Below are 122,643 nucleotides of genomic sequence, written 5' to 3'. Positions count from 1 at the left end.
GTTGCTCCCAGTGGTCCAGAGGGTTGCTGTCAGAGTGGTGAGGTCACCGGATGTCAAAACCACAATACTCAAGAGATTAGTAGCTTCCTCTGAGTTAAGCTTCCCCGGCCATGAGATGCAACCCGGGGTCTACAGATCAGGTGTCCAAGGTGGATGTCTGAGAGTTGAAGTAGCTCTGAAAAGAGCTGTTGTGTTTGTAATCACTTGCAGCGTCGCAGAAAGGTTTTTGACTTCAGGTCAAAGGAGTTTGTTTCAAAAAAGGCTTCTTTCCCAGTTTGGCCGAATTGGGGTCAGCTGGAAACCGAATTCCTCGGGAAGTAATTCTTGTTTTTTTAAACTACTTTGATATGATTTCTGACCAAGTTTGGCCAATCAGAATTCGGCACGTTTCTGAGTATTACCAACATCCCTCAGAAAGCCACGCCTTCCTTCAGATACAAAAATGTTTTTAACCTTAATTTGTATCTTATTGTAATGTGTATGAGTGTAAACAATGATTAACTTGTTAAATCAAACACATATTGATTTGTGATATAAATGGATCATTGTGAGAACAATATTCATTTCAAATTCATTGATTTAAGCACAGGTTATTCCAACGTTTCATTTAAACATCTTGTTCATTCATCACATGATTATTTAACTTATAACTATAACACTGTGGAGTCTTCACTTATTCAGAGTGAAGAATGTTGACGTCTGGCTTTCACACTGAGTGCAGGAACCTTGGGAGAAAATGTTTGTTTGAATGTTTTGTCTTCATGGAATGTCAACATGTGCTGAAAAGAACCTTCTGGATTTGGAGGCCACATAGAAAGTGGATTTATTTCTGTAGATGAAAGGTTTCTATGTTGATCAATGTATAGGTGAAAATTGACCCTTTTGGATGTTACATGGCTTTAGAACTACTTCTTTGTGGAGTAATATAGGACCTCTAAAGCTGCTTGTTATAATTTAAGGTCTGTAGAAAGCCCCTTTCTTGTCCAGATCATCTCCAGGTAGCTGACCTCATGTTCCTGGTTCTTTACTTCCATGGGAGAGACAGCATAGTGAACTAGAACAAATTCTTGCTACTCTAAAACTTTTCCGGATTCACTCCCAAAAATGGCCATGGTCAGAAGGTTGAGTTTAAATTGGTTTATATAAAAGAAAAAGAATAGAAAAAAAGTACAAATACCACACCTTGACCACCCCCAAGCCACCTCCCATGATCGTCAGTCAAAAAAGCACCTATACAGTAATTTTTAACCTAAGCTCGACCCCACCCACTTGGTGACATGAATAATTTCTACCGGATCAGGACAAGGAAATGTGTAAGGATGTGGCTGTATGACACACCTTATTCTATATGTAAAGTTGTGAATATTTTTTAGGGGTTGCAGCTAATCTGAAGTGAAAGAGCAATGCCAAAGTCATTAAAGTGGATGGATTGTTCCACACAGCCTAAAAGAGAGCTGAGTTTTGTCATTTAGAGTGACCCTGCATTCTGAGAACACACAAATTATCTAACATGCTGCACTTATTACATTTTAAAAGCATTTTAATGCAACCAAATATAAATGACTGAAGCAAAGGTGAGATTGGTAACTTTACTAAATGTGCCTCGCCTCTCCTCTATTAGTGTGCCCCAAGGCAGCTGTGGCTGCATTGTAGCTTATTACCATCAGTGTGTGAATGTGTGTGTGAATTGACGAATGATATACTGTAGTGTAAAGTACGCTTTGGAGTCTTCTTGTTACGGATCCTGGGCTCCCGCTTCCTGATTGGCCCAGCTATGCTCCCTTTTTGTGTTCAGGACCCTGGACAGGTCCCCAGTCAGGCTGGCTTTCCACCTCTGCCTGCCTTCAGCACCCCAACTGCAAGCCATCAGCTGATGAGAGCAGATGGCTTAAAAGATAGCAGCTGTCAGTTCTCTGGGAGAGAACCACAGATTCACACACTGTCCATCTCTCCTCTCCTCTCCTCTCTCCTTGGATCTCGGTAGCAAACAGCTTTGCACACAAACTTTGGGATTTATGAAAGAAAACTTAGTGGAAAAATGTGCGCAACTTTAAGTTGACTAAGGACCTGGCTTAGCAACATTTTGGACATGGAGAGCACCTGCATTGCTGCTGCTGAGAAGGATACATTTATGAAATCCTGCAGCATTATCACTTGTACTGCTTCGCTTTCACACAGAACAAGACCCCCCCCCCCCCCACACACACACACACACACACATATAGCCTGAAGCGCAAAATACGGAATGCAGAATATCAGCAGGGGGACAGATTGAGACAGAATGTCATCTGTGACAGTGTGTGTGTCCTGTCACTGTGACCTCATTGATCATGCGCCCTGGCTTCTTGGACAATGGAGATCTTGGTTTGGCTGACTGGTTAGCGCGTGTCAACTTAAAGTTGCGCACATTGTTCCGCTAAGTGTTCTTTCGTAAATCCCAAAGTTTGCATGGAAAGTTGCCTACGCAGTTTTCCGACCCCGTTTTGTGCGTAAGCAAGGTTGATAAATGAGACCCCTGAACCTCCTCCCCGAAGGTAGGGTTTCAAACAGTCCATGACCAGGGTGAGAAGGGTCAGTTGTTATCTGACCTGCATGTTTCAGAACACTGGAGTTGTACAGGTCATGCACTGGTGGAAGGCTGCATCCGATTACTTTCTCTGCTGAGCGCACTACCCTTTGAATTCTTTGATTGTCTCTGGCAGTGGCTCCTGCATACCACACAGTGATGGAGGAGGTCAGTACTGATTCAATGATGGCCATGCAGAACTGGATCATCATCATGGCTGTGTAACGTCCAGCAATGGTCAGTTTTCACCTACAGATTGACCTACATGCCACTGATCATCTGCAGACATAAATTCCATTCTCTAAAGTGGATTTTACATCCTAGCTTCCAACAAACATTGAGGGATACTGCAGTCTTGTTGACATTTCAGGAGGAACAAGATGTCAGGCTGTGTTCCCAAACAAAGCCTTCTTTTGATAACACCACAGGATTGCTCACTCTCCGAATAGTGACTATTTTCAGCTCATATGAGTTAATCAATCGTGAAATGAAACGAACAATAATGGTTGATGAATAATAATAAGGTCTTGATTAATCTGTGCTTAAATTAACAAGGTTGATTAATCTGTGCTTGAGTTACTGAAGTTTGAAATGAATGTTAATATTACATTGAAATATATCTATCTATATATATATATATATATATATATATATATATATATATATATATATATATATATATATATATATATATATACACACACACACACCGTAAATCCTCTAATACAGGCCCGGGCCTGTATTTGACTCAAGCTCATCAAGCTCCAGGCCTTTATTGGAAGGAGGGCCAGAATTAGAGGCAGGCCTCTATTTCTATTTGAGCAAAATTAACTAATGGTTCGCTGGAGTTTTTGACAATTAAAATTGAGCCCACATTTTCAAAGTTAAACACATTTCTTTTAACAACGGTAGTTTCTGCTTCAGCCCTCTCCCCCCTCCCCCTGCGCAGTAACCCCCCCCCCCCCCCCCTAGCGCAGGAGCTTGTCACCTGCTGACAGCAGGCTGCTGTCTTTTCCGAGGACTGCATCTTGCCGGTCATTATCACGTGACAGCGACTAGTCGATGACAGGCATAAAAAGTCACTATAGTGAAGTCGCCTAGTTCATACAACCCCTATTGCTCCCCAGTGTTCTGCAGCACACGTTCTCTTTGAACTTGATATCAAATTTTCGCCTCCTCTTCGTCTTCGCACGGTTAAAGTTACCCTCGCAGTTACCTTCGCGGTCTATCACTGGCAAATCAGAAGTGAGACGATGACACAACCGCCCCGCGTACTTGCTTGTTACCACATTCCACCCGGCCACAATAAGAGACCGGCCATTATTCACCTCCACCGACTCCGACACCGGCCAAAATATGAGACCTGGCCATTAATTGAATACAGGCCTGTATTAGAGGATTTACGGTGTGTGTGTGTATATATATATATATATATATATATATGTATATATATGATGATCAGTAATGTTTGATATGACAAGTGAATCATTTTCTACACTCAGACACAAGGTTCATTAGAGATAAATTAAAGTTAAGTTAAACATCATGACACTTCGATATTTTCTTAGCCACAAATCAGAACATCCTGTATCTGAAAGAAGGCATGATGTTCTGAAGTTTGCTTGTTAACACCCCTCAACATGGCATGTTCCGATTGGCCAAGAAATCATAATATGAAAATATTAAAACAGAGCTCACTTGACGGTGAGTCAGTTCTAGAGAAAGCTACGGACAGGCCACCTGGAGTGAACCCTCTTTAACCCAGAGCATTTTGACAAGCTGTCAAAAACCCTGCTACACGCTGAAGCTGACACAGCAAACGGTTCCTGCAGAACAAAGCTGATACAGTTCTGACTCCCTAAGAGTCCTTCTAGGCGCAAACGATTTTATCTATCTGTTGTGACTCGGAAAACATCTCTGGACTGGAGAGTCAGTGCTGTGGTTAATCTACCAAACCTCGGTGCCCAGTGGTCATCCGACCTCCGTGACCTCCGGATCCGCGAAGAGGGTCTCCAAACAAAGGGTGAGGTAGACACACAGATTGTGTCTGATGCCGTTTTCATAAGAACCAACTTCATAGTTTAATGCAAACCAAATTCTTTTTACACCCAGAACTCAGTTCTTCTAGATACAAGGTTCTGATAAACACACACCATTGAATCACCATACATCACATCCCATCCTCTTAAATTCATCCATCACAGTAACCTTGGTTAATTTGTCACGTTTTTATTTGTATAGAAAATAGATTTCTTACCTTGTATAAACCTGACTCTGAATTGAGACAAAGTGTGTTTGATCCCTGAAAAAGCAAAGAATCCTAGAATTTTCTGATTAAACACTCAAAGACCAAGGAGGTTGATATTCTATATTTATACAGACTATCACAGCTTATTGGTCACAAGTAAAGGTAATACATTAAGCTTAAAAGCAACGATATTTACCCTCTACAGCTGGCATGCAGAGCTTCCTCAGTTGACGCAGAAAGAACATCCTTTGCTGGGCCTTCTTGATGAGGGTATTGATGGACACCTCCTACTTGAGTTCATGGGTGATGGTGGACCCAAGGAAGTGAAAGGAGTTCACGGTTGAAATCTGGTTATGCTGGGCCGTGGAGCCGGTGTTCTCCTGAAGTCTACAATCATCTCCACTGTCTTCTGCTTGTTCAGCTTTAGGTTGTTGTTTCTGCACCAGGACGCAAGGCGCTCCACCTCTCCTCTGTATGCAGACTCATATCCATCTGAGATGAGGCCAATGAGGGTGGTGCCATCCGCAAACTTAACCAGTTTCATCGTCTGGTGATTTGAGGTGCAGCTGTTAGTGTAGAGGGAGAAGAGTGGAGAGGACGCAGCCCTGGGGCGTTCCAGTGTTGGTGGTTAGGGTGTCTGACACATTCATCCATTCACACACTGGTGATAAACAGGCTTTGGCAGCAGTAGCTCAGGAGGTAGAGCGGGTTGCCTCATGATCGGAGGGTCAAGGGTTCGATTCCAGCTCCCGCTAGGGGTATTCTGCTGTTGTGTCCTTGGACAAGACACTTCACCCAACTTGCCTGTGTTGGTGGTGATCAGAGGGACTGACGGCGCCAAATGGCAGCCTCACCTCTGTCAGACCGCTCCAGGGCGGTTGTGGCTACAAAGTAGCTTACCATCACTAGCAGTGTGTGCATGTGAAAGTGAATGCAAGCATCTTTGAGTGTCCTAAACAAGCGCTATATAAGTTCAATGTATTATTATTATTATTGTTATTAAACATTATTCCTCTATCACATTTAACTTTGTTTTTAGCTAAAAACATGATAGATCACTTTCATCTGCGACAAAAACACAAAAGTGTCTGAAGACTTCAGCTAATCAAACATTCTAAGTGTGTGTAGGATATGATGTCTTCTGTTAAAGCAGCTGAATGAGAGCGCTGTTGAAGTGGAGGAGAGTGGGATGTGTGTGTGTCTTCATACTGACACCAGAATAGCCACTTAACAGTCCAGCATAAACATATGTCCACTTGAGCAATCAGTGATGTTCCAAGTGTGTGAAATTGCAGGCGGAGGTCGTCCTCAAAGCTGATGGCTGCAGGACTGAGTGATGAAGACGTGTTGAGACGGCGAGGCTGCAGGGAGGTAAAAACTGTTGGGGTAAAAATGAACAAAATAGATTTTTGTGACGTGCTTGAATTCTAATCGTCAGAAAGAACTCAGAACTGATGCATTAGACATGAGATTGCCTCATTTACACCGAATGCAGAACAGATGTGGATTGGAATCTGTGCAGCTTCCACAAAGACCAAATGTTCAATCAGGGCATTCACACTAGTGGGCCATTCCTATCTGTACCGGGTCGGCCCGAGCCGGGTAGCCCCAGTCGGCCCCAGCCTGGCCCGGTTGATTCCACACATCCATGTCTTAAGCCCATGTGGGCTGATTCTGCCCACCAATCAGAGGCTTGCTCTAATGGAAGGTGTGAATTAGCTGTCAGCAGTGGGTGTGTTGGCCCTGGTCGGCCTGAAGCAGACCCCCTCGAGAAGAGGGCTGAGAATGAGCCTTGGTTGGCCCGGAAAAATACCAGGCCACCCAGATATTAAACAACCTACGCTACCCGGCCCGGTACAGATGGGAATGGCCCATAGAAGAACCAAATGTGAAGCTGTGGAATCTTTCACCACGGTTTCTCAGTTTCCTGGATGTCATATGTGAATTGTCATGAAGTTGAAAAGGGTACATCAGCCACAAACAAAGTGATATATAAACATTAAAAACCCCATGTTTAATCATTTTGTCCAACTCTATTTGGAGTTGCCACATATTTTATTCAACTTAATAAAGTTGAAAACCTTTGAGTTCAACACATCAGAGACCCAAAGCTAACAAGCAGCAGGTGAAGCTGATGAGTGTAATCAGAGCAGGTGGAGCACGTATATAGGGTGAGCTCCAGCCTCAAAGAATCCACAGCACAAAGCTTCTTCTCCTTGACTTTAGTCAGTTGAGTTCATCTTGCTCTAGTGCGCTGCTGTTTTGTCTCAGAGTCATCATGATGTGGCAGTCTGTTCTTAGGTGAGTGCTTGTGTTCACTGACTGATGTGTAATTGTTGTGATGGTTGTTTCTGTCTGTAATAGTCTTTATCTCTGCAGTATTTCCTGGATTTGCTTTCTGCTCTTCAGCACTGGAGCAAGTTTCCCTGTTAAGAAAGGTGAGTGACGTTTGTGGCTAGAGGACTGAAAGCTGTTGTGCCAAGACTGATCTATTCATCTCGTCTCAGTCCCTTATGGTACAGGATCTGGTTACAAAGACAGTGGTGAAGGATTTGGTGCAGGATCAGGCTTCACCAGTGGCAGTTCCTTCTCTGGCTTTGGTTATGATGAATCTCTGGATGCAGGAATTGCTCAGATGGTTGCTGAGCTGATGGGCCTGAGGCCTAACCGTCCTTACGTCCAGTTCCCCTGGACCTCCGCCCATATTCCTCTGGACATGGTGGAGGAGCGCCCTGTGTACCCATCATCCCATGTTGTCCATTCCAGCAGTGGCTACCAGCGTGCACGAGACTTGCGTACCGACAGCAAATACACCCAGGAAACCTTTTCAGACATTCCTATGCCTGAAATGCATAAGGACACAACAGGAACTGGACATCAGTGGCATCACAAGAGCAAGTGAGGTGAAGATTAGACTAATTACTAGTTGACCTGCAAAACTGATGTCATACTGATTTGTTCTGTATTTTCCCCTTCCAGGTGAATATAATAAATAACTTCACTCATGTAATCTGATTTCTACGGATCATTATTGATGTGCAGGACACTAATGTAACATCCTGCCTGCATAACATGTAACTGAAAAGGCTCAAAGCTTATCCATCAAATAAGGGTGTTGCATATATACTGGACAAACGTGATTGTGGGTAGCTTCTGCAGACAACTGTAGAGCACATGGCTGGACAATAGTGCCTTTACTTTCAGAGATGAAAGTGGTTTTACCAGCAGTTGTAGGCCTCCTGATCATTGACCTTTAACCAGGTTGCTTCCACTGGTAGAAAAAAAAGCTTGAAACATCACAGCTGCTTCAGTCTACTGTTCTGATTCAGTGTTAGAATAAAACCTGCTCCGTAGCAAAATGGAATTTAAAAAAAAGCCACTTGCACTAAGTGTTTAATCTGAGGACTTTGGTCCATCCTGTTCCAGTATTGCTGTTACGATGACTATAATCTGTCCTTAACATGTGAGGACAAATGTAAGATCTATAAATATCCTTAATATGCCAGGCTGATGCTGAGGGTAGTTTTGTGTAAATTTTCTGAGCACTAATATAGTTGAGTAATCCTGTAGGACAAACAAAAGCAGCTTGTCATCTGAAGAGGAATCAGAAAATGCCAATTACCCCATCCATCAGGTGTCTTTCAAATCAAAGGCTGTAAAAAGTCTAAAAACAAACGGCTTTGCATGATTAACTCTAGTATTTTCTGCTACATCTTGGTGTGCTTGAAATATATTCTGGAGAAGCTTTTGAAGTTAATTTCAGTGCATGGCATCAGCTGAACCTGGATCAGATATCAAACTGAAGCAAAAGCAAGTTGAGACACTAAACACCCTGTTCCACAACTAGCTGTGACTAATTATTTTGGCTATTTGATACTAAACTGGCTTAATTCTAATTTTAGTCTGAAGATAAAACATTAAAACGTTTAAAATGTAGTCAAATCAATCAAGTAGCTTACTAAACTTTATGACTTGAAAGAATGACTTGTGAACATCACAGTTTGACACTAAATGACTTGACAACAGGCCTAATTAAATTCGAAAATTAAAGTTGAAAGTTAAATTTTTCACAGTAACTTTAAAATCTACCTGTGTGTGAGGGACGTTTTGTCCACCAGCTCGGAGAGACCCAGCTGGGGGCTCACATGTGAGCATCAAGCCCCCTACAGGTCCAAGATCTGCCCCGGGATAACGTATCCGTCGGTGGGCTCAGAGGAGTTGAAGGGCATCATGTCTAAAGAAATTTCTGGCTCACACTCCAACTGTAGGATGGCGGGCAGCAGCAGGTTCCGGTGGTTTCGAGAATAGAAAGAAATGGGTGAAACCTCATCAAAGTTCTGCTCCAGGTCTCCCCCGGTGGGCGGTGGGATGAGTCTCTGCGCGCCAGGACCGACCATGGCCTCCTTCTGCATGGTGGTGTCGTGATGATAAGACACCAGCTCGTTGCTGAAGTCCACCGTCTCCACAGTGGAGGTGGAGCAGTACTTGTTGCAGCCCAGGATAGTGGAGAAGGCCTTTCTAAAGTCTGCGTTGAAGGCATAAATCACGGGGTTCAGGGACGAGTTGGCCCAGCCAAACCACACGAAGATGCTGAACGTGCTCTCGCTGACGCACGGCGGTTCTCCAAGCCTGTCCGGGTCACAGAACGGAACCACACAGTTCAGAACAAAGAAAGGCAGCCAGCAGAACACAAAGACTCCCATGATGATGGACAGAGTCTTTAAAACTTTAGTTTCTCTTTTAAATGACGTTTTCAACGAGCTTTCGTCGTGCGTCGAGACGCGGTGGCGATGGTTTTGCGCACGGGGCCCCGCAGCCCTCTCCAAAGACGAGATCCGTCTAATTTGGGTCTGCGCGATGCGGAAAATGCGAGTGTATGTGCCCACCATGATCACCACGGGTATGTAGAAGCTTATGAGGGAGGATGAGATGGCGTAAGTCCGGTTCAGACTGGCGTTGCAGCCGTCCGGGCTGTCCGTGGCGTTGCCTGCGCGGTGCCAGTTGAGCTGCACCGGGATGAAGGAGATGAGGATGGACAGCGTCCAGGCGACCCCTATCATCAGGAAGGCGAACCTGCGCGTCATCTTTTGCTCGTACCTAAACGGACTGGAGATGGCCCAGTAGCGGTCCATGCTGATGATGCACAGGTTGAGGATGGACGCGGTGGAGCACATGATGTCAAAGGCGACCCAAGTGTCGCAGAAACGGCCGAAGAGCCAGATGCCGGCCACCTCAGAAACCGCCCTCCACGGCATCACCAGCACCGCCACGAACAGGTCCGACACCGCCAGGGACACAACAAACGAGTTGGTGACTTTGGTGCGCAGGTGGCGGAATTTAATGACGGCGACGCAAACCAGCGTGTTACCCAACAGGGTGGAGACGATCAGGACACACAGGACGCAGCCGGTCAGCGCGCGGAGGCTGAGATCTCCATCCGACCCGGCGCTGTCCTCTGTGGCTGTCACCGCCTTCTGCCGGTCCGGGTCTAAGTGGTCTTCGTTGGTAAAGCTCTCCATCAGTCAGCCCCTGGAAGGCGTAGCAGTCTCATAACATACTTTCATCCTCTTTCCAGACAAAAGTAATATAAATCATTTATTACACCAGCAGAAAGACGCGCACAGATCTGAATCCCAAGGGAGACTGACGCTGGAGTCTCTGCGCAGCAACACTACCTGAAGTCAACTCCAACTCATGAGAACCTTCTGATTAACAAGAAAACCCCTTCTGATTTGGGCCTCGTTGGATTAAAGAATGTCCACAAAAGTGCAACAAGTACAAATAAACACGAAAAGCTTATAAAGCAAACAAATTGACGGTTGTGCACATTTAAAAAAGTAAACTGCATATTTTACATTTTGTTCTGAAAATCAAATAAACAAACAAAAGAAAAAACGTTTATTTGAAGGATGAATTCTCATTTTAAGCCTACTTTTGTTTTTCCTCGAACACTTCTAATAGTTTTACTTGTACAAAAACCTTTGAATGTATGTGCTTATGCAATTCTTTGTCAGTCAGTATTGTTGCGAAATTATTTTAAGTTCCAGTTTGTATTCTATAGCATTTACATACAGGGCAAAAACATATTTAGTCAGTATATTTTTGAAGTTCTCCCACTTAAAAAGATGTGAGGCCTGTGATTTTCATCATATACCTCAACTATGAGAGACAAAATGAGGAAAAAAAGAAGAAAAATCATGTTGTCTGGTTTTAAAATGATGTATTTGCAAATTATGGTGGAAAAGAAGTATTTGGTCAAGAACAAAAGCCCACCTCAATACTTTGTTATACTCTTTGCTGTCAGTGATAGAGGTTAAATATTTAAGTCTTCACAATGTTTTCACACACTGTTGTTGGTATTTTGGCCCATGCAGATCTCCTCAAGAGCAGTGATGTTTTGGGGCTGGCGCTGGACACTTTTACCTCCCTTTAATGGGTTATAGGGTTGAGAACTGGAGACCAGGACCTTGAAATGCTTCTTATGAAGCCACTCCTTCGTTACCCAGATGGTGTGTTTGGGATCATGGTCATGCTGAAAGAACCAGCCATGTTTCATCTTCAGATCCCTTACTGATGGAAAGAGGTTTTCACTCAAAATCTAAGAATAAATGGCCCCATTCATTCTTTCCTTGCACGGATCGGTCGTCCTGGTCCCTTTGCAGAAAAACAGCCCCAAAGCATGATGTTTCCACCCTCATACTTTACAGTAGGATTGGTGTTGTTTGGCTGCAACTCAGCATTCTTTCTCCTCCAAACACGACAAGTTTTCACCAAGTTCCATTCTTCATCTGACCATATGACGTTCTCCCAGTCCTTTTCTGGATCATCCAGATACTTTGTAGCAAACTTCAGAAGGGCCTGCACATGTACTGGTTTAAACAGGTGTGTTACTGATAGTAGCCTTTGTAACTCTGGTCCCAGCTCTCTGCAGGTCACTCAGTCCCCCGTGTAGTTCTGGCACTTTTGCTCATCGTTCTTGTGATCATTTTTGTTTACCTGTTTGTAGCTACGGTTTCGCCGACAGCTGCCGGCTTCTTCAGGCTGACGCTGATGGTGGCGCGTCACTTCCTTCTCCGTTTATCTGCGGGCAGCAGAGGACGTTGTCGCCCTCTACTGCCCGCTCTCCCCTCTCCGACGATGCAGTCCCATGCGTGGTCCAGCGTGTAAACTCCGTCGTCCCTGTTCATGGTCCCACATCCACGTCTCCTTATCTCGATTGCTTCCTTGATCCATCTTTTGTATTTTTGTTGTTCGGTGGTTATGATCCGTGTGTTGTCCCAGTCCATTATATGGTTTTCTCTTATGCAATGATCTGTTACGGCTGACTTTTTTATTGTACTTTCTGCTTCTTCTTTTGCTGCTCTTGTGTGTTTACGATTTGCCTCTTTCTCGCACTCCTTTCTGTGTTCTATTGTCCGTGTATTGAGTTGGCGTCCGGTTTCTCCTATGTATGTTTTATTGCATATTTTGCATGGGATTTCGTAGATGACTCCACATTTTTGTCCAGCTGATATTTTGTCTTTTGGGTGTACTAGTCTGTTTCTAACTGTTGTGTATGGCTTTGTTGGTGTGTTTATGTTGTGTTTTTTCATTGTTGCTCTTATTTTTTCCGTTATGCCTCTGATGTATGGTAGGGTTATCACTGGTTTTGGTTCTTGTCTTTCTGGGTTTCTGGTTCTTTTTTTGGGTTGTTCTTTGCTTTCTGTTTTTGTTTGTTGTTTTCCTTTGTTTATTGCCCATGTCGGGTATCTGCAGGTCTTTAAAGCATGTTGTATGTGTTTGTCCTCTTGTTTACGGTCTCTCTCTTCTGTTATTATGTTTGCTCGGTGATATAATGTTCTGATTACTGACATTTTGTGTATGGTGGGGTGTTCTGATGTCCATAATAAATATTGGTCTGTGTGTGTTGGTTTCCTGTATGTGTTTATGTTTAGGGTCCCGTCGGTCTGCCTGGTGATTTTCATATCCATAAATGCTATGCTGCCTTCTGTTTCTAACTCATAAGTGAATTTTATGTTGCCCGTGTCGTCAATATTGTTTAAGTGTTGTGTTAGTGTTTCTGTTTGACCTTTTGGTATGATTTCCAGTATGTCGTCTACGTAGCGTTTCCATAGTTTTATTTTGCAGTTTGGGGGGGCAGTGGCTATGGCTTTTTGTTCCAGGTCTTCCATGAAAAACTCGCACAGGGTGGCTGATAACGGGTTACCCATGGTGAAGCCTTCCAGTTGTTTGTATATTGTGTTGTCGTATGTGAAGTAAGTGGAGTTAGCTACCAGTCCTATCAGTTGTGCTATGTCATCTGCTGTGAGGTTTGTCCTTTTGTGTAAAGTTTTGTCTTGTCTGATTCTGTTAACTGCTATGTCTATGGTTTTTTGGGTTGGTGTTTTTGTGAACAGAGATGTGACGTCATGTGAGATGAGTATGTCGTTGTCTTCTATTGTAATTTCCTTTAGTTCTTTTGCCAGTTCTATACTATTTTTGCAGTGTTGGTCTGTATTTCCTAATAACGGGCTGATGATTCTGCTGATATCTTTTGCCATGTTGTATGTTGGTGTACCTATGCTGTCAACTATTGGTCTAAGTGGGGTGTTTTGTTTATGTATTTTTGGCGTTCCATATATTCTTGGTGTTATGTTTGCTGTGGGAATCCAGTGTTTGTACATTTTTTCTGTTATTTTGCCTTTTTCGTGCAGTGGCTTCAGTAATTTTTTCATGTTTTTCTTAATGTTTTCTGTTGGATCTTTTTTAAGTATTTCATATGTATTTTTGTCCTCTAGCATCTGTTTCATCTGTTGTTTATATTTTTCTCTGTCCATAACTACTGTGGTTCTTCCTTTATCTGCCGGTAGAATAATTATCTGTTCATTTTTTGGATAAAGCTGTCATGGCTGATTGTTCTTCTTTTGTACTATTGCTGTGTTGAATTTGGCTGTTTTTTAATATCCCAACTATGTTATTTCTGAGTTCTGCTTTCTTTCCCTCATCTGTGATCTGTTGACATGCTAGTTCTGTTGCTACAATAAATTCATCATATGGTATTTCTTTTGGTGTGACTGCAAAGTTTAAACCTTTCTTTAATATGCTCTCTTCTGCTTCTGTTAGTTTGTATTGTGAAATGTTACATACCCATGAGTTTGGTGTGGAGTTGCCTTGTATTTCTCCCCTCTTTTTCTTGTTTATGAGTCTGTTTAACTTCTTTATGTGTCTTTCTTTCACTTTTATGAACTCTTGTTCCTGTTTTTCCATCATGTGTCCTTTAATTAGTTCCTCCATTTGTTTATCAAGTTTGTAATTCCTTTTCAAGTCCAGGTGTCCTCTTTCCAGTTCGTCCTCCACACGCCTCTGTTTGGTTATGACGTTCCTTATCCTCTCCTTGAGCAGTGCTCTCTGTGCTCTTTCTATTATATTTTGTGCTGTCTGGGTCCGGATCGACGATGCAGTCCCATGCGTGGTCCAGCGTGTAAACTCCGTCGTCCCTGTTCATGGTCCCAAGGGACGACGGAGTTTACACGCTGGACCACGCATGGGACTGCATCGTCGGAGAGGGGAGAGCGGGCAGTAGAGGGCGACAACGTCCTCTGCTGCCCGCAGATAAACGGAGAAGGAAGTGACGCGCCACCATCAGCGTCAGCCTGAAGAAGCCGGCAGCTGTCGGCGAAACCGTAGCTACAAACAGGTAAACAAAACTGTTTCTGTGTTTAAAAAAGAACGAAAGCATGGATTTACAAAGACACAGCAAGAACACACCTAAGATGTTCTTGTGATCATTTTGACCCCCACAGGGTGAGATCTTGCGTGCAGCCCCTCGTGGGAGATTAGTGGTCATTCTTCCGGCTCTTGGAGAGTACAGAAGCTTTTTTCCTCCTCTCCTTCCTATCTTATCCCCGATGTGGAATGCTGCCGTCGCCTTGGCAACTCTGTCTCCCTATCCCAGCCTGGGCGGGACTGCGAGCTGTGAAGGACGCTGAATTGTTCCAGGAGTCACTGTGCTCTCTAAACCCAATGACCTCCTCCCCCGGTTCAGACTGAGGTGATGAGCGCTGCTTACCGTGGCTGCATTCACTGACGTGTGGAGAGTCCCAAACCCCACCACCCCACCTAGTGGACACTCATGTTGTGTTATGTCTGAAGTCTGTTGCATTTCTGTCCGAGGTGTTTTTTGCATAGCAAAGCTGCCGTCCCTGTGGAGGGTAACTCTGAAGTGCCTTTTCTTTCCTCCACCTGACCCAATCCTCATGTAAACCCCTCTGATCTCTATGAAGGTAGTGCGACTCGGGTTGCGAATGACCACAGTCACCAACTTTTGTATCACGGCTGCCAGCCTGGAGAGTAAAAGCATGAGCCAGGATCACCCAGCCCTAGTGACCAGCCTGACACCGCCCCTCCTCCCCCACTCTCCCAGGCTGCTGAGGAGCACAGCTGAGCTGAATCCTGTTAATTACCAACACCTGTATAAAAAGGCTGTGCCTTCAGCAGTCTGGGAGACAGACATTTATACAAATTAAAGGGAAAGGTTGGAAAAAGGGAAATCATTTAAATGAGTAACAGAAATCAAGCAGTGATAACAAGGATGAGACTGGGACATACAGCTTTGAACAGTACACTTTTTATTCTTGGACGGCATAATACCGGTATGTGTGACTGTAGACTTGATAGGGAAACAGTAGAACATGTATTATGTGCTTGTAGGAAATATGTGGGTAATAGGGAACTGTTGGTTAGAAACTTGAAAGTTAAAGGATATAAGGAATTTGAGTTGGGTATTCTGTTAAATGGGGGACTAGTGGTGTATAAGTTAGTCAAAGACTTTTTAAGGGACAGTGGATTACTTGTTAGAATTTAGGTTTTTTTTTGTTTTTTTGTTTTAAAGTAGGATACTCCCCACTTCGACTCACACTCCCATTCAGTAGGTGGCGGAAATGCACCTGAAAGTTGGGTGCCACCCACCATTAAACACGAAGAAGAAAAAGTCTGGGAGGCAGCAGTGCAGGGGTTCTGCTGTCCTCCCGGTTTTAGTTTGGTTTCAACCCCTTTTGTTCGGATGAGGTTTAACTGTGGTAGTTTTTACTCTGAGTGATCCAGTGGGATCTTTTGTGTGTCTGTTTTTTAAAGGTTAACTTGGTTTGGAGCAATTTTACTGACTTTGCTTTTAAACACCTTCGTTGTGGTAAAGCTTTTTAAACTAAGTTTTTACCAGGGGTTTTAGTCAGATTGTTTTAGACTTTTATCAACTTCGGGTTTTTAAGCACACCTTTGGTTCGGTAAAACTTTTAATATAAGTTTTTACCAGATGTTTTTATAGTTGATAATTTGTGACGTTAACCTTTTAGAGAGTTCTGCTTGTTTTTGGCATTATCTTTATAATGCGCCATCTGTTTGCTTGTTTTTAAAACCTTTTGTTTCAAATAAAACCATTTTAAACTCCACCATCTTTCTTATGTTACCCCCTCCTTCGCTTTTTACCAACACCTGTCAGGGACGTAACACTTGTCATGTGTCTTTGCCTATGTATGTCTGATCTCAGAATTGTGTGTACTGAAACTCTTAATTTCTCTCTGGGATTATTAAAGTATCTTTGATTTGAATTGTCTTCCACTTTCTAATAACTGCTCCCACGGTTGGTGTCTTCATACCAAGCTACTGCAGATTCAGTCTTCCCAGCCTGGTGCAGATCTACAGTTTTGTTTTACTGTCCTCTGACAGCTCTTTGGTCTTGGCCATGGTGGAGTTTGAAGTGGGACTGTTTGAGGTTGTGGACAGGTCTCTTTTATACTGACAACAAGTTCCAACAGGTAACGAGTGGAGGAGAGAGTAGCCTCTTACAGAAGAAGTTACAGGTCTGTGAAAGCCAAAACTATTGCTTGTTTGTAGGAAACCAAATACTTGTTTTCCACCATAATTTGCAAATGAATTTCTTAAAAATCAAAGTGATTTTTCTGGATAATTTTTCTGATTTTGCCTCTAGTTGAGGCATCCCTGTGATCACATGCCTCTCATCTTTTTAAGTGGGAGAGCTGGTACAGTTGGAGGCTGACTGAATATGCCCCACTGTAACTGATATACAAAATAAAAAAATAAAATAAAATAAAAAGACCATTTAACCCTTTGATGCATGAGTTATGAAATCTTCAACCATGATCTTTTAAAACAAGTTTTCATCTTTAGGTGTAAATGAAACAAATTTCAACAAACATTTTTTGTAACATTTAATAATTTACACAGTTTATTACACGTCCACCTCGGTGGATGGTGTGCATTCTGAAAATGAAATGGGTTGGCTTGACCTACTGAAGTCCAAATGGAGGGGCTCAAATGCAATAGTCTTCAACAGCTGCTTAATAGCAAAATAAATAAAACATTTTGAGTACCTGCCCACTGTAGTGACCATTATGCATCTTACAAATGGAAAGATTCACTGTAAAGTCAGTGTTTATTTTTGCAGTACATTTAAATGCTGTGAATAAATAAATTACACTCTGTCGTTTCAGAAACGAGGGAATAAAAGGAGAAGATAATCTGCCCCCTGGTGGACAAACAATCGCAACACAACAGAAACACAGCTTCAGATTTCAGTGACTGTGACGATCATGTTGCTATCACACATCATGTATTTGACTCGTTTCCAAAGGACAAACATTAGATTTTAGGAACTCAAACTGATTTATTTTAAAAACAAAAGCCAAACTCAGTTGTCACTCAGTGAGATAATTGATTCTTAATATAGAAAACTTTTTACTGATTGTCTTAATGAACTGAACTATATTGGACATTTTACTTTGTGAAGTGCCTTGAGACAACTCTTGCTGTGATTTGGTGCTATATAAATAAACTCAATTCAATGCTTCCTGAATAATCTAACCGAGGGACAGAATTAAAAAAAATGCCATGCTATTTGTGAAAGTCAGGAGGTTCTGTCCATGCATCCTATAGGAAATAAAAAGACACATTATTCAAGAGAAAATTAGTTCTACTTCTTTGCATATTTACAACTAAAGGTGAATTTACCTGTCGTAAAAAATAAAGAAATAAAAAAAAACCCTTGGAAATGTTTGGATTTTTGTTCTTATAGGAAAAAAAGAAAGATCTGCTAGTGAGTTTATTTTAGGGCTCACACATCATAAACCTTTAGTAAGACAAACATGTTTTTTAAAAGATATTTTTTGTACCCGATGACAGTTTTGACTGAACACTTTAGTCTTTGTTTTAATTTATCTTAAATAAAAAGCAACGTTTGTCTTACTAGAAAAAAGTAACATTAGTTTATGACTAAGACAAAACAAACTTATTTAATACATCATTGACTTGCCTACTTTCTTACATTTGTGCTGTAAATTGTGCATATGTGCACAATTTATGTTCACCAGTAAACTAAACAGTTACATAACTGAGAAAAGCTTTAGGATTCATTGCATTTATTACATGTCAAAATTAAATATTTTAACCAGACCTAAATTTTATTGAGCTATCTTCTGTCAACGTTCTTCTTTACATCCTTCAAGTTAAATAAATAAATAAATACATAAAATAATTGTAATTACACTAACGTTATTGTGATTTGTGTTTTTCCCATTATCCTGAGACCTGATTTTTTGTAAATCATTAGCTCCCTCTGACTATTTTGGATTGGTAGGATTCCCCAGACATCAAACAAACAAACAAACAAACAAACAAACAATGTCATCAAACATGGTTTTCCAATGCTTAGAAGTTCAATGTAGAAAAAAAATCTCGGCTAATCATGAAACTTGTGTTCAAATCCAGCTTCCCTAAAAAATAAAAGCAGTTCAACAGAATAACAGAGCTGTTATAGTACAGGAAATTCTAATAAGCTTCTAGATCCGCTTCAAAGGAAAAGCAAAAAAATAAAAAATAAAAAAATAAAAATAAAAACTGACTGAACGTATTGAGAAGTTGAAATCAAATCAAGTCTCATCCTGTAACAAACGTGGTTTGGCAGCAGCTGGACACTCAGGGGTTATGTTTACAGGAGACGAGTGACGTCAGAGTCAGCTGTGGCTCGTGCGGGCGCCTTCCGCGTGCTCGCGCGAGTGTGATTGTGGATGATTCAGCAGCTCCTCCGGCGGCTGCAGTCTCTTTCAGCCGCTCGTCCTCTGACATGCGCTGCCCAAAGACCGCTTTCAGCGGATTTTAATCGACACTTGATCTCATTAAGGGGCGTGAGGGGTGGAGATGAGCCCGTGCAGGTGAGCACATCGTTAGGAGACCCCGTTTTGACCGCTGAAGTCTGGTTTCCTCAGGCCGGAGCGCCGCGGAGAGGCTGCCACGTTCTTCTCGCTCGGTCCCCCCGCAGGATCGTTACCGCCGTTTATCGGGGCGGTTCCGCTTCGTTGTCTTGTTCGGGTGGATTTATCAGCAGCGCACCCAGACCAGCCAGCTGCTCTCAGCCGAACACAGCAACACCGACATTTCCGCATTTGGACAGCTGGTGCTTCGGCTCTGCCCGGCAGGTGAGTTCTGGTATCTGCAAGAACAAACCAGCTTAAAAAGGTCATTTAAACTCACCAGAGTTCATTTTAATGGTGAACATGTAAAACATCGCAATATTACCGACTCGGTTCATCTTTTAGGTTATTCCTTTATTTAGAAACTGCTTCTCATACAAAGAAAACGGGTAACAGTAGAAACACAAATTAACCAACGCATGTAATAGTCATCTAATGATAATAATACTAATAATACAATATCCCACCTGCTAAATTGTGTTTAGATTGTAAAACATAAAAACTACAATGAAAAGAAAGTTTCATTTAAATTAGCCAATACTAGCTATGATCACAGAAAAACTGATTATTTTGTCTGAAAACAAATGCATTCTTTAAAAATGTAAACACGAAAGTATATGTTTATTAAGTGACATTACAGTTTGACGTTGCATCCTTTTGCCTGAATGGAGCAGACCGTTTTTTCTGATCAGGTGATGTTTTTATTGGGTTGGAGAATGTGAAGAATGTTCTCAATGCTAATAACGGCTACAGTCGTATCCTTTACATCTGTGGCCTCACACGTTTAAGTCCTACGGCGTTAAACAACCCAAAGGCACCCCAAAGGGTCTAGTCACATGTAGAGATGCATCGAAATATCAGCTGGTAATCAGAATTGGTCAACACTCAGCATAATTGGTGCAAGACCAATCTGAATCTCAAAAATCAGATTAATTTCTTAGTTTGTGAACGCACCTTTGCTACATTCTTCTGCACACTAGTTGTTCTACAGAATCTGTTTCTCTTCGTTCTTCTGTTCAGTCTCAGAAAATGTGCTGTTTTGCTTTGAACTGCAGTTTTAATCCTCCTGATCCAGTGGTTCTCAGCTGACTCTGTGTTCTTGCTGGTTCTGCCTGGTTCTGAGTGCCAGCAGCAGAACAGAAGCTGCCTCAGCTGCTGATGGAGGGAACCTGCTGACACCGCGACTGATGGATCAGTGTGTGTTGCAGCTCGGCAGGGATCCACCTAGTCTTTCTTTTCTTGGGTGTTTCCACCAAGTCTTCACCCTCAGTCTGTGAGATATGTAAAAAAATAATATAAACAAAGTTTAAAAATTCTGATGGTGACGTCACAGAAAAAATGAAAGCAAAGCTGAAGATTCCGTTTAGCTTTTTCTGAACTACTCCTTTAGTTTTTAGGTACATTCAGAAAGTGGTCCATCTTTTAAGATCCCAGTAAGTAGAATGTGCTCAGGGACGTGATGACGGCTCATGGGTACAAACGATGACTTTGGTTCCAGTTGATCAAAAATGCATTGTTTCCAGACTGAACAATTATTCAAAATTATTCAAAGTTCCACAGAATCGCTGCAGGGAGAGTCGGATTCTAGCTTTTGTCTTCTGCAGCGGTTTTCTCTAAGCAGAAGCCAAGTGTTGTCCTTGAGCATCCACAAGGACTCCAGTGTTAAATAGCAACGATACCACTTTTTTCCAAACCGATACTTGGATCTGAGTACTCGCCGATACCGATTACCAACACCGATACTTCTACCACACAAAAAAATGCAATGATTTGGAATACAGATTTTATTTTCTTCTCTCGTTTCAACAGGAAAAGACTGTGAGGTAGATGAAAAGTAAAATATATGAATGGAAATCATCACAAAACTAAAATATTAGGTGAACAGAAATGACAAGTTACAGTGAAGTCATTTTCAAGCAACTGCATTGGTATCTGTTCCTGGTATCGGTTAACTTTTACCAATACCGATGCTGATACTGGTATTGGTATCGGTGCAGATACCGATACCAGTATCGAATCAGTGCATCCCTAGTGTTAAACGATCCAGTGTAGTTAAAGAGAAAAACATTAAAATATGAGCCTCCACCTTATCAGTTGACATGTTTGACAGCAACAAAAAGAAAATGACTACAAATGAAACATTTTCATTCATGAAAGGAGAAGTTAAATAATGCAGCAGCCCCACATTTCCTCCTAGCTAGGTGATTTTTATATCAACACCTGTCAGAACTTAACAGTACCTAAGCTATCTGACAAAAATATGTTATAAATAACTTTTTAAATTAATGCTAACATTTATGCATTTGTAAAGTGCTTCTCTGAGTCAGAGGACTCCAAAGTGCTTTACATTACTAAGCAAATATTTATCCACTTTATAAGAGAATGAGTTGACAACTCCTGATGAAGGTCTCTGACCGAAAGCTCGACAAATAAAGCTCTCACATTGCAGACTGAAGTGTGCGGATTCTGATCTTTTTGAATTCTACTTTTGATCCAGCACCTCATCCAGATGAGCGGTGACTCCTTCTACTCTTTTTAAGAGAGTGAGTTAGAAAATGTAAAAAGCAAATACAAGTTACAAAAGTAAGAAATATAAAAAAACCATAAAAAGTGATAGATAAAAATACAGTAAAATATAAAATATTAGATTAGCCGTGCAAAGTCCGGTTAAAATGTCAGCGTAGAGTTAAACGAAGGAAACGATTAATTTTTCAGAACACTGACACCAAATGTCGTCACAGCAGGAAACATTTTCTCCAGTTACTCCAGAAAAATGTAACATTGGCAGAAAATGAAATGTAATTTTAATTCTGGAAAGCAAATGCACTCCTGTTGCGCTCTAGAGATGTTGGTTTCGGGTTGCTACGTCTGATACTTGTATAGCTTCACAAATTGTGTGTTCATGACCCAGGGACAGAAGAAAGATTGTTTTAGTTGGTTTTGGCTGAGCACAGTTGTTACATTTCAATTGCTCTTCTGATATTTTCTTGTTCTAAGGCATGATTACCCTTTCCTATGGGGTGACGGTGCCACAGGAGTTAAGTGCTCGCCCCGTAATCGGAAGGTTGCAGGTTCGAGCCCCGCTGAGTCTGTAGCTGTCGTTGTGTCCTTGGGCAAGACACTTTACCCACGTTGCCTGCTGGTGGTGGTCGGAGGGACCGGTGGCGCCAGTGCTCGGCAGCCTTGCCTTTTGTCAGTGCGCCCCAGGGCAGCTGTGGCTACATCGTAGCTTATCCCCACCAGTGTGTGAATGTGTGTGTGAATGGGTGAATGACTCGTTGTGTTATAAAGCGCCTTAAGGGGTTCCATGACTCTAGAAGGCGCCATATCAAATACAGGCCATTTACCATCTATAACCCTAAACAGCCCTGCAGCATAATTTCAGGTTTATTAGTAGCATTTTTCTCTTGGATAATAAAATCAGCTGGTCTCCAGTAGTGGGCCTCCCCCGTCTGTAGGTGTGAAGTGCATCACAATAGAGGAGGATTTTCTCTGCCCTGCAGGGTGAAAGAGCTGCTTTGTAGCAGCCTATTGCTGCTGCTGGAGCTGCGGCACAACCGAAGTGTTGTCTGAGCCAAGTTGCTGTGAACCACTTAGGAATGGGCGGAAAAGGGGAGGGCGCCTGCAGCCGCCGAGGGCATTGAATAACCTCCAGGAAACAAGCTGCTCTCAGCTACTCTAGCTTTTAAAAAGTTCACAGCTGTGATGTTTGCACACCGATCTGCCCCATACTGGTCAGAGCAGCAAATGATCTTAAACAGCAGCAGAACGTTGAACATTGTAAAACAGCTGATCAGTCTTCTCAGAACCTGTGTGGAGGCTACTTCACACGGTGGAAAGTGTTACTGATGGATGTGTGTTTGAAATGAACAGTGTGTTGAGATTACTTAACACTAAAAGCAGCAGAAAAATGTAACCGGTGTGACCAGTTGGTTATCTGTGGGAAGAAGAGAGAGGAGACCTAGAGAGTCGAGACATGTCATCGTGGTTTCTGTGTTATTGAAGTGACGTGTGAATCTGTCTGCTACTCAGTCTTCCACACTGTATGTGTGTGTGTGTGTTTGATGAGGGTGTGTGTTGTTGCTTTAATGCCCCACAAGGCTGAACATTTAAGCAGCACGTGTCACATATGGGGTGAAGCTGAGCTCTCTGTATGTTTAAAGCCTCTGAAACTGAAGTTATACCTTAACCCTTCCACTGTCCTCATGGGTGACCTTGCCAGGAAAGTTGACCATTGAGCAGGGTGGATGTTTTATCCCTTGAGGTCCACGTGGCAGGGGTGAGGTGGTGCTCGCTCCTCACCCCTGCCACGTGGACCTCAAGGAATAAATCATGAACCCTGCAACAATAATTAGTGTGTTCTGTGGTTTTCTAACAGTTAACTTCTTGATCATTAGCTGATATTAGGCTAACTGAAAATGCGTGACTTTGATGGGAGGAGGTTGTGAAATTCAGATGGATGGATTACATGTTTTTTCAGATGTGATTATTAATCATATTTGCTGTTGGGCTTTTCAGTTGAACAATGTGCTCTGAAACAACATGATTCAAGAATGATTTGAGGAAGTTGAAAGCATGACATGAACATTCTCCAGATCTCAAATTGAGCACATGATGGATTTGTTGGAGGTCCTTAAAGGGCTGACTCCTCCTCCTCCTCCTCCTCCTCCACTTGTAGGAACTTATTCACTACACAGAGCCATGGTTTCAACCACACCAATGTAAACAAAGGCATAACAGATAGCGTCAGTGTTGGAGAGTGAGTGGCTGCTGCATCCCTGTGCACAGCCATTTTGCATCAGTTAAGGGAATATTAGTTAAAGTTATATTCTCAAAGGTGTGTAAAAAGGAGGCATGTCTCCAATGTTTAAGGAATAGAGAACCATTATGAATTGATGTGGGAGAACACTTTTCCTTTTTGGTTTCTGAATCAAATATTGTTGCCTTTTTCAAAAACTTCATCTACTTTTCACTGGTTTATATTAATAGGCTGGTTGGCAATGTTCAAAGAAAACTTTAGAATAACTTGAAAGGGCTGTGCAGCTAAAGCTGCAATAGCAAATCTACGGAACGAGCTAGCTTAAATTGTTTATTCCATGCCCCTTAACAACATTCTAACATAAATATTTTGTGGAGATAAAAAAAAATGAAGTTGTTCTCTCACATTTGTCTAAAAAACCTCAGCCAATGACACGGCTCAGTCTAAAACTAAAAGTCGGACCATCTGGTTGTCCCTCTCACTGAAGTGCTGCACTTCCCTGGGTCATCCATTCATTACACACTGACGTATGTAGCAACAGAACCCCACTGGTGTGAGAAGTTCTTCACTCGATAATATCAGTGAAGGAGAAACAGCCGGCTGCTACCACGACATCTTTAGGACAAACTACCAGAGTCCCAAAAAGAGAAACACCATTTGAAGTCACAGACAACAAGAGACATTTGGAGCTAGAAAACAGCAACTGGTGTTTAGCGCTATCTAATAAATGTTTTAGTGCTTTTGCCCTTTCTATTTGAAGCTAATTGTTGTCATTAGTAAATCCACCGCACAGCAGAGCTCCTCCAGGCTTGAGTTATTTGTGGAGATAAAACATCAAGGTCAGTGGTAGTCATGATGCTGTTAGCCAATCAGAGGTGAGATGTACAAATATCAGGAAATAAGACTCCAGATCCTGCCGTGTTACTCTCAGCTCTGATGTAGCTCACTTCTATTTCCTGAAACTGGCACACTGGAGCGTTGTTTCTCCAGAGACCAATGCAAATGTATTGATTAAACAAGTGATCCACAAGAGTAATCCATAAATGGAAAATAACAATTCAGGCTGCCTGAATAGAAAATATACAGCTGGAAATCTTGATCAGGACTTTTACACAACACCGAGCAGTTAAATTTTATTGATGTTTTGAGCCTTTTTTTAAACAAAATCCGAATGTTTAGCTGTATAAACAACTAAAGTTTAGTGTCATGAATTTTTTTCTGAGTAAAATAGATGCATCATCATCTTGTGATTTCATTTTACTTTCAGAGGGTTTGGCTGCTTGTGGAGAAAGGCACATCTTTCGTAAATAAATCAGATAAACAGATGCTTTTCTTACAGCTGCAGAATTAGACAAACATCCAGGACAGCTTCTCCATGTGTTTTAGCCTGAGAGCAGCAAAGCTCGGATCAGGTTTCTACTGATTCATTTATCACTGGATGTTGAAAGATAATCCTGCTGCTGTTTCTGCTGAGAGGCAGAACATTAAGCTCATCTTGTGTTTTTAAATGGATAGAAAGGGCTGCTTGTTACTTCAGCCGTCACTCGGGATCTGTTTCATCCAGGTTTTCACCCTCAGTCAGTCTGGGCCATCTGTTGTGATGCTCCATATGATTCGAATGGATTTGTTCGACCACAGTATCCCATTTAATTTTCACAGAATAAAAATAAATATTCCCAACCAGCTACTTCTTTAGTTTGTATCCTGCTCTCCTTGTGTGCATGCTACACAATTTAGCAGTAGCCTAACTCCACTGTCCAAACTCCTTTTAATGATGCATTTCTACATGGAGTAAAACGAGAATACAAATGAAATAGCTACAATTAGTTTAGCACCATTAGCATTACATAAATGTATTTCAATACACGTCAATAAGTATCAGCTCAATCTGTCAATATTCATCTACAACGAATATTTCCACAAAAAATTCTTAAAATATCATCCAGGAATTTAAAACAAATGAAAACTTACAGACGGTGGCACAAAGAGGCAGCTGTTACTGGATGAACTTCATCCCATGTGGCTTACAGAAAACCAACAAAATGGCTGACTTCCTGTCACTTCCTAGAATGGATTTTCAAAATAAAACAATTTAAAAAAATAGAGTAGCTCAAACCCGTCCAAATTACAATAACATTAGGGGCGGAACACTCCCCGTTTGGTATCTACTGAGATGCCACATACCAACCTTGACTAAAATATAATCGTTCAGTCAATATAAACATTCAGTCCGTGTTCTTTAGAAGCATAACAACCTCAGTTACTGGCCTGAGGAACACCTTGGCCAATCCATCTTTAACAACCCAGATCTCGATCTTGCGTATGTAACCGGATTACAGGATACAATAAGATAATTAAAAGAAAAAATAAACAAATGGGCCAATAATTAGGTTCGGGGAGAATTGGAAGTTGTTTAAGAATGACTGGAGTCACGGGTATAGCATGAAACGGTTTATATACTAAATTTTAATAATAATGGGAAATATAACACATAAAGATAACACACAAAAACAGATGAAAACAATCGACAATAGTAAAATGCTCGGTATGAGATTTGATCATATGAGTCACAAGTCAGCCGGCGTCAAGTCAAATCCCCACACTTGGGGTGAAAGTCAGAGTCCGGTGGTGCGATTTTTTCCTACCGCACCGTTGAGATTGTTCACAGAAGAGAGCAGTCTGCTCTTCAGTTACTTGAGATGTCCTGGTTCGTTCAGTGGTTAAGGCTCGCCATCTCCCTCGTCAGGAAGAAATCCAGTTCTCGTTCCAAGTGAGTGATCATAGGAGTCGGGATCAAACCCAAGGAAAAAAAAAAACCCAGCCTGTAAACAACAGGACTGTTAGCGAGTTGGCATCGACCCTTCTCGTCACATCACAGCATAAAGTCTTACAGACTTAAACAAATGCTTCACTCTATTGGCATAGCCAATCATGTTTGGGTTCACAGTTCAACTAACATAACATCAATTTGATTGTCTATTAAAATAATTCTCAGTAGCTCTGGAAATATAATTACATATGACAACAATTGTTCAGCTCAATAGGCTCAGTTAGATTCTATTACTCTACACTATTCAACAAGAAATACATTCATGACAACAAGGATACATTTAGTTGTGTTTCTATACAGCATTGTGACACCTTGTATATCTGTAACACAATAAATAAATAAATAAATAAATAAATAAATAAATAAATAAATAAAATGTTCTATAACAAAATTCAACAAAATATAAATTCTGGTCCTTTGGTCCACCTTTGTAAAATAATTCCTCCCTAATCAGTTAGCTTTTATTTATTTTTATTTATCTATTTTTTTTTATTATTAAATGTTTGGTTAAGGGACGCATTGCTAATTCTATGGCGTTAGCTATAACGCCCCTGAGGACTTTGTACATCTAGGCCGTACCACCGTTAACTGGCGGTTTGAGCCGTTAACTCCTGGGAATCCCATATGCCCTACCGCCGTTAACTGGCGGTTTGAGCCGTTAACTCCTATATGCCCTACCACCGTTAACTGGTAGTTTGAGATGTTAACTCCTGGGATCTAACGTCTAGCAGCCCACTGCTGTCACCTCGGTTGCTGTAATTAGCTTTTTGAATTTAATAATTTACTGAATTTAATCTCATTCACTCACCAACGCGCTCCAACGGTTCCCTCCTACAGAGGATTGGTTCACTCTGTCGTCTCCACACAAATCTATAAGAATGGAATTAATTTGATAAGCTATTTAAGTTTCCTTTTTTTTTTTAAGTTGCATCGTTAGCTTTTTCTCTTCTTTTTTCTTTACTCACCGCGTTGGTTCCAAGTTCCTAGCTCTTATTAGAAGGAGTCAAGTCCGCCTCTCCCTCTATCTATGCGGCACCCAAATCAGGGTTCTTCACGGCCTCGACCGTTGTTTTTTTTTTCTCTCTCTCTCTCTCTCTAACCGCTCAGTCTTTGCTTTCTGTATCTGCGTGCTGCACAGCCGTTTGTCTCTCCTCTCGCTCAGCTGCGTCGCACGGTTTTATTTCGCGGAGGCGGGACTTATTTCTCTCAGCCAATGAAATTTCAGATTCCCACCTGGACCAATAGTATACAGCTTTCCTCTTCTGTTTCTGTTAGTGATGTTCAAGATTCTTGTTTTAACCGATGTTTAATATTAAACTCGTTATTTTAGTTATTCACCCTTCCAATAATTCATTATGAAATTATCTATTAGTTAATTAGATATCTATTAATTAGTATTGTTAATTTCCTTAATTTATATTTTATATTTTATCTAAATTGAGGATGGATCATATTAGTAAGCCAATTAGTTAATACCTCATTAAGGTTCTAGCTTCTGGGTTACATCCTCCCCCATTAAATATCATGCACGTCCCTGTGCATTGTTTCTACGGGGTACACAACTTCTTGAGTAAGAGAGTCAATAAAAGCTTTATTAAGTCCTTGGAAAAGGGACCTAACTACGGTCACTAGTGGATTGCCCAATTGAGAGTAAGTTAGTCTTTGAGGAGGCTGACTACTTCGTTCAGATCTCCTGACATACATCTCTGGTTGCACAGTATCATGCTCATCCGTTTCGGTTTGATTCTCAACTGAGACAGGACGAAGTGAGCTCTCTGTTTCCGACAGAGCTGATGAGCTATTCTCTAAGACTTTGGTCTTTTCAGATGTATGTGTCTGATCGTGTATGATGGGTTCAAAACTTACATCACGTTGCTGCGACTTTAGGACACCATCCAATTGAGGTAGGTTTGTGTTAGTTTCATCCCCCGTTTCTACGTCAGGTAAGTATACTTCGTTTTTTTTCGTTTTTTCAGGTAAGTATGTTGCTGCTTCTTTCACTCTTTCAGGTAAGAATGTCGCAGTTTCACTCATTCTGTCAGGTAAGAATGTTTCGGTGTTGATGCCTTTGTCAAGTAAGGACAATTCAGCATTTTCATTACCAGCTAAGGTTGGTTCCTTGCGATCCCCTGTGTGTAAGGATAGTGTGTTTTGTTGTTGAATATTATTTACCGGTCCTGAATCTGCTATGAGTTCCCTATTTGGCAAGGTGACCGCTATTTGATAGGATGGTCGGTTTAGCACTTGTGGAAGATCAGAGTAATAAAACTCATCTACCTCTTCGTCAAGTGGCTCATCTGGGTCAGGTTCTAAGGCTGAACTCTGTCTTGTATGAGGTCTGCTAGGTTTCGTAACGCGTTCTGTTTCATTTTCTAATGAAGAGAGAAAACCACAAGGCAGTAAAAGATCTCTGTGGAGTGTTCTGTTGGGTCCTTCTCCGTTCTCTGGTTTTACAGTGTATACTGGCAAGTTTTCCATCTGTTTGAGAACTATATACACTGTTTGCTCCCATTTGTCTGCTAATTTATGCTTTTCTCTTAAGCGAAGATTTCGGACTAAAACACGATCTCCCACACCTAGTGTGGACTCACGAATGTTTCTGTCGAACCGTTCTTTGTTCTTCCTCGCTGTTTTTTGAGAGTTTTTTATGACAATGTCATAACTCTGTTCCAGATGACTCTTCAGTTCTTTAACATACTGAGAATGAGTTATAGAGGGCTTGTTCAAATGCGGTAACCCAAAGGCAATATCTATAGGCAACCGAGGCTGCCTACCGAACATTAGCTCGTAGGGAGAGTATCCCGTCACGTCATTTTTTGTACAATTGTACGAGTGAGTAAGTGGTTTTACAAAATCGCGCCAGTGATGTTTCTCAGTGGCTTGTAAAGTTCCCAACATGCTGAGTAATGTACGATTGTACCGTTCAACGGGGTTGCCACGAGGGTGATAAGGGCTCGTTCTGACTTTACGGATACCAAGTAAAGAACAAAGTTCCTTGATTGTACGTGATTCGAAATCCCGTCCCTGATCACTATGAAGACGCTCAGGAAACCCGTAGTGGACTAAAAAATGTTCCCACAGGTTCTTCGCGACGGTGGTGGCTTTCTGATCTTTGGTTGGGATGGACACTGCATACTTTGTAAAATGGTCTGTAATCACTAAGACATCTTTAGTGTTCTTACTGTCTGGTTCTATGGAGAGAAAATCCATGCAAACTAACTCCATAGGTCTGGTGGTGGTAATACTCACCATTGGAGCAGCTTTGTCAGGGAGGGCCTTCCGACGGATACATCTTTCGCAAGTTTTAACTTTGATTTCGATATCACTAGCCATTCTTGGCCAGTAAAAACGGGACCGAATGAGATCTGTCGTACGTTCAACCCCAAGATGCCCCATATCATCATGTAGGCTTTGCATGACTGTTGAACGTAATGAATCAGGCAAGACTAACTGCAATGATGTCTCTGGTCCTAATTGGCGTCTCCGGTACAGTAAATCATTTTGAAACTCAAACCGTTTCCACTCTCTCAAAAGGTTAAGAACCACCGGGGGTTCTGCAATAGTATCAGTTGGCGGTTTATTGTCAGTCATAAGCAGCTGAATGACTCGGCCAATGGTTGGATCTTTCCTCTGCAAGGAGACAAGGTCAGCATGGTTATACTTGGGCACAGCAAAGAAACTGTCACTATTGTCTTCCAACTGGAATAGGTCTGGAATGGCCGCTGCAGACATGGCAAGTGACTGAACTAAACCACAAGGAGAATCAGTCTCATCCAAGACCATGTGCTTTTGGCATGTTGCCTTCACTGCTTCGGCTTGAAGTTGAAGCTCGACTTCTTTGACAGAGGATAAAAGATGAGATCGGAACTCATCTAGTCGTTGGCATTCCTCAGTGAATTTTGAGTTGTCTTCAGGTTTATCATGCAGCCTCCTAGACAGGCCATCCGCGTCAACGTTCTGTGTACCTGCACGGTATCTGATGTCAAAATTATAGGTGGACAACGCAGCTAGCCAACGATAGCTCGTTGCATCGAGTTTTGCCGTTGTTAAGAGGTAAGTTAACGGATTATTATCAGTAATGACAGTGAATGTGTTCCCATACAAATAGTCATGAAACTTATCTGTTAGGGCCCACTTTAAGGCTAGAAACTCCAACTTGTGCGCAGGGTACCTAGTTTCACTAGAGCTTAAACCGCGACTTGCATAAGCGATTACCTGTGTGACACCGTTTTGCACTTGGTATAGCGCTGCACCGAGTCCGGTCGTACTAGCATCTGTGCGTACTAGATATGGGAGTTTTGCGTCAGCGTAGCCAAGAACTGGCGAAGTGGTAAGTTTTTCAATAATAGTTTGAAAGGACTTCTCACAGTCTTGGCTCCAACGATTCCCAAAGGGTTCTTTGGGGTTCAAGTACTTTGATCTACATGGTGGTGTTTTAAAGTTTTTCCGTTTGGGTGGATAACCAGCCGTGAGAGATGTTAGTGGCTTGACAATATTTGAGTAATCTTTAACGAAGCGTCGGTAATAACCGGTAAATCCTAAGAAAGATTGGAGTTCCTTCAAAGTCTGAGGCTTCGGCCATGTTTTGAGTGCTTCCACCTTATCTGGATCGGTTTTTATGCCATCTCGAGATACTATATGTCCAAGATAACGCACAGATGTCTGGAAAAAACGACACTTATCTGGTGATAGCTTGAGTCCGTATTCTCTAAGCCGTTCAAGAACGTGAGAAAGTCTGGTTTCGTGTTCTTCCAAGGAGTTGGAAAAGACGATCAAGTCGTCTAGGAAAACTAACACTTCCTTCAGATTAATGTCCTTCATACACTTTTCCATAACCCGTTGGAAAGTGCTTGGAGCATTTGTTATTCCTTGTGGCATACGGTTAAATTCATAAAACCCAAACGGGCAAACAAAAGCAGTTTTAGGTTTATCCTTTTCACACATCTCTATTTGATAGTAACCTGACTTGAGGTCCATCACAGAAAACCACTGTGATCCAGCGAGAGCAGAAAAGGACTCCTCCAAGTTAGGCAGGGCATATGCGTCGCGAATGGTTTGCAGATTAAGCTTTCTATAGTCTATACATAGACGTACCTCACCATTCTTTTTCCGAACTACCACTATTGGTGAGGCAAATGGAGACTCCGACTCTCTTATTATACCGGTTTCCAAGAGGGCTTCCAAATGTTTTCTCACGGCTTCATAATCATGTGGATGGATCGGCCGAGATTTCTGTTTGAATGGGGTCTCGTCTTTTAAGTTGATGTGATGTCTTATCTGTTGTGTATGACCAAAATCAAGATCGTGGTGCGAAAACACATCGGAGTAAGTGTTAAGTTTGTTGGTGATCCTCCCTTTCCATTCTTCGGACAAGGGCGAAGTACCGAAGTCAAAACTGAGAGGAGGGTTTGAAGGTGAAGTCTGTTGCTGCGAACTACACGCCGCAAGTACTTTCTGATCACTTTTGTCAGGTTCTGGATATGGCATAACACGATCGGCTTTAACTAACTCAGCGATCACACAGTTAGTGGGTAATGTGATGTCATGGTTAGTTTCGTTTCTTAGTACAACAGGTACTTTGTATGGACCATGTGAAGGTAAGGAAATGAGGCAACAGTCTACAATTATACCCCCTGGTAGAGAACCATTGGTGGGTTGTTCAATGAGTGCATAAGGCTCATGCTTGTTTTGGCTGGGTTGCATAAACCCTTCTAGTAACAGTTTTTTATTTGCAGGGAGAACTTCTTGGGTTCTCCCTCGAAGCTTCACCACACCAACTCGTCCATCTTTGCTTTGTTTTTTTCTGACTGCTAAGGCTTTTAGCACGTGTTGGTACCCATAAGAGAGTGCCTTGGAATCAGGTAAGTTATTGGCAGACAATTGCTCATACAAAGGATCGAGTGTGTTTGTGCCAATGAGTAGTGGTGTATCAGAGTTTGAGCTTATATCCGGAACCACTAACGCAAGGGTAGGTAACTCAAGTCCAGACTGATCGAGCTCTTTTGGAAATGTGACACTTATCTCTATGTATCCTAAATAAGGAACTGCTTGACCGTTTGCACCCTCGACTTCTAACAGATTACTGATGGGTTTAATTGAGAGGTCAGGTAAGTGTTCTTGGTAAAAAGAATTGGCAATGGTGGTTACCTGGGACCCTGAATCCAGTAAACAATTACATTCAACACTGTTAACTGAGACTGTAGCTGTGCATCGCCCACCCACTAATCTTTTGGGAAGTTTTGGCACTGAATGAGCATGAACTGGCTTGCAAAAAAGTCTCTCTGTCCTTTCCTTAGAGGGACTTGGTTCTACTTTAGCACCTATCTGTCCCACGATAGGAGCTTCTACCGGTTTAAAGGAGGAGACTGAGCAATTGGCTTTGACATCTCCCACTCGCGCTGCTTCTGTCTAAGAGCAAGTCTTTTAGTTGCAACTAGTGCTGGATTTGGCTCGTTGCTACAGCTAGAAGCTATGTGCCCATCTTCTCCGCACTTAAAACAGTATCCAGGCTTTGGTCTGGGCACCACTGCTGTTATCTGCTGAATCTGTTTGGGCTCATCTGGAATTTTAGTCCCCACATGGGGTTTTGACTCTTTTTGAGTTTTCTTTGCCTTTTTATCTGTGTTGTTAACCTTAAGCTGTGCAATTTGGCTCCTGAGCTCAGCGATTTGTTTGCGTAAGTCATCACAGTTATCATCTATTTCCAGTTCACAAGTGTTTTTACTCTGAGAGCATGTTGTTTGCACATTTGAATACACTCTAGTTCGTTGTGCCCCTAAGTGTTGTTTCATGCGTGCTGCTTTAGTAGCCTGTTTGTCTTCTTCAGTGCGCAGTTTGAGGAGAAGTGCTGTAAAATGAGGCGGGTTGTCTTTCTTTTGTTCGAGTTGCAGGTTTGAAATCAGCGAGCTGTCCCAACAGCCTCTGCAAAACTGCTTGAGCAGCTGCTGGTCGGCGTCACTGGAGGAAATTCCATTCCTCTGAATAACTAGGTTTAACAAGGTGTATAACCTCTGAAAGTAATCGGAAGGTTTTTCACCACTGTCCTGGTTTGTGTTTAAGAAGCGAGCAAAGAGCTCGTCGCCGTCTTCGACAGCTGCGTAAGCTGAATCGAGATGTTCAAGGTACGTTTCCGGGTCGGATTTTGGACTAAGAGCTTTAACGATGCTCGCTGCTGGGGCTGACAGACTCTCCACGATTCTTCGTACAATTTGGGACTTGGTGAGTGAAGGATCATTTATGCATAACACTACACTACTACGCCAAGTATCATAGTCAGTTTCAAAAGAAGGGTGTGGAACTCGCCCTGAGAACGGTTTTAGTCTGTATTGTGAAGTAGGAGGAGGGATAACCTCACTGCTTTTAACAATGTGTTCCACAATAACTCGCTGAACCTCGGGTGTGTTTAAAAGATTTGGTGAAATGCAAGGGTTTTGTTTTCCAGTCTCTGTAGGTGGACAATTGTCCTTTGAGTTGTTCATATAGTTAACTTCTGGTGTTAAAGGCAGGGAATATGTAACTTGGTCACTATGGAGCATTGGCTCTGGTTCAGTGACTGGTTCAGATGCATGGGTATCCCTTCCTAAAGATTCCCCAATTTTTGCCAGTTCCTCCATTAGAAGGTCTTTAAATGATTGATTGCTACGCGCAGCTATGTCCCTGAGCTCTGACAGATAGGCATCAGTGGCAGATGTGCTAGTTTCTAGACTGTACGCGCTGGCTAGGTCTTGAATATGGAAGAAAACATCTGGGTTCCTAGTACAAGGTTTGTCATAGGGTAAACATTGTTTCTTTAATTCCTTAACAGTGGCTTCATGTTGAAACTCCACAATAATCTGATCACAGTTTGGTAACTTAATGCGCCTGTTAACTGGTCCGAATCCTTCCATAAACCCAAAGACTTCGTTATCAAGGTCTGTATCAGTTAACCCACTGATTAAAACAGCATTTGAAACTTTGACCTTTTCTGTTTTCACAACTTCCATTTTAAAACACTCAAAAGTACCAATAATGCCAAAATGGCAAACCACTGTGACCTCCAGGCACTCTTATGATGTCAGTCAATGGTTAGCTAAGGTAACAACTCTACAATTCTCCTGGCTGGCTCGCCAAGTTTTATGTAACCGGATTACAGGATACAATAAGATAATTAAAAGAAAAAATAAACAAATGGGCCAATAATTAGGTTCGGGGAGAATTGGAAGTTGTTTAAGAATGACTGGAGTCACGGGTATAGCATGAAACGGTTTATATACTAAATTTTAATAATAATGGGAAATATAACACATAAAGATAACACACAAAAACAGATGAAAACAATCGACAATAGTAAAATGCTCGGTATGAGATTTGATCATATGAGTCACAAGTCAGCCGGCGTCAAGTCAAATCCCCACACTTGGGGTGAAAGTCAGAGTCCGGTGGTGCGATTTTTTCCTACCGCACCGTTGAGATTGTTCACAGAAGAGAGCAGTCTGCTCTTCAGTTACTTGAGATGTCCTGGTTCGTTCAGTGGTTAAGGCTCGCCATCTCCCTCGTCAGGAAGAAATCCAGTTCTCGTTCCAAGTGAGTGATCATAGGAGTCGGGATCAAACCCAAGGAAAAAAAAAAACCCAGCCTGTAAACAACAGGACTGTTAGCGAGTTGGCATCGACCCTTCTCGTCACATCACAGCATAAAGTCTTACAGACTTAAACAAATGCTTCACTCTATTGGCATAGCCAATCATGTTTGGGTTCACAGTTCAACTAACATAACATCAATTTGATTGTCTATTAAAATAATTCTCAGTAGCTCTGGAAATATAATTACATATGACAACAATTGTTCAGCTCAATAGGCTCAGTTAGATTCTATTACTCTACACTATTCAACAAGAAATACATTCATGACAACAAGGATACATTTAGTTGTGTTTCTATACAGCATTGTGACACCTTGTATATCTGTAACACAATAAATAAATAAATAAATAAATAAATAAATAAATAAATAAATAAAATGTTCTATAACAAAATTCAACAAAATATAAATTCTGGTCCTTTGGTCCACCTTTGTAAAATAATTCCTCCCTAATCAGTTAGCTTTTATTTATTTTTATTTATCTATTTTTTTTTATTATTAAATGTTTGGTTAAGGGACGCATTGCTAATTCTATGGCGTTAGCTATAACGCCCCTGAGGACTTTGTACATCTAGGCCGTACCACCGTTAACTGGCGGTTTGAGCCGTTAACTCCTGGGAATCCCATATGCCCTACCGCCGTTAACTGGCGGTTTGAGCCGTTAACTCCTATATGCCCTACCACCGTTAACTGGTAGTTTGAGATGTTAACTCCTGGGATCTAACGTCTAGCAGCCCACTGCTGTCACCTCGGTTGCTGTAATTAGCTTTTTGAATTTAATAATTTACTGAATTTAATCTCATTCACTCACCAACGCGCTCCAACGGTTCCCTCCTACAGAGGATTGGTTCACTCTGTCGTCTCCACACAAATCTATAAGAATGGAATTAATTTGATAAGCTATTTAAGTTTCCTTTTTTTTTTTAAGTTGCATCGTTAGCTTTTTCTCTTCTTTTTTCTTTACTCACCGCGTTGGTTCCAAGTTCCTAGCTCTTATTAGAAGGAGTCAAGTCCGCCTCTCCCTCTATCTATGCGGCACCCAAATCAGGGTTCTTCACGGCCTCGACCGTTGTTTTTTTTTTCTCTCTCTCTCTCTCTCTAACCGCTCAGTCTTTGCTTTCTGTATCTGCGTGCTGCACAGCCGTTTGTCTCTCCTCTCGCTCAGCTGCGTCGCACGGTTTTATTTCGCGGAGGCGGGACTTATTTCTCTCAGCCAATGAAATTTCAGATTCCCACCTGGACCAATAGTATACAGCTTTCCTCTTCTGTTTCTGTTAGTGATGTTCAAGATTCTTGTTTTAACCGATGTTTAATATTAAACTCGTTATTTTAGTTATTCACCCTTCCAATAATTCATTATGAAATTATCTATTAGTTAATTAGATATCTATTAATTAGTATTGTTAATTTCCTTAATTTATATTTTATATTTTATCTAAATTGAGGATGGATCATATTAGTAAGCCAATTAGTTAATACCTCATTAAGGTTCTAGCTTCTGGGTTACACGTACTTTTCCATCACCACCCGGGAAGGTGTTCATCACAAGAGCCATGGGCCAATTGTTCCAGCATGTACAATCATCTTTCATCAAAACAACGTCACCCTTTTTGACGTTGGGGCTGGACTCTTGTCATTTGCGAAGAAGTTGAAGTGTGTGCTAATATTCACGTTTCCAACGACTCAGGAACTGGTCAGCCAGTCTTTGCACTAAGCACCACTGTTGTTTATACAGGTGTTTCTCTGTGAATATCCCTGGAGGAGGTGGAACTTTCTGCTTCCGAGTAAGGAGCATCATTGGAGAAAGTATCTGCAGAACATCCGGATCAGAAGACACGGAAACAAAAGGCTTGTAGCTGATAATGGCTGTCACCTCTGCCATCAGGTTGCACAGGACTTCATGGGACTAACTGGAGGAGGAGGTGCGCATCAGCATTGAGTCTACAATTCTCCTTGCAACTCCTATCATGCGCTCCCACATGCCACCCATGTGTGAGGAGTGAGGCGGATTCAAATGCCACGTACAGCTGTGATTGTTGGTGTACTTTTGGACTTCTAATCCTGTCACAACTTTCTGAAACTCCAACTCTTTGCAAGCACCAACAAAATTGATCCCACAGTCTGAGTATAGGTGTTCAGAAGGGCCATGGGTTGCAAAGTATCTCCTCAAGGAGTTGATGAATAAAGGTGTCTAGGGACTCAGTCACTTCATTGTGGACTGCACGTTTACTCATGCAAGTGAAGAGAACAGCTCAGCACTTACTCTGAGCCATGCCTCCTCTTGTGTGCCTAGGGGTCACAGCCCACGGACCAAAAATATCCACACCAGTGTAGGTAAAAGGTGGAGAGGTGCTCAATCTCTCTTGCGAGAGATCTGACATCTTTTGCTTCTCTCTTTTCCCACCAATCTTTTGACAGATGACACATCCGTGAAGAACGGCACTTACACATCGCTTACCACCAACTAGCCATATGCCAGCAGCTCGAATGGCGCCTTCGGCGAAGGTACAACCTTGGTGTTCAAGCTGCTCATGATAGTATTGGATGAGTAACGTGGAAACGTGGTGTTTGCCTGGCAAAATGACTGGATGCTTTTCTCTGTTGCTTAAGTCTGCTACCATCAATCTGCCTCCAACCCTTAGCAGACTGTCTGTATCTACGATCGGGTTGAGTTTAGTCAAAGTGCTTCTCTTGTGAACGTCGGCTCCCCTGGAGAGAACATAAAACTCCTTGGAGTAGGAAGCTTGTACAGCAAGGAGAAAAACTGTAGTCACCTTGGACAACCCATTAGCTGAGAGGTTTAGAACACAAATGCCAACATTCCATTCTTTTGTTCTTTGGCTGGTTGAGTTAAAGGAATAAGCTACATGAACGAGCCTTGCAACTCCCTTCTGTAGGGATTTCCAGGAAAAGAATTTTGTAAACCTCTCACAATCCAGTTGCCTGTCCTTTTGGCTTATAAAACAGGTTGTAACTTGTGGTCGGACCTCCACATCAGCGTTAGGATTGATGAGCTCAAAGGTCTCAGGCTGCTCATTGGTTGGTTGTGACTTGTATAAGAATGTTGGACCCGTGAACCAGTTGGTTTTGGTGAGCTGTGATGCTTGAACAGACCTAGAAGCATGGTCAGCTGGGTTATGCTCTGCAGATACATACCTCCACTGCTTCGGCTCTGTGGACTGGCAGATTCTCTGAAACCTATTGTGGACATACACATAAAAACGTTTGGACTGATTATGAATGTAGCCTAGCACTACTTTGCAGTCACAGAAGAAGGTAACTGCATCAAGTTAGATGCCAGTTTCTTGAATGATGAGCTCTGCCATTTCCATGGCTAGCACCTCTGCACATAGCTCCATTCTGGGTACAGTAGGTTCAGTTGGTGGTGTAAGTCTAGCTTTTCCAAGGGTGAAACTCACATGAATCTGACCACTTACATCTGTCGTCTTGAGGTATGCCACTGCACCAATCGCTTTGGTCGAGGCATCTGAGAAGATGCACATCTCTGTACGACGGTGTTACAAACCCTAGGTGTTAAGCGTTGTGGCAAGGGGTAACATAAAAACTGATGCGGAGAAAGGAGGGGTGAGAGTAAATAAAAGGGTTTTATTTCGCAGAATTCAACCCAAAATACACAGTCCTAGACTGGAAAAGTTCAAAATGAATGTACGTAAACAAAACACACGAAGGAGAAACTGGAGATAACTCAAAACACCTGGGACAAACGGTCCCGGGGAGAAAAACACGACAATAACTATAGATCTAGAAACGAAAAACAAAGAGCCGGAACTAACTAAAAACCAAATCTCGACGGCTATCAATATTATTACAAACACAACATAAAGCGAGCTATAAAACTAAAAACGAAAACAACGGCCTCACGGGGGCAGAATCAAACAGATCTTCCAAACGAACCAAGGATACTATTTACTGTTAGCTGAAGTCAAACCAAGTCAATCCGAATTACCAAACCAAGTTAATCGAGGAGAGAAAGACAGATGTTTAATCTGTGGTTCTCCCACTGAGAAACCGAAACAGGAATCTTTGAAGAGCGTCTCATCAGCGGTAGACTGTCCGCAGCTGAAGCAGAGTGGGCGGGCCGAGGCGGAGGCCAGCCTGATGGAGGACCTGTCCAAGGTCCTGAACAGCAGAGAGGGAACAGGACCGGGCCATACAAGGTGCGGGAGCCCAGGATCCGTAACAGACGGGCATTGGAACAGGAGGTGGTGGTATAAGCTTGAGGGATTTGAAGCTGTTGCAGTTCTTGAAGGGAATCCTTCCATGTCTCCCAGACATTACACTTGTCCTAAAGGAGTGGATTGTCCCAGTCAGTTCCATCTAGGGTCAGCTCTCTCAGTAGCAACTAGGGCTGGGCGATATGGCAAAAATAGAATATCACGATTTTTCCAATATTTTATCACGATTTCGATTTTATCACAATTTTTTATCCATGAATAGCATAACTTCAATTGCGTATTAAAGAAGAGAAACATTGAATAAATAAACATTTATTCATATTAGGGATAATCAGCACAGTGCTAACACACTTATATTTTAAACTCACACCAGAGATGATAAAAGCCCTGAGAGAAACAATTACAAAAATCAGTTTTTCTCGTTTTCAAGTAACTTAACATAAATTAAAATCGTAAACATATTTAAAGTGCAAACATGTCAATTGCAAACGTATTGTGCAAACATTAACTTGTTCAAAATACTATGTAGCTCCCAGTTGCTCATGTAGTGGATAGTTAAGCTCAAATACAGCTCTGATGTGCGGCTGGACCAGAGATCGCTCGTGGTAGCAAAAAACTGCGCATTCTGAATATTTTCTGCATCAAGTCTCTAAATAAAGTAAAAATTTCCAGTGCATATTGGAGACAACCCATAGAAGCACTGATTTGATCTCATTTCAGAGAAAAATAGAACAGGTTAGATGCACCTAATAAATAAGATTACTAACAAACTCAGGAATCTTTCTTTGCTTCACTGTTCTGGTGCTGAAAATATCACTAATGCGGATCAAAGGAGATACACAGATGAATGCACCTCTTATTATTTGGAGACTACATTTACTGCAGCTGGCAGAGGCAGAGATTGTTTCTATTGATACACGGAGTTTACAGAATCATTTTAAATTGTAATAGGGGAAGACTGCAGGAGGGAGCGGTAAATTACAGGGGGTCCCCAGCAAAAACAAGAAACTACGATTCTGATGAAACCCGCTGGTTTTCCATCAGGCAGTCACGGGGCAGCTCCAACGACCCAGTGACCGAGCTCAGTCCGGCTCGGCAGAGGGTGAACGAGCCGAGGCGACGTTGTGCTCTGCTTAAGAAGAAGTGTTATTTTCCTGCTTCAGAAGAAGCGTCCAACGTGTTTTTACGCTTTCTCCGAGACTTGTCACGTCGCTAAGTTGTTAGAGCCGCGCGCTAAGGAAACCCTGCGTTCCTCTTCGGAACGAAAACCTCGTTGTCGCTCAGCCGCGGCCGAAGCCATGTTTGTTCCTGTTCACACACAGGTGAAAACAAGCGGGGCACTAATATATTACTATGACTATGACTATGAGGGCTTTCTCTGTCTGTGCACCGAAGCCGTGGAACGCATTACCACTGCTAGTGAGGCTAGCACCAACAGCTAGCATTTTTAAATCACGCCTGAAAACTCACTACTTCAACCTAGCTTATACAACATAATTATGAACCTCACTGACATCTGCATTGTTTAAAAACTGACTCCACAATTATCGACTTCCGTATTATTGAGGTTCTTTGTAAAATGTTTTTTTTCCTATTTTTACTTCACCCTGTGTCTTAATGATTTTTAGCTGTTATTTTTGGGAATTTTCTTGTATTTCCTTTTTATCTTTTATCTGTGTTCGACATGTTTATATAACGCCTGGTTAATTAACCAACATTTTTAGTGTACAGCGCCTTGTTTGGTTGTAATGCCTTGTGAATGCGCTTTATAAATAAAATTGGATTGGATTGGATGACTCACTCTGATTGGTTAAGGGTCAAACAAAGGCGTGTCATTCCCCTGAGGTAAGTTCCATTTTCATTCAGAGGCAGAAATTCAACAGCAGAGCTGTGAATCGTGATAAAAAGGTCTCTCAAAAATGACAGACCGTCAGATGTGTAGATCGTAAAATGGTCTAAAATCGTCATATCGCCCAGCCCTAGTAGCAACTTGCCTTGAATGGTCACAGGAGCAACAAAGCCAAGAGGGTCAAAAAGGATACCACGCCGTGTGAACGGCTTGTCACTGACTGACACTTGGAATGTGAATGTATCCATTTTGACATCCCAGCTTAATCCAAGACTTCGCTGTGTGGGTCCTGTGTCTGCATTCAAGAAAAGATCTTTGATGTCCTTAGCATGATTTCTTGCAGGAAAGGCTCTCAAGACTTCAATGCTGTTGGACGTGATCTTGTGAAGTCTCAGGTTTGACTCAGAGAGAGATGCTCGGGTTTTCTGTAGCAAAGAAATTGCCTGTGATGCTGAGTGAGTCATTGTCCACTGTAGCATTATAGCAACTGCGAGAAAGTCCCTTGACTTGGTTGGAGTTGACCGTTTGCTTAAGATGAACATGGCTTGTGCAGCGTCTGAACAGTGAAGGCCATCCGTCTTCCAGTATGTTTGTTTTATAGCTGTGTAGGATGGGTTTATGGACCTGTCCCAGAAACACATCACCTACTAATACCCATCCGAGGTCGACCTTTTGGGCAAAGCGTGAATTGCCAAGACCATTGATTTGTTGCCTCGCCTTGTGAACCTGGAGAATGTCCCTAACAATTTGGGCATTGTTGTCGAGAGGTGGGATTTCACTAGCAAGGTTCTTGAGGTGCGGGTGATGAAGAGCAGCTTCCAGTGCTGGTATTTCATCATGATTATCTGGCAAGTTGTCACATTCGATCAATTTTGACTTCGGAAGGCTAACTTCGCCACTTACTGCTTCAATTTGGTAGCCGTTTACTCTCCTTCCAGAGGTTACGGCTAATCCAGCACAAATTTTCAAGGTGTAGAGGTATGAGCCAGATTCCATTCTGAATAAGTTGAAGAATTCTGACCTGGCTAAAGATTTGTTGCTCTGGTCATTGAGCATAGCATACATTTTGATTGCTTGTTGTGGACACCCTGTTGGATAGACCTTGACAAGGCATATTTTTGAACAAGATTTTTACTTAGCACAGTCGCCACAAACTTCAGTGCACAGAGGGCTTGCAACTGGTTCTGGCATAGTGTCCTCTCCACATGAAATGAGGCGTGAGTCAGGATGTAGTGTCCAAACTCCTTTTAATGATGCATTTCTACATGGAGTAAAACTAGAATACAAATGAAATAGCTACAATTAGTTTAGCAACATTAGCATTACATAAATGCATTTCAATGCACGCCATTAAATATCAGCACACAATTGTCAAAAATATTCATCTACAACAAATATTTCCACAAAATATACTTAAAATATAATCCAGGAATTGAAAACAAATGAAAATTTACAGACGGTGATGTCGACGGCACAAACACGTGGCTTACAGAGAACTAAAACAAAATGGCTGACTTCCTGTCAGTTCCTAGAACGGATTTTCAAAATGAAACAAATTTCAAAATAAGAGTAGCTCAAATCAGTCCATATCTCAGAAACATTTGGGGCAGAACAGTTTGTTTTAGTCGATGGGTTGTTGGTACGCTAGTGTTTTGTACGTGAGAATTTGGAAGAAATGACATATTTCCAGATTTTAGATAATGGATTTATCATTTTATACAAAACAAAATATATTTTACTTGAATATATTCTGCTGTTTATCAGTAAATAGAAAATGTTAAAACAATCATGGATTTCAAGAAATTCCCTCTGGCTCATTTTGAGCGTAATGAGTTTTATTAACAGAATAAATCTGAGGGCTGCAGATGGAAGCATCTGACCTTCTTGTAGCTTTCTAGCTGCTGGCCTTTGATTCTTTTCGGCTCAGTGAGCAGAGAAGTGGAGCATGAAGGATCAGTGTACAGTAAAGGAGGAGGGTGAAGAAAACGGGACAAAAAGGAGCCTGGAAAATGGCGGAGATGCATCATTTAAATCAAAGTCCCATAAAAGTCCTTTAAGCTGAACTGATCACATTTTTACTTTCTGCGCTGTGGCTTGAGCTTTGATTTGACTGTTTTGTGCAAATTTTTGAATTAAAATAAGACTTCCTTTAGCCTGGACTGGAATGCACCCTGTTTGAACCAGAGTCAACATGATTTTTTGTGTTTCACATCTGCAGATTATGCAGATTTTTGGCTGATTCCTGTAATCAGCTGTTTTTTTACATGCATATCTTTTTTTTTCATTGGAAAGCTTAGCATTCTTGATTTCTGATCAATAAGTGAAATATTTATTAAAACTAAACTTGTATAAAGATTAAAAGTACAGACCCCATGATTCATGTCTGTCTTGGACTGCCTTATTTGTTTTTCATGGAAATGAAATAAACACAATGTCAGCTGTTGGATAAAAATGGTTTGGCCTTTAGCTGATTCCTTCTTTGTTGAATGCTTTACCTGTTTTTTATATTTAAAACTTGATCCATTCATTAGCACACAGGTATGGGCAGAAAATGTTCAGGTGTCTGCCATGGAAATCCACTTCAAAAACCAGCAGTACGCATTAGTATTAGAAAACACCTATCAGCTGATCTCTAGTGGTGACCCATCATCTCAGGCTGTTTCTGGTTTCTGATGGATTTACTTTTGACCTTTTTGAGCTGATGATCAGATCTAAGCCAAGCAAACTGATCTTGGTCGTGACAAGACAGACATGGAGAGACAGAGATGAACAGCAGCAATCTGCTGCCCTGAGGCATAGTGAAAGTGACTCCTGAGTCCTGAACAGAGTGACATCTTTTATAAGCGCCTCACTAAACACAGCTTTCAAGGTCATAATGAGTAACGAGATCAGTGCTTCAAACTTCAGATCCGGTCTGTTTCTCCTAAACCTCCACACTCAGCTTTTTTGGGGTTTACTGTCAAAGTTCATTGTTATTGTTGAATGGAGGAAATCATCCAGAATTAGAGTCAATGTTTCAGTAGATTAGTGTGAACAGTTGTATCAGGGTTTTTGTTTCACACACTACTACTCATCTGATTAAAGGACCATCCGGTAGTTGATTTAGAACCTGAAGTTTAACTCATTAATTCAGATGGACTCAGTGGCTCACAGCCAAAGACACAAAACCTCAGATCTGATTCATCATAAAGGAAAGTACTAGACAGGATTTGTGTGTTTGTATTTTCTGAACACACACCTGCTTTAATGATTGTGTAGCAACAAGATGATCAGTCTCAATTATAAAAGACGGATTAGGCCTTAAATTCCCTCATGGGGACGGCTGCAGGAGACAGCCTTTGATCGCCCTCGTCTCTGGTCACATGGTGGAACTTTGATCCCAGTGAGTCTCTTCCACCAGCTCGACACAACCACTTGTATCCGGTGTGTGAGTGTATTGATTCGGTTAACATAGTAGTAGAATGATCTGTCAGATATTCTGTAAGATCTACAGGAAAAGACTTCACAAAGAGGGAAATGGTGATTGAAAGTTACAGAAGTGAGGAGGAGAGAAAGACGCAGCATCTCATTTTTACTGTGTTATGACCTCATTCATCACACTTCAATCCCCCGGTGTGTCTTTGGTTTCACAGCAGCTTTTGCTGCAGTAGCTGTTCGTCCTCACCTGCCCTTCAGAGGACATCACACTCTCTTCTATAACCTGTGATTCAGCCAGGTGGAATATAGGAACAGGAAAGTTTACGATGAGCATGATCCATGATATTAACACCACAATACATTAAATAAGTTAGAATTGATAATTTGCTAGAAGTGAAAATGTTGCATCAACATTAACAACTGTAAAATTGGAAGTCGGGATTGAACCTGCAACCTTCCGATTACTGGACAACCCGCTCTACTTCCTGAGCTACTGCTGTCCCTGTAAATATAAAATGAGTAACACATTAGCATTTACATCAAGAAAGAAGCAATGAACTCAAATTTCTTAAGGGCATTTAAAAAAAATAATTTTAGTCAATAAGGGTTATAATTAAAAATATATAATATAAATTTTCTTAACAAAAAATGAAGGAAACAATAATGTAAAATATAAATGTGTACCTTGTTGTTTTGGGATACCGTGCTATCAATACCTGCACCTGGTCTCTGTCTGAGATATGATCATTTACTCCACATGTGCTAGACCAGGGGTGTCAAACTCAAACTCACAAGGGGCCGAAATGAAACTCTGGGACGGAGTCGAGGGCCAAACTTAATATTTTTGAAAAAGTGACGGCAAATTTGCACATTTTCTTTATCAACATATATGCAATTTTGAACCTTTGAATTTGGAAACAAACGTATTTCTGCATTAACACTGAATGTGGAATAACCAAATTACACACGAGCAAGTCAGTTTTAAATAAAAGGCATCAGTGGTATTCATTACTTGTGGTATAATCAGCATTTTTAAAATCTATTCAGGATTTATGTTTTCTTGTTTATTCATTTTTCTTATTTTTTATTCTTCTTTTTTCCTCCTGTAATAAGTGTCATCGCTGCTGTGACGTCTAGCTTTCCCCACTGAGGATCAATAAAGGGATTTTCTATTCTGTTCATCTATCTGCAGCCTTTCCACTCCCTGTTTACTGTAGGTTAAATCTTTGTTCACGTGCCAACAACAAACTAAAAATATAATTTTATCTTAAATGAAAATGCAACATCTCACCTGTTAACTTTCATGTTTTGGAGCAGAACAAGAACATAAAACCAACATATTTAAAGCTCAGTTTGTTCCATTGGTTTACTGTGATGCTCACCTGTTCCAGCCAGATACCTGCATCATGGAGTTGATCTGAGCTGAGGAGGAGACTCCTGTTGTTTTGTTCATCTTCATCATAATAATGATAACATTAGATGACAACAGCTGCTCACATAGGTTTGTGCTGATGAACATGTCTGAACAGCTTGACCGCGTTGTTGTGTGTCGGGGAGGAAACACAACTACAGAGCCGTGCTGGTTTGAGCGTGTCGCTGCTCGCTGGAGTTTTATCAGCTCTGTCAGTCCGGACGTTAGTTGAAAAACTTTCTCTTTCAGTCGTGAACACATTACTGAGCGGCTAGAATCTCCGTTTCTGAGCTTCAACGTCAGAAAACAGCTGAGTGAACTCGGCACTGAGTGAGAGGAGTGTAGTTTGTCCGAGACAGCGGAGCTGCAGACACCAGCAGCAGGCGCTGAAAAAACACAAAGGTGGGGGCTTCGTCGGCTCCGCGCTGATGCCGCAAAGCATCATGGGAGTTGAAGTCTTTGCTGTAAAATTGGCCAGCGGGCCAGTTTTAATATATTTTTGATATTTATCTCGCGGGCCACATAAAAATGCTCCGCGGGCCGCATCTGGCCCGCGGGCCTTGACTGACATATGTGTGCTAGACACAAGGCCCACGGGGCCAGATGTGGCCCGTGAGATAAACATCCATCCATTCCATCCATCCATCCATCCATCCATCCATCCATCCATCCATTCCATTCCATTCCATTCATCCCTCCGGAGTCACGGGGGCAGTAGCCTAACCCCCAAATTCCACTACCTCCGCTCCGCTGCGGTCCGCCCCCGCCTTCCGCAGCCGCTCGCTTCCGAACTCAATTTTTACTGGTACGCGCTCTACAACGGCTCCGCTCCGGTGCGGAGACCTGAGGTGGGCAAACAAGCATGCGCGGGATTTTCAAGATCTTGTGATACAGTCCGAGCAATAAACGCGGAAGTTAGATCCAAACACCCGTTGTGTGGGAGAAGCATCGGCATGAGCTGTTTAATCTGCACATCATTAGTGTAGAGATCAGCAGTGTTTGGATCAACAAAGTGTGACTACTTTGATAGTGGAAACTGTATTTATGGCTTACTTTTGTGCATTTACACTTCAGCCGCCATTGATAGTTGTTAAAAGTTGTTAAACCTGTGCATATGAAACAAAAAACGCCTTTTGTTTATCGATTTATTGTGAAAAACGGAAATTGTGCTTGCTCCTTTTCCTGTTGGGCCGTTGTGATTTCTGTCCATTTACTGCGGAGGTGCTCCGGCGTCCGGCAAAAATAGGATCGATTCTATTTTTGCCGGACGCCGGAACAGAGGGCGGCGCACGGCGCCGCACTGCCGGAGCACGGCCGCAGTAGTGGAATTGCTCTGATTGACTAGAACGGGACCGATTTTGCTCCGGCGTTCGTGTCGGAGCGGAGCGGAGGTAGTGGAATTTGGGGGTAAGTCGAGAGGCCCAGACCTCCCTCTCTTTTTTTCAAAAAATATTAAGTTTGGCCCTCGACTCCGTCCCAGATTTTCATTTCGGCCCAGTGTGAATTTGAGTTTGACACCCCTGATTTACCCGAACATGTAAAATAGTAGAATAAGCTGTAGGTATGGACAGCTGTGACATCAAATAATCATACACACTTTCTAATGTCCTGCCGGATGTTATTGGTGTATTTCTTGGTTTACCAGGGTTAATTTTCCTATGTAGGAGATGTTTTTTTTGTTTAGTTAAACTTAATTTTTGCTGAGATTTTGTCCCAGCGTGAGATTGAACTAAATGTTGTTTCTGGTGAATGTTGTGTTTTTTGCATGGTTGTGATGAGTTCTGCTGAAGGTTATCCCTCTCTTTCTGTGTGACTGCGACTCAGCAGCAGGGAGTCGTGACTCAGCTGATAACTACATCTTATTTTTGTCTCTAGGTTGTGAGATGGAAACAGCTGAGTGTTGGTGCTCCCGGTTTCTGAATGAGCATCTTTGTGTTGGTGAAGTTAAAGCATCATAACATCTGTTTCTATCTAGCCTTGGCGGCGGGCTTGTCTTTTATATTTAGTAGTGTTTATGTAATCTCAAGTACTTCATGATATTCAGATGATTGTTTCACAAGAAAATCCAGTCAGAAGTGAATCACAAGCTTCTCAGATGTGGAACCATGTTCTTTTTCTTTTTATAGCGGAGAACATCAGCTGTTTCAGGGCAAAAGGACCGTGAGATGTTAAGTTTGATCAATGGTTTGATGACCCCATCCTGATAAAGGACTCACATAGCTGGAAGTGGAGTTTTTTTTTTAAACTAAAGGCTCCATATGTTGAGGCTGCAGTGCAGCAGTATGGTGTGTTCCTAATTGACTTATTGTTTAGCTTGATTAGAAAAATATATTCCTGCAGGGCTTAATCTGTGTGTAAGTCAAGTTTAATGAGAAACAGTTTTTTACTCATTATTTTTTAAATATAATCGGTCACTTTGAGTTTCACATGCAGGCTGAACGTGAAAATAATCTTTACCCCTATTTCCTGCATAAGGTGCCAGTAGAAAATAGATGGTGAAACACTCCGATTAGAAAAATCGTTTCAATGTCAAATTAACATTCATAGACTCACCACTCTTGACTTTCTATGGGGAAGGCTGTTGTTGGTTTAGCTTCCATGAATGAGCAGTGGACGTCTTGGCTAGTAGAAGCTAACCATTAGCGTTAGCATATCCACCACATAGTAGGGGTTGTATGAACTAGTCGACTTCATGGCTCTGTAGTGACTTTTTATGCCTGTCATCAACTAGTCGCTGTCACGTGATAATGACTGACAAGATGCAGTCCTCGGAAAAGACAGCAGGTGATGAGCCCCTGCGCGTCTGGATCGAGGCGGAGGCGACGCGGTACTGACACCGGCGGTAAAACGGACATTTAACCAAACTGTGACCTTTTCCCTCTTGCAATTTAACCTTCCCCTCACCCCCATCCTAATCTTAACCAGGTTGTGCATGCAAAGCTCTGATCGTTGACGTGCGCTCCAGACATTGCGTTCTGAGCACCGCCAAATCAGGTGTCACCACCTCAAAAACAAATTAAACACGCGATCGTTCATGTCTGCTCATTTCCTTTCATGTTTTCTGTCTGTTATTTGTGCCTGATGCATTTCGCTGCTGCGGAGCGAGGCGCATCACCTGTTGTCCTCCGGTGACACCCCCCCAAGATTCCACTATCTCCACTCCGCTCCGCTCCGGCATGAACTCCGCAGCAAAAACGGTCCCGTAGTCAGCCGGCGAGCAGCGGCACTCCGCTGTTTTTGCGGTCGGTAGATCTTTTAGAACTGCAGTTCAAATGTAACTCATAAGGTGAATATATATGAACGCAGGTAGCAGTTTCTCTTTAGGATTGAGAGGAGATGCAGGAAGATAATAAACAGGCAGGACAGAAAAATAGTCAAATAAAAACAAGTTAGTTTTTGTACCTGGTGGTTGCAACAAACAGACACCACTGAAGGTAATCAGAAGTGAGGAACAGAAAATAATTATTTTAATGTTTAGAGCAGCAGGAAAGGCTGCAGGCGCATCAGTGAGTTTGCGGCTGCTGCGCAGGGGGAGGTGGGAGAGGACTGAAGTAGGATGCAGAAACTACCGTTGTTAAAAGAGGTGTGTTAACTTAGAACATGTGGGCGCAATTTTAATTGTCAAAAACTCCAGCGAACCTACCGACCCCCCCCCCCCCCCGCTTCCGGCGTATGACGTCATCAACGACTAGTCGAAGTCGACTCGACTTTCATTACTTGACTGTCGACTTAAAAAAAATAAAGTCGTTCAGGCCCTACCACATAGCAGAACTCCTTCAGGCTTGTGTTATTTTTGGAGATAAAACATTGCAGAGCAAACAGTCGGTGGTAGAGTCGCAATGCTGTTATCCAATCAGAGGTCAGATGTTTGAATATCAGGAAATAAATCCTGTCATCTGTGTGTTGTCGTAGACTGTGGGTGTTTCTCAGTGTCAAGGTGCCTGGCTTTGCGAGGCGATGTCTTACGAGGCCAGGCGCGTAACTTACAAGGACACTGTCCTTCCTTGGTCAAAGAAAACGGTTAAATGGAACAGACTTGCATCACGTGACTGCGGCTTCCACTGCGGTCACGTAACGTCACGTGACACGGGAGACAATGTTATATTTTATACGTATTAGTCTCAATATAAATGTATAACTAGCCTTTTACTTTTTAAATTGTGTATATATTTATTAAATCAAAAATATAAGTGAGTCACTACCTGCTAGCCAAAGAAGCTGCAACTACTGAGCAACTAATCAACAATAGATAATTTCTTTGGATCTAAAAAAACATTTTAAATTAGCTGACTTACTTTTACCTCATTCACTGCCAGCCGTTTCCTTATCACTAACGGCCTTCGCTGCCAGCGTTTCTCACCGTTTTTACTGTTTTTTTAAGAGTCAGAGAACGTTGCGCGCTAGCATGATGTCGATGCCAAAACAACCAAAACAAAGAGGAGACTCACCTCTTACATCAGGAAGAAACCGCGTGTTTCGAGCGTTATCCGTTCTTTCATAATCCGTTGTCGAATTGTGATCGGCAGACGCTTTTCCAGTTCGCGCCTCACTTTTTTTACAGGAACGGCCCAAAACGATCTCCAAACACATGGATGTGTTGCTTCCTGATCATGTGACATGTGACGTATGCGGATGAAGATCGGCTTCAGGGCTGAGATGTTTGTTCTCTCAGTGCGGGGGCTCGTTCCGATGCTCAGACTGTAAAAAAATGCAAATGACGACTTTGCAGTGAACGGTTGGATCTAAAATGACGACTTTAGTCATCAATGGCAGTGAATGAGTTAAACTTGAAATTTGTCCCTGAAGTAGCTGCCGGCTTCTGATCCGCCATTCTTTTGAAAATACTGCGATGTAGTCTGGGTAATTTTTGACCAAGGCTAGGCTACAAGACACCTCCCATGTGTCCTTGCTTGGCTAGCTAAATGGCTAACAAACGGAGAACACACGCCTCGGTAGACATGAACATTGGAACCGATTGGAACATGTCTTGGCGGCTCCTGATGATGTATCTCCTAGGAAACCGGGGTGGGGCCAAGACATCAAGGCAAGGTTCCTTGACATTGAGAAACACCCTGTGACTCACTTCTAGGTCCTGGAAACGGGAACACCAGAAGGTTTTTTTCTCCACAGAGATCCACTCACATACTAGAGACCACTGCAAATTTACTGATAAAACGTATGAACTTGGTCTTTAACCACTGAAGACGAAAACTTTTGTTTGGTTTGCGATTTTAACATTCTATTTTGGATTTAGATTTGAAACTGCAGTAGTCCAAAATGTTTCCGAACTAAATCATTTAAAAAAATTTTTTTCTTAAAGGGACTTTACGGAGTTTTGAATTTATATGCTCGCGATAGCCCCCTCAGGCCAAAAGCGTAATGACAGCTTCAATAGTAGGCTCGTGCACGAGGCGCGCATGCTGTACGTGCACACTCCTTAACGAAAATAACAGCTGAGACAGTCCCTTGTGTGTGTGTGTGTGTGTGTGTGGGGCCCGGAGGACAGAGGACAGGAGAACAGGCAGCTAATTAATTAAATAATTTGGTTCTGTACCTTTCTCTTCAGCACAGCTGACAAAGGTTTAAGATGGGTCAGTTGCAGGCTCAGATCATTCCCTTCCCTTGCTTGAAAAATTGTTCCAAAATGAAAGTTGAACCCACATCTTTTCATTGCCATTCGGCGAGTCTCAAATAAAAATTTGGGCATCTTACTGTAAAAAAAATATACCATTTATGTAAAAAAGAAACTCTAAGTAAACTATGTTGACATCCACAATCGAACCCGGGTCTTCTGCACGAGAGTCCGACGTCTTACGAGGTGAGCTAAAGCACCAGTGACGTCCATTGTATCTGTAACATTTATATCCTTGATGACAGCTGAAACAACGTTCATTTTCGGAGCGAAAATGGCTATTTTGTTGCTAATTTGCAGGAAATATATAGAAGACAGTTCTACAGAAAGTAGCTAAGGGTCCTCAGAAATGTAGCTAGCTTTGTCACTAGGCGTTAGGAACAGCGACAAAGACTAAAGCTACGGATAGCAAATGCTACGGGCTATGCCTGAGCGTGAACGCGCATGAAGCAGCCTGCTCGACCCGAGCAACTCTTTTTCTGTGATTTTACAGAAAAACAGGCAATCACAGTAAAAATGCCAGGGCTCATTCTACAGGACCAGGGCATTGCAGGAGAATGTATGAAGAAGAAATTTATTATTTCTATACATGTTTTGGCTGTCAAACTTCCATAATGCCTCTTTAAGGTTAAACTTTTTCTCCCCGAGTAAAAACAGCACATCTAAGATTATCAGAATAAAAATCTATAACACAAGAAGCCTTAGGAGGTGAAATTAGACATAGACCTAAATGCCTATTTAGCTTCTCTCTTCGTCCATGTTGTTAAAAATGATTTGCCTGCATAAAGTAATCTGCATACAACAACTTTTCAGCTTTTATAGAAACCAAATTGAGATCATTCAAGTATTTTTGATTTCATTCCAGCTTGTTTGAGTGTAATAAAACTGTTTCTGTTGGCCAGAGTGACTGAAAACTCAACAAAGCACTAACACCAATAAATCCATATATAAAAACCAGTCTATGTAATGCGTGAAGTATCTGCATGAACTGCTATGCAGTATAATGAAAAAGAAAGTGCAAGGACATTTATAATTTATGTTTTAAGGAATTTGAATTAAGTACAACTAATAACAGTATGAAGGTGGTTTAACATGATTTTTGTTTAATTACTGTTTTTAGATTTTAAATAGAAGGTGTCCTTGTTGTATTGAATTACCATTTGTTTATTTATACAAATGCTATTTTACGTAAACTATTTCATATTGCATGGATATTTCTGTGGTGCTCTGTGATTATTTACAAGTCTAAATATCAACATCAGCAGCTAAATGTACCACTTCCTCCAGGACTCCCTTGAAAATTAGGTTTTTATTCTCAATGGGACCTTCCTGGTTAAGTAAAGAATAACTAATAGAGATTTAGTCCAGCCAGAAGATCTCAATAACTTTGATAAAATAACCATCTGATGTGAAACTGACAGTTGTGTAAAGGTTTATAAAATAATCACCTGAACAGCTGTGAAACTTTATTTCTCTGAACAGAGGCTGCTCACGTTCTATAGTAAAGAAAATAGGATTTATTTATACATTTAACCAAGAACACTCTCCAGGAACACAGAAATGTTAGTCAGTCTTGGCCCTTCTGGCCTAAAAGTTGTTGAAACTTTAAAGTTTAATTATTAAAATAAAGGTTACGAGAAAAAAAAATATTTTCTTCATGATTAAACATCACTGCTGTGTTTTTGTGGAAAAGTCTTTTCGTTAATAATGTAAAACAAACACTTAATCTGTTAGTTTTAGTAGGTACCTATATTCACACACACACACACACACACACACACACACACACACACACACACACACACACACACACACACACACACACACACACACACACACACACACACACACACACACACACACACACACACACACACACACACACACACACTCAGATAATTCCATTATCTTTATTGCAAAAAGGAACTTCAGTATTTAGCCTTCCAAACCACACATATCTGATGCATGACTCCTCATGCAGTTATAATAACTGTTCTTCAAAGGAATTCAGTCCTTGTCTAATCATCCTTATGGGGAGATTACTGAGATTAGTGTTTCCCTTGAGCAGACGAGCCTGGAGGTGTGTGTGTGTGTGTGTGTGTTGAACTCGAGTTAATGCTCACTCCACGCGTTTTTTCCTGATGAAGTTGCAGAAACATCTGATTGTTTTTATAATGGGAGGTGGCGTTTTAAAGCTTCATCTCTGCTCTAACCACGTTGGCAACGCTCACACCTATACTTGACTTTCTAATGTTCCAGCCGTTAATCACTGACAGAACATCTTGGTTTTTCTGCGAAGGTACAACAAAATATCCAACTTTAAACTAGCTTAAAACATGTTATGTGATGCGTGAATTGTCGAAAATTTTTCTTGTTTTGTTCAAAATACTTTTAGAACTTTTGTGTCTTCAAGCATCATTGCTCCAGGTGAAAAAGGAAAACAAAAACAACATTTAGAGTAATCTCACTCTGTAGTTTGCAGATATTACCTGGAAAAGTAGTTGGTGTTCCCTGCAGCGAGGAGCTTTGTCCTGCTGGGACACTCCACGTGGATCATATGACTCATCACGGTGTCATCAGAGGGTTCTGCCTGACTAAACGTGTCTGACTCTACACGTGCTTGGAAGTTTTTACAATGTCGTGTTTACTTTGGATCCTTTAGAAATATGAATAAATCTTTGCAAGCAAATGTAAAAATCTAGCTCCCATACACCATCTCCACAGTATCCTATTTTTGAGTGGAACTGTTTGTGTTTATACTAAAAATTGTTTCAATATATTTATTTTTGTTTTAGAAACATTTTCAGATCAAAAAGTCTCCATCAGAGAAATTAATTTTAAAAATCAAATTTGTAAATAGGGAAAAGTATATGCAATAGATAATAAATGTGTTTTCTGTCCAACAGCCCCAACTTTGAATTTGGAATTATCCTAATATAAAACACGTGAAAAATGTTTTACTGCAGTTTACTACTTTAAATCTGAACTCTAACTTCTTCTGGTGCAGCTCCCTCGACTCATGGGCTCCATGCTGAAGTGGGTGGATTTTGATGTCAGTCCCACCTCCCGTTGACCGGCCCACTTTGCCCACTATGGTCTCCAGGTTGCCGACGTTTGGCTCACAGCCTCGACCCCAGACAGCTCCTGCTGCTGCTTCTAACTCCAGATCTCCTGCTATAGCGGGCAGCACCCGGCTCACCAGTGGGTTCTACCATCATCCTGGACCTGTGGGGGTCAATGGCACCACTCCCTTCTCCTCTGCAAAGCAGAATGGGTTAATCAGAGTGCCAAGTTCCTTTTCTACAAAGTGGAAGAAAGAAAATGGAGCAGTGAATGATGGAGGGGTTGGCGGAGAGACTGAAAAGAGGAGAGGAAAAGGTGGGAATGCCAGCCAGAATCGGAGCAGTCAGTATTTTTCACCAGTGATGTCACAGCAGGATGCCAAAAGAATAACCACATCCTCTGTAGGAGGCGGGCGTGGCCAGTCTACAACATCATCATCATCATCATCGTTGTCACCGTCTCCACAGTTCAGCCCCAGAACTCTTCCTGTCTATAAAAGTAGAACTCTGGGATCCAAACCAAGCCAGACCACAGCAGGATTGGCCAATGGTACAAGACAGACCCTGAACTCCAATTCTGGATCTAAATTGCAATCAAAAGCTAACAGTTCTTTGAGACAGCATCAGAGTTTTGCTCGTCTTGCCCATCCGAAGCCTGCTTCTGGTCCAGGATCTCGATCTGGTTCCCCCCTTCAAAAGAAACCAGTGGCCAGCCGCTCCCACTCCAGTGAAACTCTAGGATGGGTTCCCTCCATCAGGCTGACTGAAAACGACCGCTTCAGGTCACGTAGCCTCACCCAGGTCCGACAGCAGCCCTCCCCCACCCTCACCCCTTCGTCCACCTCCTCCTCATCCCTCCCCCGCTCCCCCAACATCACCCGCTCCTACACTGGTAACAAGACAGTCCAGCGGGAAACTTCTTTATCATCTCCCCAGGCTTCACCAAGAAGCTGCTTGTTAAAGTCACCTGTGAGCCGTTGGACAGGTAGAGCTGGAAATGTCAGAGGTCAAAGTTCTGCCTCTAGAAGGTCTGAGGTGAGCACCCCCTCCCAGCTGCCTCAGTCAGCCTTAAAAAAAACCCTCCTCCCTAGCTTTGGCCCCACCCCAAGACCCAGTGGCATCAGCTATAAGCTGTCACGACCATCACTCGTCAAGCAGTCCCGTCCCATTCGAGCCGCTCCAGCCAATGCGTGTGGAGGTGACAAGGAAACTAATCAAGCACCAGCCAGGCGAAAACACTCTGTAGAAACACTTTCATCTACAGAAAACAGCCCAGGTACTTTTCCAGTTTTAGTCAGTTGTGCCTCAAGACTCAAATAGTGGTTTCATTTAATCTTTTCTGATCTCCCAGCAGAAAACACCCCAGATGGTCCAGAGGGGCTCTCAGGGGACTTTGTGTCCCAGAGGGAGGCATCTATTATAGGTGAGACACTGGAGGACATGTCCTTGTCTTCCACCTCCTCTTTCGATAGAAACGACATCAGTCAGGAGTACATGGATGACTTCGACAACCTCGGTAATATCAATGAAAAAGTTGCTGTTTTTGACTAATTTTTGGGATGTATTTTTTTAAAGGTGACTGCTCTGGAAGCAGGACTTTAACCAACATCAGATCAGTAAAACCAGCAAGACTGGCAGTAATCAAAGCAGACTGTCCAACAATTATTATGTTTGGTTTCACTTGAACATATTCTTCTGTTCTCACATTACCAGGAAATGGGTCAGCTGGGATTCTGCTGTTTTCATCCAAAAATGAAGAGGAAGACTCTGGACTCGACCATTCATGCACCCGGTTGGATGATGAGGAGGCAGTCACCAGTGTCACCAAGGCAACAGGACTGTGTTTTCTAGATGATGGCATGGACTGGATTGACAGAGGTGAGTTTTGTAGGAATAAGGTTCAGGTTAGAAAGTCTTTAAACTAAAAAAAATCTCTGTTTGTGCTCAGGTGAGAAGGAGGAGCATAGACTCAACCAACTCTCCCGCCGGAGAAAGTCCAGCCAGCCAAACTACCATGAACAGGTACCTCAACACAACTTGTGTTTAAACTTTCTTTTGGTGATTTGGTTTTGCATACAGCTCTGTGACTGTGTCTGCTGATGCACCTTCTGTCTGTGAGGGTAGGGTTAAGATCTGTGGGTGTAGGGTTAGGGTCTGGGGCTGTAGGGTGGATGGCCTTCTGTGTTCCTAACGCCTAGTGATGAACCTAGCAGAGGATCGCCCCGGGGGGCCACAACCAGCAGCCGGCAGAGTCCCGGGAGATATCGGCGGTAAGCCCACAGGCCCGCCCGCAGCCTCCCACCCCCTAGCCGGCAGAGCCCGGTACCCAATGACCCGGTACCCAATGACCCGGGACCCAGGGGCGACCACCCCCGCTGGGGACCCAGCAGTGTCCAGGGACCCAGACCCCACCAGGCAGCCACCGGGATTGGTCAGGCAGATGCCAAAAATCTTAAACTCCCTTACCTGGGAGCCACGACCCAGGCAGACCAAGGCACCACACTCCACACCAGGTGTGGCAGGGAGAGGGGAGACAGAGATCTATATCACCAAAAGAAGTCCCAGAAGAAGGGAGGAGTCAAAGGCCCCACCTGACATACACAGTCATACACAAACACAGTCATACACTTCCTCCCTCATGCTCACACATACACATACAACCAAAGACTTACAAAAATGCATGCCGGACACCCACTCATGCTCTCCATACACACCCTATTCACTCTGGTCCTGGTACTGCTGCACATGGGGTACAACCATTACCGGTTCCAAGAGTTCGACCCTTTCTGCTGGGGTGCTGATGAGCAGGCTCCCCCACCCAACACTGAGCACAGCAATCCACCACACCAGACCCCAACCGGATGGCCGGATCTCCCTCCTAGCCTCCAGCCCCAGGAAGCCAAGCGACAACAGAGGTGTGCTAAGACCCCTAGTCTCCCTCCGCCTGCTCCAATATGGTGTTGGTGAGTGTTGATGAGGTGTATTCCATGGCTGTGGTGAGCGGGCAGTGCGGGCATCGTCTGGCCTATGCCAGCTGATGCCACCACACCACCCCACTTGCACCCATAGCCCTCAGTGTCCAAGTGCAGTTTAAAATTGGAAGTGGGCATCGGCACTTGGGATGAGGCTGAGAAATCCCCCTGCCAAATGCCGTTGGATGTGCTGTTTCACATTTTCAACCTTTTTCTTTCTCTCCACCACTCTGTTCATCCACGTAACCATAATCCTGATAGTTCATTTGTAATTTTCTCATTTTTCTCTCGTGTTATCTCACTTTAAGGTTACCCTGCAAGTACAACACATTGGCAGTTACCAAAATACCAGCGAAACATGTTTTCCACCAATCCTCTGATGATTTTCTGATCATTTCCCCATTTGCTGGGTTTACATTTCAATGTACCATCTTCATTCAAAAGGTGTTTGTGAGTTCTTATTCCCCCATACATAGGTACCACACATACAAAGCAAATCCATACACTCTCTCATTTATCCAAACAACAGTTAAAGCAGACAACATCTAAGACAAGCAATCGATAACTGGAGTAGCGTCTCTATTCAAGGCAAAACGCCCAAAGGCCAGGCCAAAACAAAGCTGTGCTTATATTCCAGGTCAAAACGCCCAAAAACCAATTTAACCTCTTAGTTATCACACGGTACACTTTCTCATTTATCATTTATAACTTTATCACACCAGGGTAACGTTTATACTTCGGCAAAAACGCCCAAAAAACCAAGTCAATATAGCATTCCCGGAATCTGTTTATCTTTCTCTCCCCCGCTCTAGTGCATTCTTGTAACCATACCAAAACAGCACTCCAGGAATCTGTTTTAAAGTCCCTTCCGGCGAACCAACAGATTTAACCCCTGGTTACCTAGGATTTTCTTTCGGTACCACAAGACAAAACGACAAGAAACAAACTTGTCTCACCAAATCTCCACTCCAGGGCTTGAGTTTGTGGATCCGCATTCCTCCTATTGACTTCAAGACCTCACCGACCCCCAGCAAAACTCAGCGCCTGAGGAGATTTAGGTTGTCAACATTTCTCCGGCATCAGTCCTTGGCGCCGCGAGGTGATGGGACCCCAGCTCGAAGGACCAAATAATGTCATGGATTTTATCAATATGTTTATCAATAACCCATTTCCTGTAGTCGAAGAGAAAAAGGAGACAATGAACAGACAAGTCAAACAGTTATAACTGTGGCACAATGCACGAGGCAAAATGCCCCGAACATCTGGTTACAGAGTTTATTTATACCAAGAGATAAGAAAGGAATGAAAGTGAGAGAGTGTGTGTGTGTTTGGGAAGTCAAAAATGTGTGTGGCTTGTGTGGGTTTGTCTGAATAAGTGGGCATGCAAAGAGGCATAGAGCAATACATATTACATTCAGTTGATTGAATCAATGATCAAGAATTAATAAACATAAAAATTTCCACAACAGTGTGTGTGTGTGTGTGTGTGTGTGCGCACGTGCGTGTGCACGTGTGTGTGTCAGCGGGCGGGACCGGCAGTCTTTTGGTAAATGTGAACGTGTAACGTTACTTTCACTGTTGAATATTCAAGCCGAAATCTGAATGAAAAAAAAATCTGCGACTTAAGAGAAAGAAGCAGGTGTGTGTGTGTTTTCACCTTTATCCATTGCAGATAGATTTGGCCTGTATATAAGGAGGAATGTGATTATTCATACAGTTTAAACATGCAGCCATTATGTATTTTTTCGCAGCTCGTTTTGCAACTCATGCTATGGCAGATGAGGGAGAAGCAGACAGGGAGGGATTGGTTAGCAGACCTGCCCAAAAAGAAGAGGGACCATGTGTCTCAGAAGTTTTTGTCCAAATATCAAGAACAGTGGCCATGCTTGTGTAAAGAATGAGTCGTTTTCATCTTACTTATGAACCATAAAATGTGAGATTCCATAGAAATATGAAATATCAATCTGATGGATCTTTGACTATTTTAACCTGATGATCCGAACTTTTTATTGCAGGGATTAAGCAACACTTCGTATTAACTCCAAGTAAAGAGAGAGAGAGAGAGAGAGAGAGAGAGTCAGGTTTGAAATAGTTAAGAAATTTATTTCTACACAATTTAAACAAGACTAACTTAAAACACTCTGTGTACTGATGGAACTAAGGTGGAATGAGACGTGAAATGAACGATGGTGTGTGTGTGGAATGTTATTCAGAACCAGCGGATCCGGAGAAGTAGTAGTTCTGAGTGGGAGTGAATATTTCGCTCTAAGTTTTAGTAGGAGATTTATAACACACATGAAACGCCATCTGTCGGTCTACGTACCCAGGGGAAGCCTCCGATCAGATCCAGAATGCCAAGGTCCTTGTGGACCCACTTTGGTACCGAAGCCGGTATAAAAGCAGCGGTGCCAACCAAACTAGTCTTGGAATGCTTCCAGGTCATGACAGGTTATCACTGACACCTCCGAGACCCTGAAGGGGTCATGAGGTTCAGTTTTTATTCTGAAGGAACCGTTACGGTCAGTTGTAACTTGCAACAGATTTTATCCAGCTTGTCTGAGGTTCTTTATGGCTGAAGAGGAAGTCCGGATGGCCTGTCCGAGACTTCTCTAGAATGCTTGAACTAAAGAGAGGGTGGCGTGGGATGGTTTTTATAATTGTCATAATTAGGTTTACTGGCGAATCAGAATTTGACATGCAAAAAGAGGGTTTATACAAACACCACGGATAACCACGCCCAGCCCCAGAAACAAAGGTTCTGATTGGGTCAGACGAAAGGAAATGTGTCGTGTGACTTTAGCATTACGTGTCTAGTGCAAATGTCCAAGATTATAAAAACTTGTAAAATACTACTGATCACAGGATTATAATATCAAGTAATAGCATTGTCATTTCACGGATTGATTGAACATTGGGCTCACATTATTATTGGTAATTAACAAAGTTGTTGATTATGAATTGATCAAAATAGTTCTTCGTCTTCGCTGTAACAAAGGTGAAGCAGTTCAAATGAGCAGAGTGCATGAAAGACCTTGGCCACTATCTCATGTAGATTAGCCTGTCAGAGACTTTATGTCTCTGCTCGAGCAGACACAGCAGATCATGACCTTTAGGTCAAAACAGGACATTCATGACACTACACTTGTGACCCTCTAAACAACCTCACCATGCATTTTGTACAATCTGCAATTATGATGTGGACATAAGCTACCAGGGAGCTGCAGGTAATTTAAGGTAAATTAGCCCTGGTGATGTGTGCATATGTGCTTTAAGCCAATTTCTTGAGAACAGAAACACCTGTTGCAATTCACAAAAGAAATAATTACCTAAAATACATGTTTTTTTTATTAATTTGTATTGAAATAATTTAATGCAAGTAACTTGTATAAGCACAAATATTATATAAGGAAACTTTAGAGTTTTACTGTTTAATATAAAAATACATGATACTTTGAGGTCGGGTCAAACTGAAAAAATGTCTATAACCTTACTAGTCAAAATTAGAACTATGAACAAGTGTGTGTGTGTGTGTATAAAATTTTCCATCCAATTAATGGGGAGATTACAGAGTGAAAAGCAATGGAGTTGCAAAAGTCTGCGAAAAAATGCCGCACAAATGGTACTTAAATTTTTTTGACAAGGTTGGCAGGTCTGAATCTATTAAACGTACAATAGATGAAAATGAACTCGATAATTTTAACAGCTTCGATATATCGGTCTTTGTCAGACATGGGGCCTGCATGTCAACCACGCCCCCTTAGCGCCATTTTGGGTGTATGGCTCGCGTTGCTACAGCTGAAGTTGAAGCAGAGCAAGAGTCAAAAGGATGGATAAAAAACAAGGTTGAACATGTCCTTTACAGGAATAAACTTGTGAAGGAGGCTACAGATTGGTATTTTCAGAAATTATCTGCAATCAATAACAACAGGGTCTATTTTATTGTTTTTGTTGCAACATTTTCTAACAGAGGGAGAGTCTTTTATTTTATTTTAGTTTTTAGTTTAATTTATTTATTTAGAAGTTTTGGTTCTGGACATTCCAATGTTAAAAAAAGGTATATTTGTTGCATTTTAAAGGCTGTACTTGCATTATTATGATATATTAACATTACATAAGTGGTTATTTTGGTCTCGATAATGTCAACAATAATATCGTTTATCATCAATAATTTGTTGGACAATAAATCGTCCAGCAAATTTTGTTTTTGTCCCAGACCTTGTCGATGGCCAATTCTGGCTCAGGGGGAGAGGAGGGAAGGAGGGAGCAGGTGGATTGGAGAAACTTCTGCAGTGATGGGGATGTTGAACCAATTTGTTTTGGTGAAGAGGAAGCAAGAGAAACTCTGTTTGCTGGTGAATCGTTATTCTAGTCATCCCCTATGGTCATGAGTATGGCAAGCCAAATGAGCATTTATTCTGATATCAGGATATCAGCCAGAATTGTCATGAACATGTAAGCCATTTCTGTCCACTAGTTAACTAGTTAGGCATGTTTGTGTCAACTAGTTAAATATCGAGGGTGAAAATGTGCCCACTAGTTAACTAGTGACAGCAGAAATGCGCACTAGTTAACTAGTGAACACATTTAGGCTTCAGTAGTTAACTAGTTGACACAAAAACTGCTCACTAGTCAACTAGTAAAAGCAGAAATGCATACCAGTCAGCTAGTTGAAGGTATTTGTCTCACTAGTTAACTAGTGAGGGTCAAAATGTGCACACTAGTTAACTTGTGGTAGACATAAATGCGCACTAGTTAACTAGTGAACATATTTTGGCTTCACTAGTTAACTAGTTGACACATAAATGGCTCACTAGTTAACTAGTAAAGACCAAAATGCACACCAGTCAGCTAGTTGAAGGTTTTTGTGTCTCACTAGTTAACTAGTGATGGCCAAAATGTGCACACTAGTTAACTTGTGGTAGACATAAATGTGCACTAGTTAACTAGTGAACACATTTTGGCTTCACTAGTTAACTAGTTGACACATAAATGGCTCACTAGTTAACTAGTAAAGGCCAAAGTGCATACCAGTCAGCTAGTTGAAGGTTTTTTGTGTCTCACTAGTTAACTATTGATGGCCAAAATGTGCACACTAGTTAACTAGTGAAGGCTTAACTCCTAACTAGTTAACTAGTTGGAGTAGGTCAGTGCCACTAGTTAACTAGTGAACCATTAATGACTCACTAGCTAGCTAGTTGATGGCAGCAGGCTCACTAGTTACCTAGTTGATGCATCCATTGTCCAAACTAGTTAACTAGTGAGGACATAAATGTATACTAGTAAACTAGTTCAAGTCTACATTCACACTAGCTAGCTAGTTGCGCAGAATTCTAATTAGGAGGCGGAGAATTTCTCAAATTAAGACTCTCTATTGGCTCCCTGTGTCAAAATAAAATATGACAACCAATCACAGTGCGGAATTTCGTAAAATCCCACCCCAAACATTTGCATGCGGCACACAAGTTAACATGCTGGCCAGAGGAACCTCAGCTAGTGAACTAGTAGTGGCTTCAGTGTGACACATGTAAACTTGTGAAGGCGGAACTGCTCACTAGTTAACTAGAGAGGGTACAAATGTCCACTAGTTAACTAGTGAGGTGCAAAATAAGTGTCACTAGTTCACTAGTGGGCCCCAAATCACCCACAAGTTAAGTAGTAAGGTGCGGATATGCTCACTAGTTAACTAGTGAGGTGCAGATTTGCTCACTAGTTAACTAGTGCACCCTAAAACGCCCACTAGTTAACTAGTAAGGTGCAAAAAAGCATCACTAGTGAACTTGTAAAGTGCAGATATGCTCACTAGTTAACTAGTGGGCCCCAAAATGTCAACAAGTTAACTAGTAGGGTGCGGATTTGCTCACTAGTTAACTAGTGAGGCACAGATATGCTCACTAGTTAACTAGTGATGTGCGGATTTGCTCACTAGTTAACTAGTGAGGTGCAGATTTGCTCACTAGCTAACTAGTGCGCCCTAAAGCGCCCACTAGTTAACTAGTAAGGTGCAAAAAAGCATCACTAGTTAACTTGTAAAGTGCAGATATGCTCACTAGTTAACTAGTGGGCCCCAAAACGCCAACTAGTTAACTAGTAGGGTGCGGATTTGCTCACTAGTTAACTAGTGAGGTGCGTATATGCTCACTAGTTAACTAGTGAGGTGCGGATTTGCTTACTAGTTAACTAGTGAGGCGCGGATTTGCTCACTAGTTAACTAGTGAAGTGCGGATTTGCTCACTAGTTAACTATTGAGGTGCGGATTTGCTCACTAGTTAACTAGTGAGGTGCAGATTTGCTCACTAGTTAACTAGTGAGGTGCGGATTTGCTCACTAGTTAACTAGTGAGGTGCAGATATGCTCACTAGTTAACTAGTGAGGTGCAGATATGCTCACTAGTTAACTAGTGCACACAAGACGCACACTAGTTGCTGTTTTTGGAGCAATCTAGTTTACTTGTTATGTAAAAATGTGTTCTTACTAGTTAACTAGTGACAAATTTACCTTCACTAGTTAACTAGTTGACATATTTGGCCTTTCTAGTTCACTTGTAATGGAACAGGAAGCACTCACTAGTTAACTAGTGAGCATATCTGCATTAAATTTTTTTCTCAGTAGCTTATAGAGGGCAAACTGAGCCTTACATGTTAAGTAGTGAACACAAAACACTGTCACTAGTTAACTAGCTGCAGAAAAATGCCCCTAAAACTAGTAAATTTGTGGAATTTGAATAAATACACACTTGGCTGGCATTCTGTGTAACATGTTAACTAGTTCGACCGCTGTACTGCTCACTAGTTAGCTAGTGAGCAAATCTGGCCTTTACATGCAAATGAAGAAATGCAGAACAGCAATGTGATTGGTCCATTTAGGACTGAGAAACAGAGAAAGTATGGCGGACTCTGTTCAGGCTGTTCTAAGAGAAAATTTGATAAACTAAGATTGTTTGAGCATATAAATATGTTTTGACGACATTTGTAGCGAGAAAGTTGTGGTGTATTGCTGTAATCTTTGTTCAGTTAACGTGTACAGTCTTTAGTTTTCAGTTATTAGTCTGAAAAAGCCTGGAGGCGGAAGGCAGCGGCAGACAGCATGTCTGTTTCTGTTGACAGGAAAGTGCAGAAACTCCGCAGAAATCTCCGTCAGATATATTGTTTCACATTTGTACGGAAGCGACAAGTTTATAATAATAAAAAAGGCTCTATTTTACATATGTTGCTGTAAAGCCTGCCAGCACTCATGGTGTTTTGAAGGGATAAATTTGCGAAGAGATTTAGCATCTGGTGCTGGTGGTCTAGTGACTAACGCGTTCGCCTGCAATGGCGAAGGTCGCGGGTTCGATCCTGGTTAATATACTTTAGTTTTGTACATTATTTCACTTCTTTTCTTTTGCATAATTTTTGTATTTATGTCAACAAGAAACAAAATACGTAACGGATTACTGGGCAGAGTTACACACGCACGCACACACACACACACACACACACACACACACACACACACACACACACACACACACACACACACACACACACACACACACACACACACACACACACACACACACACACACACACACACAAAACATGTAAACAAGTATTTTATGAGTATGAATCTGATTATTGCCGACAGTCGATATTTAAGCATGTGTGTCCCCCTTCCTCAATCCATCCTCGCAAAATAAAATCATCGGCACAGCACAGCAGGCTTTCTCTTGATCCAGAACCAGCACTTCGAAATTGATCATGTCCGCGGCCATCTGCTGCACAATCAGCTGCTCGCATCGCGGGAAACATTGAAAACAGCTTCATGAACTGAGACACAACAGGGTTAACATCGACAAAAAATCCACAAATAAATCTAAATAATTAATGCCATTTCCGTCTTATTCGTTGACATATACAAATAACAGATCATAAATCTAGAGCAGAAAAAGCTGCTGCAGGAAGCAGGGTTTGTAGTTATTCATGCACCAATTCATCAATGTGATTATTGATCAAGATCAGGTAAACTGATATTAATGTTGCAACATTTCATTTGATCATCTGAATGATACCATACAACTGAATGACCTGTTGAGTCTCTGCATATTCAGGTATTTACTACGGAAAACAAACAACAGCAGGCAGCAGCAGGACTCCCCATGTTATTTCTCGGGTCGCTGGCCCGCGGTCGTCGGGGCCGCTGCGGTCAGCTCTTAGCCGGGAAGCCCTCGTTCGGCTGCGTGGGCTGCTTCACCGTGGACCAGCTCCCAGCAGCCGCTGGTGGGGAGAAACGCTCTGGCTGCAGCTCCGATCAGACCCTACCAACACCTCGCCACAGACAGCACCGCATTAAAAGCCCACAATTACGACCCGCTCCCCAAAGTTACAATTCTCAAGCACTGATGAACACATACATAACCCACAACAGCTATGAAATGTGTGTTATTTACGGCAAAAAGGAGATATTTTTCAAGCCGACGTGCCACTGTTAACCGCAGTTGGCTTGGAAATGTGCTGTTTTTATTATTTTTGTCAATTAAAATCCCCCTTGTTTGCTCTTACGTTTTACGAAAACGCAATATTAATTAAAGCACGCTTTAGTGATCAGCATGTAAAGCAAAGAAGAAATGTGAACATTTCAACCCATTTCGAACCAACCAGTAATATGATTTCTTAACACGGTGCAGCGGCAGCATTTAAAAACCAAAATATAGTTTTTACTCTCCAAATAAAGGAAAAGACAGTCACGGTGCAGCAAACCATTTTAGTCCATTAATCTCCACAATAAATATCCAGACAGAGAATTTCTACGGCCTCGCTGTAAACTCCAATGTCACCCAGGACCAGTCTTAAAGAGACAACGTGCTTAAAGGGAAAGTGTGTAGATTTCTGGCAATAGGGGGTAGTAAATACCAAAGTCACTGCAAACAAGCTGTATTTTTTGTTCAAGTGAGGACCTTACTAACTAATGCTTATAAAGCCAACAAAACCCTCTGGACTCTAGCTGTAACTCTCAAATTAGGATATGAGATTAATGACTCTGGTTCACGCTCCAATACATTAATTGTTTGAGAAATGCATCTTTTTATGTTGAGTGCCATCCGCCAAATAACACACAAGAAAAGGAAGAAGAAGAGTGTTGTTGCACAGTTTTCAAAGGAGTCAAAAACCACCAGCAAAACCACAAATACAGCTAAATAAACATAGAATCCAACATGGCGTCCTCCAGAGAGTCGGACCCTCGCCTGTGTATTTTATTACTATGAAGGGTACATGAACTGATTAGGAACACAAGGTCATAGGGTCAAAGGTCAAGGTCGTGTGAGGTCATATATATATATATCAAAAATTGCCTGAACGGGTTGAATGATTTTGACCAAATCAGAGGTGATAGCTCCCTATCAAAGGTAGATAAACTGATCAGGTCACAACCTCATAGGGTCAAAGGTAAAGGTCGTGTGAGGCCGTATATATGAAAAATTGTTTTTTGTGTGCAATATCTTCTGAACAGGTTGAAATACTTTGACCAAATCGCAGGTGAGAACTCCCTATCTAAGGTAAATAAACTCATGAGGTACAAAACCTCATAGGGTCAAAGGTCAAGGTTGTGTGAGGCCGTATATATGAAAATTTGGCTTTTGTGTGCAATATCTCCTGAACGGGTTGAAGGATTTGGACAAAATCAGAGGTCATAACTCCCTATCAAAGGTAAATAAACTCATCACATACACAAGCTCATAGGGTCAGAGGTCAGTGTCATGAGAGGTAATATATATGACCAGTCAGGCATATCCCGCGACGCTCTGCATCGATTTGCGGAGCTTTCTTGTTTCTACAGAGTTTATGTAGGGTGCTGCTGGTTTGGGGTGTTATGTCAGCAGGCAGAGTTTAGGAGTCTGACAGCTGTGGGGAAGAAACTGTTTCGGGACCTGGTAGTCTTAGTCCATAGGCTCCTGTAGCGCTTCCCAGAGGGCAGGAGGGTGAAGAGTCCATTCGATGGGTGACTGGAGTCTGATGGTTTTCCCTGCCCTTTTCAGACACCAAGAAAAGAGGAGAGTAACTTTATTTTGTTTGTGTGATTTTATTTTGTTGTGTGACTACTGGTTGCAGTTCCCTGTTCAATTGATTGCTGTTCCCTGTTAAATTAAAAAAAAGAAAAAAGTCTAAAGTTTTGTTTTGACTGGAGAGAACTAAAAAAGGTTACACTGTCTTCTGGTACTAGCTCAAAATAACAAGTGGTGCTTGCTGCAGAACCACAAAGGCGGAGCTGCACCAGAAGGTGGAGCTGCACCAGAGTCAGCCCCGCCCATTCCAGAATCAGCCCCGCCCATTCCATTAGAGTCAGTCTAATTCCTTCCAGTTGTCAGACTTGATAGCATTCTGGAACCAAAGAGGTTGTTGTAGCTAAAAAATGCGAGATTGAGGACGGAGTTGAGAAGTTAATTGAACAGTTTTTGTAAAGGTTCCATATAATTAAAAATCAAACTTTTGGGACTTTTAATCATGTTATATTGTCATTTCCTCATAAGAAACACGCCAAAGCCATTTTTAGCCTCATTCATGCATTTTCCTCCCATCTCAGCTTCAATTTGGTCTCCTCCCCCGAAGCGGGTCTGGTCTTGGTTCTCAAATCTGGATATTCTGTGAATTTTCTGACAAATTATTTCTGAAATGACTTCTACTGAGACACCGCCAATAAACCATACATCCCATCTCAGAGACACACTGGGAAGCACAATTACATGTAACGCCACTTGATTTATAACAGATGTGGTGGTGTAGTGGTTATGGAGTCAGGTTGACATGCTGTTTCGCCTCCCAGTAGTGTAAGTTTTAGGTAGTTTACAACCTCTTTTCTTCATTTCTAGCTACACTTGCCAGTACTATGTTTACAACAATTTACTGGTATACTGTTTAACATATAATGTGTTTTTTTTATTTATTTATTCGTTTATTTAGCCAGTATGAGTCCATTTGTGAGCAGAGTTTCAACTAAAATGCTGTTTAGGAATGACCAAATTCAAAGAACTTTTAGCGACATAAATATTTTGCTGAAAATAAACATTACAACTAAAATATAAACAAATTGAATGTATCAGCTGGCTAAATAGACTGCTGACGACCCCACCGAGAATCGAACCAGCAACAGCTGAGGGGAAAGCAAAAACCAACTCAGACGATTTTACCACTAGACCACCAGAACCCATTCAATAGACTGAAGTGCTGTTGTACACCACTTTTATTAGACCAGCTGTAGGCAGATATTCGCTAAAAGAAACCTTTTCATTTCGAGATATATTCAGTCTTTGTCATGTAGCAAGTTATATTTATCTTGTTTAATTGGAGCATAGAACATAGCATTAACGACTGTAAACTAGTAACAGCCGTAATTCATGTGGGTCAGGTCAGTTTGCGATAAAGTTGAAAACAAAAACGGAAGTCAGTGGGCTAGGCTGAGTTTGCGTGAATGGGCGGGGTGCAGCTCCGCCTTTGTGGTTTTGCAGCGAGCACCCTCTCCAAAATAACCACAGTTTTTTCCCTCAGTGTCATTTGATCTATTTCTTGGGAAGATGGGTGGATGGATGGATGGAGATATATATATATATATATATAAAATTATATATATATATATATATATATATATATATATATATATATATATATATATATATATATATATAAATTATTTTTAATATAGCCTTTTTCAATACCAAACTTTCAATACCAAACAAAAATGAACTACAATAAAATTGCTGGCACACTAAATTCCAATTCTCCTCAATGGGACTTGAACTCGCCAACTGATCTCCCTTACACTACACCAAACAAGGTGCTTTACTTGATTTGGGAGGGGGGAATAAAAGCAGTAAAACAATAAAACTTTGAACATTACAACACAAAGAGAAAATAAATAATGTTACAGCAATTGCGGAATGCCATCTGCTGGATTCGAACCCGCCGCAACGACCAACCAGTAGGTGTCAAACCATGACTAATGAGTGCAAGCCTTGGCGCTCAGGGACACCCATCAATATGTGATTGTGAGGCCACAGCACATACGTTTTAGACTGGGTGGGATTCTTATACCCAACAGGAGTCTTCTGCCCGCCTTCTCATTAGAATATGCATAATTTGTGTTTCAGGCACTAGTTAACTAGTGAGCTGCTGCACTGCCACACATGTAAAGTGGTGAAATTTCAATTGTTCCACTAGTTAACTAGTGGACAAAAATGGTCAGCTTGTATGTGTTTTTAGATGTAACTAGTTAACTAGTGAGCAAATCAACTAGTGATGTGCAGATATGCTCACTAGTTAACTAGTGAGGTACTAGTGAGCAAATCCGCACCTCACTAGTTAACTAGTGAGCAAATCCGCACCTCACTAGTTAACCAGTGAGCATATCTGCGCCTCACTAGTTAACTAGTAAGCAAATCCGCACGTCACTAGTTAACTAGTGAGCATATCTGCGCCTCACTAGTTAACTAGTGAGCAAATCCGCACCCTACTAGTTAACTATTTGGTGTTTTGGGGCCCACTAGTTAACTAGTGAGCATATCTGCACTTTACAAGTTAACTAGTGATGCTTTTTTGCACCTTACTAGTTAACTAGTGGGCGCTTAAGGGTGCACTAGTTAACTAGTGAGCAAATCTGCACCTCACTAGTTAACTAGTGAGCATATCCGCACCTTACTAGTTAACTTGTGGGCGTTTTGGGGCCCACTAGTGAACTAGTGACACTTATTTTGCACCTCACTAGTTAACTAGTGGACATTTGTACCCTCTCTAGTTAACTAGTGAGCAGTTCCGCCTTCACAAGTTTACATGTAATTGTCACACTGAAGCCACTACTAGTTCACTAGCTGAGGTTCCTCTGGCCAGCATGTTAACTTGTGTGCCGCATGCAAATGTTTGGGGTTGGATTTTGCAAAATTCCACACTGTGATTGGTTGTCATATTTTATTTTAACATAGTGAGCCAATAGAAAGCCTCAATTTGAGAAATTCTCTGCCTCCTAATTAGAATTCTGTGCAACTAGCTAGCTAGTGTGAATGTAGGCTTGAACTAGTTTACTAGTATACATTTATGTCCTCACTAGTTAACTAGTTTGGACAATGGATGCATCAACTAGGTAACTAGTGAGCCTGCTACAATCAACTAGCTAGCTAGTGAGTCATTAATGGTTCACTAGTTAACTAGTGGCACTGACCTACTCCAACTACTTAACTAGTTAGGAGTTTTGCCTTCACTAGTGAACATGTGGACACTTTGAACTGTCACTAGTTAACTAGTGAGACACAAAAACCTTCAACTAGCTGACTGGTATGCATTTTAGCCCTTACTAGTTAACTAGTGAGCCATTTTTGTGTCACCTAGTTAACTAGGAAGCCAAAATGTGTTCACTTGTCAACTAGTGGGCATTTCTTCTGTCACTAGTTAACTGGTGTGCACATTTTGGCCATCACTAGTTAACTAGTGAGACACAAAAACTTTCAACTAGCTGACTGGTATGCATTTTGGCCTTTACTAGTTAACTAGTGAGCCATTTTTGTGTCACCTAGTTAACTAGTGAAGCCAAAATGTGTTCACTAGTTAACTAGTGAACATTTCCGTCTCCCACTAGTTAACTGGTGGGCTCATTTTGACCCTGACTAGTTAACTAGTGAGACACAAATACCTTCAACTAGCTGACTGGTATGCATTTTGGCCTTTACTAGTTAACTAATGAGCCATTTTTGTGTCAACTAGTTAACTAGTGAAGGTCAAAATGTGTTCACTAGTTAACTAGCGTGTACAGTTTGACCCTCACTAGTTAACTAGTTGACCTGTTGACAACATATCAGAATTAATGCTCAAGCGGCTGGCCAAATTGGGCAAAGTTAACAAGTGGGATTTTTACATTCAGTAGTCAGCTAGTACAAGTTTTTGTACCTTACTAGTTGACTAGTAAAAACTAAATGTGTTTTAACTAGTTAACTAGTGGACATTGATCTGTCCACTAGTTAACTAGTGAACACACTGAGCAATACTAGTTAACTAGTAAGATATGAAACATTTTAACTAGTTAACTAGAGAGAATTTAGGCCTTACTAGTTAACTAGTTGACTTTTAGGCTGTCACTATTTAACTAGTTGACACAAACATGTCTAACTAGTTAACTAGTGGACAGAAATGGCTTACATGTTCATGACAATGCTGGCTGATATCCTGATATCAGAATAAATGCTCATTTGGCTTGCCATACATGAGCTTTGGGTAATGACCAAAAGAACAAGATCGTACACACAAGTTACCAAAAGAGGTTTTTCTGCTGGGTTACTGGGCTCAGAGTTGGAGATGGGATGAGGATCTCAGACATCCAGGAAGGAATCTGAAGTGATTTTTAAGGTATGTGGTCGGGATACCTCCTGGGGGTGTGTTTAGTGAATATCCTATAGGCAGGAGGCCTCAGAGTCAACCCAGGATCTACTGAAAAGATTATTTCTCTAGGCTAGCCTGGGAAAACTTTGGGATCTCATTGCTGGAAGTGGCCTGCTAGGGCTCCTTTCACTGTGACTTAGACCAATGTAGAGGATGTCTAGAAAGGAGGATATAAATTGTTCGATGAGTCTGATTTCAATGTTCATGTAAAACCAAGCAATCATTACTGAAACTTTCTAATTCAGAGATAAACAATAAAGTTTTATCTTTAAATATTTCAAGCCCTCATGTTAAACCTTAATGTCCTGAAAATGGCTAATTAAAACAATCCTGAGTTATTCAAACCTCCAGCTTTACAAAACTACATTCAGGTCAGACCTCCAACATTAAGCTAGAATTTTCTTTTACTGTATGAATGCAGCAGGTGCACAGTCTCCCTACCCGTAGACAGTGCAAACATCAGGAGTTTCAGCTATGAACAGATGTGGTTTCTGCTTTGAATCAGTTAAAAGGTGGGTGATGCAGCAGGTGCTATCACAAAAAGATGCCTAGTAAATCAGCCCGTCATTTATCATAGAGAAACCAGAACAGAACACATTGTATTGTTAAATTAACCACTCCCAACTCTTTCATTCAGAACACAGTGATCAGTGGAAAAACCTGCTACAATTCAATCTTCAAGTGAATCCAAGAGTTTTGGATCAGTGGTAAAACTTCTGATCCCATAAGGTTCTGTGCTGATGGCTTTACTGTTCCTCCTCCATCTGCTCCCCCTCCAGCACACCCTGAGCTCTTGTAAAAGAATCCCTTAATGCAGATAACCTCCAAATGTACATTTACACAGCTAACCCAGATAAGTAGAGTTAACTTAAAGGGAGACTAAACAATTTTGGCTTTGATTCATCACCCCCTAGTGTCTCCTAAACGTCTCCCAGCCTTTCCTTTGTGTCTAGAGGGGTGATTCATCACGCGCAGAAAGTTTATCTTCAGTGCATCTCCCGGGTCTGTGTGGGGGGAATCTTGTAGGCGTGGTGCTAGAATTTCATCTGTGGCGCAGCACCACGCCTGAGCCTATGTAGGGGAAACACTGGGAACATTGCTAAGCTGAGTCCCATTCTGTCCCGCTCTGAACTTGAGACAGTCATCCACACCTTCATCTCCTCACACTTCGACTGCTGCAACTCTCTTTTCACTTGTCTGAAAACCTCCCTGAACGGTCTACAGGTGGTTCAGAATGCTTGTGCTCAGCTTCTGACCAAGTCCTCCAAACACACGTTTTGTCCCCGCTATATAAATAATACAGGTGCTTTTTCATCTGCTCTTTTTAGCATAATTCTGATACACGACCAAAGTGGTATTCTCTCTTTATTTTGTTGTTGTTGTAAAGAGACTTGTGATTTGTATCTTGAGAGGCGCTATATAAAAATGTTTGTTTTTCTAGAGACTCATTCGGTTATTATATATTGTCAGGGTCCTTATGGCTGCTTGAGATACTTAAATGCTTGAAATCGAGAATGATATTAGAACGTTTAAACCTGGTAATTTTCTTCAGACATCTTTTTTGATTAAACATGTCCAGTTATTCCATTCAGAAGTTATTGATAAAGAAAATGAAAGTACAAATAACGCACCTGTGAAAATAATTATTGAAAACATTGTTTCAGATAATTATGGTACATTTGATATAATTTCACTTTATTAGTTTCCATAAAGTCACAAGTAAGAACCTTCAGCTGTTCATGGGAATGGAAACCAGTTTTGAGACTTCAAGGATGTTTGTGAATCACCAGATATGTTTTTCATTAAGTGGTGAAAAAGTCTCTGACACACACACACACGCACACGCACGCACGCACACACACACACACACACACACACACACACACACACACACACACACACACACACACACACACACACACACACACACACACACACACACACACACACACACACACACACACACACACACAGAGCCTGAATGCCTAATGAGTTTATAAATATTTTCGTTAACAGGGCGGTTCATCTCTAGACCTGTCCCCTTCTGACAGCTGTGGGTCTGGTGGGACTTACATGTGGGATGAGGAGGGTCTGGAGCCTCTAGGGGGCACTGCAACAACGGCCTCCATCCACAGCAACACCACCCACCATATTGGGAGCTTTGACTCTGACATCAACAGCGTTGTGAGTTCAATTCTATTCTTCCACGTTTTGTTGTTATTCTCTTGAAGAGCTCGTCACCTTTCACTGCAGCGTCAAACATTAAATAGAATTTTACAGAAAGAAGGTGACTTTGGTTATATTTTAACTGGCTACATCGTATTTAGTCAGCCTGGCTCTTATGAACGTTCGTCATCAGGCTCTCGTCAAATTTGTAGCAGTACTGCGATAACAGTTTTATGTTTCTGTGCTTTGTTTTCTGACATGTTTGTCTCTGTTTTCTACACATTGGTTTCAGCTGTTGTAAACAATTCTCTATTTGAAAATTTTTAATTATGAACAAGCTCAAGTAATCTGTATAGATGTAATATTTAACATGTCAAATGCAGCAGAAAATAAATATCAGTGTAAAAAAACCCCAAACATTTCATTTCTGACATGCTCTCTCCTTCCTGTAGTCAGACTCCCCCAGCAGGGGGTGCTGCTGCACAGAGGATTAAAGCATTTTAAAAAATGCAACCATCTGAGGGTAAACGTTTGCTTTTCGGGGCCATCTGTAAGATTTAGTAAATTACTCCACTGATTTTGTGACATCATGTTTGTTCAGCTTCACAATAGTATAATTTTATAATAATAGAATAATAATATAAAGCTCAACAGGACAGGAAGGTTGAAGTTTAGAATTGCAGCTATTCTGTCCTCTGCTTCACTGAGCTCCAGAAAGCAGTAGCAATAAAAACTAGTCATAGTTTGCTTCCAATAGTTGGGCCAGGAAGCCTGTTCTCTCTATGTAAAGTAGTTGATAGGTGAGATATTTTGTTTTCTAATTTACTTAATTTAAAGTCTTTCAGCTGCTTTAGCTCATATCTAAAAACTTATCTCAGTTACCAGTTTGTCATCAGTGATGTAAAAAGAAAGCATTTATTAATGATCTAACGTTTTAAATCCATCATATATCAAATGTTAACACTTTGTAGCTTTAATGTAAAAATAAAGTTAACCTTCTGGTACATTTATATAATACACACCAGAAGCTTCATTAGCTGCTCCAGTTCCGATGGAAGCTCTCTGGCCCCCTCTGGTGTCCAGTCGAGTAAATGCAACCCAGGTAAACCATTGTTTGTGGGAGGATCATCAACATATGTGCTTATATATAGACATATATGGGGAGGATGCAGGATTTAGTGTTACTGTTCTCTTTAATGTTTAAACTGATTATAACATTTATAGAGTTTGAAACATTTCACAAGCCTTCAGGCTACTGATTGGAAGTAAGTTTTAGAGATGTACTTTGGTCAACTACAGTGTCCAAAAACCAGAATCACCATTGTTTCCATTTTTACAGTTTTACTTTCATTTACCTGGTCAACAAAGCAACAGAGCCTGATTTTTACTTTGAACTTTTTACCTGAACAGGTGAAAACCTGAATCCATTCCAATGAACCATAAATGGCAACTAGACCTGGTGCTTCTGTTTAAATCCAGTTGACTCAAATGTGCTGCAGATCTTACTCTTTTAAAGCAGGAATAATGTGTCAACATCTGTGTTAATGTCAGGAACTGTACTTGTAAAACAAATCTCTGGGCATTGTGATTTTTACAAGAGTTTGTACTAAGGTGCAGAGAGAGTGGAAACATGAATGTGATGAAACAGGAGTGGAAGGAGAGTATAACTCTTATAAGCAATCTACTTCAACACATCCAGAGTTATTCTGATCAGATCTCATCAACTCAAGCTGGTTACTGTTAATATTACATTTAAAATCAGCTGAAACCAGCTCTTTTTGTCGCATTCATTGCATCTACTGTAAACGAGGCTGATTTCCATTTCCATCAAGCGTTAAGAGCTGAGGTCTGATAAATGATCCTGATAGAACAATTTTAAACTGCAGCAGAAGGAGGATAACCAGGTTCAAATCCAGGCTTAGACCTTCACTAGGGTGGAGTTAATGCACCTTCTGAGTACTGTTGAAAGGCTGTTAATGAGCTCCATGTCTCAGTTTGCCCTCTGTGTTAATGAGCTGTGAGAGAATGATTGATCCAAATGAGCTCAGGCCGTTAATGATCTGAGGACATTAACGAGCTCTCGACTGGTTTCTGAAGTCTTTCTCTTTGAGCTTATACCAAATTGTCTGTTTGTAGTTAAAGCTTTGATTTAACCACCAGGGGTCAGTGTTGCTCTGTTGTTGGGATTAGATCAGGATGCGGCAGTAGAGAGGTCGGGTAAATGTTAAAATAACGGGAAGAGAAACCGATTCAGCTGGAGAATACTGGTTAAAAAGATCTAACAATCGTTTATTCTATGGTGTGGGCAGTGGGGCTGTAAAGTGGAGTTTGCTGTTTAATATTTTAGGTCTGTCAAACTTTTTCAAACATATTTTTTCTGTTCTAGGACATTTTAAACAACTTGGACTCTTGTGATCTGGCTGACGATGACCTCATGCTGGATTCTGACTTACCAGATGATTCGTCGTTGCACAGCGGTACGTTTGAGTGTGCAGATGTCACAAACTTGCATAAAGTAAATACTGACCCAAACAGGGTTTTAAAGACCGCAGAAGAGAATTGTTGCTGCATAATACCTGTTGGAACAACGATCTACTTGCTGATGCAGGTTTTGGCAGATTTTCATCAATTGCAAAGTATAGAAATAAACAGAGGGCTGCACAGTGGCACAGTGGTTAGAGCTGTTGCCTTGCAGCAAGAAGGTCCTGGGTTCACTTCCCAGCCTGGGGTCTTTCTGCATGGAGGTTGCATGTTCTCCCTGTGCATGCATGGGTTCTCTCTGGGTATTCCGGCTTCCTCCCACAGTCCAAAAACATGACTGTTACCCCGGCTTTCCACAGCAGCCGTCAGCAGCACGTTACTGCAGCAGCACGTCATAGCTGCTGATAGGAACGGCTGTGGTCAACAGAACCTTTTCCACAGGAGCCGTCAGCAGCGCGAGTCGGCCGCGTCTCAGGAGCAGCATGTCGCGGCCTTTACGCGCCGGTTCTATTTTCTACGCGCGACGCCTCTGAAACGGGTCAAGTTCGACATTTTTGGGGAAGGAAAGACAGGAAATCGGACGCGGAAATGGAGAGAAGCTCCCGAGATTTTCAGAATAAAGAACGTACTGCCTTCCGGTCGCTTTACTTTAAAAAAGGTTACTAACTGTGCGGCCCCGTGAGAAGTTATCACCTAGCTAGCGGTCTCCTTTGTTTTTCAGGTCCGTATTGGTGATTATAAAACGGACAGAATATAAAAACACAAACATTTTGGAGCCATGTTGTAGTTTTCTCCTGCTTGTTGTTGTGTTTACTGACGAAGTCACTCGTGTGACTTCGTGCCCTGTCGATGACAGCTGCTCCTCTGTATGGCAAGCCAAAACCGCCACAATACGCCACTTTCCCAACCCGTCTAGTTAAGAAATGGCGAAAAAAACGCCGTTTGATGTGCCAAGACGTCGTAAAATACGGCGAAAACTCTGCCAGAACGCCGTAATTTACGCCGTTCTGAACGGTCCCGTAGAACGCCCGTAAAATACGCCGTTTTTTCCGGACATTGAACGCCGTTTTTTACGTCACCCTAATCCCAGACGCGTTCTCTGTGTGGGTGGCGTAAAATACGGCGTTTGGTACGGACATTGAACGCCGCTTTTTTCGCCGTTCTGTGACATAAAACGCCGCTTTTAACGCCACTTTGTGACAGTTTTAACGCGTTTAAAATTCAACTTTACTCTCATTTATGCAGAGCCCTCCCCATGGGTTTCTCATCCACTTAATTTAAACTCCAGTGACCCAATGAAAGACGAGGAGGTTGAGGCAGCACTAATTCATCCCAGATTCGCCGGGCTGTCGGGCTGTGCGGACTGCTGTTTTCTAATACAACTCGGCTCTGTTTCAACTAATTTCACTGTATTGAAAAAGCCTTGAAATGTAGTAATATTATCAACAATGTGTCAACATTATTATTTTTTCTGTCCACCTGTAAAAGGCAGAAACGCTGTTTCAGTCAGACCTGATGATTACTTAAAAGTGTGGCTGCCGTATCGGTCTGTCCTCGTGGCTCGTGAGTCCAGCTGAAACATCAGTGCTCTTTCTGTCCAAAACTCCATTCTTCTTAAGTTCATCCACTTTCAGTATTTACTATTGTGACAGTGTGTGTGTGTGTGTGTGTGTGTGTGTGTGTGTGTGTGTGTGTGTGTGTGTGTGTGTGTGTGTGTGTGTGTGTGTGTGTGTGTGTGTGTGCTGTCGCAACATCCCGATTGATCATGCGCCCTGGCTACTTGGTCAAGGAAGTGTTCCTTTGGCTGACTGGTTAGAGCGTATGACTCTCACCCGGGAGTCTGGGGATCTAATCCCGCCCGAGCCCTCGTTTATCCACCTGGCCACACTATTGTTTTTTTTTGTTTGTTTTTTTTTAACGACTGTTATACTTGTCTTACAGGAGCTTCTGAAGATGTTCTGTCTTGCTTCTCCATCATCACTCTCCAGCTCCTCAGACCAGCCACTCCAGAACCTTCCCAGATCCAGGATCAGAGCACTTTAATTAAAGTTTGAAACATGTCTGCTTGTTGTTCTCCTATAGAAGCCTTAAACTAGAATTTGCTAATGAGCTTTCTTGGCTAAAATATGCTCTTAAATGTTTTTATTTACATAATCAAGAAACACGTTTTTCATTGCTGCTTCACCAAGACATGACTGAAAATGTCCTCATGATCCTGAAACGCTGGTTAAAACAAATTACTTTTAACCTCTTATAAAACAAACGTGCCTGTTGATGATTATGCCACTATACTGAAGCACCTGCATACTTGCTACCGATTTGCTAACTTTCTGTAATATTTGATATTTAAGTTAAAAACATGAAATGCTGTAACACAAATTCCAAATGTTCTAGTTGAGCACTTGTTTCTACTCAACTAATCATTATTTCTGTGATTAGTCAGCTTTTTCCTTTTCAATAAACACATGGAAAAATTACAATTATCTTACTGAAAAATGGTTTAACAGTGTTGCACATGTATAATAATCTGCACTGGTTTTCACAGTTACGGCATTCTTCAAACTATAATAATAAAATAAAGTGAAACGATATTTACAATTGATTACTTCCTACTATTTACATTTTATGCATCGATACTGTAAATGGCTGTTTACTAAGGCATACAAAGTCAGTGGAATGTTCTCATACGGGTTCTTGCCTAGTAAGCAGGGGGTTGCCTCCTGTAAAAATGGAGATGATCAGCCTCATTTTGTCTTTCAGCACACTCCGTAAAGTCCTAAATTTAAAAAAATGTGGTTTGTGGGAGAGGCTCATCTACTTTCTAAGGCTAACACTTTTAAACTCCTCTTAAGCACACACTCAACTTGTTAATAACTAAAAGGATTGTTCAATACCTGCTCAAATAAACAAGGCAATTCTACAGACTCGTGGATTTGTAAGTAGCATTAATGAAGAATACAGGATCATATAGAACAGAAATATGTAGATTTACAAGCAAACTACCTGTGTACAGGCACTGACTTTGTATGCCTTAGTAAACAGCCATTTACAGTATCGATGCATAAAATGTAAATAGTAGGAACTTGAAGTAATCAATTGTAAATATCTTTTCACTTTATTTTATTATTATAGTTTGAAGAATGCCGTAACTGTGAAAACCAGTGCAGATTATTATACATGTGCAACACTGTTAAACCATTTTTCAGTAAGATAATTGTAATTTTTCCATGTGTTTATTGAAAAGGAAAAAGCTGACTAATCACAGAAATAATGATTAGTTGAGTAGAAACAAGTGCTCAACTAGAACATTTGGAATTTGTGTTACAGCATTTCATGTTTTTAACTTAAATATCAAATATTACAGAAAGTTAGCAAATCGGTAGCAAGTATGCAGGTGCTTCAGTATAGTGGCATAATCATCAACAGGCACGTTTGTTTTATAAGAGGTTAAAAGTAATTTGTTTTAACCAGCGTTTCAGGATCATGAGGACATTTTCAGTCATGTCTTGGTGAAGCAGCAATGAAAAACGTGTTTCTTGATTATGTAAATAAAAACATTTAAGAGCATATTTTAGCCAAGAAAGCTCATTAGCAAATTCTAGTTTAAGGCTTCTATAGGAGAACAACAAGCAGACATGTTTCAAACTTTAATTAAAGTGCTCTGATCCTGGATCTGGGAAGGTTCTGGAGTGGCTGGTCTGAGGAGCTGGAGAGTGATGATGGAGAAGCAAGACAGAACATCTTCAGAAGCTCCTGTAAGACAAGTATAACAGTCGTTAAAAAAAACGAAAAAAAAAAAAAAACAATAGTGTGGCCAGGTGGATAAACGAGGGCTCGGGCGGGATTAGATCCCCAGACTCCCGGGTGAGAGTCATACGCTCTAACCAGTCAGCCAAAGGAACATTCCCTTGACCAAGTAGCCAGGGCGCATGATCAATCGGGACGTTGCGACAGCACACATACACACACACACACACACACACACACACACACTGTCACAATAGTAAATACTGAAAGTGGATTAACTTAAGAAGAATGGAGTTTTGGACAGAAAGAGCACTGATGTTTCAGCTGGACTCACGAGCCACGAGGACAGACCGATACGGCAGCCACACTTTTAAGTAATCATCAGGTCTGACTGAAACAGCGTTTCTGCCTTTTACAGGTGGACAGAAAAAATAATAATGTTGACACATTGTTGATAATATTACTACATTTCAAGGCTTTTTCAATACAGTGAAATTAGTTGAAACAGAGCCGAGTTGTATTAGAAAACAGCAATCCGCACAGCCCGACAGCCCGGCGAATCTGGGATGAATTAGTGCTGCCTCAACCTCCTCGTCTTTCATTGGGTCACTGGAGTTTAAATTAAGTGGATGAGAAACCCATGGGGAGGGCTCTGCATAAATGAGAGTAAAGTTGAATTTTAAACGCGTTAAAACTGTCACAAAGTGGCGTTAAAAGCGGCGTTTTATGTCACAGAACGGCGAAAAAAGCGGCGTTCAATGTCCGTACCAAACGCCGTATTTTACGCCACCCACACAGAGAACGCGTCTGGGATTAGGGTGACGTAAAAAACGGCGTTCAATGTCCGGAAAAAAACGGCGTATTTTACGGGCGTTCTACGGGACCGTTCAGAACGGCGTAAATTACGGCGTTCTGGCAGAGTTTTCGCCGTATTTTACGACGTCTTGGCACATCAAACGGCGTTTTTTTCGCCATTTCTTAACTAGACGGGTTGGGAAAGTGGCGTATTGTGACGGTTTTGGCTTGCCATACCTCTGCTGTGTCGCGTCTCGTGGGAAGGGCCAAGCAGCAGCTAGACGTGCTGCTGCAGTAACGTGCTGCTGACGGCTCCCGTGGAAACCCGGGGTTAGGTTAATTGGTCTGTCTAAATTGTCCTTAGGTGTGTGTGTGTGTGTGTGTGTGTGTGCGTGCACATAATTGTGTGTCTCAGTGTTGCCCTGTGATGGACTGGCTCTCTGTCCAGGGTATATCCTGCCTGATTGCCCATTGACCGCTGGAGATAGGCACCAGCCCCCCCCCCCCCCCCCCCCCCCCCCGACTCTACGTGGACAAGCGGGTTCAGACAATGGATGGATGGATGGATAAATTAACAAAATTTATGTATTTTTTAAATTGCTGATGAACTTGGAAATTCTGATTCTGGAAGTAAGATTCTCTATAAGCAGAATGAAGTAGCTCTTAGCAGAAGTACGTAACCTCATGAGGACAAATGATTATTTTTTGTTTTGGTTTTTACCTTTCCTTAGCAGTGGTGCGTTTATGGACACCCCTGAAAAATCTGATTACAGACTATGATGTATAAAAGTTTTATCGGATAGTTACAAAACAATCAGTCAGGGATGGGAATCCGCCAATATTCAGCAAGACTGACCAAATCTAATCTATGAAACACCACAATCATAATTTTTTATGCATGAATGCACCACCACCGTGTGCTAATTCATGCTAGCAACAATAATTTGTATGTAGAAGGTGTTTACGCCACATTCTTGATTTTCAGCTATTAAAAAACAGATTGTGTTTATTTTATTTGACAAAAATCAGAATAAACCAAAACCTGGATCGGCAGATCAAAGGTGTGGATCACACAGAAACTATTATAGCTCCAAACCAGAATAGGTGCATCTCTAGTATTTATTCCTGTTGGTGTTGAAAGCGTTTTTGAAATGGAAGCGGAGGAGCTGGTTTCATTAAATATCAGAATATCTGCTGCTTGTGCATTAATTATTGGATCACATCAAGAACAATTCAGTGAATTATTTTGTATATTACAACAAATTAGCATTAGGTCAGTGTTGCTTCTCTGTTTCAAAGTTCTTTAATTTCTTCCCAATGCTCATTTTTCTGTTACTTCAACATTATAAATCGTGAACAGTTCAGGACCAGTGATTCACTAAACCCCTTGATCAGGAACTTTTTATTTAAATTTGAAATGTGAATGTGTGTGAAGTTTATTGTAAGTGTGATATGTTTGAAACAGATCAGCACAAGTTTTCAAGTTTACTTAAACCAGTGAGGTGACCTAACTTAAACAGTAGCCAGAAGCTGCAGAGTAAAGGGCGGGACAGCTACAGAATGGCAAGTGAAGAAAATACCTGAAATTATTCATGGATATTTGTGTTTTATATGTCCGATGGATATTTATTCATTATTTGCATACACACAGCCCTTTTCAGGTCTTTCAAATGAATTGCATTGTTTTAATCTTCACCAAAACAAACCTTTCCCACTGGTTTGGACCTGTTTGACCGTGCTGCTGGTCTGAACCTTGCAGATGGAGATGGGCTGCCCCACATGGCTCAGTGGAGGAAGAGACAGCTCTGCTGGGAAACACAGGATAATGACAATGAAAGGTGAGGAGGAGGTTTGTTTTCTTGCTCCAGGACCTGGGTTATCCTGATATATCTGATGCAGATCCTGGTTGTTGGTATTTATTTGAAATTGTAAAGTTGTAGAAGAATATAAGTTTCCACATAAACATACATTTCTTCAGACTAGTTGTCAGATCTTGGTTTATGACGAACTAATGATATTTAAACAGTGCATGAAGAAGGATTGAGTTTTCTCCTACTGAGGGTGGAGGTCAGCATGGTTCATCTAAAGGGTGAAACCAGTTAAATTTATTTTTATCAAATGCTCATAAATGTATTTGTATGAAAGTCCAACGAGCTGCATCATAACTGTGGGGTTGGCGGTCACAGGGTCAGTGAAATCCATCAGACCAGTTTCCAATCGATTTGAAACTAAAGATTCGTCAGTGGGAGGTGAAGACTTAAACTCTGCTCTTAGAAAGATTTAAACCACAGCTAATCCATAGAATAAAAATTAAAACACAAACACAGCTCTGTGTTTTTTCACTTGAGTCCCTCTGTGTTGGAGCTGCTGTGGTTTCCAGCAGATGGACTGGTCTGCAGCAGTGTTGGTTTCAAGGCTGACCTAAACTTCCAGAATACCTTTAGAAATGCATAAATAAACATTATCAAATATGTAAAAGCTTCTCTAACCTTCACAGTGAGTTAAGGAGTGGTTGTTGGCACCCGAAGCTGGAGCTGGAAGCTTGTTAACAAGGCTGAGCTCGTGTCGGGAATCATTATTTGTGTGTTCTCCTTTAAACCCTTGCATGTTGAACCGTCTGTCTGCAGTGATTTCCAGTGCTACAAACTCACTCCGGATCCAGAAAACACAACGGAAGATAAAAGCGTGGACTTCATCCTTCACGCCAGCCTTAAAAGGTGTTTCTTCATTTCTGTATTAAATTCCTCTTCATTATGAAGTCAGACTGTGTTTAAATTTTCAGCTTGTTGTCTTGTTGGCATGTTTTAATAATGATTTAGTGCAGCAGAAGCTGACCTCCCTGCTGCCTGCAGGTCAGGTTGTTTTCCTTCTGGAGCTCTCGGTCTGGGCCTGGATGTGGAGGAACTGGCTGAAGACTGCTCTTCAGTCCGATCACAGCTGGAGTTCCTGCAGAGGTTATTGTTGCAGGTGAGATGAGAAGTTGTGTCTGAATTTAATAAGATTGAGTTGGTCATGCACAAGAATCTGCCAGAGATGTTCAGTTTTTATGTAAGCTTGGTGAGAATCAATCTAAGATTGTTTTAGAACTAGGGCTGCAACAACGAATCGATGAATTCGATGAAAATCGATTACTAAAAGCGTTGGCAACGAATTGCGTCATCGATTCGTTGTGTCGCACAACTCTTCCAAAAGCGCACCCCCCCCCCCCCCTTCCCGCCCACCGTTGCGCGCAGACCAGAGCAAGTCAGATCAGCGCGAGGGAGAGCCGCAGATCAGCGCGAGGGAGAGCCGGTACAGGCAGATCAGCGCGAGGGAGAGCCTGCAGACTTGCGCTGCTGCGAACCGGTTCCGCATTGTTGCACAGCGATCCAGGCAGCTGCTTCCAGCGCACGGTCCATTCTCAAAGTGGCGCAACCAAAAAACTATAATTAGCACACGATCGTTCTTGTCTGCACATGTTCTCTATTTTCTGTCTTATTTGTGCCTGAAACGCTCTGCTGCGGAGCTCATCACCTGTGCTGTGGTGATTTCACCTCACGCAGCATCGAAAACGCGCTCTCCGCTTTGCGGTCAGGAGATCTCTTTGATCTGCTCAAAAGTAACTGATGAGGTGAAAAAGTAAGAATCCAGGCAACAGATTTTCTGGAGAATTATGAGGAGATGCAGGAAGATGAGAGACAGACAGGACAGGAAAATAGTTAAATAAAAACAAGAAAACAAAGTAAAATGTAGGTAGATTTATCTCCACTACACGTTTTTACCAGTAAAAAACAATAAGTTATACACATGTCATAGTTATACATCTGATACAATTCAGATCACCTTCAAAACTCAGTCACACACCCAGGGCCGTTTCAAGACATTTTGGGGGCCAAGGCAAAATGTCTCCCCCCCCATATCCCCCCCCCCCCCCCCCCCCCCCCCCCCCCATAACTGGGCTCCCCAGAAGCCTCTGTGTAATTCATGCCCTCTCCAGGAGTGTTAGTTATATGGTGTTTATAAAAGCCCCTCAGACATTACTGACATGTTCTAATATATCAGATGAAAAACTAAATTATCAGACATGCTGTCTCATCAGCTTCTTTTCTAAACTTGCAAAAAGTAACAAAACCATTTGAAAGCCACTATTTGTGGATTATCTGAAAGTTTCCATGGAGTGTGTGACAACTTATTTTATCATTGATCCTATCGTCTAATCTCACAGCTGAAACAAGCATCCTTAATAATCTGTGCACAGGAAGCTTACCGATGCTGTAGTAAAACAAAAGGTATAATAATTTATTATTAATAAAACCTTGTTGCAGCACTAAAGCATAAAAATGAGATTTTGCATTAAATATGCAAAATATTTACATATGAATTGTTTTAGAGCCCTTTAATTGGCAGAATCTGATATTAATTTAGTTCTTACAAAAAATGGGTCCCAACATGGTTTGTGTGGTGTTGCCATAGTGTGACATCATAGGCACAGATCCCCTGTCCTCTTGTTTGGAAATGGAAATATGATCACCCTACATTAAACAAACTGTCCACCCGGGCTTTTGCGCTGCACAGAGACGCTTCGCTGCCTATGACTTCGAATGTCAGTTGAGAGTCAGTCTCATGCAGACTGACCAATGAAGAGAGGGCCTCAAGTTAAGACCCTCTCCTCATTGGTCAGTCCACACGAGGTGGGTCAAAGGTTACTCTGGGCGGGTTATGTGTTGTCAGGCATTCAAGTATTGAGTATATTCACTGCATATTACAGTAAAATATTCTGTATGTGACCACATTAGGGTTGTCACGGTATGAAAATTTAACCTCACGGTTATTGTGACCAAAATTATCACGGTTTTCGGTATTATCGCGGTATTTTTTAAACGGTGTTGCATATGTTCAGAAAGCATTGATAGTCCTGTTCTACACAAACTGAAATAGTTCTGAAAAGGTTTAACAGTGTTTATTAAACCTAAAATAACACAAAGCCTTAGCAAAAGTGCAACTTTTCACAAGTAAAGGAACAAATAGCTTCTTTTTCTGGAACATGTTACAGTAGTCAGTGCAGGTTTAAATGATACAAATCCAAACATTCAAAACATAAACAATATGTAAACAAATCAAAGAAACACCACTTGTTTTCTCATATACTTGTTTTCTTCATTATCAAAATGAAAATCTAAAACTCCAGTCCACACTTGACTTGAGCACTGTACAAGTCAACCTTAAAAAATATGTATTTAAAATAAATAGCCACTTTAAACAACTTACTAAAATAACTACTACACTATGTAATCAAATCCAAATGTTCAAGTATAAATGGCATTGAATAAGTAAACAAATCAATGACAAGGAACTAATTGTATATTTCTCTTCATCATCAACAAATAAGATGCTTCATCCAGCAACAGGGTGTCCGTGACACGGTTTAAATGCTGGCAGAGGACGCTGCGGCTGCAGTATATAGTGACTCGTTGCATTCTCCCTCAGCCAAAAGTCCTCGCGTCATGCATTTAAGCTAAAATGCTAATGTTAACTTACCTTGCACTGGCTGTAGAGACGTGGGTGATCGTCACACAGATGTGCCATTAGATTCGAAGTGTTACCTTCTGCAGACACTTGTTTCCTGCACGTTCTGCAAACGGGATAGCCGTCTTCTATTAACTGTCCCTCAGCATTTTTCAGAAATCCCAAATATGCCCATGCTTCCGATTTAGTCTTCTTTGAGGGCTGATGGATGTCCTGGGCGCTGCCGTCTCCTCCTTCGGCCATTATTTCAGCTTCAAAGTTTTGGTGCCGTTGCAAACTAAAAAGTGCGTGTGCACGCCGCGGGAACTTCAGCTGAAGCGACGGTGGCTGGTAAGGGTCACCGCGCTGAAACCGCGGCCACGGTAAACCCACCGAGATAATATAGTTTTTTAAAAACTGGACGGTTATTTTTATTGTCAACTTTTTTACCGGGTTTTACCGCTATACCGGTTACCGTGACAACCCTAGACCACATTATGGTGATCCTCGGGTCGTGATGATGGAGCCCTTGAATATTGTTGCCCAGGGTACAACAAAGTGTTAATCTGGCCCTGGTTCCGCCGTCACATTCCCGCAGAAACTGGTTGATCACACCGGGGCCAGACTACTAGCATGTGGTTTTACAACCACAATGTCCTCGGAAGCAAAAACGCTTTTAAAAGGGAGGGAGGAGTCCTAACTGTTGCTGCAGGCGTGTTGTGTGAGAGTGCAGTTATATACTGGTTAATATATTTTTGGGTTCAGTTGCTTTCATGTGGCCTAATGTGAGTCTATTTGGGATCATTGGAATGATCAGCAGCATTTCTTGATGTGACTTTATGGCAGTTGCCCAGGGCATCATCGCAAGGAGAATGGCATTCATTTACTTTTGTTTTATTTGGTATTTTTTCAGTCATTTTTGGAAATAGTGATCAATTTTGATTAATTCACAGCCTATGTTTAATTACATTTAAAATAAATGTCAACAGATGAGATCAAACAAAACAGATGAGAATTGCCCTTAAGCTGTTTAACTTGGACCAAGCATTTTAGGTCACAGATAGATGTAGCTTAGGGTCTCTGTCTATACACCTTATAAGACAATTTAGGTGATGGCATGTTGTTTTTCTGCTATTGAACTGTTTTCTAATAATGTTGTGTTAAATAAAGTGAAGGAAGGAGAGAAATAACGTTTCCCTAGCAGTTTTTAAAAATTTCCCCATGTAATCCGATTAATCGATTAATCGTGTCGAGACCCCATCCGATTAATCGATTATCCAAATAATCGTTTGTTGCAGCCCTATTTAGAACATATTTTCTGTATGTATCAGAAACAGAAATTAACTTTTGTTCATCTCTGGCTGCACAGTGGAGTACAAAACATTTTTGTTCATCTCAATAAGTTCAGAGAAAGAGTTAGGGTTAAGGGTTTTCTCTTATGGTAAAATCCTTTGGGTAACCCAGATCTTCAGACGTGTTGAGGAGGACACGTAGTGGTTTTGGGTTAAACTAGAGGGGTTTTTGAATCAAGCATACATAATGTGGCAGAAACTACACAACATTCAGGTCGACATTTAGTTACTTTTGCTTTACAATTGGATTGGGGAAATTATGTCAAGTTTCATTGTGATTATGCACCAATTACAAGTCAGAAACCCTGCAGGGTTTTCTAATTGTTGTCCCCAGGATCCAGGCTAGCTTCTCTTAGCTGTTAGCAACGTATTTTTCTGCAAACACAATTGACAAAGCTCCTCGGATGAGACGTGAAACATCTTCAAGAAACCAAAGAAGTCCAGTTGCCTTCATTTGAACACTTTGGATTGCCGTGACCTGGATGACTGAGAACCTTCACCAGCATACTGCAGCAACACGTTCACTAATGGTGGTGATACAAAACTGGATTCAGAGTCAATAGACGTTTTTTACAACTTGGAACTCAAAAGTTCAGATTTAGAAATACAAATAGAGCGCCCGATCAGTAGATCAGAGATTCAAATTCAGTTTGGATGGATTAAACCAGGGACCTCCAACGCCTCACTCGCGAGCTACCAGTAGCTCACGACGCACTTTAAAGTTGCTCACCTGGAAGCAACCAGCGAGCCTTCCTGCCTGACCTGTAATAAACAATTGGCGGCTTTTAAATTTGATGGCAAGCTTTCCCCATTTTCTGTAATATCTAATCCAAAATTAGCATTTTGTGGAAGTAAAATAAAATTTGATTATTGCACAAATATTCTAACAAAAGTGTTCTAGTGGAAGTATGCAGCTTAATTGCTCAGGTTGCAGCACGGTTCCCCATTTCTGATCTCAGTGGCTGCAGCTGCAGGTGGCTGAAGACGCACTTCTAAAGAAGACTGGGCGATGTCGGTTATACAGACCTGGTTTCAGAAAAACATCCTTAGTAAAATATTCAGAGTGAGTCCTATCTGCAGTAATACCTCATTGTAGCAGTCTCAGGATTGGACTGGAAGGAAAAAAGCGATAAGAGAGCCTCGACTGGTGCAGAGTTTTTTCTTTTCATCTGAAGTTTCTTCTGGTGATGAGGTCAACCATCAGACCATGAAAACTGTACAAATAGTTGAACGAACAACAATGGTTACAGCAACCAAAAAAATAAAAAATCACACATCTTAATCACAGGAGCAGTAAATCATGTACCTCGCTCTGCTTTCCCAGGGGCTGCAAGTATCCGATCCAATTGGAATGCTGTGTCACGCAATACAGAATCTCCAGGCTGGGCACATAAACCAGCCAACCTACATCAGTGCACAGTCAGAATAAACTCAATATTAATGTCCAAACATTTCTTAAACATGTACCTCCATTCTGACGGTTTGTTTGAGTCAAAGTTCCATCTCCTAGCTCAGCCAAGGCGTATTTCCTTGCAGAAAGTTTTTCTTTACCAACACAGCTGCATTTCATATGAACTAACTGGCAACATCTGATTTCACATGGGATCAGTCAGCTACTGATTAGACAACAGTGCCCCCGGCTGGAAATTCTTTAAAGTATTTGAAATAAAACAAACAACAACTGACAGCTACACTCCCACCAAATCATGTATCACACAATTATCTGAACATGATTTCCCATCATAGGATAAAACAGTACACACAAAGAGAGAGAGAGAGAGCGCAAGTACTTTATCAACCACCCACTATAATTGATGTGAAAGTGATGATTGCAATTGTAACCCTTGTTTCGGGTATTAACCTTACGAGAACAATATCAAATGATCTGGGCCTGGGTCTCGGCTCGTGATAATGAGTTACAGCTTTGTATCCTACTTCTTGCCACCTCCGTTAACTCTCTATAACGTCCGTCTTACTCTTCAAGTTTAGCTTGCTACTCCCACACTAACTGCCATTCTTAGTCCCGCCCCTTACCAAAGGAACAGGGCTCTGATTGGCTCGTGAGTTCTAATACAACGACTGGAAATACAAAGATTGAGTGATAGACAAATGACCGTAAACAGGTTAGGGTACACACAACAGCTTTTTTTTTAAACATTAAACATTATGAACTAAGTTATTATGTTTTAGGCTCTGTACCAGAATAAACTTTATTTTTTAAAATTTTGACAGGGTCACACCGCTACACAATGGTCCATTAACGGTTTTCCAATAAAATCACAAGCTTCTGAATAGGCCGCTCAACTATGTGAGGTTTGCGTGTTGTATTTTGCATCTCGAAGCCTCATTCACCAACCTGAAGCCTGATCCTGCGGACCAAACCATCACCGTCTTCTGGTGCTTCCACAACTCGAGCCAGTTGCCACTGATTCCTGGGTAGCACGTCCTCTTTGATGATGACTATATCATCCACTTTAAGATTTCGACGTGGCATAAGCCATTTTTGTCTTGTGGAAATATCCATAAGGTACTCTCTCTTCCATCTGCTCCAAAACTGTTCAGTAAGATACTGAACTCTGCACCATTTTTCTCTCTCATACAAGTCTTCTTTTACAAACTGTCCTGGTGAAGGCAGTGCAAACTTCGATTTCATCAAAACTAGATGGTTTGTGGTTAGAGGTCCAGGGAATGTAGGATCATTGATTCCAGCCATGCTCAGTGGTCGACTGTTAACGATGAACATAGCTTCATAGAATAGAGTCCTTAAAGATGTGTCATCAATCCGACCATGCCACTGAGACATAGTGGCATTGAGGACACCATGGATGGTTAGAATCTGTCTTTCCCATGCACCACCAGCATGACTAGCAGAAGGGGCATTAAATATGAACTCACATTGGTTGTCGGCTAGGAATGTTTCTACAGCATCTGGGTTACATTGCTTAAGAGATTTCTTCAACTAATTTCTGGCCCCAATGAAGTTTGTACCCTGGTCACTGTACAATTTACAAACTGTGCCCCTTATGCTTATAAGACATCTCAAAGCATTAATGAAAGAGTCCGTTGAAAGATCCTCAAGCATCTAAATGTGGACCGCCTGAGAGGAGAGATGTGAAAAGGAGTCCATATCTTTTGATGTTCTCCACAGCCTTGTTTAGTGACAAATGGTCCAAAACAGTCCATTCCACAATACATGAAAGGATCTGAGATCTCTACTCTTTCTTTAGGAAGTTCAGACATGCGCTGTTCTTCCACTGGTCGCCTTAGTTTCTGACATTGTACGCATTTGCTAATTAGCTTAGCAACTTCCTTACTCCCTCCAATTACCCAGAATCCATTTGATCGGATTTCTGTGAGTGTTTGGCCTCTACCTTGGTGACAGATCTGCATGGAAATGTTCAATGATCAGTCTTGTAACGTGATGGTGTCTTGGGAGAATGATAGGGTGTTTAAGCTCCTGACAGAGTGTTGACTCCTTCAGTCTTCCCCAACGCGGAGAAGTCCCTGATCAAAAACTGGGTCTATTCTGAAGAGGGGACTTGTACGTGGAAGGCTGTGTCCCACCCTCAACATTTCCATCTCTTTGGGAAAGGCAGTTTGCTGAAGGAGATTTATTATTTGGTTGGCAGCCACTCTGCGTTCATCTACTGTTACAAAATTGTCATTTTGAATCTTACTGGGTCTCAGTCTTTTTATTCTTATGACCACTTTGAGGAGTGTTGACCAGCTTGAAAACCTTGACAAATGGCTAAGGATATCACCTTGCTTATTTGTCAAAGTCGTGAGGACTTGGACTCATTTTATTTTGGGATCTCCAACCAACAGTGCAGTCGAAGGACTGGGTATATGGGGAATGTCGTTATCCCACAAAAACTTCGGACCCAACAGCCAAGAAGTTGACATGATACCTGATGCACTGAGGCCTCTGGAGGCATAATCTGCGGGATTCTGAGTTGTGTCGATGTAGTGCCACTGCTTGGGATCTGTGGTTTGACTTATAAATTGCACACGATTAGCAATAAAGACATGGAACCTTTGGCTTCATTGTTAATATAGGCCAGGACTTCTTGAGAGTCAATCCAAAAGAACTCTATATCAATGTGTATCCCAAGCTCTGCTTTTAACATACTGCTTATTCTAGCTGAGGTGACAGCAACAGAAAGCTCTAGTCGTGGGATGCTTGTAACCTTAGTAGGTGCAACTCTTGCTTTAGCCATAACAAGGCTACAATGCACTCATTACTGAGGTATCTAACATAAGAACACACCCCATGTCCTACATCACTAGCATCGCAAAAGTGATGCAGTTCCACCCTCACAACATCTGTTAGGTCCGGTAGGTGGTAAGATCTAGGAACTGTATCACATTTGAAGTTTTCCAAATCATCTTTCCAGGCCTCCCACCGTGAGCGCAAGTTTTCTGGAAGGAGTTCATCCCACTTGACACCACGGCGGCACAACTCCTTTAGGATACTTTTCCTCTTAAGGTGAAAGGAGCCACAAACCCTAGAGGATCATACAAAGAAGAGATGACAGACAGTGCATTCCGACGAGTAGGAGGTTGTTTCTTGGTGCTTATATTGAAACAGAAGGTGTCATTCTTCATTGACCACTGAATACCAAGCGCATGACTTTGAGAAGTTTCACCAGTATTAAAATCGAGTGATTCATTGGTGTCAGCTCTTTCCGATGGAGCAAGATGGGAGAGTGCCTCACTTTGGTTAGAGCTGAACTTATGAAGACGCAACCCTGCTGGTCTACAAAGTGCTTGGATTTTGGTTATGAGTTCTTGTGCTTCTTTGACTGATGAAACACTGGTTTGACCGTCGTCTACATAAATGTTCCGTTCAGCGAAATCAGAGGCTTTGGGGTAGTCTGTTCTGTGTTGTTGTGCCAGGTATTTGAGGCCAAAGTTGGCGCATCCAGGAGAGGAACCGGCGCCAAATAAATGGACAGCCATTCTGTATTCTCTGGTCTCTGTATACAATTATCCATCCTGCCACCACAGAAATCTCAAATAGTTGCGCATGTCTGGACAAACAATAAACTGGTGGAACATTCTTTCAATGTCACAGACTATCGCTACATTTTCTCTCCTGAAACGAAGGAGTACACCCACCAATGAGTTGATCAAGTCTGGTCCTGTGAGAAGAGTGTCGTTCAGTGAGACACCTAGAAACTTGGCAGAACAATCAAAAACGACTCTTAGCAGGTTTTTTTGGGTGGTACACCCCATGATGTGGGATGTACCACACGGTTTCACTATTGGACCGAGAAGGGACTAATTCTGCATCAACATTTCTGATAATGTCGTTCATAAAGGCACTGTAACGTTCATGGTACTGGGTATCAGACATTAGCCTTTTCTTTAGTTCTTACAGTCGAATTTCAGCCAGTCTTTTATTGTTAGGAAGAGCTGGTGGATTATTGGTTTTAAAGGGAAGGGGCATCTCATGGTGCCCATCTGCTCTTTGCTTTATTGCATCACTCAGAATTTGTATAAAAAGCACATCATCCTGAGATACATACTTATCCTCATAGTGTCTCTCATTAAAATCCGACTCCAGGACCTTAGTACATCTGCAACTACTGGCGTAGGCATTTCTTTGACCTTTATTCTGTGCACATAACTATGGCTATCTTCCTTTTCAAGGTGGAGATTACAGGACCCGATAATACTCCATCCTAATATGGTTCTTTGAGCAAAGGGTTCATTTACTTTTCCTGTGACGACTTCTAAGGGGGCTAGTGCTGATGGACAGTCATAACCGATCAGTAAACCAACTTCACAGTCATGTAATGGCTGCAACTTGTTTGCTAATTTTTCAAGGTGGGACCACTGAAGTGCGGTTTCATGAGTAGGGATGTGAGACTTGTCAACTGGGATAAAGTCACGAGAATAAGTTTGTTTGATTTGAATATGAGTTTTAGAGTCAAACCCATGCACTTGTAAGTTGTCAACAAGTTTACTAGCGACAACTGTGTTAACCGAGGTCATCGTGCTAAGTTTTAACTTCACTGGTTGAGCATTAACTCCCAGTTCTGAAACCAAATCCTCTAAAATAAATGATGAGTCACTTTGGTTGTCAAGCAGAGCATACGTAGGTATTTCTTTCTAAGGCTCAGATAAAACGGACACAAAAACGGGTACTATGCTAGACGTAGAAGAGGTTTTTCTTGTCAAAATATGGGTCATGATGTTATGTGCCTCAGCTGGGGTTTCAATATCCTCAGTTTTTATCAGTTTAGGTTCAGTTACTCTTTCTATGTGCAGACAGGTTGGGTGACGTCGTCCACACTTTCTGCAGGAATGACGTCCTCGGCATTCTTTGGATGAGTGACCTTTTCTCAGACATCCAAAGCAAAGATGATTTTCATAAATGAACGATTTCTTGTCACTATCAGACTCTGCTTCAAACTTTGGACACAGAGCTACAACATGATAATCATCTTCACAGAACAAACAAGGTGGCTTAGGTCCAAAGGAGGATACTGAAGGAGACTCGGTGCGTTGCAAAGTAGACTTTGGTTGGGTGTTGGTACTAAATGTTTTAGCTCTTTTAATGAAGGCTCTCTCTTCTGAGGTTTTTTCATTCATTAGAAAAGGTGAAGCAACAGGATTGCAGACAACTTTAGCTTCCTTTTGTAAAAACCCTGTAAATCTGATGAAGTCAGGATATTCTTGGCTTTTATCCAATTCCTCCACCACAACACGACTCTATCTTTGTACTATCCATTCAGGTAATTTTCTTAAAAGCTTGTGATTTTCCTCACAATCATTAGGAATATCCAAACCCTTAACCTGATGGATAGCTTCTGCGCAGCTTTGTAGGAAATCTGCAAACTCAGTGCTATAGGATCATTTGCAGCTGTTCTAGGCCACTTTGTAAGCTTAGCCCAAAAAGCACTTTGGATGATAAACGGGCTGCCATACCTTTCCTGTAAGACACTTCAAATGCCCACATATGCCTGCTCACTGTTACATAAAAATACCCTTCTACTGCTCGAAGTGCTTCATCTGCAAGATACCTCTTCAGATGTAACATTTTTTCACACACAGGTAAAGGTTTATCACCAATAAGTACAATGAAGGATGTCTTCCAGTCCACATGATCTTATGATAATCATGATCTTAGAGGGTCACCGCTAAAAACAGTGGGCTCAGGTACAGAGAGTCTGTTTAAGGCAAGGGAGCTGCAAGAGCCTGAGCTAAGTCAAAATCTTCTCATTCTAGGACAGCAGCTTGGGGCACAGATCTTGGTGCCTGTGGATTTAGGAAGTGATGGTGTTGTGTTGTACTATCATGGGAGTGTTTAGAACGTTCAGAGGCTAGGGTCTGGCTTTCAGTGTCATTTTGAGCACTGAGAGCTCTTACCCGTGCTGCTGCTACCTTCACTTCTCTGTCAGCCTTTAATCTTTGAAGTTTAATTTTTTCATCCTCCAACTTTGCCTTTGATTCGACTTCCTTTATCTTCCATTCAGTTTCCATTTGATTGATTTTACTTTGCTGCACCAGTATTTCTTTTGTGGCCTTTGCTTGCTCCGCTTTAACTGCGAGTTCGGCTTCTGCTTCCACATCCGACTGCCTGAAGAATCTGTCATTGAGTGTATAGCTGAACCGTCTGAATGTGAAGTTTCGGTTTTTGAATCGCCAAACACAGAATCAGTCTTTTTTTTATTTAACATCATACCTACTCTTTCCTTTTCAAGGTGATTATTGAAAGGCTCATCATTAGGTTCCTGTCGTTTGGCGATCACTTCACAAATGTCAGCTGTAAGCACTACACAGGCATCCATCCTCTTAACGATCTCTGATGTCATAGTTTGATTATGGAGGAGAGGATCATAATGTTGTTGTACAGCAGCTTGCTTATCACGGATGTTGTGGGTGGCGCTATTTAGCTCTTCAGGAGAGCAGAAGCCTTATAAGTTTGTCCTAATATCTTTAGCTGCCTTCTTTCAACCATCATATGTTTTATGGAATGCACTGTTATGTTTCTTTGCCATCTGTTCCTTCATTTCTTTACCCGTTTCAGTTAGACACTTCTCACGGGTGCTGGATCTCACCCTTTGTGGCTCTTTTTTACCGGTTTCTTCATTTGAGTCCAACATTGTGTATGTCAATTCGTGTGACTTAACGTAGTGGAGTTACTCTTTTAGATGCTCATACTCACAATAAACATTTAACACCGCATTGACAAAGGGCAAAAGAGTGCAGAGTAAATATAGAGTGTCATCTATTTACAAACTCATTTTCTAATTGAGTGGAAAGTACAGGAACCACAAAGTGCACAGCAATAGTCTCTTATGTCAATAGTCCATACAAAGTTCATTTTCTGCAGGATCTTCAAAGCATAAGTTCCCTTTGACTCGAACAAACTGCACTTATCTGGAATGGAGCCTTCCTTTGTGACGTATGCAGCTTAATTGCTCAGGTTGCAGCACGGATCCCCATTTCTGATCTCAGTGGCTGCATCTGCAGGTGGCTGAAGACTAAAGAAGATGGGGCAATGTCGGTTATACAGACCTGGTTTCAGAAAAACATCCTTAGTAAAATATTCAGAGTGAGTCCTATCTGCAGTAATACCTCATTAATGCAAATTAAAAACTGTTCGTTTATGAACTCATGATGAACACAGGCTTCAACCTCTGGACATCTGCTGTGATTCAGGCCCTGTCCTCACGTAGCCGGGGATCTGCCAAAACGTAGATATTTTTCTACGTTTTGGCCTGTCATCCACACGAAAACGGATCTTTTTAAAAACTCCGGCCAAAGTGAAGATCTGCGTTTTCTCCGTTTTGGGTGTCTGCGTGTGGACAGACAAAACCGGAGTTTTAAGGTCCGCAACGTCACTTTCCGCGACAAAAAATGCTGACATCACGTGTGCGACCTGTGTTTACATTAGCCGGCATCATGGAAGCCTTCGGAGCTGCGCTCTGTCACTACCCGATCCATCAATTGTCCAAGCGCTTTCTGCTTGTTTGTTTTTGCAAGCGGAATTACTGCTCCTTGCGGAAGACCACAGACGAAGGACGAGGTTAAGAACGGGGGAAGTACTGCCGCCTACAGGTCTGGCATGTCCTTAACAACGTATTTATCCGGGTACATTGTGGACAGAGTTTGTTTTTAAAACGCGGTGGTGTGGATGCAAGTTTTTGGAGGGGCGGATATTCGTTTTTAAAAAACCCCGGCTACTTGTGGACTAGGCCTCAGTTTCAGCTAATTTCCCTCAACAGTTTCAGCTGATTGTCCCATTTAGTAATAAAACACAATTTTTGAATCTCTCTCTCTCTCTCTGTTCTGTGTTGCACAGCCATCAGGATCACGCATCCAGAGGCAGAGAAAAAAGATACACCTCCAACCTCATTTTAATATTGTCAATAAAAATTGCAGCAAAGCATCATTTTAAGTAAAACTTAACTTTCATGAGCAAAAACTCAAAAAATAATCAGGAAAGCAGGAAGAAATGTTGTTTCTACATTTTTACTTGAGTTCAAACTATTTAGAAATTTGTTTTTAATCACATTTAACTTGTATTTTATTTAAAATATCTTCAACTTTATATATTTTATGAGAAAAGGTTGTGTTGCATGTTTGGAAAAACAATCATAACATAACAATTACTTGAAATGTTTTGTATTTAAGGGTATTTAAATAACATTAAATGTTCTTTGAATGACCTTCTATAGTTTTTAGAAGTTTTTGTTCATTAATGGCAGAATAGATCAACACTTTAAAAAATGGACATTGCTGCTTAGGTCAGGGCATGGGGTCAGAGACTGAACAGGAACAGGTTGGCTGCTCCTGTGTGCTCAAAATGTTATGTTACTGATCCATTCTACATAAAAAATCGTTCACATGAAGTAGTTTTGTATTTCATTATCTAAAAGTATCTGATTAGTTAATAAACACAATGTTTTGTTTAGATTGATTTTCAGAATCATTAATATCGCATTTCATTTTTATAATATTGATGCATTGAAATACAGAGAAGTCAACTAGTGAATACAATGTATGTTAATATAGTAAGCACAGCATTTTTTTAATATAAGCATATGCACACAAGGAAAGTATCAATGTAATACATCGAATGGCAGTAACTCTTCTGCACTTTTATTTTGTAAAACTAGCTCACGGGCCAACAAAGGTTGGTGACCCCTGGATTACAGATTTACAAGCTGATGTTTTAAAATGAACCGTGTAAATCCAGAGTAGTTAGATCAATACTTTTAGCTGATAAAAATGTAAATTAAGTTAAATGTTCTAGTCATATTCTGCTCCTATTTGTCAAAAACACATTCATATAGAGGACAGGAATTTAAACACTAAAAATATTGAAGTGACTTGCTTAAATGCTTTAGATTCTGTGTGTTTGTGTGTCGTGTTACACAGGAGGAGGACGCTGACGAGGACACTCTGACCACAGACGCTCTGAGTCCAGAGACCGTCTCGGCCCACAAGGCAGATTCACAGGTCAGCAGCTCCTCCGTCTTCCTGTGGTTAAATGATGTGCTTCCCATAATTCTGCTGCTCATCTGTCTACGTGTCCGTAGGTGCAGGCCCTCCTGCAGGAGGTGGAGAAGCTCAGAGAGGAGCTAAGGAGTCGAGATCGAACCATCGCCCAGCTCACCATGCAGCTGGTCTGTGTCTCACTGCTAAAGTGGATCTAACCGCTACTTCACACTGGACGCATCAGAGCGGCAGCAACGTCACAGCTTCAAATAGAATCCATTATAGTCTATGGGGGTGTTTCAAAGCAGCTGTGACATGGAAATTTTCAGATGTGTCCCAGAAGCAGCGCACTGCCCTACTAAATATAGGCTCGAGCTCTATTTTTGCCGCAAGCCGCTTCTGGGACGTGACAATTTCCGCAGTTAGCATAGAGCTAGACAGGAAATCGCACATGGTTTCAGTATAAACCCTCTGGTAATTTTCAAAATAAAAGACTATTGCAGCAGTGCGATTTCATATCTTTGTAGATTACGTCAATGCAAGTGACCTAAAGGCTTATTTAATCCTAGCATCTTTCCAGAAGTGCAACTATGTGTTTTTATGGCTTTAAAGGTGCATTATGTAAAAATATAATGAGAATTTTTCAGTGAGAAAATCCCGAAAGAGTCTAGTGTTTTAATCATTTTGGAAGGAAGGCTATACTGAAACATAATTCATTCCCAGCTGGCTGCAGGGATTATCAGTTTTTCTCCCTTCGAAACAAAGGAAGGGGGACATAGCTATTGTTTACCATCAGTGAGTGTGGGGGTGCCTTGTCTCCTGCGAGCTAATACTGCAGCACCAACAATTGTAATTTGATGACGGCCGGCAAAAGCTCCAGAGATGTTTTAAGTGGTTTCAGTAACCAAATTTCACCACAGAGTGTTATTTTAACTTCCTTTCTACATAAAGCACCTTTATTTCCTGGCAGTGGAAGCAGAGAAGCCACTCTGTGATTGAGATTCTCCCGATGTGTACTGGCATGTAGCGAAGCTGGCGAGTAAGTCATTCCACTATTGTTCTTTGATGCTGATGCCTCCAGTGTGAAGTAGGCGTTACACCTGCTGATTATATATATATATATATATATATATATATATATATATATATATATATATATAAACCGTTTAATTCTGTGAATTAGGAAATAATGTAATAACCCCCTTTAGATTACGGTTGCAAATTCTCATGAAACCACTTCTTGCCTTAAAGCAGTCAGATGGAGTATTATTATTTGTATTTTTTCATAAACCTGCCGTATCTTGTCCTGTACATGTCTGCTGTCCTTTGGTGTACAGTCTGCAGGTGGCAGGGGCCGATTTTATTTCTTTAATTACTGTTGTTCTATTGTTATATAATTACATAAGAAAATAAAACAGATTAATACACAGTTGATATTTTAACATTAGTTAATAAATAGTTCAGTGTATATACTTATGATTATATTATATTATATTGTAAAGCCCTTCATTTTGATGCAGTTCCATATTTTGCCATTTTTAAAGGGACAGTTGTTGTTTTAGTTGGATTCTTGTTAAATAAAATTATTAATAAATTTAAATGGTAGACTGCATGATGATGAATATGATAATATTGACCAGTGGTTTTCTGTTTGTTTAGTTTTTAAGAGTTGTAACCTAAGTTGTGTGTGCAGACCGTTCCCACGCTTACGGCTACGTGCCGCTGTCAGGAGACGACTGAGAAGGCGAATCAGCACACTCAGACGAGTGTGATAGAGAGCAAGAGCTTCGCCTCACAGACGCTGTGGAAAGAACACACAGTAAGAACAACACACAGCCAGATACACAGTGTTGGTTCTGCAAAACAAAAAAGTAGCACCGGAGGTGAAAATACCACACCTGAAACAAAATGAAAGATAAAACAAGCCAATAAACCAGACTTCCCTTTTCACCCTTTTTAAACTTTTACCAGAAATGGTCATGATTCTATAATCATTCTCCTCGACTCTTTGGTGGTGTGTGTTTGAACAGTGAATTATTTCCTTTTTGGTGCCTTTTTCTATCTTTTGTGCTGTGTATCTATGTCTATAGGATCAGTTTGGCAAACTTTATCAGTTGCATTTCAGCCTCATTTCAGCCTCTAATTCTACAGCAGAAACGGTTCATATGGAAACAATTCCGTTAAAGCTGTTATAGCGAATCTGCAAAGAAGTTTTGAATGCTCACCCCTCCTCTCGGGTATCTTCCCTGAGGCGCTTTTGCCAGAACCGGACACCCGTGTTGTTGGAGGAAACCAGATGGTGCTAAACACCAGTCACCATTTTTAGGTCCAAATGTCTTTTGTTGTCCGTGACTTCAAAAAGTGTTTCTTTTCGGGACTCTGGTTGTTTGTTCTAAAGCTGAAGTGGAAGCAGCCGGCTGTTTCTCCTTCTCTGATTATTGAGCAGAGAACCTCTCACACCAGTGGTGTTCTGTTGCTAAATATGTGATTGAGTAATTAACCAACAACCGGATGGTCCAATAGTTGCTTTTGGTTCGAAACGTGTTACTGGTGGAGGTGTTTAGACAAATGCAAGATAACCTTTATTCATTTTTTTAATCTCCACAATATATTTATAGCTTTAGTATGCTGTTAAGAGAAGGGGAAAATGTTTTAAGCGAATTAGTCTTCCAAATTTGCATTTGCAGCTTTATTTCAAGAAAGAAAGAAAACAATATTTTACACAGCGCCTCTCAAGATAAAAATCACAAGGTGTTTCACAAGAACAAATACAAAAAAATGAAAAAGATATTAAAAGTGATTTAAAGAACATCATAAAAATGAGAAAAATAAAACAAATTTGTGGTAAAAAATGAAAGGAAAGGGAAAATGAATAACGAAGACGTAATCAGTGGATCCTGGAAACGGCAGAGTTGGTAGAAAGAGCAGAATAAGGAGAGGGTGATGAAGGTCACACCAAAGCCAGCTTGAACAAGTGTGTTTCAGCTGCTTAAAGGAGACCACTGAGTCCACTGATCTCAGGCTCAGGGGGAGAAAGGTCCAGAGTCTGGGGGCCACAGCAGCAAATAATTTGTCACCTTTGGTCTTTAGCCTGGTGCTGCACAACCAGTAGGCTTTGGTCACTGGACCTCAGGGACCTGCTGGGGGTGTAAGAACTGAGAAGATCGCCAACATATGAATCAATTATTTATAAAGCACCTTCCTACCAACAATCAATGTAGCCCAAAGTGCAGAAGGCAACACAATAAGCTCATATAAAAAATGTAGATATATTGTCTAAAATTGAGGTAAACTGAAGTGCGCCCTGTTTTAAAATAAAATAAAAACTAAGCAATATTTAAAAACATTAACATTAAATAACCACACATAAAAACAACAGCGTTAGAAAACTAAAAGCAGCTGAATGAGTTTAGACGGGTTGGGTTTGTGACCTCATAGCCAACAGTTTAGTTGCTGAAATGATGCTTTTCATGTGCCGACATATTTTAGCAGGTTTTGTACAGCGTTAAACATCAACAACGTTTCCACAGACCATCATTCTGGATCCTGAGTCACTGATTTATGATTCACAACACCTCTTTAGTTACCTAGTTCATCAACCCACCAACTGAATCTGGACATTTCACCAAAAGAGAGACAAATACCAAGAACTGATTTTGACAGTTGACATATTACCCAGAGGGTGAGAAGTAGGGTGGGGTGAGGAGACTGTTCTTTCTTTAGTTTCTGCTTCTCAGTGTTTAGTATGAAAATCCTCTTTTCCTGTGTGTCTCAGGCTTTTCCTCCTGTTGCTTTCCTCTCTCCATCCTGGCAGTATCAGCGCTCCAGGCCTTTCAGGGGAAGGCCAAAGCCCAGCATCCCCTCCCACCTTGCTAGAAAAAGTGAGTCACATGACCCTTTGTGAATTCTACATGCCGCTGACTCACCTTTATCCCCTCATATGTTTCAACTTCTCAAATTTTCTCTAAATTTTTGCAAAGTCAAATAATTCAGTATAAAAGCAGCAAGACTCTTAAGAAATCCTCTGAAAGATTTTCAGAAAGTCTGAAGAACTTTTAATTAAAACCACTTTAATGACTTTATTTCAACAATCAGCTTTCTTTGTCTTTTCTGTCTCCTGCTTGTCCCTTTTTCTACTTTAGACTCCAAACTAGTTAAATCTCCTCCTCCAGCATGGCTGAGACATCCCAACCATTCACAAGAGTGCTGAAATCTGACTGACGTTTGTTTTTCTTTCTAACTGACCTCCCCCTGTCCTCTGTGTGTCTATTCTCTCCTCCATGCCTTCGACCAGGAGTGGAAAGTTTAGTGCTTTACTTCAGTGACTCAGTGTGGTACGGTAGCAACTTTTTACCTTCCTCTTACCTCATCCTCCTCCTCAGTCACCAATTATTTCTCACTTTTTATTGCACCAATAATAACCAAACCAGTTGTCGGGCTTCTGCTGGAACAGATGAATAAATCAAAGTGTTGAAGCTGAATTTAGATATGGGACTGATAATTATGTGGTGTGCTGGTCAGAGGGAATCAGTTCTTTTTATCTTAAGACATAAGTTCTATAATATCTGTGGTGCGATGGTTTATAAACAAGCTGGGATTATCTTGTTAAACTCTTGAATATGGTCCTGGTGCACATCACCACAGCCCACCCCCGTTCCTCAGCTGCTGTGTCCTGGTGGAGCTGAGGATTGTGGGAGTTCTGGCGAGCACGCTGACCCCACTGCAGACGACGAGCCTCCATATCAGAGACTTCATGTGGTGCCTTAAATCCTCCTGAGCTGCTCTGCAGATTAACTCTGAAATGTTGTGGATATTCCTGCTGCCTCTCTGAAGCTTTGGCTTTTCCTTTGAAAGTGTTCCTGTGATGGTTATCATGTCAGCCATCGACCAGGGGAATAAATTAGCAGTAGAAGAAAGTTAAATCTGTCTTATCCGCATGTGTGATGTGATATTGTGGAACTGCAACACTTCTAAAACCCTAAACCCCTCCAACAAATCCAACTCAAACTGTTCTCTAAACCTCCCTTAGATAACGTTTTCCCTCATCAGTCCGAACGTCTCCCATGGCGCTCAAAGCCTTCGCCTCCGCTGTCAGAGCTCACACCATCTGAACCTCTTAATGAGTTGTGCTTTTATTTTATTTAGACAAAAATCTAACTGAGTCAGTATTGCTCTTCAGAGTTCAAATAAAAATGAAATAACAAGAAAATGATTGCAGGACCTTTCCACTACACCCACTAATGTTTAAAGATGACTTTCTAAAGAAAATCCAGCTGCAGAAGGACAAAGGGATCATTCAGGAAGTGGTGGAACATCACAGAGGAGATTCTTTGGTCCAGAGACTCTTTATGAACAACAATCTAATTACTTTTGTGATAAATAATCATTTATTTTGGACCTGCCTAGGGCTGAACCATTTTAGGAAAATATTGAATTGCGATTTTTCTAGAAGAAATTGCGATAAAGCTTGTTGGCAGATGGAAACATGAAGGTCTAAAGTGTCCTGGTAGGTGTCTGTGTTGACTGTAGACTTCAGAGGACATGGAGACCCACATCATCACTGACTTACATCCGTCCTGGTGAAGGTCCCCCAGATTCCTGAAATGCTTCATGTTCAAAATCATTACAAAGCTGTGGTTCTCCCTCTTGCTGCTGCAGCTTCCCCTACCGAACTTTCTCCTTCCACTAAACTTTCAATGAACATGCTTTGATGCGGCACTCTGAACAAGCAGCTTCTCTAGCAATGAGCTCTTGTGGACAGAGTAAAAAAATGTCTTCTGGACACTTGTCCAGTCAGCATTTGTCCCTGTGATTGTGTGTCCTACTGAACGACACTGAGACCATTTAGAGGCTCAGGAAGCCTTTGCAGGTGTTTTGACTTAATTAGCTGATTAGTGTGTGACACCGTGACTTTCTAGTTTTTGCTTTACTATGTTTGAGAAGACTCATTGTTCACCTAATTTTGGGTTTTCTTATCTGTAAACCATAATAATCAACATAAAAAATAAAGGCTTGAAATATTTTCACTCCATGTGGATTGAATCTAAACAACCGATGAGCTACACCTTCTCAAATAAGTCCAAACATGTAGATATATATCGATCTATATAGATAGATGTTGATATATATACACCATTTTCAATATATTCAAATCTTCTAATGCTTTTATTCAAATAATAATGTACCATGTGAAACATGTCTAGTTCTCTAAAGGCTTTGAACATACGTTTTCTCTAAACTCTTCCAAGTCTACCAAAGATGAATACTAACAGAAAGTACATTTATTAGTTTAAAGTCAGTAGACTTGTTTGTAGTATTTATTTTTTTTTTTTTACATTTTGCCAGCTCTTGTTTGGACTCAAAACACTGAAATGTGTTTTCTCAAACATGTGAGTTAAGTGCTGCAGTAAAGGAATACGATATTTGTAATAAAAGGTCTGTTTGTAAGGCCTTTCTCAGCGGCCTAGTGGTAGAGTGTCCGCCCTGAGACTGGGAGATCAGGGATTCGATTCCTGGTCGGGTCATACCGAAGACTTTGAAAAAATGGGACCCAACGCCTCCCTGCTTGACACTCAGCATTACGGGGTTGGATTGGGGGGGTTAAACCACCAAATAGTTCTCGGGCGTGGCTGTGTCTGCAGCTCACCGCTCCCCCAGGGGATGGGTCAAATGCGGAGAACAAATTTCGCACACACACCTATGTGTGTGACAACTAATGGGACTTTGACTTTGACAAAGGTCACTGACATACAAATCATTTGAAAAAAAAAAGTTCAGTTGGACTGAACCATCTAGGTTTTATCTGGCTTTTCAGACACTATATGATAGATGCATATAGCCATCAGTTAAATGTGTCTTTAGGGGAAAATGGACCTCTGGGGAAAATTGCTGCTCTTTCTGGCTATAAACTCTGGAAGCTCAGCAGCTGAAAATGTTGTGGTTTAAGGTAAATCCTATTGATGATGCTCCGTAACTCTACAGAGAGGTCACCTAAAAGCAGTCTGTTATAATCGCATTAAAATATCAGTCATGGATTTTTCAGGCTTTGCTTTATGATGCGTGGCTATAGAGTCATGTCGTGTGGGTAGATGCATTTTAGGAGATCCACATCGGCGTCGTTGTTTCTCTAATTAAAGCTACGTGAGCATTCTTTACATTCCATCCCTCCTCCTGCACGCTGACTCCGAGATGCCTGAATCATCACTCGCCCTGTAATGACACAATAATCAGAATTATTCACCTCATCTACATGCAAAAACGGGACTCTGCAGAGCTCCATTATTCTGCTAATAATTTTCAGAGTAATTGAGTATTTTGACAGCAGCTCATTGCCTGCAGCTCAGCACTAAAAGCTCATGTTTATTCATTATTGCCACGCATCTAATTGTTGATTTAAGTGATGATGCAGCCTGGGGTGATATTAGTCATCTAATGAGCCTCCAGGGGGCAATGAGGGGCCAGTTTGAGTGGATCAGCACTTTACAAGAACAAAAGAGCGAGTGCACATGTTTAACTGTTCCGTAAGTCATCCGAAAAACAGAACAGTAAGAGAGGAAAGACTTGGTAATGAAGTGAGACTCTTCATTGCTCTCCAATGTCATTAACTTTTTTTGTCCTTCCTTCAGTGTGTTTTCACTCCTGTTTATGCATTAGTTCTTATTTTGTCTCATTTTTCTTCATATTTTGAATCTTCTCTTTAATATCTGCATCCAGTCATGCATCATTTATGAGGATTGTATTGAAACCTCTGAGGGAAGCAAGTAGAAAAACAGGCTGCAGTTGTGTGATCTGCCAGCAGATGTCAGTGTTTAGCTGTGAATGCTGCCTGTACTGCCGCAGCCTCATTCCGACCCCCAGATGTTTTAAATGATAGATTCAATGTAAAAACTACAAATGAATAATTTTTGATTTTTGGTGACTGTTACACCCCTCTATGGGCTCAGCTAGGAAGGTGAGGGGAATAAACATAAGATGGACCAGTCTAACAAAAAGTGACCCTCGTTGGGGAGAAAAAGGCTTGTCCAAGCAAGACCAAACTCAAAGTTTCCTTTCAAGGATTTTATTACAAAAAGAAAGTACCAAAAGAAGGGCCAAAAACCCTTACCAAACTGAGTTTAAACGAATAACTAAAAATGTCCAGAGGACCAACCACTCTTAAAATTAATCTCCTTTATTTAAAAAGGGAATGAAACAGCAAAAGGGGAAAATCCCACCCCTAAATTAACCAAGGTTTGTCTAACAGACAAAACCAAATGCTCAATTAACTTAGGTTACCCAAACAACAAAAATAGCTCAGGAAACTGAGACTTCAAAAGGGGAATAATCCCCACCTGGTAATTTAAACCACAAGATGGTCTAGCAGACACACCAAAACCAAAATTACCGCTTAAATGCAACTATCCCAAAACACAAAAGGTTCTAAAGCTGCTTCTTTACAAAAAGCCAACAACAACCTGTTAACTGCCAACGGGGAGAGAACAAACGTTGCCTCTGCAACTCCAAACATTTCTCTCCCCTGATGAGCTCCAGCTGGCCGCTTTTGAAGGGCCGGCTGATGAGATAAAAAGTCCCAGCTGCTTGTGCCTGCCGCTCCGGCGCTCTCCATGGTGCTGGAGTAAGGACAACATCTCAGAGCGTAGCTGTCCGTGGTGCTGCGCTGCTGCACAGGGAACGGCGCGGAGCACACCTCTGGGCTTCAAAACGGCTGCGGCCGTAACATCCCCACCCTTAAAAGAAAAAAGGAGGGGGTGAGATAAAGAATCTAAAACCATACCTAAGACACCACCATCTTTTTTCTTAAAACGCAAGATACATTTAAAACTCAACAGTATCCTCCATTTGCACACAACCAGGGCATCCCGCTAACTACCTATGGGGGAGCTTCTCTAACTCAACCCTTGCTCTTCATGCGGGTTAAGGCGGGCAGATTAAGCACATGTGTGGGTGTACACATACAAACCAGCGACGACGAGGGGTGGCCCATTGGCAAGCCCATCCCCCATCACCCTGGGGTGCTCCCGAGATGTCTGCAGGACACAGACAACACTAGCCTCTTGCCGCAACCCTAGAGAAAACAACAAACGGCAACACCCTAAAGAGGGTGAAGCCCTTGTGCCTACAAGGGGCCCTGGAAGGAGGAGTTAAAACAAATTGTATGCATCTGTGATATGTAGTGGTTATTGGACGCTACAGGTTACCAAAACTTCTGGACAACCCATCAGCAATGATGTTGTTAGTCCCCTTCTTGTGTCGAACCTCGATGGCATATTCCTGTAGGATGAGCGCCCACCGCATGAGCCGCTGGTTCTGGTTATACATCCTACTGAGGAAAGTCAAAGGGTTATGGTCTGTATACACTATTGTAGGAGAACAACTGGAACCCACGTAAACGTGGAAATGCTGCAATGAAAGGAGTAGAGCCAACGTTTCCTTTTCAATGGTGGAATAGTGCAGTTGGTGTCGGTTGAACTTCTTAGAAAAATAACAGACCGGATGATCAATACCAGCTGAATCTTCCTGGATCAGCACACTTCCAGCGGCTATAGCGCTGGCATCAACTTCCAGCTTGAACGGCCTGGTCAGATCGGGTGCAGCCAGGACAGGAGCAGAGCACAGCAGCAGCTTGGCAGCCTCAAAAGAGGCTTGGCACTCCGAAGTCCATTCAAACTTCCTTTTGGGACTTAGCTGATCTGTGAGAGGAAGAACAACGGCAGAAAAGTTTCGACAAAACCCCCTATAGTATCCAACCATGCCCAGGAACCGTCTCAGTTCTCGGCGAGTAGAGGGAGGAGGAAACGACATCATAGACTTCACCTTTTCATGCAGGACCTTTACTTTCCCCTGCCCAACTTCTTTACCTAAGTAAGTGACGGTAGCCTTAACAAAGTCACATTTGGCCAAGTTCAGGGTCAGGTTGGCCTGCACCAGACGATCAAATAACTGAGTGAGAGTGTTGAGGTGTTCTTCCCAGGTGTCTGTATAAACAACAATATCGTCGAGGTAAGCACTACAATGTGAGAGGCCAGAAGTAAGTGTTAATTAACCTTTGGAAGGTGGCAGGTGCATTTTTCATGCCAAAGGGTAACACAGTGTACTGTAAAAAGGCATCTGGGGTAACAAAAGCTGACATAAGAGAAGCTTCTTCTGTTAAAGGTACCTGCCAATATCCCTTTAACAGGTCCAACTTAGTCACAAACTTGGAAGGTCCCACACTGTCAACGCAATCATCTATACGGGGTAGAGGATACGAGTCTGAGATGGTAACCGCATTTAACTTCCTGTAATCGGTTATAAACCGAGCGGTTCCATCTGGTTTCCTCTCCACCAGACAGGGTGAACTCCAGGGGCTCCTGCTGGGAATAGCAAAGCCATTTTTCAATAAGTACTCCGTTTCTTCTTTCATAATCAGTCTTTTCTCGGGACTAGCACGGTACGGATGCTGTCTAATGGGCTTGGCTTCACTCACCTCAACATGATGTGCTAACACAGTGGTCTGAGTGGGCACATCAACAAACAGACTCTTCCTAGAGTGAATTAACTTCACCAAGTCTCCAGCCATTTCAGGTGACAAATGTGTTATCTGTCCTTCCAGTTCCTTAAGTGCCTCGGAGTTATTTAACCGAGGACTACAACTAGAGGGGAAGTCTTCTCCGACTTCACCAGCTTCCTGTGGTACCATAGGTTTGTTAGCAGCATCTGGTACTAAAACACAAGTTGTTACAGGTTTAGACAGAGGGGAACCATCCTCATAGCACTTCAACATGTTAACATTGCAAACCCTGCTTTTCTGTCTCCTGGCAGGTGTGTGTAGCACATAATTTGTGTCCCCGAGCTTACTCAGGATCTCAAATGGTCCCTCAAATTTGGTGCTGAGAGCCGAATTGGACAAAGGAGTTAGAACCAGTACCTTGTCTCCAACTGCAAAGTTACGTCTGGTTGCCGTCTTATCCTACTGAACCTTCATCTTCAGTTTAGCTTTGTCCAAGTGAGTTTTAGCAATAGAGTTTGCTTCCTTTAATCTTTTCTGGAAGAGTTGGACATACTCCCGCACTTTTCTGTCAGGCGGATCAGAAAAAAGAAATCTCTCTTTTAGAGCTTTCAGGGGACCACGAGGAGTGTGTCCAAACACAAGCTGGGCAGGACTAAAACCAAGAGAATCCTGCACAGCCTCACGAGCAGCAAACAACACAAAAGGCAATCCTTCTTCCCACGTTTTGCTTTTACTTAAGCAATACTTTGTCAGCATTGCCTTTAAAGTTTGGTGCCATCTTTCCAAAGCGCCTTGACTCTGAGGATGATACGCGGATGACATGACATGTGTGATTCCTAAGGTTTTTGTTACCTGTTTGAACAGTTTAGATTTGAAGTTTGTCCCTTGGTCGGTCTGTATTACCTTTGGTAACCCAAAGATGGAGAAGAAATGGGTTAGAGCTCTGATTATAGACCTGGTGGTGATGGAGTTCAGCGGTATGGCCTCCGGAAACCTTGTAGCTGAACACATAAGGGTTAACAAAAATCGCTTTCCTGTTCTAGAAGGAGGTAAAGGTCCCACACAGTCTAAGATGACATGGTCAAAAGGCGTACTCACTACAGGAATGGGCTGTAACGGGGCAGGAGGAATGGGCTGGTTCGGCTTTCCTGTCATCTGACAGACATGACAACGCCGACAGAAGAGAGACACCTCTTTCTTCATCCCTGGCCAAAAGAAATGCTGCAACAACAGTTTATAAGTTTTGTTGACACCCAAATGGCCAGACCAGTCACTCTCGTGTGCCAAGGAGACCACATGTTCTCTGTAAGAGGATGGAACAATTATTTGTTTCACCAACCCCCATTCCATGCCCTCAGCCGCGGGCTGAGGCCAACAACGCACCAGCACATCATTATCTAATAAATAATGTGTTGTAGTTTTGTCTGTTTTATCTGAAGTGGTCACCTGTTCAAAATAAGGTTTCAGAGTAATATCACTCTTCTGTGCAGCAGAAAGGGTTTCTGCCGTAAGTGGAAAAGGTTCTCCTTGCTGAGGATCAGCATCAGCCTTTTCTCTCTGCTCTTCTGCGTCTGATGACGGAACAAATCCAAGTTCATCATGGGCTGTCTGTTCGGAGTCATCACTGAGGAGTCTCATCAGCACCGAGTCACTTAACTGGATGTCCGCATTATTCTGCGTTTGCGAACGGGTGACAGCACAAGCTGGGTAAAAATGTGAATCAGCAGCACAATTTACATGTTCGGCTTGAGGTTGAGGAACTACTTCTAGAAGAGGTAGCACTTTACCTCCAGCAACATCATTCCCCAACAACACATCAACCCCGTTTACCGGTAAATGGTCACAAATGGCAACATCAAAGCAGCCGCTAACGAGCTGGCATTCCAGGTGAACGCGGTGCACCTGGGCAGGCAGGGATTTCATTTCAATTCCCTGTAACAAAACAGCGTACCCGCGTGAACTACTGGCTGAAAATGGGAGTGCGCTGCTCAGTATTAACGTTTGAGACGCACCTGTGTCTCTCAAAATGCGAACGTTTTGCTTGTCTGCATCACCAGGAGTCAACGAGATCTCCCCCGAAAGAATAAAGGGTGCAAAACAAGCATCAGGCTCCCCGGCGGCGCACAAGGGGTTAACCACAGGCGACTTTTTAAGGAATGCAACTTCCTTAGGAGCTGCAGTGGGCTTCCCGTTCTTTTTCTGCAACATAAAACAATCCTTAAGAACGTGTCCCGTTCTGTGACAATAGTAACAGGTACGGGTTTCAGGATTTCCGTTTTGAGAGCTTCTTTTTATGGATTTCTTCATCAAAACGGGCTGAACGTCTTTTCTCTCATCTCTCCTCACAATCTCTCTGTGAGTGAGTGTGAATTCGTCCGCTAAAAGGGACGCAGCTGATAAAGTGCTGACTTTTTGTTCGTTTAAGTAGGTTACCAGTCTCTCAGGCAGCTTACGTTTAAAATCCTCCAAAAGGATAAGCTCTCGGAGGTCACTCAAAGTTTTAATTTTTGTGGACGCACACCATTTATCAAACAGCATGCTTATTTCACGTGCAAATTCCACATGTGTTTGTCCAGCACTTTTCTTAGCTTGTCTGAATTTTTGACGATAAGCTTCAGGGATTAACTCATACGCTTGTAGTATAACAGTTTTCACTCGGTCATAGTCCAGACTATCTGTGACAGGGAGCGCAGACAGAACTTCTAAAGCTCTGCCGCTCAGCTTGCACTGGAGCAGCAGAGACCACACCCCGCGCGGCCACTGCAACGTCTCCGCAATTCTTTCAAAAGCTACAAAATAGCTGTCAACCTCGGTCTCTCTAAATGTAGGCATTAAGGAAATGCACTTACTAATGTCAAAGGCCGGGGTTGTGGCGGGTTGCGGAGCTTTGGTGGGCGTGATATGAAGTCCAGGGTTGGAAAGCTGGGCTTCCAGTTCCAATTTCCTTATTCTCACAGCTGTGTCAGCTTCAATCTCCATCCTCCGAACCTCCAGTTCCATCTGGAGTCTTTTAGCCTGGGCTCTCTCCTCTCTTTCCATGTCCAGACGTGCCAGCCGCACCTGCAGTCGTGCGTCTCGAGATCCTTCCGTCGGCGAACCTGGGGAGGTCGGAACAGACTTTCGTACGGTTAGAGGAGTTTTTCCTGTCTCCATCGTCTCACCCTCATGATCCTCCGCAGCAGCAGGGACTTCAGGATCGTCACATTCATCAGGATCTGCAGGAGATCCTTCTGGTTCCGTCTTTGCACCAGACTCATTCTCAGTCTTTAAAATCCCCATGTCCTCCAAATGCTCCACAATGAGCAATTTCAAGTCTTTTTTCAGCACAGGGTTTGGGATGTCAAGAGCAAGGTTGACAGCTATCTGCAGAAGGTCAGCCTTGCGGCAACGCTCCAGCACCTCACGGGATGGAGCCTCCATAAATGTCTCCACACAAAACTGAGCCATGTTTAAGCACAAAACAAAATGACACAACACAAAACAGCGTGGGTTTTGTGTCTTCACAAAACCAACAAAGAGCAAATGTTAAAACTAGTCCAAACGTTTGGCACGGGCTTAACTGATCTAAAACAGGCTATAACCGTGTAATAAAACAGCTATAAATCAGTGAAATCCCGGACGAGCCCCCATTTATGTTACACCCCTCTATGGGCTCAGCTAGGAAGGTGAGGGGAATAAACATAAGATGGACCAGTCTAACAAAAAGTGACCCTCGTTGGGGAGAAAAAGGCTTGTCCAAGCAAGACCAAACTCAAAGTTTCCTTTCAAGGATTTTATTACAAAAAGAAAGTACCAAAAGAAGGGCCAAAAACCCTTACCAAACTGAGTTTAAACGAATAACTAAAAATGTCCAGAGGACCAACCACTCTTAAAATTAATCTCCTTTATTTAAAAAGGGAATGAAACAGCAAAAGGGGAAAATCCCACCCCTAAATTAACCAAGGTTTGTCTAACAGACAAAACCAAATGCTCAATTAACTTAGGTTACCCAAACAACAAAAATAGCTCAGGAAACTGAGACTTCAAAAGGGGAATAATCCCCACCTGGTAATTTAAACCACAAGATGGTCTAGCAGACACACCAAAACCAAAATTACCGCTTAAATGCAACTATCCCAAAACACAAAAGGTTCTAAAGCTGCTTCTTTACAAAAAGCCAACAACAACCTGTTAACTGCCAACGGGGAGAGAACAAACGTTGCCTCTGCAACTCCAAACATTTCTCTCCCCTGATGAGCTCCAGCTGGCCGCTTTTGAAGGGCCGGCTGATGAGATAAAAAGTCCCAGCTGCTTGTGCCTGCCGCTCCGGCGCTCTCCATGGTGCTGGAGTAAGGACAACATCTCAGAGCGTAGCTGTCCGTGGTGCTGCGCTGCTGCACAGGGAACGGCGCGGAGCACACCTCTGGGCTTCAAAACGGCTGCGGCCGTAACAGTGACACTAAAACAATATTTCATAGATGTACTCACCATTGTACTTTACATGAGATACTTTATTTAGCTTTTTTCTGATCATATTTCAGAAAAAGACCCAGTTTGCCTCCTTTTTTGAGTGAATTATAGTATGCATTTAATGTATATAGTTTTAATTTAGCCGTAAATTATGTAAAGTCTTTTCAGTTTTTGCACAATAATGTATCAAACCACAATTCATATCAGAATGTTAAACCAATCTTCCTTCTCTTTGTTTCACTAGTTACAGTGCAGCAAAGTCACACGCAAATAAACATTAGTTATTTTAATGATTATTTCTAATTCTAATCCGACAGTGTTTCATGCAGGCTGAACATGAAAATAGTCTCCTACACCTATCTCCTGCATTAGCTTCTGACAGAAAATAGACAGTAAAACTCTAGGATTAGAGTCAGATCTATGTCACACTGTCACTTAGCATTCATGGACTCACCCATTTTGACTCAAGACGGGGAAGGCTGTTGTTGGTTTAGAGTACAGGAAACAGCAGAGAACGTTTTAGCTAGCATAAGCTAAAACCAATGGGCGACAATTAGCATTGGGCGACGGTGGCACAGGAGTTAAGTGCTCGCCCCGTAATCGGAAGGTTGCAGGTTCGAGCCCCGCTCAGTCTGTCGCTGTCGTTGTGTCCTTGGGCAAGACACTTAACCCACGTTGCCTGCTGGTGGTGGTCGGAGGGACCGGTGGCGCCAGTGCTCGGCAGCCTCGCCTCTGTCAGTGCGCCCCAGGGCAGCTGTGGCTACATTGCAGCTCATCACCACCAGTGTGTGAATGTGTGTGTGAATGGGTGAATGACTGGTTGTGTTGTAAAGCACCTTGGGGGGTTCCAGGACTCTAGAAGGCGCTATATCAAATACAGGCCATTTAAGCTAACTGTTAGCATTAGCAACTCCACCACACAGCAGAACTCCTCTAGGTTTGTGATATTTTGTGGGTATAAAACATTGACGTTATGGAGTAAAAGGAGTCAGTGTAGTGTTGTTGTCGGAGAGATGTCCAAAATATCTGTAAATAAGACTCCCAAATCCTGTCGTCTGAAGCTGCTTTCTCCTCTGGCTGAATTCTCTGTGCTGAAACTGGCGCGTCTGAGCTCCCCCTCCCTGTACAACTTACAAGGCACTCATTCCTACAAGAGACCACTGCAAATGTATTGATTAAACAAGTGTTCAACACCTTGAAATTATTAGTTTGATGTTTTGGTTTAACCATTTTGCAGCATCTGCGATCTGAGGTGTTGTAGAGCTCTGAAGAACAAAAACACATAACAAGAACAACCAAAATGTTGATGTTTACACTCAGCTGAGACATCTGTGTGATCTCCGCTCATCACCTCTCTGTTTGCCTCTTCACATCTAAAGAGAGAAAATCAACAACAGACTCTCAATATAACTGCATGACAATTTTCCCATTGGAGAAACACACACACACACACACACACACACACACACACGCATAAAGGCAAACAAATGAAAAACAGGTTCTCACACTCAGATCAAAGTTGTGGTGTGTGAAATGACCAGCTATCTGTGAGAAGAACTCTGTTTCTTTCCTTTTCTGCTCTAATGTTGATCAATGATGTAACAGAGTGTTTTCTGTATAACACTGGCTGCTTACAAGTCAGCAACCTCCCTGAAAACTACATCACAGGTTCTGTTTTATTTAAGTCCAAGCTCACGTTTCTCAGAACAGTTGTTTATCATGTCTGATTTGCTGCATCAGCTGATAAAAATCTAAACCTGACATTTTTATTTTCCAGTCACCGATACTTCACTCCTCCGATCCAGAAGACCAGAAACCACTGACACATCAAGCACCGCCTCCAGGTAACTCCACTTATGCTGAAATGCCCGCCCACAGGCTCCTCCCCTTTCATAAAACCGAGGCCACCGACTGTTCATTGCAAAGAGGAGGAAGTGATGGAAAATGTCAGTTGGAGGAGGAGGAGGGGAACAGCAGGAGAGAAACCTGCAGACCCAGGCTGCCCCCACAGCCCTCCAGGCTGTGCCACTTCCTGTTCCGCACGTCCAGCTCCACCCTAAAGTCTCAGAAACCAAGGCAACCATCAGGACTTTGTGAGTCAGACTGTGTAGGACCTTCGGGGGTGAAGCTCAAAGCTTCTCCCTCCAGCTCTTCCCGCCTCCCCAAACCTAAAAGCCACTGAGGTGAGCAGCAGTCTGAGTTCTGTCAGTAACAGCAGAGCATGGCTGCCTTTCCTGTATCTGACCCCTATTATTTACTAATATTTGCGTCACTGCTTCTTAATCCCAGCCCCTCTGATACCATAAAGTTGTTCAAAAAGAAGCAAAAAGAAAGATGGCAAACCCTGACAAAAAGCAGTGTTATGTAGGCTAAAATGAAGATGCACACAATCTGGAGCCTCGCCCCGATTCTCACCCCGATTTCTGTCTTCCCTGTTTGCTTGGAGACGGAGACATTATTTATTACTGGACCCAGATATATTGTGCTGCTCATGATATTCTAATATTTAAGGTCCTTTGATGTTATTTCACAGACTCCATCTGGCTCCATCTGCCCTCGCTCAGAGAGGAAGTTAAGTCTAGAATCAAACGGAGTCAAAAACACAAGACCAGCTGGAACGTTTAGAAAAGATTTAATCCAAGGATTTGCTTTTACAGACAAAGCCATCTGTGCAAAGCTCTGAGTAAAAACTTTTCACTTAAAGTTTTACCTCTAAATCTCTGAAACCAAACTAAAAAGTAAAACATTCCTTCAGTGACACTGTCTGACTGTTCCTCCTTCATCCTCTGAGTCTTCAACACCAGATAGTCACTCCGTCAACATGCAAGCCTTTGTTCTGCTGCCCATCATCCCCTTCGGAACGTTCTGACACTAAAAGCTCTCCAGTCTCTCAGGACTTCAGTTCTGGCTTTCTTAGTCTTGTTGTCTTTATTTTGGTTTGTTCAGATAAAATCTCATTTTTTGTAAAATCTTTTCCTTCTAAACCGGTTTCACCTTTTTCTTTGCACCACTTGAGGAATGTAACACAGCAGCTCCAAGGATGTTTTCCCTCTGCTTATGTGATGCTTCTAATGAACCAAGTGATCTTTTACCACATCTCCCTGAAAGTTTTCCAGATTTCATAAGAAACTGGCTCTGAGGGTTGGAGATCAGAGGATGTGAAGCAGACTAAGGACTTACACCATGGACTGACAACTTGAGTCTCTGTTAAACTCAGTGAAACCATCCCTCTGTGTAGCTGCTGAATTATTTCATCATTAACATTCAGGGGAAGAGGAGCCGTTTGCTCAGCGTCTCTTTCCTTCAACAGAAACCTGACATTTGAGCCGTCCTCTATCTCCCGGAATGGTTCAACTTAACGGCTCCTCTTCAGACTTGATGTCACATTTCAGTTCAGAATCTGAAAGCAGCACACATTTCCAGAAAGATGTTAACATTTTGTTAAGTCAACCAAAATGTAGTCACTTGGATTTCTTCGGTAAAATGAACCCACTGACATTTTCCCTCCGCTGGCGCATCAACCCCAACCAGTAAAATATCACCTCCTTTGTATCCACGGTGATCTCTCGGCTCTGCTCGCTGCTACCTTATACAAAACTATATGCAATAAGATATGCAACAGTGTTCATGAAACAGACATTCAGAGGCAGAACAGAAAATCACAATGCTAAACCAGCTTTGCTTAGTGGCACAGTTGAACAGCTGAGGATGGTAAGTGACTGCAGAAAACCTCAGAACAAGCACATGCTGGCACTTAGAGAGACAGGGGTACGAGCTAGAGTAAAACAAGTCTCATGTGACTACAGCAGCTTTGTGTTCACATCTGTTTTTATAACAAACAAAATAAATACTTTGAGTTTTGGATTGTTCATCAAATAAACAGGATAATCGCACTCAACACATTCTTGTCCTAATAATAAAATTCATCAAGAATTATTACTTGAATCCCATTTTGACTGATGGGAAAAAATGCATTAATATTGGTCACTGAAGCAAAATTGCCACTTTATTTACTCGTAACATTTCTGGATTCCCAAAAGAAACAATTTTTTAATATTTTAATCACAAAAATCAAGTACAGAAAAATTCCAGGAATGGAAATCCCAGAGGACTTTTCTCATCCATGATCTCACAAGTTGGGTTATGGTGGATTTAAATCTCATATCAACATACATTTAACCACAAATATGAGCTATGGGATGTTTCTAGTCTCCATGGTCAAAATAAGTATTCCTAGGAGAGAAACACGAGTCCAGAAGATCCATTTTAAGTGAGTCTGATGACAGAGGCTTGTTGAGGCAGAGCTGAGGCTCAGCAGAGAGGAAGGGAAGTTGTTTTTATTTAAATCTTTCAACCAAGCCCTCATCGCTTTATACTTTCTTTAGCAACAAACAACATCCTGCCTGTTTCCTGACTTTTCTTTAACATTTTGTATTGTCTCTCTTTGTGATATTCATTATTTTGTCTATAATCCCACATTTGTGGTTGTGTGACTTTTCACGACTTTAGCTTTATGTCCTCCTCTCCGTCTTTTGCCTTCGTCTTGCTCTTCCCTGCATGATTTGACAAACGGCTGTTTGTCCAGAAGTAAATCAGCAGGTTCAGCCCAGGTCTGGTTGAAGCTTGTTGTCATGGCAACGCAGCGTTCATGTGGATTTACAGAACATCCTGGGCTTTTCCCGTTTATTCTTGTTAAATTAATTGGTTTTCTTGAGCGTGTCACACACACGCATCATTATGTACCCTAGGTGTCCAGCTGGTTGGTGGACATGACATCTTTCAAGCAAAATATTCCAGAATATAATTTCTTTACAAAAATACTATTAAAAATATATTTTCTTTGATGTAAAATGCATTTCTTTTACTTGGACGTGGTTGCATTTACACTCTAAACACTCGAACGTTTGTGTGATCTAAATCACTCACATCTGTTTTTCTAGTTCTGCCCTCTCAGACTAGAGGAACTCTCTGGTTCTGTGGCCTGGGTGCATCTGCCATTAAACGGGGGAGAAGTTCACTTCTGTAATGAGTTCTTATCATTTGTTTCTAACAGAGCCCACGGAGGATTTGGGAAGTAAAATTAGAGCAGATTAACTGTTTCTGATAGCTGAAGCTTACTCTGGATTTAGCAGGTGAATGTTCTCACAAACTTTAAAGATCAGATGCAGATTAAACCTGAAGGTTCTTTTATCTGGGGGAGAGATTTGGTCATGATGAGAGCGCATCTTATCTGTCTCAAAGCAGCTCGTTTATCTGTTGAATTCACCAACTGGCAGCAGCCAAGTGGCAACCAAACGGCTGATTCTTCCCTGAGAAAGTTAATAAATGACCTGTAGTTACTTTTCATCAGCAGTCCATAAGCCAAACGTCGACTCGAGTAAAAAAAACCTTCAGTTTGTATATTTGTGAGGCATTTTTAGTTTTGTTCTTCTGTAAAACGTTTACTACCTGTCTGGAGTTTTAAGGCAGAAGCAACAACAGAGATGTTTTCGTTAAACTTCCCACGTTCAGACAGAAACAGAAGAGTTGATTTAAATCTGGCACTCGTTAATCTGTGTTAATCTCGTAAATCTTCCAACTCTCTTTATAACCTCTTCTCTAAACCCGTGTTTGCACAGATGTGAAAAAGATCAATTTGTCAAAGAAAATTTAAATTCTGGTTTCAGCAGGTATCACAAAAATGACTTAAAGGATTCTCTGGTCAGTACTTGGATGCTAAGATTCAAACACATTTCTCCAACACGACTGGTGGAAAAAAACAAGTTCTGTCTCGCTGAACCTTTATTTAATTAGGACATCACTAAAAGTGATTGTTTTCTTTGTTTAGGAGGCTTGTTTCTTAACAAAACCTTGTATCATCTAGTTTGTTTTGTGACTCCCATCTGATTTCAGGATGCTTGTAGTATGTTTTGTATCAGAAAAATCCCCAAACTGTTTTATTTTGAAGGTCAAAATCACTGCAGGCAAACACTCCGGGAGTTTTGGGTTTCATCAGAAAAGGTGATGCTTTAAATTTTTGGATAAATGCTCAAACGGGAAACAACTACTGAAGTCTGGCCTCTGTGTTTGAAATGAAGGAGTTTAGACATGCTCAGAACAGGTTTCCAGAATAAGTGTTTATTGTAGATGATATGTTAAAATATGTTATTGTAATTTAATTTTTAATACTTTGTTCATGTAGCATTTCCACTGTTCAGGTTCATATTACTCACTATGGATGTCTTTTTACTGTATTCATGATGCTCATTGTATTCTGCCCTCTGCTGTAATCCCTCTGGGGAAATGCTTTTATTTTGAAAACTTGAAGGAGAAAACAGCCTGCCTTTTCCTGTCACTGTTTTGTGCAATAACTGCAGGGGTGGTTTACTTCTCTTTAATGTAAACTCTAATTTATATGACTGTAATATTCATTGTTAACTCAGAATGAAGAGCTTGTAAAACACCTCAGCCTGAAGAAGCACTTTAGAGGAAATGAGGCGACGCTGGACTCCACCCACTAAAGCGTCTCATCTTTTATTTTATCTCTCTGTGTGTTTATCAATGCTGCATTCATGTCACTCAGGAAAAACCTGTATTTCATTCTGAAACTTGGAAAAAAAAAATTCAGACACAGAAAAAAAAATTACTTTTATTTTGTAATTGTTCAACTGTAAAATTTGGATACACAAAAATACAATGAAGAAAAATGTAAACTTGTTGAATGTTTCTGTTTGATTAGTGTATTTTTTTAAACTTTATTTTGGAAAAAATGCAAAGAGCCTAATCTGAAATCAAAATAAAATAGTTTTTAAGTGATGTGAGATGGAAAAGAACAGTTTAAGCAGAATTTACACTTCATCTATGAGCTATGAAAGAATAAACTAGAGAAAATGATGTCCTAGCAATTCATATTTTTCAACAGACAGTAGAAATTTATATTTGGAAAAGGAATCTTTGGTTTAACTGTGGGCATGAATGCAGCATTAAATTAACTGTTTTTGTTCATCATTCAGGTTCAGTCCTCTGATTAACTTTGACCTTTGTAGTTTCATGAGAACTTGTATCAGCTTGGTTGGTTGAACGAATGAAGCTGTTTCAGGTTCTTGAAAAGGTTCTGTCAGTTTGATGTGAGCTCAGTTCACCTTTGACCCGACTGAAGCTAAATCAACTCATGTCTTAGAGGAAATAATTGGCGCATTCCTGTTTATTTGACTACTGAGGCTCTCTGCAGCTCGTTTGTGAATATGTATGGTTCTTATTGGCTGAGATGTGTCTGATGCTGCTAAAATAAAATGAATCTGCAGAAAAACTGTTTATGGGTTTCTTCTGTGCTGTTAGCTGTGATGAGTCATGGCAGCCATTTCTTTTTTACCTGCCTGGTACTGGTCCAGTGGACCCAGGTCTGCCAATATTTAAACTAACACGTAACCGGGTTTGCTGAAGTCTGTAACAAAAACAGCTGTATTAAACTTTCTTTGTTCAGTAATTTCATGATCAAAACTGAGGCAAAGAGCAATTTAGGAGGTGAAAGTGCAGGGGTCTCATTTATCAAACATTGCGTAGAATCCTTACTAAAACCGTACTTAAGCTCAGCAAAAAAAAAAAAAAGTACTTACGCCAAGTAGGTTTGTGATCTATCAAACATGGAGTACGCACAGCTGCACGCAATCTCCGCTTCATAAATCGGAGACTAACGAGAATGTTTCTCAACTGCATTTTAGTCACATCCCGCCCTCACCACGCCCACTTACTGCCATAAATAGTCAATGCAAAGTGCCTTGTGGATCTCATGCATTTACATAAGCCGGCTGTTGCAGCACTCCGCCAATGACGATGGGGACCGTAGATCAAGGCAGATCAAGGAAGCGCAATTTCACAGAAGCAGAAATCGAGGTACCTGTGGGTGAGGTGGAGAAATGAAAGGAAGTGCTTTTGCAAAACAAATAAGAGAAAATCCACGGAGTGGCGCAGCGTTGCTGAAGCCGTCAATGCTGTAAATTCTTCAGAGAGATCTGTGGCGGATATGAAAAAAAAGGTCCAATCAGGATTCAATCCCCAGACTCCCAGGTGAAAGTCATGCACGCTAACCAGTCAGCCAAATGGAGATCTTCCCTGTCCAACTAGCCCGGGCGTATGATCAATCGGACCACAGTGACAGGACACACACACTGTCACAGACACATGACATTCTGTCTACACCTGTCCCCCTGCTGATATTCTACATTCCGTATTCTGCACTTCAGGCTGTGTGTGTGTGTGCATGTGTGGGGGGGTCTTGTTCTGTGTGAAAACGAAGCAGTACAAGTGATAATACTGCTGGATTTCATAATTTTGTCCTTCTCAGCAGCAGCACTGCAGGTGCTCATGTCCAAAATGTGCGTAAGCCAGGTCCTTAGTCAACTTAACTTAGCGGAAAAATGTGCGCAACTTTTTCGTTCATAAATCTCAAAGTTTGCGTGGAAAGTTACTTACGCAGTTTTCCAACACCATTTTGTGCGTAAGCAAGCTTGTTAAATGAGGCCCCAGGACTATACCTTTTAAAAGAGATGTATATAACTCACCTTTTGCATCCTGTTGAGCTCCCATGTAAGTCTATGTTGCCTCTATAAACTCTTGAAATGGAAAAAACGATTTCCCCTCATATCCGTTAAAGAAGTCAGCTGCTGAAACACACACACACACTATAGCAACTGCTCAGGTGGAGATGCAGTAGAAAACTGGAGCCTGTTCTGAGTCGTGGACTGGCCATCTGGAGCACCGGTATATTTCCTGGTGACCTGACCGCTGAAGTGACCCTTTCTTTAACCCCCCTGTGAACCCAGGACCTTCTTGCTTCAAGGCAACTGCACTAACTACTGCACCACTGTGCAGCCCGTATCATTATCGTCATATTTCATTTATGCTTTATAGGTAATATAGATCTATGTGTAAGTGCTGGTTTAGTTTGTAATTGTTTTAAATCTCAAAACAACAATTTCACTCATGAGACATTATTCTTGACCCTTCCCTTTTCATCCATGTTCACACTGAGTTTTATGGCCCGCCAATCCCC

At 41.7% G+C, this 122,643-nt stretch overlaps 3 protein-coding genes across 5 annotated transcripts; 1 reads left to right on the top strand and 2 right to left on the bottom strand.

The window, feature by feature from the left end:
• Positions 1-8,922: 8,922 nt before the first annotated feature.
• Positions 8,923-10,333, bottom strand: LOC107387424 (D(5)-like dopamine receptor). The gene has a single exon (XM_015962392.3). The coding sequence runs from the start codon at positions 10,331-10,333 to the stop codon at positions 8,978-8,980; it is 1,356 nt and encodes a 451-aa protein (XP_015817878.1). The 3' UTR covers positions 8,923-8,977.
• Positions 10,334-19,059: 8,726 nt separating this feature from the next.
• LOC107387256 (serine-rich coiled-coil domain-containing protein 2) lies at positions 19,060-115,940 on the top strand. 3 transcript variants are annotated; one of them, XM_054749457.2, is made up of 14 exons: positions 19,060-19,282; positions 54,778-56,108; positions 56,187-56,348; positions 56,546-56,710; positions 56,781-56,854; positions 74,214-74,381; positions 76,750-76,840; positions 83,146-83,224; positions 84,014-84,103; positions 84,206-84,353; positions 98,615-98,695; positions 98,776-98,862; positions 100,368-100,493; positions 115,390-115,940. In XM_054749457.2, the coding sequence occupies exons 2-14, from the start codon at positions 54,821-54,823 to the stop codon at positions 115,792-115,794; spliced, it is 2,964 nt and encodes a 987-aa protein (XP_054605432.2). In that variant the 5' UTR covers positions 19,060-19,282; positions 54,778-54,820; the 3' UTR covers positions 115,795-115,940. The 3 variants fall into 3 exon arrangements, with proteins under 3 accessions (XP_054605432.2, XP_054605430.2, XP_054605429.2); XM_054749455.2 differs by having other exon boundaries at positions 56,184-56,348; positions 84,239-84,353; XM_054749454.2 differs by having other exon boundaries at positions 56,184-56,348.
• Positions 109,915-112,809, bottom strand: LOC139063553 (uncharacterized). Its single transcript, XM_070545808.1, has 2 exons — positions 110,262-112,809; positions 109,915-110,164 (listed from the first exon to the last, which is right to left on the bottom strand). Exons 1-2 carry the CDS (start codon positions 112,608-112,610, stop codon positions 110,135-110,137), a joined length of 2,379 nt encoding a protein of 792 aa, XP_070401909.1. The 5' UTR covers positions 112,611-112,809; the 3' UTR covers positions 109,915-110,134.
• Positions 115,941-122,643: the final 6,703 nt, after the last annotated feature.

This window comes from Nothobranchius furzeri, chromosome 16 (genome assembly GCF_043380555.1).
Source record: "Nothobranchius furzeri strain GRZ-AD chromosome 16, NfurGRZ-RIMD1, whole genome shotgun sequence".
NCBI classification, from domain to species: Eukaryota; Metazoa; Chordata; class Actinopteri; order Cyprinodontiformes; family Nothobranchiidae; genus Nothobranchius; species Nothobranchius furzeri.
The sequence above is the reverse complement of the archived record's forward strand: the minus strand, read 5'-3'. Positions and strand labels throughout refer to the sequence as shown.

What these genes read in the sequence shown, in the direction of transcription:
- LOC107387424 (XM_015962392.3), bottom strand. Translation starts at nt 10,333, where the DNA reads ATGGAGAGCTTTACCAACGAAGACCACTTAGACCCGGACCGGCAGAAG.
- LOC107387256 (XM_054749454.2), top strand. Translation starts at nt 54,821, where the DNA reads ATGTCAGTCCCACCTCCCGTTGACCGGCCCACTTTGCCCACTATGGTC. An exon ending in ATCTACAGAAAACAGCCCAG is followed by an intron (nt 56,109 to 56,183) that starts GTACTTTTCCAG and finishes CTGATCTCCCAG; the next exon opens with CAGAAAACACCCCAGATGGT. An exon ending in TGCAGAGGTTATTGTTGCAG is followed by an intron (nt 84,354 to 98,614) that starts GTGAGATGAGAA and finishes CGTGTTACACAG; the next exon opens with GAGGAGGACGCTGACGAGGA.
- LOC139063553 (XM_070545808.1), bottom strand. Translation starts at nt 112,610, where the DNA reads ATGGCTCAGTTTTGTGTGGAGACATTTATGGAGGCTCCATCCCGTGAG. An exon ending in CGTTACAGCCCATTCCTGTA is followed by an intron (nt 110,165 to 110,261) that starts GTGAGTACGCCT and finishes TTATGTGTTCAG; the next exon opens with CTACAAGGTTTCCGGAGGCC.